This window comes from Mus musculus, chromosome 9 (assembly GCF_000001635.26).
Source record: "Mus musculus strain C57BL/6J chromosome 9, GRCm38.p6 C57BL/6J".
NCBI lineage: Eukaryota > Metazoa > Chordata > Mammalia > Rodentia > Muridae > Mus > Mus musculus.
Window position 1 is genome coordinate 61,363,794 of NC_000075.6, and position 140,810 is coordinate 61,504,603.

The following is a 140,810-nucleotide window of genomic DNA, read 5'->3' on the forward strand; positions in this document are numbered from 1 at the left end:
CTATCTTGCTGGTTCCCTCTTTATTTTTGTTTATTACTTTAAAGTAATTTTCCCCCCTGAGATACGGTTTAGATATATAGCCCTGGCTAGCCTGGAACTCATTGTTGATCAAATTAGATTCAAATTCACAGAGATCAGCTTGTCTCTGCCTCCCCACCGACAGAATTAAAGACATGTGCCACCAGCCCAGGCTTTCTCTGTTTTAATTGCATCCATTTATTGACTCGCTTGTATGTTGGTGTGGGTGCTCCATTATGGGGTTGGAATGGATAATGAAGCCAGGAGGTCAAGAGCATATGTTAGGGGATGTATCCTAAAGCCTTGCTTAGCAGAACAGAACACTATTTCACTAGAATCTTTTGTAAGGAGTAGAAGGCAGGATACTGCTGAGAGGGGTTGTGCAGTGGTAATGGGCACCTGTTCTGTAACTACACAGGCCAAAGTGTTAACCCTGATCTTCCACAAAAGTCACTCCTGCCTAGGTCTTCCTTCAGCCTCCTCTGTCAAAGGGGAGAGAAAAGGCTGGCTCCTCTATGGAATCCATGGCTTAACCTCTGTAGACTGCCGAGCCATTTCATACTGGACCCGAGCTTGGCCTGCCTTAGTAAATTTAGGAGTCAAAGATAGAAGAATTGGAAGTTCAAGGCCAGGCTTGGCTCTAAGAGATCCCGTCTCAAAACAAAACAAAACAAAACAAAACAAAACAAAGCAAAACCATGGGGCTGGAGAATGACTCAGTAGTTAAAAGTGTTCACTGTTCTTGCAGAGGACTGGAGTTCAGGTCCCAGCACTCACAGCAGGCAGCTCATAGCTACCTGTAAACCCACGTTCCATGGATCTGATGCCCTCACCTGATCTTCAACAGACACCTGCACACAAGTGGCTTACATACCTCGAATGTGCACACTCACAATGTAAGACTGATGATAAAAACAAAGAACCCTGAACTTGAGCTATTTATTCTCCATAATAGTTCTGGAGGGAGCGGTACCCCCATTTCTCTGTCAATAGTTCTAGGAGTGAACTCTCGCCTCCCCCCTCCCTTGTTGGGCTGTTACACAGGAGTCGGTACTGCTGAATGCAAGCAAACAGACTCTTTATGTGTGAAGAGAGCACAAGGGCTGGTGATGTGGAGCACCCAGGACACATCGCCACTCGTGGAACTACAGCCCTGCTCATACCAAGACTACAGCAGTCATACCAAGAACCTCTACACTGATGCTAGGAAGTTCAGAAACCCAAGCCCCAGGAATCCACCTGGCCCCCCAAAAGAACTTTAAGAGAAGTTAACCTACATGACAAGATAAAAATCAGAGCTATTCTGATAGAAGATGTGTGTGTGGGGGGGGTTTGGGGGTGGGGGTGGAGAGGGTGTCTCTGAGGTTACAATCACTACTTCCCCATCTTCTCCCTGCACTATCATCTTTTAAAGGTCCCAGGATTTCCCCGGAGCTCTGTTTGGAAACCCTGACTGGTTTACGGAAAGAATCAGTTTCAATGCCAGAAGACCTGACTTTCACCACCATGATCTCCCCACCATGAAGGACTAGACCCTCGGAATGGCAGCCAAATATAAATCCCTCCCTCCTTATGTTGCGTTTTTCTTTATTTTGTCATGGCAACACAAAGTAACTACTCTGGAATATGCAAGTTACCTAGCTTTAGCACTATTAGGGGTAGGAGCCATGTGACACCCTGCTGTGGTGGCTTTTCTTGGCACTGTAGTATACTCAGAAGCCTTCACTCTGACTACCTGAGTTCCATTCCTAGGACCCACAGGGTGGAAGGAGACAACTGACTCCCAGAAGTTGTCCTCTGACCTCCACATACACACTAACAGAGAAATGGTGAGAGAAATTAAACAAATTATTATTATTATTATCATTATGAATCACAACCAGATAACAGTGCACCCCTATTCTTGAGTTATGACAACAAAAAAAGTCTCTGGATATTGCCTAATGTCCCCTAGAGGGCAAAATGACCCTCAGTTGAGAACTAGTAGGTACGCAAACTTGATATGCAATCAAACTGTCACTGTGTATGCATGACAAACACATTTGTAAATCCACTTATAAAAGGACAGAAAGAGGGTAGAACTTGAAGGGGAGGGAAGCTGTCAGGTAAATACCCTCTCTCTTTCCTCCAACTGCAGCTCAGTCCCACCATCACAGAGCATGCACACGGGGCCACAGTTCTGTACCAGCCTTTACCCAGGCTTCATGCTTCCCTGAAGCACCCCTTCCCCAGCCTGCCCCACGCCACTGGCATGGGTAATTCTTCTCCACCCTTGCTAAGATGGATGCGTTAATACCAGCAAACTATTTCTTAATCTCCTAAGCCTCAGCTTTGAATCTTTAAAAAGGAAAGAGAAACGGCACAAATCTCTTAATTAGGACGCCCAATCACTTCGATAAATATTTACCCGGTTCCAGCATGAGGCATGGAAACCCGGCGCCATTAGTCAATAGAGGTCAGCAAAGTGCACCTTGGGAACAGCAGGATGCAATTCAGCCTAGCTTGGGAGGAGGTGTCAGGAGAATGTTTCCAGTCTCGGGCTCCTGCTAAAGACAGGTGAACAAACACATTCCATACCTACTGCTGCACACCTGCCCCGCACCAAGTCCCAGGTGGACATGGCAGCCTATTTGTAAACCATCACCTGGTAGTCTGGTTGCCTTTGCTTTCTGGACAGAGGTAGTGAAGCTACCGAGCAGATCCAGTATTCTGGGACTCTCCAGAGAGTCCTAGCTGTGCTGCTTTGGTAGGTATTATTATCTGGAACGCTACTCTCAGTCAACCAAGGTCACAGCACTTCCCAAGCAGCTACCCTCATTGTCAACTCCAACTCTTCTGCCCAGTATTTCCTGCATTGAGTTCTAACACTGCGGCTCTACACATAGCCTAGCCTTGTCTATCCAAAGGCAAGGGCTTCTCTCACATTCTGGTAAGCTCTTGGTTGGACTAACACCCAGACACCATTCTTCCCATTTTACAGCTGTAGAAACAGAGACTGAAGAAGTGGACTCTTCACTCCTGATCTAAATAAATAGCCTTTGGGGACATCCTCCACTGGATGAGAAGTCCAAGATAGGTGTGGGATGAGGATGAGGGTTGGTTTGTTTGTTTATTGGTGTTTTGTTTTGATTTTAGAGAAGCCAGGTTCTTCCTTCCTCAGGACCAAGTGACAGCCTGCTAGGCCTAAGAGAACGGCTCTAAAGAAGGAAGGCTACCTTGGAAGGCTGCAGGAGAGGGAAGGCTTCTCTTGGTCTCCTCCGCCTACTAGAGAACTTTTGTCTACACTCCTGGGCTGAGCTCGAACCCAATCTTTCCAAAAGGTCCTCTTCTCACTACTCGAATTTCCCTCTGAATCAGACTACTTTATACATCTTATGAACTCGCTGGCAGTTTTTCTCAGAAAACAGTGCTGTGGTGGTTCTCAGATTTCTCTCTGCTTCTACCCACCCCTAACCTCTCAAAGGTTAGCTTTGAATTATCCCCCCCCTCCCATTCTTTCCTGCCCATCCTCACCCAAGCTTTTCCAGTCGGGTTCAGCAGGTGGTAGGTTATCCAAGGTCACCAAGGATTATGGAAAAGAATGGAAATTCCAGAGCCAGGAGATAGGTGTGCAAGCCCTGGGGTTTTCCTGGAGGCTCAGAGGGAGCTGGGTGCCCCTGGTGATCTTGGGTCAGGACTATGCTCAACTTTGCCGTCCTCTGGCTGGAACCCCCCTACTCCCCCCCCCCCCCACACACACGCAGAGGAAATGGGCCAGATGCTGTATTCCCCCATCTGTTAGTACTTCATCAGGGCTACCATAGCTAACTGTTATTGATCACTTAATGTGCCAGGGCTATACCAAGTAGTACTTGAACAATCTCCATTGATCTGGGAAAGCAATAGTCCAAGGTGGGCAGGGCCATTATTCTCTTCACTCAACAGAAGAGGAAATAGAGGCTTAGAAAGAGTTCACAAGTGCCCCAAAGTCACAAAGCTTGACCCAGCTAGAGAGTTGGAAGAGGGTTTAAGAGACTGTGGGAAGTCCCTTCACCACCAGGAGCCACAGCCCTCTTTGCTGAAGTGAGCTAGGCTCCTCTTACTGCCCTGACTGGCAGGGCAAGTGTCATTAAGTTGTGGACTCTGGAGCTGAGTTGCCTGGACTCAAGTCCATCAACCCCCACAGTGACCTTGAGGAAGTCATTGTACCTTGGAGTAGTATCAATTGCCCATCTGCTCGGTCGGGGGAATGACATCAGTGGCTCTACCCTCATTCTTTGGGTGAGGATTAAACTTGTTAATATTTGCCCAGCGCTTAGACTGGAATCTGGTGCAGAGTGAGCACTATGTTAAGTTTGTTAAACAAATAACAAACTCCCCTTCTGGCCCCATAGTGAGGCGCTAGCCTGTAGAGGAAGATCTGGGATTAGTGATGGATGGGGTTGGAGGTGGGGGGAGGTTGTGTGTCTGTGTGGGATGAACTTTCCTTAGCAATGAACAGGGCAGAAGAAGGGGACCACAGAATCCACCAAAGAGAGGTGGCTGGCCTTGAGGAAGAAGACTCTCTTTTTTGGGCCAGCTCCAACAAGAGGCTTCCCAAAAATCTGGGCCAGTAGCTGGTGGGGGTTGGGAATGACAGGAGGGGAGGTTTACAACCCCACCCTAGGCCTTGAGATCAGTTCCTCAAAGGATAGGCCACAGTCTGGTGGCTAGCCAGAAGCCATTTTTCTTAATTCCGGAAAAAAAAAATAACACTTGTCTAACGTGTTTTGGATTTATTTTGAAGGAACCAGAGAAGCATCTCTGTCCCCACCTCAAGTTCCCACAGTCATCTTACATCCCAAATGAGGAGCTGGGGGCCTTCCGCTGATGCAGATCCATCCCGGACTTTCCAGCTCACCGCGTGACTTTTTTTTTTTTTTTAATGTGCCAGGAATTCCTCTCCCACGTGGGGTGGACTCCGAGGTACTCAATTAAGCAGCCAATGAAAAGTCAGCTCTCCGGTAGCAAATGACCCTGACACTTCTTGTAACATAAACAGTTGAAACGCTTCCAATTAGAACTGGAGACAGAGCTGTTTGAAGTCTTTTTCTTCAGTCCCCTCCTTCTTTAAAATAATTGTCAAGCGCTTCGGACAGTGTGTTGTGTGCATCTTTCTCTAGCATAAAATAAGCTCATTTCCATTTCTTACAAAATTTGTGAGGTGGCATGGGGGTGGGGTTCTGAGCAGTAGTGAGTTTTGAGCTTAAGGGACCTGAACCAAGTTACCAAGGGCCCTGCTTCCCTTTCAGGCTCTGGGTTCTGGTTACAGAAGAAGGAAGAAGAAGGAAAAAAAAAAGCCGAGGTGATACGGTGAACTGGGAGCCAGAGGCTCCTCAACCATACCTTCAGAGAGGGTTAGAATGAATGAATGAGTGAATGAGTGAATGAATGTCTTTCAGTAAATGCTCATATAGATTCGGCTTGCACAAACAAAGGAGTTTGGCCGTGGATCTGGCTGTCCTGGATTCCAATTCTCTCTGCCTAGCTCGCGGCCTATTACTAAGCTTTGTTTGTGTATCAGCCCCTCTTCTACTCTATAAGACGGGCCGTCAGCCAGGCCTTGGGAGTGAAGTGAGGACGTACTGGGTAACCATGGCCGCTTTGTACCTATTAAACGCTCAAGGGCTGTCCTTCCACACAGTGGGGAGCGCTGCTGCAAGCAGTTCGGCTCTGCCGTGGGGGCGGCGCTCGGCAAAACCGCATCCATCACGCTCATCATCCGTGTGGCAGGCCGGGTGCTGGCGCCTGGGTTCACAGGAGAACTCAATGTGAAGTCTGCCTTGCACTAGCTCACGCTGACTAGTGGGGTCCTTGGGAGCATCACTGCCCTGGCAGGAGACGCGGAGACCAGAGACAGAGCTGCGGCGCTTTTCTGTACACAGTCCGCATAGACAGGACCTGAAAGCCCAAGGCATCGGCGGCCGCCAGGAGGAGGGCGCCGTCCGACCCAGTCCGGAGGGAGACGGAGGAGAGAGAGGCCGAGTAAGGCGCCTTGGCTTGGGCATCTTGAAGGCATTGTGTTTAATAAATCTGGGCGAAAAGCACACCCGCTCTTCTCCCCCCCCCCTTTTCTCGGCTCCCAAATCAAGACCTGCTGTACGACCCCCAGTTTAAGGGGTCTTAAAACCCCTGCACTTTGATTAGCAGCTTCAAAGAGATCCCTTTAAAGTTCCCCTTCTTCCCCAACCTCACCTCTCCTCGACACCCATCCCCCCCCAGCACTCCTAAGACCAGAACAACAACAACAAAACTAAATGCAAGTTTAAAGGGGGGCGGTGGAGATGGAAAATCTCAGACTTCCTCCTGAACGCGGCCCATAGAAATTACCTATTTCAGACGTGCGCAGGAGTAGGAACACCGTGGAGTTTGGGTTTTGATTTTCTTCCTTTTTTTTCTTTCTTTCTTTCCTTTTTCTTCTTCTTTTTTTTTTCTTCAGGGTTTGTGTGTGTTTTTACCTTTTATTATTTAAATTGATACGTTTCATTACTAGGGAGAAAAATAAAATATTCCTTTGATACACAAAATCAAATTGATATTTAGCCTCTGCTTACTTTTTTATGCATGGCTCCTTTATACCACATGGTAGTGACAGATTGTTTGAGCTGGAAGGAAAAGCCATTCAAAGCTAATTAAGCAGCCATTCCAAGCACTATTTGCAAGCGGGAGGCTCAGAAGCCTCGGCATTTGTCAGCGCTCCCCCACCCCTCGTGGTTTTGACTGACAGCTCTGGCTAAGGACTGACAGCTCTCGGAATCTCCACCAATTACTAGTCGAGAGTCTCTTTGCTGGTCTGTGATTGGGTTTTAGACTTGCTCGGGGGCGTGGCCGGCGCGCCCCACGTGGGGGCTGGAGCGAGAAAGGGGCGGGCCGGGTAGGAAGCGGGTGCGCCCACCCGTGACGTAAGGGGGAGGGCAGAGAAGGGGGAGGGGAGAGGGAAGCTCCAAAGAGGAGCCATTTTGAGACTAATGGATGCTTTGGCCAGATGCTCGCATCTGTCGAGCTAGGCTTCTCCCTGCCCCCTCCCCCTTTTCGGTGCGCATCGTACACGATTTATGTTTTTATTTAGGAGAATAAATAAATGAAGAGGGGAGCGTGGTCGAGGCCGGAGCGGGCGCTGAGAGGCTCCATCTCGGGGCGGCCGCTCACGTGGAGGTCCCCGCGCGCTCCCAGCTACTCATTAAGATGCAAACGCGAAACTCAGGCTCCTAATGAGGGGAAAATATAGATTCCGGGGGCGCGCGGCCGGCTCGCGCGCGCCCGCAACGGGCCAGGAGCGTGTGCTTGCGTGCAAGCTTGGTGGGAAAGCCGGGAGGGACCCGAGGACACCTGGGCGGCCCACTCGGCGTTGGTTCTCCGAGGCCGGCGGACCTAGGGTGGGCAGTGTGCCCTGACGTGACCCTTGTCTGCGAGCAGATGGGCCCCAGAGTCGAATATCTACGCCTCCTTGGGTGTCTATGCTGGTGACCAGGGACGCTCCAGGCTCGCAGTCGCTCTTCCACGGGTGGCTGCCGATGCATGTGCCCAGGCAGGCCATCAGGCCAAGAAACGGGGTCGGAACTCTGGGTCGTAGCCAGGAGGGCCCCAACTCCGTGCTTTCCCTTCTTCACCATCTCGGGCCCGGAGCACTGCTGAGGAACCCGCCTTGGCAAGGCTGCGGCCAGGACGTAGCTGTCCCCAAAGGGCAAGAGCCCCAAATGGGGCTAGCCGCACTACTGAGCCTGTTGTCCGCAGACTGCCAGGCCCTTCCATCTGCGCGGCCCGCCAAGCCAGAGTTCTCAGACTTCCCCCTCGCCGGCAGCCGCCTTGCATCAGAGGCGCTGTTTATTTGGCTTTCTGAAAAGAAGGGCGAATGAACAAAGGAGAAAAGCGGGGCGCCCAAGGGTGGGAGAGGGGGCAGAAACGGATAAAAGAAAGAGAAACTCAGTTTGGAGAACAGTCTTAGAGGTCGGAGGTAACTTTGGGTGCCAGCATTTTATCGGTCCTAAATCTTTTGAAGTGAAAACATTAAACTGACAAAGTGATTCTGTTTGTTTTATAGTATCTAATTGGGCTGCTTTGCAACCCTAATGAGATTAGAGGGGGGCAATCGTTCGCCGCCTCTGCAGAATCAACTGATCCATTACTACCAGCCACAGGTTTTAAGGATTGTACAGCTTGTCCTTTTTTCCCCCCCTTTTGTTGTTACTCGTTTTCTCCTTCTCCCCTCCCGCCAAATAATTATTTGCTAGTAGATCGTGGGAAAAAAAGAAGAAAAAAAACCTAGCAGCCCAGGACTATAATATATATCTATTTATTATATGTCTTTCGGTTAATTCCTGATGTGAGGAGCGCTGTTTTTCACTCCCAAGCGAAAGTCACCAGCGGGTAGGGCCTGATTGCTACTTTTCATGCATAGTTTTAGACACAAGAGGGCATTGTGACGTCGCGCCTGGCGGCGCCCAGTCGCAGTCCGAGTCCCGTGGCCCCACGTGGGAGCCTCGCACTCCCATTGGCCAACGCTAGGCGAAGCCGCCACATTATTTTGTTACTTTTCAGTCCCTATTTGGAACTGCTCTCGCGGCAGTTCAGACCTCGTGCTCGGCCCCCTTCGCCTGTCTGTGTGTGGTATCCGCAGGTCCGAGGCACTTTTTTTTTTTTTTGAGTGCGTGTACGTGTGTGTGTTGAGTGCGTGTGCTTGTGTGTTTTGGGGGTTTGTCGGGGCGCGGAGAGGAGAGCCAGGCTGGGAGGAAGGAAAGAAGCCGCAGAGCTCCCGGGCTCGGGCTACGTCTCCCCCTCCGGTGCTCTCCAGCCTGCGCGCTCCTAGGCGGCAGGACGCAGACCGCTCCTCGCCAGAGACGCGGCCGATCCACTTGAAAGCAGAGGACCCCTTCGCCGAGGCTTCCTATGCCGGCTGGAGTTAGGATGCCACGGCTCATTATTTGCACCGACTGAGCCCGGAGTTCCTCCTCGACCCTGGGAAGGGCTGGCGGCGGCGGCAGGAGCAGACGGAACAGCAGGCTCTCCTCTCCGAGGGGGGTGGGGGGGCGTCGAAGCGTCCTCGCTGGGCTCTAGCCCTCACCCACGGTCCTCAAGCCGTCACCTCGGTGGCCTGCTTCCTTTCTCTTCTCGCCGCGAGCTCCGGGCCCGACCGCCTCTGGGATCTGACCCGCGCGCCCCGGATGCTCCGGGCTGCCCAGACGCGCCCCCCTCCAGCCTCATCGTCCTGATTGACCCGTGAGGGGACAGGAGAATCCCCCTTCCCGCAAACCCCCGGCCTCGGGATTCCGCACTGGAGCCGCCAGGGAGCCGATGATGTCCACGCAGACCCGGCTTCTGACACTGTTCACGCAGCCGGGGGAAGGCGGCCGGCCGCAGCCGGCCGAGCCCTAGGCGCACAAAGCGCGAGCCCGCCGACGACTTTGCCGCTCGCTCCGCCGCTCTTTGTCTGCACTTGGGGCGCACGCCCGACTCTGGGATTTCGCTGCGAGAGCGGGCTGGGGGGGCCGGGGGCGAGCTCTCGGTTCCCCGGCCGCCCCCCGCTCGGGCTCGCCTCCCCCCTCCCCCGCACGTCCCCGGCTCGGGCTCTCAGCGCTTCCAAGCTCTCGGAATCGCGACCCCTCCCTGCCATGTATCCGCAAGGCAGACATCCGGTGAGTAATTGCAACTAGGCTTATTTAAGCATCTATCATGGCAGGGTAAACGAGGCAGTTTATCTAGCACCTCCATTTTGCTTGTTGCTACCTTTATGGTGCGCGCGCGTGTGTGCGCTCACACAAAGGGGCTGGGTGGGTGGGGGCGCCGTAGAGAGCCAAGGGTAATTGCGCTCGAGTGGCCCGGGCGGCCTGCGTTGGAGGGGGACGCTGGCTTCCGCCCCGGCCCCTCTCCTAAGTCTTCCAACTCGCGCTCTCGGCACTTGGCCGCCAGAGCCCTTTTGGCTTTGGGGGTGGTCGGGATGCCCGCTTCCGGGCCCCGTCGGGAGAGCGTTGAAAAACTTGCTGGGAAGGTTCTGGGCTGTGGGGTGGTGGCCTTGCCGGAGGCTCCCGGCGGGGAGGGGGCCAGGGACCCAGAGGAGGCACGGGGCCGCGTGGAGCCCTTCTGATGTGCCCACTCCTCTCCCCTATGTTGTCCTTGTGGGCTCCAGGCACCCCATCAACCCGGGCAGCCGGGATTTAAATTCACTGTGGCCGAGTCCTGTGACAGGATCAAAGACGAATTCCAGTTCCTGCAAGCTCAGTATCACAGGTAAGGCGGGTGGGGGGTGGCCCCGGGCTGGCGAGGAGGGCGGCCTTGCGCGCTCCTGCTACCCCCCCCCCGCGGGGCCGAGGGGGACGTCGACCCCCGGCTGCGGGGCGGCTGGGCCTCCGCCTTTTGTTTCCCCTCACCGAGCGCGCAGCCTTAACCCTTTGCGTTCTGCGATCTCCCAGCTCCTAAAGCCCGCCCTGTCGAGGGTCGGGGTCTTGCGCCTTCGTCCGGGCCCGCCCCCGCGTGGCCGAGACGAGTCCCCTCGCTAGATCAAGGGAAGTTTGGAGTTGGTACTGCTAGGCTCCGGGTGGTGGGCAGCCACCCTCACTGCCCGGAGGATGCTAGAGAATGGGTTACTCAGGGTGCCGGGCAAGTGAAGTGGTCCTCCTAGGCCCTAGGGTCCAGGTCTCGAAGGAGGCGGTGTAAGCGCCAGGCCTGAGAGTCTCTTCCTGCCCTCACAGCCTCAAAGTGGAGTATGACAAGCTGGCTAACGAGAAGACGGAGATGCAGCGCCATTATGTGATGGTGAGAGGCAGCCCGCAGCAGGGCGGAGGGAGGGAGGGCAGGGCAGGGCAGGGCACCCAGGCTTTGGGACAGTCGCAGACCCGAGCTAGGCCCAGCTTCAGGACAGCCCCCTGGAGGGCTCCCTTCTTCAGCTTCCTCTTCCCTGCCACTTGGAGGCCGAAAGAGAAACACATTCCTGGCCACCTTTGTAAAGAGCATTTCAGTTGTGTTTTGAAGGTTTCCCAGAGGGCTGGTTGCCTTAAACTGGTTAGAAACATAAGAGTCAAATGAGCCGGTGTCAGGGTTGTATAAAAATCCCTCTTGGAGCCCTCCTGGGAGTGTTTGGAAACTTTTGTTTGGCAGAGGGGATCTAGGCAGAATGGGACAGGAGTGCCTACCTTTCTTCCCCAGAGTTTTTCCAGATTGGAGGAGCCTTTTAAAGCCCTCTGCCTCCCGTGTCCCCTCCTCAAGATTTCCTCAGTTGGGACTCTGGTCCTCCCCCCCCCCCCCCCCCCAGCTAGATATCTTTTAACCTTGAGTTCAAGTTGACATCTTTCGTTTGGGAGTGGGTATGGGAGCCACTTAAGGGCAGGCCAGCAGCAGGCTTTCCACATAAGAGACCTTCCACCCAGTGCTAACCAACTCCCAGAGGACAAGAGGAGACGGGTATACAGCGTTCCCTGTAGAGCCTGCACCTTGTATAAACAGCACATATGGTACAGGGGGTGCCTGTGGGAGGGGGCACATATATTTTTGTGTATAGTATTCTGAGTGGAGAGGAATGCTTAGCCACTTCCCCTATCAGCGTTGACACCTTTGTGGGTGGGTGGACTTTAGTGGCTTTGGACCCAGTGAATGGTTTTGTTAAAGCCTTGTGAGGGGGAGGGGTAAAATGAGAAGTGTCCTGGGGTTGCCTGTTAATGACCCTTTTTCTTTTTTTTTCCTTTTTCTTTTTTTTTTTAATTTTGTAGTACTATGAGATGTCCTATGGCTTGAATATTGAAATGCACAAGCAGGTAAGTACTTTCCTTTTTTATATAAATAATATATATTTAAATTGTAAGATGTGTGATTTCTTTGGAGGTCTATCCTCCCATTTGAAAGTGAGCCTGGTTCTTTTTTGTATTCCCACTTGGTCTTGAAGGATAAATGTTCAGTGAGTGGTCTGAATGAAGGCCTGGTGCCTGTCTGGGCTCTGCTGGGTTATATTGGGCTTTTAGCATTTGTGAACTTAGGCCTGGTCTGGGATCTGGGTGGATAAAGACCCAAAGACCTAAGGGAAAGTTGTCCAGTTGTCTCCCAGGAGCTGTGTGACACCCGGAGGTAGAGAGTTGGCTGTCTGCTTCTATCTGTTTTAATGTAAAATTTTCAAAAAGGAAACATAGGCAGAGTTCCTTGCCCCTCTTCTTTCTTTTCCTTGCAGAGAGAGACAGAGAGAGAGAGAGGTACTGCCTTGATAAGATTACACTTCAAGGGCCTTTAAAAGCCAGGCTGAGCTGTTGAAATGTAAGGGAATGAAGCCACTAACGGCCTAGAAAACTTAAAGCCAGAGTGAAATGCAATCCTGTGCCTTGCGTTTAGGAGGAGTTTCTCAACTCTCTTTATTTGAAGGCAGCTGTGTCCCATTTCACAGGAGGAAGCTGAAGCCCAGAGGTGAAGTAACTTGCCCAGGGGCCAGCCTCACCAGGCCTTTTGAGCCGGCTGGCAGTTGAGCTCAGCTTTGTAATCCTGAAGTCAAACCAGTTTAGCTAGTGTGGTATCCTTTGATGGATATGTAAACTACCTCACATTGTCACCCTCTAATAACAGTATACCTCAAACCCAGCAAATACAAACACTCTTTATCTCGAGCATATCAGTAGCTAGTCCTGAGCTAGGCCAGGCTGTGGGAGAGGCCTGTTTGTCTATTTGTGTTCCAAGGAGAGGCTGCCTATAATTTGGCTTGGCGGACGATTAGCTTCGACTTGGCACGTATAAATGGCGCAGGCCGGTTGTTCTTTTTAACAATTGGTGTTCTTGAAATCTCAGAAGGCTGTTGACTCATTCTAGCCTTTGGTGACCGTGACTTGAATGGATTTTCTGCTCTAAATTAACAGTCATTTACAAGGTTTAAATTTTGCTCTTTAAAGGGGGCAGGGCCCAGGGCAGGTGAGAAGGGCAGGTGACCCTGAGGGGGAAGTGTGCAGATTCCTGTCCAGCACCAGTGGCTTCTTTTGAATCTAGTTTCTTTTCCCTTCCTGTAGGGAGCCCCGCCATTGGGTGAAGGGTAGCCAGAGAGGGGCCAGCATTTAGTGAGTGATGTGGGAAGCCGGCTGTGGTTTCCTGAGGAATTGGTTCCCTAGGCGTGCACACATGGAGGCTACCACATTTGGAGTTCTTGGCCCACAGAAATAATAAACAAACACTGCTTTATATGTGAAGAAGGTTCTGGGGAAGATAGGCAGAAATGGCTTCTGCCTTCTAGGTAGAATTGGTCCAGGGTCTTGGGTGTTTTAAGGACTTTGGGGGGGGGGTATTTATTCACAGTGCAAGGTACTTCCACTTCCTCCCTTTCTCCAGTCCTCTCCCTCCTTGGTGAATAGTATCTTGGGCGTGTTTTAAAGAGGGTAATTGCACCCAGGTTCAAAATTTATAGCAGTAGTTGTTGTTATAAGAGCTTCTAATTAAGGTGTAATATGTCCTTGCATGTCGAGGGCTGCATGGGTGGTGTTGCCCGCGTCTGAATACATGGTTGTTTGGCACAAAGAAGTCACCTTGGCTGACAGAGCAAAGCTATTCTGAGCCCCGGGGATGCTGTGAACTCAGAAGAGCTAAGCATCTCAATGCTCTCTTGGTGGTGGGACTTCTGTGCAGAGAGCGGCTGTGTTCATCTGGGATATCTGGCCATTCCTCACATAGGATTCTCAGATGAGAAAATGCCCGAGATCTGGCCACATTGTCGTTCATCCTCTCAGCCAGGGGTGGGAGAGAGGGACCCTTACCCTCTTTTTTATAGGTGGGGAGACCAAGGTATCCAGGAAGCCCTCATGGCAAGACCTAGGGGCTTATTTCAGAGCCTCTGGGTTCTGCAGCTGAGCTGCCATGCTCCAGGTGCCTTCCAGCCCCTTCCCGGCTTGAATGCAGGCTGAGCAGTCTCTGGGTTGGGTGAACTCACCCTGTGGCTGTGGAGGAACAAAGAGGCAGAGAGGTGGAGAAACCCTGACTGGGAAACAGGGCAGTACACCCCTGACCTAATGGCGTGCTAGCCACTCCCTAGGCTTGCAAGGTTTTGTAGAAGAAAACCCTGCCACTAATTGTAGTGTGGGTCTCGGGTGCATTTGGCGGATGGTGGTTAGGCCTGAGCAAACAAGTTTATCAGCTGACCTGTTTAGCGGTTGACTGGTGTTTTATCTGCACACACAATCAAGTGACTGGAGTGCTTGAATTATTCATGCAGTGTCCTGCCCTCTAGACTTGACTGTGTGATTACATCTGCCTGGAACAAACAGGCTGGATTCTTCATCTTTAAGCGAGTAGGGGTGGGGGTGGGGACTGGATGTACTTTTATATAATAGATAGTCTACAGAGCTAGCACCTTGGGAAAAGTCTGTCTAGTCATCCTCAACCTACACACACACACACACACACACACACACACACACACACACACACGCACTTCACCACCACCACATATTTTTTTCAAAAGCTCTTCTTCACTGGCTCCATGGGAAATACCAATTAGCTGAGAACCTTTCGTTCTGCCAGATGGTCCCTGGTATTGACAGAGGGCAGCTGATGAGGTACGTCCAGCCCGTTTTTATTTTACTGAGAGGTTAAACTCACTGTGGCTGGCTCTGTCCCTGGCTGTGCCCCCCCCCCCCCCAATCTCTCTTCCAAGCTGTCAAATCTCAGAGAAGTAATAAATGGGTCCTCCTACTCTTCTGCCTCCCTCCCTAATTATGGTAAAGCAAAGATTACAGAATCACAGGCCTGGCCTGTGACTTGAAGAGGTCACCACCTCCCCCAGGCTCCTGCTTCCAGGCAGAGTGTCAAGGATGATTCAGCGAGGGCCAGGAGGCGATGATGGCTGACCGACCGGCCCATCAGTTCCCGTCTTGTTCCCGTAGTGCCTTTCCAGTGTCAGCAGCAGATGACAAAGCCAGCTTAGAAACAGACTCCAGAGCAACTGTCATGCAGTGGCTTTGAGGCGTGGTGCTGGAGGAAGCCAGCCGGGAGGCTGGCCTTTCACCCTCTGTTGGTGAGCACTGATGTTTGGCAAGCTGACTTGAGGCATTTTGATTTGGGGGCAGCATCATGCCAATACTAGACAGTCACTATTTTCAGTAACCCAAGCAAGTCCCAGAGCCCCAGAGCTGGAAGAGCGAGCGCTTTGGCTTCTCATCCAAACCTTTGAAGTCATGGATGAGGAAGTAGGCTCAGAGAGACTGGAGCTGGCATCCCCAGACTGCCACAGTCACAGGTGGTGGGATCGAATGCTGTACTGCAGACTTGCCCTCCCTACCCCAGGACTCCTCTGGAGCCAGCCCCTTTCCGTAACTTCGTAGCATGCTGTGTCTTTAATTACCTCTGCTTGTCCCATGCTATTTATTATCCAGCCAGGCTCAGGCTGCAAACTTGGCTCCACCAAAGTCCAAAGTACCCCATTTGGGGTTGTATAACCGTGTCAGCTGAATGCTCTGTGTCCACAGACCTGTCCCCATTTGCCAGCTATTTGCACAACTAATGATTGTGTGTTTGGTAATAAGACAGAGGGCAGGTTCACAGATGAGGCGAAGGTGGTAATAAATAAATAAATAAATAAATAAATCCCTCACCGTTTTACCCTGACCACAAGGTGGCCATCGGCACAGGGCTGAGGACTGAAGGCCGACCATAGGCAACAGTTTTCTGGAAAGACCATGCCAAAGAGTTGACAGGCTTTGGTGGCAGTAGGATGGGGATGCAGGCCCTGGTACTAGGGGCAGTGCCTGTTTGTGTGGCATCTGGGTTGAGCGGTGAGATTGACTTCTTTGCCGGGAGCTCCTTCATTCCCCCACACCGTGGGTTCTTTGACTTTAGCTGCCTTGTTGCTCTACCTTGGAATTGTGGGGGTTGTGTGATCTCCCCAGCAGGGCACCATCTTTGCTGTACCTTGGGAATTACTGAGCCTGAAGCTCTTTTTAACTTTGTCCCATCCAGCTAGAGGGTGACCTAACCCTCTCATCTCAGGCTTCAGTGGATCCCTTGTCTGTGGTAGACGATAGAAGTGTACAGAGCAAAGCTTTCTGTACTCCTCCCGAGTCTTTTCCTTCTTGTACACCTGACCATTGAGATGACCTTAGGACTAGATGAAGATAGAGAAGCCTGCTGGGAAGCCCTACTCCCAATTCTACTATTCCATGCGCTCTTCTGAGCAGGGTTGTGTGGTTACCGGGGCTCCTTTTCTCCCTGCTCTTTAGAATTCTCCCTCCACCCAGGAAGAATCTCATTTACTTAGGGACTCCTTTACTTTTTGGTCCTCAATGCCACATTGTTGAAGGGGATTGTTGAAGGGGGAGAGAGTTGGCCAAGAAATATAAAACATTTTCCATATAGGAAAATGTTTTTCTGCATCACTGTATAAAATCCAGGAACACCAGGAGCCAGGAGGAGATAAACAGCTCTCCGCAGGGCTCGCCCGTGATCTGGCCTCGTGGATCTGAGATGAACCACTTCATCTCAGAGCAGTGGAGGATGCCCCTTTGCCAAGCACACAGTGTGTAATAGGTGCTCAGTAAACACGTGAGGGTTTCCTTCTTTGGGTTGTGGGCGGGTGGGTGGCCCTACACTGCACAGAGCCCTGGGAAGGAAGTGGGGGGTTGTCATTGTGGGCTGCCTGCTGGTCTGCAGCCTCTCTCTGTGGCTGAGCATACAGTCTCCTCATCAGCAAAATGAGAGAGTTGGATCCATTCCCAAAACGGTTATTAGGGGTCTGGGATGTGCTGGGTGTGGGCCCGGGCTTGGTTACCCAGCCGAATAAGACACCATTCCCTCCACTGGGGCATCAGGCCTCTAAATAAGTAATTGCGATGCGGTGAGGTAAGCGCTAATGTGGCCGCAGCGACACTTGCTTCACTCTTCCTGGGAAAGCAGAGACGGGTCAGAGAGGATGTCCCTGGAGGAGGACTGTTACTTGAGTGGGGCCTTGCAGGGAGGGTGGGAGGGGAGTTGTTAAAGGCAGACGCCAGCAGCCAGAGCTCCTCCCAGGTGACAACAGCTCCTGGGACGGCAGTGAAGTACATTTAGGAAGCCACAGTCAGGAAGAGTGGATTGGGGGAGGGCAGGGGCCGCACTTGAGAACTGAGAAGGTGGTGATATTGTACAGCACAGCATTATCCGAAGGCCTCTCCACCCTCACAGTCACGACTCGGTGGCTCCCTCTGTCCCCATATGGCTCTCCAGGGCTGGCTCCAGTCCATCTGGCAGGGGGTGGGGGAGGGGGAGGCTCCTTGCGAATGTGTGGCCCCCCCTGTCTGCTTCCCCACCATCCTGCTCTGATTTGAACTCTATTCCCCAAAGTGGCATTGTCTCCTTTCTCATACTGGTAATTCTGTAATGACTGGGTATGACCTGCCCCTCCCCCATATTTAATTCTCATCAGCCCGGCTCTCCACTTTGCTATTAATGATAGCAGCCAGCAAAATAGCTTTCAACATGCCATTGACAGTCTGGCTTAAGAGCGCACTTGAGGCAGTGCTAGACAGCTGAAAGCACCCATAATTGTGTACCAGAGTGAGAACTGCATGCTCAAGGGTCTTGTTTTTATATGCTTAAAGGGACAATATCTTGTTTTCAACAAATGCTCTCTGAGACACATCCAAGATGCTTTCTTCCTTCCTCTTGTATTCCTCCTCTTGGCTCTTTCTCTCTCTGGCCTTTCAGAATAAAGGTTCCTCCCTACCCCCCACCTCCACCCCCAACCCCACCCCATGGCTTGGGGCTGAAAGAACTTATAGAAGAGGAGTGATCTACTCTGAGAGCAGTGGCAGAAATCCACTAGGCTCGCCCAAGGCATCATCCACTCCCAACCCAAAGGCCAGTTGGCCTTTCCCTGCTGACACCAGCACTGGAGCAGAGACAAGTGTTGGCTGGCATAGAGTTTTCAAGTCCTTTTGTTGGCTGGGCATGGTGCATGTCAGCCAGAGACTAGGGGATTCGAGCTACTGAGCTGTGGCTGAGTGCAGAGGCTGCCATGATAGGACATGGAGAATAGGTAAGCCTTGGAGCTAGACGGAGTGCCAAGTCTCCCTGTCTGGTCAGATAACAGGAGGATCACCCTTCTGCAGAGCCCTTGGGTCTAAGGAGCCTGTCTGGAAAACCAGGAGGGCGGTGTATGGGACTGGTATTCTTAACTGAAAGATTGTACCACACTTGAGGGGAGCCAGAGGAGGTCGCTGATAACTCCAGAGATTTTACTGGACAAGAGGTCCCCTTTTTCTTCACTTCATCCACCATCGGTGGCAAAGTACATACCCAAGTGCCTAGCTATGGGAAGGGGAGGAGTGAGGTCCAAGAGCCAGAGAAACCCTGTCTGTAAATGGTCCTCACTTCTCTCCATAGCCAAATTTCTCTTGGGGGAAAAAAAATGGAGCCTGGGTCCCTTCCCTTTACCCACGCACGCCTCGAGTGACAGTCTGAAGTTCTGATATTGCTATTACTACATCCTTGCATATGAACACACACACACACACACACACACACACACACACACAAACCCAGGTGATCGTGCAAATGTCAGAGACGAGAGTAACATGGCCGCTTGAGATTCCTGTAGCACTTGACTGCCAAGCAGGTGAGGCATTTTTCTCCGGAAATACTGGGGCGTTTGCTTCCAGAACCCGAGGATCAGACACCAGAAGAGCTGGGTGTGGGTGGAGGTGACCTGTGTGTGCCTGGAGGGGCTTGCCCGTCGATTCGGGTGTGGTGGGGTGGAGGTGTGGAGCCCGGGACTGAGGAACAGGAGTGTTCTGTGCTGACTGAGCCTTGCTGTCTGCCTGGCAGTGAGGTGACAACACTTCATCCTGTAGGAGACTCACTCGGACACTGCGGTCTAGGCTTCTCTTCCTGATTGCCTGCTGACCAAGGTTATGGTTGTAAAAGGGATGATGGTCAGTGACCTGTACCTTGATTTGGAGAGTCTTTTCTGTTTGTTTTCCTTGTTATCTCCTATCAAGTCAAAGGGGGGAAGTGGGGGGGAGATGCAGAAGAAGGGGGTGATAAAGCTGAGGTGTGGAGACAGGAATGAGGAAGCGCCAGGGAACACCTCTCTGTCTGGGCTGCTTGAAGCTTGCCTTACCTTGGCGTTTGGTGGTGGGGTTCCTAGGGCGTGGCCTTTGTTTATCTTGGCTTGACAACCTCTTCCAGGTTTGGGTTGGTTGCTGGTAATTCTGGGAACGACTCTGACCCTCTTTAAACTTGTTTATACTGGAAGGGACCATCTTCCCACAGATGGAGACACAAAGTCAGCCAGGGGTTCTTTCCCATCCCATGGTCCTGTCTCCAGGACTGTGCAGTCCAGCCTGGGTCAGGCGGGAAACCCATCGTGTAGCCATGTGAGTGAAAGAGAGAAGAGGGGCCAAGGTCACTACCACTGCCCAAGACCATAAAGTCTTTCTTTACTCCGGGTTTGACACTGAGGACATTGGTCAGACAGGCAGCACACATGTTGCTTCAGGAGCCAGGGAAGAGGAGGGCAGTTTAGCTTAGACCAGTGTCTTGGGGCCTTACCATTGTTTTTCCTAGCAGAGCCCCTTCTTCTGCTTTCTCTCAAGGAGGAGACCGCAGCCCAATTTAGCTTTGCCTCAGAGTAGAAGTCCTGGGGGCCAGCCTGGAGGAATTGAGCTCTTAACAGTGCTTGCCTCTGCCTGTCAGTCTTAGGGGTCTCAACATGTCACCAGCAGCTGCTGCTCTCTGCTGCCAGGGTTCTCCTGTGTGGGTTTGACACTACCTTTTATGTCATAGCCTAATGGGGGAGGGGTATCCTGTAACCTTTAGCTTTCCTCCACCCCATTCTTTCACTTGAATCTCACCCCACTTCTCAAGAGACCCCTTCTTTGCAGACACCTTAAACTCTTAAGTCAAAAACCCAGGGCCATACAGGATTAGGGAGGGTTTCTGACAACCCTGTTTTTATGTGGGTGAGAATGGAGGTGTCAGCAGATTTGGAGTTTCTCACAGAGAATCCAGGTTCTCTAGAGGGAGAGAAAGAACCAGGAGCTTGGGGGGGGTGGGGGGATGGAATTCTCTGGAAGGCTAGAGTGGTGCTTTAGAGTCTTAAAAATATGGGTGTCTGTACCTTCTGTTCCCACCAGTGTGACTCTGGACAGCTTCTTGTCCTTTGTAAGGTTTTGTGAGTGGTAGGATGGGTAATATGACCCTACCTGCTAGGGTAGCCAGAGTTTTCTAGGATTTTCACAGCTGTGGAAGTACAGCCCAACGTGGTCGACATTAGCTACGTGGACTGCTGACCAATTGAAACGCGTGGCCCTGTGGTGGCTGAAGCACTGAGCTTTAGAACTGATGCAAATCCAGTTGCACGAGGTCCTGTGTGGCCCCTGGCTTTCTAGACATTGGGGGTTTAGGAAGTGCGATGGGATTATGGGTGGGAGTGGATGCCCAGGACGTTAGCACACAGACGGCCTCACATTGGGACAGATAAGAGCCTCAAAATTTCCAAGGCCTCAGAGAGGGAGAAGGGACTCAAGAGGAGAGGAAGGGGCCGGGCTGCTTAGGTTGCTTAGGCTCTGAGCCCATCTCATTGTTAAGTAGCTACTCATTTCAGCCCTGCAGTGTCTCTGATTGGCCCAGTACCTTGAAGCAGGTGCCCCTGCTGTTGGAAGGGTTTGGATGACGTGTGTGGTTGAAAGGTGGCCCACTGGTAGGGTCAGATCAGGACCACATCTGTTTGACCTGGCCTGTATCATGATCATGAACCACTCTGGGCTTTGGTTCCAGTGCCCACAAGTCTTTATATAAAATCTTTTAAGAACTCATTTTTTTTTTAAAGTGCATGCATTGGGTCAGAATCAGCCTGCCCTGGGGCTCTTACCCACTGGTTGGTTGTCAGCAGCACTGTTGTGGTCCTGACAAATGTTTGCAGACATTGCAAACATTTGCAATGTCCTGTCCTCCAAGAACCAGAATTCGCTAGCAGTGCCTGAGGAGACCTTTGGTATAAGGGAAGACTCAGGCTCTAGACCTGGGAGATGTGGTTACCTTCGTCTTGATCTGTGGAGAGCGATCCCTCGCCCTCTCTATACCTCATCTTTGGCTTCCGAGAGGTGGGAGGTTTCCTGTCTGTCAGAGCAGTCGGTTTGCGAGTGAGGAGATGGTGAGACAAGTGCCTGAACTTGATTTCCACGGCCTGTGAAATGTCTCCACGTACTTGAGGAAAGGAGACCCGCTGACCCTCTGAATTTTAATGTAAGCAGGGGACGTGCTCCGTGCTTGTGAGAGCAAATAGAATAGGGCTCTGTTTCTCCCTACTCGGTCCGCTGTGTGCTACCTTGGTTTCTCAGTGAGCCCCTGTCCTCAAAATGTCAAAGCAGTTGGTTTCATTTGTAACCCTGACCTGGTGAGGAGACCCCCAAAATTTAATGAGCTGCCTCAGCAAGGGTAATGTGACTTTTACAGCCTGTTGAGGGGCAAGGGGAAGATTTGCATAACGCTCCAAGGGGGGGATTAGGTGGCTGGGGGTTGCCATGGCAACCCTACAGGGATGAATCGAGAATTTTTCCTCCTCACAGGAGTTGGCCAGTGGAGTCTGGGAAGGTGGGGGAGGGGACAGGGGGTTATCCAAGGGGAGGGCTGAGGAGAGGGGAGGGGGATCCCTTGGATGAGTGGGCAGCTTGGGGGAAGGTGTAATCTGAAAAACCCCCTCTGTTCTATCCATACAAGCAGGCTCTTTGAGAGCCGTCTCCCTTCGTAGGGGTTGGGAGGCAAGCAGTTTAATGTGTTTGGGAACCAAGAAATTAAAGTGAACAAATATTTAAAGATTATTGGATCTTGTTAACAGGAAGCTGGATGGGTGGAAAGTGAGAGTTAGGGAAATGAAAGTCTTAAGGAGTCTTAGAGCCCGGGAAGGGACGGGGGTGGGGTGGGGTGGGGGGAGGGGTTTGTCATCTGATTCAGTTCCGTCTTACCAAGTAGGGTGCTTCCATCCCCCTGCCCTCTGCCACCCTCCCCCCCCCCGAATTTCTAAGAGCCCTCATCGTGCAGTACCCCTCCTCCACACCTCGTCAGTGCTGCGTAAAGGCCCAGTGGGAGGACTGCCCCAGGACGGGTGCAGGCTCCTGACGGGGGTTGCAGTTTCTTCCTCCTCAACCCCTCCCACTCTCACTTTGCCTGGTGTGTAGACTTCTTAACTTACCAGAACAAGGAAGGCCCATTGCTTTCAGGAAAGTGCCTAGAAGGGTCATGTCACCACTCAGAAACCCCAGGCTCTCTTGCTGGGGTGGCCCTCGTGACTTCCTTCCTCTCTGCCCTCCTCTCTGTTCCTCCCTCTCATGGGAAGGGCACAGGGCCTGATGCAGGAGGTGTCTGTTGCTCCCAGGCCAGCTTTGCCGTTCTTGCCCTGTAAGACAGAGATCTTAGGGGTCATGCGGAGACACAGGTGCTTCCCTGTACTCAGTCTTCCTAGCAGAAAGGCTCCAGCAGGCTTTCTCGGAGGGCGTAAATATTTAATGGTGTTGTAGTTATATATAATTTGATCAATATGTCAGTGTTAAGAGGTCCTTTAAGGAGGCCCATCCTATCACTAAGCAATCTGTGATGTAAGCCAGCACCCCCTCCCTTCCCTCTGCCCCCACAAGCAGCAAGCATCATCTCCCAGGCTGCTAAATGGGTCATTTATCCCTTTCTTAGTCCTCAGCGGGGGTTTGTAGCATGGAGGGAATGGGGCCTGGGAACACCACCCTGGCTTTTGTTCCTTCCTTGTTGCTCCCTCTCCCCTGATTTTCTTTCCTTTGTTGATAGATACCACCTGTCTTAACCCAAGGAGAAACTGCCTGGCCAAGGGCGCCATCTTATTCAGTAATTGAGGGGCTATCAATTTAGAATTGCCCAGGAAATAACAAGGGATATGTCAAGTCAAGATTGCCCAGACATTCTGGAATCTTCTAATACTTGCTTGCTGGGTTGTTATGGAGCCCTAGTTCTGGGAAGGTAAAGGCCAGAGCCGCTTCCGTCTACACATAGCTACTGGCCCCAAACTCTTCTCTTTTTAATTCACGATGAAGCAGGTTTGCTTTAGTTACCCCAAGAACTAAGTAGGTAAAACCTGATTGAAATTGGGGGTGGGAGGCTGTGATCCCACAGCTGATTTGATATCTCACAGGAGTCTAGAGAATTAACTGGATATGGAGAGACAGGAGTCTGACACTCCTGAGATCACAGCGGTAGGCTAGACTGAGCTGGGTTGGGCGTCATTGGTTCTGTGTGGCTTTGATGTGTACCTCACACTGCAGGTAGGCAGCTGTCTGTCCCTTGTCTTTCTCACATCTATCTGGAAATGGGTCTCTAGACTCATTTGATGACTGTCCGTGACACTGCCCTGATCCTCACAGAAGAAACCCTTATTTTAGAGCTGTAACCTGGAACTTGGGTGTGCTGGGCAGGCAGACATGCTGCTGCTAGTTTAGGTGAAGGAATGTTTCTCTGTGCACTGAGAGATCTGTACATACAGTAGGTACTTTGAGATACATCGTTACTGCTTGTATCAGCTGATGTCCTGTTGCTGCCACAAAACACCTGGCCAAAGCAACTTAGGGGGGGGGGGATGGGGATGTTTCATTTGGTAAGATGCCTGCACTGCCAACATGAGGACCTGAATTTGGATTCTAGTCTGCTGAAATGCATCTGGACTCTTGTTAGCAGAGATGGACAGAGGCAGGCTGACCAACCGCCTGCTGTTCACTGGCCAGCCAGCCCAGCCAAATTGATGAGGTCAGAGTTCAGTGAGAGACCCTGTCTCAAAAGAAGGTGTGAATGATCAAGGAAAGACACCTCTGAGTTGACCTCTGGCCTACATGTGCACACGGCACATGGACACAAGCCTACACACAAAACCTGCATATCCCATACACACTTTACATAAAGCAAGTTAAGAAAGGAGAGCACTTTCTACTTTTCATGTGTAGGTTAGGGCCCAGCTCGTGGGATAGCATGTCTACATATAGGGTAACTCAGTCTTTCTACCACCTCAGCCCCACCCAGAGAGTCTTACTGGCATGCCCTGAGGTTTGTCTCCTGTCAGGTTGATAATTCTGGCCACCATGTTTCTCTTGCCTGAGGCTCTAGGACAGTTGTATGCAGTCTAGGTATTGGGCAGATTGAATGGCTCGTGGAAAGATTGGACTTCAGGACCCAGCCCCTAGGGAGCACCACAGGCTTGCCCACTGTCCCATCGCTCATCCAGCTGTCAGGGTGTGTCTTGGTACCCATGTAGGCATGTCTGTGGTTCTCTGTTTTGCAGAGCTGGGTGAGGAAGTGGGGAATTGGAGGTCACATAGCAAGTCAGGCTGTTCAGACGTGTGTGGCCGTCTAAAGTCTGAATTTGGCCCCTGAGACCAAAATGAGCTGCCCGGTGTGCCCCTTCCCTTTTCCAGGGAATGGGAAAGAAAGCCTGGAGATGAGAAGTGTCTTGCTTAAACTCGGCGGAGACATCTGGGAGAAGGAGCTGGCTCATTTCTTCTGTCTTTAGAGCTTCGAGTGCTCTTTAACGGGGCTGGTTTCTTCCCCGCCTCCCTTTTGGTCTTGCTGAGGTTAAAATGAAATGCGCTCTCTCATCGTCCCCAGGCACAGGCGACCAGGCAGTTTAAAGCTAACTAGCGGTGAGATGGTCTAGTGGAGTGACTGTCAGAGACACTGTGTACTGTGTCAAGCATGGTCAGCTAAAGGAGGCAGATAGGCCAAAGACTGACTGGGTGATGAAGGGCCTGCAGCAGCCACTGGTTGCTGGGGGTGAGGGCTAAGGCTTGCCGCCATCCTCTCCCTTAACCTCAGGGTCAGGGATAGTCTGAAGCTGGAGCAGATCGCTCGTACAGGCAGATGCGCCATTTCAGGGCATTCACAAACCCTCAGCCTTTGGCCTGATGTTGGGAGATCTTGCTTTAATGAGGAGAGGGACGTGGGACCGGAGCTCTGACAACACAGGGAACAGAGTGCTCTTTGGGAAATGTGTCCCCCCCCCCCCATTTTGTCTTCTGTCATTTATTTGCCTAACAATCTCAGCAGACGTTCCTCCCAACACCCAGTTGGTATCACAGATACTGAATGTGTCAGGACTCCGGCCCTTCCCAGAAATCAGTAGCCTGGAACAGCAGTGTCTTTCTACCAGCAACACTGCCACCCTTGAACTGTACTTAAAAAGCACTTTGAAAGGCCAAAGCAGCCTCCCCAGACACCTTTCCCCAGGATGTTCAAAGGAAGCCATCCTCCCCTCCCACCACCTCTCAGGTAGACCTGAAGGCCAGGGTTACCTGCAGAGAACTGCTCCTTGTGTCCTCAGGAGGCGGGGAGGATGGGAGCCAGGCTTGCTTAACCCTGGCTGCCACACTGGCAATGCATCGTGCCTGAGCGCCTGGAGTTTCCTAGTGCACGCATTAGCTCTAGTGTGGTGTGTGACCTGTCTTAATTGTTGAAATCACGCATCTAGATTCTTGTCCCCCCTCCCCCCCTCCCTTTCTTTTTTGGAGCGGGTGCTGAGAGGTTGTTTGAGTTGGATCAAATGCTGTTTGGACAGCTGTTGCAATCAGAAATGCTGTCAATCATTAGCCTCGACGGTCGATTTTCTTTCAAAATCATTTCTCTGAGCCGTCTCAACCTACTGAAGTTTGGCTTCCTGGCCGGAAGTTATTTAGTGGAGTCGCTTAATGGGTGGGTGTCAGTTTCCCTGTGTGGAAGATAGACTGTTCGTAGGCGCCTTCCTGCAGGCTGTGAGGGCTAACACACAGAGCGCTGGTGGCAGCGGGCAAGGTGGATGTTTCTCTGTTACTCTTTAAAAGCCTTTATGTCTGGGTAGCTGGTTCCCCTTCCTCATGTAACACAGTGGTTCTCAACCTTCCTAACGCTACTGCCCTTTAATACAGTTCCTCATATTGTGGTGAGCCCCAACCATAAACTTATTTTCATTGCTACTTTATAACTGGAATTTATTACTGTTAAGAATTGTAATATAAGCCAGGCTGTGGTGGCTCATGCCTTTAACCCCAGAAACCCTGCTCGAGAGGCAGAGGCAGGCAGATCTCTGTGAGTTCAAGGACAGCCAGGGCTATATAGAGAAACCCTGTCTTGACAACAGAAAAACCAAAACCAACCAAACAAACATAATGAAAATACCTGCTATGTTCCCCCAAAGGGGTAGCAACCTACAGAGTGAGAACCACTGCTCTAATACAACCCCCAAGAGATTGTCTGGTAAGTAATTTTCCCATTCATCTCTGGACTCAGTGGAGTACACAGCAGCCTGTGCACAAAGATGGGAACGGCTCAGTCCGTGCTGTGTAGACAGGAGAGTAAGAGAGATGTAGTTACAACTCCTGCCAGGAGGGAGGGCAGGTAACAGAAACAAAGGCCAGCCCAAGCAAGCCCCGAGACAGTGAAGTCCGCTGGTTATAGAAGTTCTCCAGATGTAGTGTGCAATCCCCCGCCTCCCAAGTGCCCTTGGTGACCTGTCAGAATCCTTTCTGCCAGGCAGGCCTCTCTGTCATGCTTGAGCCCAGATGTCATTACCATGGACTTCTAGAATGTTCTTCCTGGGAGTTGTTCTGACAGTTCCTGTGCTCAGTAGCTCTTTGTGGTGCTGGAAGGTGGATTAAGTAGGGAGTGACGGCTTCTCCGAGGTACCAGGCCTTGACCCGAACATGGCTACAAAATCAAAGAGAATCCCTTTTCTTAGTGATAGAGGATGCTGGGCTCCGGTAAGGTGGGAGAAGTTTCCTGTAGGAAACCAGTAGTCACAAGCTTCCTATAGGTCGGTGAAGTAGAACACAGTGCCTTTTAATTTTCTCTAACCACCAAGACCCTGACCCTCGGCCTGATTAGTAGAGGATGTAGGCTCTGTCTGAAACCCTTGAGAGCTGTAGTAGGTCAACTGGCTGGCAGGGATCAGAGTCTGCCTTCTCCTTCCTGGCTGTATGTGTGGGGAATTGATAGGGCAAGGAGAGATCCAGTGAGCTGGCTTGTGCTTGCCCTGCCTTGGCATAGACATTCACCCTGTTTAAAGGGCCTAAGCCATTGTCCATCCCCACCTCCCTTCCAGCTGACTGTCAACACTTTCCCAGCACAGCCCTTTCCACAGATGTTATCCACATAGGGAATCGTGGCCATACGTACTGCAACATGGAGTCTACATATACATGCACACAAACACAGTGGCGCCGAGGAGATGGCTCAGTCACTAACACCCTTGCTGTGTAAGCATGGGGACCTGAGTCTAGAATTCCAGTGCCTATGCAAAAGCCCGGCGTGTCCATGGGAACCTACGACCCAGGACTGGGGCTCGCAGAGTCAGGAGGATCCTAGGAGCTCATTGGCTTCTCAGTCTAGCTGAACCAGTGAGCTCCAGATTTACTAGCAGACTCTCTCTGTAAATAAGATGGAAGGTAAAAGAGGAAGGCACCAGATGTCAGCCTCTGGTCTCCACGTACACATGCACATATATGTGCGCACAGGCAGCATACGGGCACCACACAGGCAAGAGAAAGAATGAATACTAGCAGTGTTATTCTTTGGCTAGATATTTATTGAGCACGTAGTGTTTTCCAGTCATTGCTACTCTGATTGTTTGAGGCAAGAGAAGCCTGGGCCAGGGGTGCTTCCTCAGCACCTGGGCTGATGATCCAGCCTTGGTGTTTTGCCCTTTATAGGTCCTGTTCTTAGCCATGCGTTCTCTGCCAGTTCCTAGTGAGATGCAGGCAGGCTCGGTGATTTCAGAGATCTGGTGGAGTACAGCTCTCATCCCTGTGTTCCCTCTTCTTTATTCATTGTTTGAACAAGTGAGAGGGGTCCTTGTTTTGGGGGGTACACTTACTTCTTCCTGTTTACCTAGGCTAACTTAGACTATACAAAGTGATCCTCTAAGAGCCCTTACTTAGAGCAAGAATGGCCGACATCCCTGAAAAAGGCCAGAGTCTCTGTGGTTAAGAGTCTTGCAATATATAGAACAGCCCAGCGGAACAAACAATTTGTGACCAGTGAGGTTGAGAAACCTTGGTGTGTGTCATCTTTGTTGTTGTCTGCCACCATTGTGCAAATGTGGGCCCCACCAGCTCTTAGCTGGAATGTTACCTGCCCTACTCTCAGAGAGCTTTGAGATTGGAGACCATGCTGATGCAGATGGTCTGGAGTCTGAGGAGCAGTCCCTCACAGTAAAGAATTGTTTTGCTACGAAAGCCTGGAGAGGTGCCTGCTGGGTAACACTGGGCCTGTTTCTGAGGAGACCCAGCTGTTCCCTCATGGCCCTGACCTACCCAAGAATTTACCCTGTACTGGGCAGGTACTCTGGGTTGCATCATTTGGCCCCACAGGATACAGGGCTGCTTAAGCCCATCAGGCTCCCGTCAGGGCCTGTTCTCTCCATAAAACCAGAGACATTCTCTTTAATGCCCAGTGGCCTCCAGACTCTTACACTGGCCCCAGGAATTCCCCAAGGCCAGAGTGTGCTGGTGAGACTTCAGAGGGCATTGTTTTTATCTGAGGCACACTAGATTTCGCATGCAGAGTCATCTGACATGCAGATGATCACAGGTTTTTAAAAGGCTGTTGTCATGGTTTTGTCAGAAAGATTGCCTAGCTGATGAAAGCTTTGAAGGCTGCTCTGAGACCTTCGTCCTGGCTGCTCAGGGTTCAGACAAGATAAGAAAGCCAATTCCAAGAGTTGTCTGTCTGCGTCCCAGTCTTTCCTGCTGGGCTCAGTTAACCATTTAGCAGCACTCTTGATCTGTGATCTGAGTCACGCGTGGTCCCACTGGAAATTCTTGGTATTTTAAACATGGGCTTTACTGGGAAGCTGGGGCGGGCAGAGAAGCCGTCTGATGCTTTGTGACCGCTTGTATGAGGATGCAGGAAGGGGCTGGAGAGATGGCTCAGTGGTTAAAAGGGTGTAGGAAACCTTTGGGTTCCATTCTTAGACTAGACCCTAAGGATCGAACACTCACCATACTGCAGGGGTTAGAAGCAACCGTCAAAGTAGAGGACGAGGGCCACATGCCACTGCATATGAGGCTGGCCCTGGGAGAGCCCTTCCTTCTTGGTGCCCTGGGCTCTCTTGCCTTTGACCTCTAGTTTGGAGCATTAGTGGGCAGCGCAGTTCTCTCAGCACTGGATTTGTTTGTCACGGGTTTTCTGGACTGTGGAGAGGTCTTTGTTTTGATATAGTAGGGATTCTTTCTAGAGGATGCGAGCCATTGACCCGAGTCCCCTGTGAAATGGGAGCTTTCTAACACATGGTCACTGGAGCCCATGTGTAAGGGGCTGCAGTGTGTGTGTGTGTGTGTGTGTGTGTGTGTGTGTGTGTGTGTGAGAGAGAGAGAGAGAGAGAGAGAGAGAGAGAGAGAGAGAGAGAATGTCTGTCTTTCTGTCTGTCTCAGTGTTTCAGTGACTTGACTTGTGGTCTCTTTTCCTTTGCAGACAGAGATTGCGAAGAGACTGAACACAATCCTAGCCCAGATCATGCCTTTTTTGTCACAGGAGGTAAGGCCTTCGTCTCTTTCCTCTTCTGCCTAGGGCAGCCCAGTGTGGCTGTTTCCTGGGGCCCAAGCCCCGCCCTAGCTACTGTACTGATCTAGCCGGTAGGATTCACAGGCCTTCTCTGCTGACCTGGGGGCAGGGATCTCATCACCGGGACCACATGCTCCTTTTCCAGTAGGAGAATGGTTCTCTGCCACACCTGAGGAGGGAGGCTGAGCCCTGTGACCAGTGTCCTTCATACACTTCACCACGGGCCTCAGCTTTCCAGGGTACACTCCTATACCTAGTTCAAGTAAGGCTGGTTGGTTGGTGCCAAAGGTCAGACCCTGTGTGGGGTGCTGTTCCCCAGGTGCTAAGTGCCCTCGAAAGTCTCGTCACTTTCTAAGTACCCCTTGGGAGACAGCCCCCTTACCCTCCAAGTGGAGGCAAGGGCTGGACTCAGGAGCGTTTTGAGGAAGGTATCTCCAAAGAGGTGCCAGAGGCGATGTGCAGACCTCTGGCCCCCATTTCTATCCTGTCTGATCTCACTCCAGCAGGGCCAGGGCCTACCCTACATTTATCCCCTAAGGTGGCTCGGATCATATCAGCTCCCTGCTGGAGTTCTGGATCTGAGATAGCAACCCAGGACTGACTAAATACATCTGAGAATTAGATATGGCTCATGCTATTTGTTAGCTTCTGGGAGTGTATAAAACTTAACTTTTAATAACAGACTTTAGTTTTTCAAGGGCAATTTTAGGTTCGTTAGGCAAGCTTGAGTGGAAAGTACAAAGTTTCCCCATGGCCTCTCCACACCGGGCTGGAGTGACTGTTAACCAACGCTCATTGTGTTCGAAGACTGAGGCTGTGTTAGGATTTCTTTGGTCGCTCTCACTTTCTAGTTAGACACTTAGCTCTCTCTTCTGGTAGCCATAGATGCATGTTTCTGCTCAGCCCTTTAAATCTAAAGCCCACATGTTCTGTTTAATTCACCCTAGCCACCATAGCTTCCTGTCCTGAAACATGGTGTCTGTCCTATGTGATTACCATAATGCCCAGAAAAGAACCACTCCAGTATGTAATGCCCGACTAGGTTCTTAGTGCACAGAGCTAAGGTTTTCCTGAATGTGGAGTTGAGGAGGTCACGGGCCAGTCTTGGGAACTCATCTCTGCCTTCCTTAGAAAGTAGTACTTGCTCGTTTAAAGACTGATAGAGAGTGTGGCATCACTAAACACCCACATCCCTAAGTCCTGGGCCTGTTGAGCAGGCCTCTTTCTATTTTCTCTGGGGAAGGGTCCTGAGAGACTCCTGGTGCCCCGTGATGGACAGTATTGAGGACCTTGATCATGCTTCATTTCCCAACAGCATCAGCAGCAAGTGGCGCAGGCTGTGGAACGCGCCAAGCAGGTCACCATGACGGAGTTGAACGCCATCATCGGGGTACGTGGACTCCCCAATCTGCCTCTCACCGTGTGTATAGCCCTTTTATTCCTCTCATTTACCATGACCAGAGATGAACTCTGACCTTAGGCGCTCTCAAAGAATGGCAGCCCCGGGGCCCATGGCATCCCTAGGCAACCGAGGGCTTAGATTCACCACATTGTCTCCTGGTCCCAAACTAAAGAAATACTAGACACACCTTGAGTCCACCTGTAACTTTATTAGCTTCCATATCCCCAGCATAAGGTACTGACCAGTTCCTGGCTGGTGCCCCCTCTCCTCCCTTTCCCACTCTGGCTGCCCTTCTTTGGCCTCCTGGGGTCAGAACCATCTCTGCTGTTTATTGATGTGCACCGTGCTGTACAGTTTTGGGGTTGGGGTCTTGCTGTTCCATGTGCTGGGCTGCATGGCTGAGCACCCACACACATCCTTCAGAGTTTCAGCTGTGTACCTGGATGGAACCTTCTAGAAGCCCCACCTCATCCCCCAACAAGGGAGTACTCATCCTGCAGTGCTCTGTAGGGCCCTCAGTGAAGAGAAAGGAGAGGGTGGGGCAGTTCATCTTTCTAAGCCTTCCGGCTGTGGGCGTGGCCTCCGGATTGTCCTCAGAGTGTGTGGTCACTGAGTTCTTCAGTAAAGGCAGTTCAGAGGGTTCCTTCTAGTGTTAGTATCTGTGGGAGCTCCTGGAGACTGGAGGGCTTAAGCCTCCATTGATTCTTGGTGTTGAGGGTAGAGTAAACCCAGCCTGTGTGGGGGAAGGGCAAGAAGCTTGGTGCTGGGAGGCAGCACTCTGGGGAGAGAAACCCTGATATTCTAAAGCTTGAAGTATCTCCGGTGATCATCCAGCTCAGGGTTCTCTTTAGGAAATATTTTTTTTAATTTGCTTTCTGAAAATTTTGTCATACATACAGTGTAGTTTGATCCTATCCACCCCTACACCCACTACCCCCTTCTGAAAGAGTATTGTTTTACATTTCTTTTATTGAACTTATGTGTGGTCATATGTGTTACAGAGCACATGTATGTGCTGGAAAAGGATGATACATATGAGCCGTTCTCTCCTCCCACCACGCCGGACCCCATAATCAAACTCAAAATGTCAAGCTTGGCGGGAAGTATTTTCACGTTCTGACCCACCTCAGTGCCCTCCCCGCCCCATTGTCCACTTTTATTCTCTGCTTCTTCTGGGTCCCTTCTTCCCCCAAGTCTCCCTTTCACTGAGTTTATTTAGGGTTTCTTGAGAACAGGGGTGGGACATGTGTGGGACATTTATTGGAACAAAGAGCCTGACACTGTTGAAACTTGGGGGTCAGATAATTCTTTGTTGCCGTGTACAGTTTTGTATATTCAGCAGCAGCAATCTTGCTCTGTACCTACTGGGTGTGAAAGCACCCTCCCCCATACACACACACACACACACACACACACACACAATCTGTGCACTCCAAATGTCTCCAGATGTTGCCTGTATCTGCATGGGCACAGGGCTCTCCGGTTGAGTACCACTGGTTTAGTCTGATACCAGTATTTCACAGAGATTAGCAGTCAGGCCGGCCTGAGAGCATCCCTGAGCATAGCCGGTGTCCTACAGTGGCGGTGTAGGGAGTTAGAAGGGGGCCTGAGCCCCAGGTTGTCTTCAGAAGTCTTTCTCATCTGCTTCTTGTCTTCAGGGCAAGTTCTTCCACCAAGCTGCAGGGGCTACAGCCTGGTCCCACCTCTTACTCTTTGGAATTAAAATCCACATGTGAAAATACTTTTTTTCTTTTTCTTTTTGAAGGAAAAAGTAAAATCGGGCAGCAGCGCAGCTGGATTGGCTCCAGCTCCTTTAAGTAGCGTTTAGGAAGCTACAAGTTAGGTCAAGGCGGCCCTAGGCAGATATTGGAATTCAATTAAAGCCCACGAGTGGGGCCTGTGACCCCCATTTTCAAGGTAATTGCTTCTCAGGCTCTGAGTGAATGCGGCCGTCGCCCTGTCATTAGGCAGGCAGCCGTCTAATCGCTGCGCGCCTGACAGAGCCTCACAAGGCAGGAATTGCTGACAGCTGGGGCACCCAGACTGGGGAGCTGTGCTTGACTGCCCTCCAGCGAGGGGCCTTGTTCCTTTTCTTCTGGAGGCGAGAGGGGAGCCACCCTGCTGAGATAAGGGCACAGGCAGGGGCAGTGCTCCAGTCTTGATTTTCTCAGATAGAAAGGTTTCTAGTGGCACATCTGCTCCAGTTGGCTGATCGTGGCCTCCTGACACAGGGCTGGAGTCTGGGGTCTCCATTTAGCTGGGCTGCTAGCAATATGAGGAGTGTGGATGTAACCAGAAGCATGTCACGGGGTTGAAATATTGTGGGAGAACAGAAGGATAGGTGAAAGGACCTGGGCTGCTGGCCATCCCTGTCCCCTAGTTCCCAGTTTGTCCTTAGGGAACTCATGTCCCTTTGGGTAAGATAGGCCTAGAGATGGTGTTCCTTTTTAGAACTTAGCTTTGTACATACAGGATTGTGTGGTGGCCTGGGAGGTGGTGGACTCTTGGCTCCTTGGTCTGGGTTGCCTGGAGAATTATTTAGTGGGTGGTATGTGCAGTGTTGACTTGGTGGTTTTCTTAAGAGGGGAGAAGAGACGGGAGGAGGGAGGTTGGAGTTGGAATTTGTCCCAGACTGTGCAGAGATCTGTGAAGCGCTCTCAGGGCTTCCTGTCTTCTGCCGGGTGATGGCTGAGCAGGATGGCTGGCTGGACAGGAGTTGGGCGGTAGAATTTTAGAAGGGATAGAAGGGTGGATGGCTCTGCCTTAGTGCCTGTTTCCTTAGAAACTGAGGGGAAGTAGGGGATTGCTGAGTTGGGATCCTGGCTTAGGTTTCTGTTGTTTGGTGTAGTTACTTGGCCCCTGGGGCTGTCCCATCTCTGAAGTAGGGATAGCAAAGATCATGGTGACCTCTAAAAACTGCTGCCAAACCCAGAGGCCAATGCTGCAAAGGGAGCCTTGGGTATACCTACTGGGCTGTGTGGAAGACTGGGAGGTCGAGTTACCTGACTTCCCAGGACCCTGTCTACTCCCTCTCATGCAGCTAGCTGTTGGCCTGTTTGACTCTAGAATTGAAGCAGTTAGACAACTCCCCTAAGTTTGACCCAAATTACGAACCTAAGAACCGAAGCATCTAATCAGCCAGCAGAGGCATGAAGCATGAGGTGTGTAATCCCGTTACACACGCTCCTCCAGCAAGCTCTCCCATCAGCCTCTGCTGTGGGCCATTCCTGCCAGTACCAGACCGTGCGCACTGGGCACTCAGGGATGGAGGGCCCAGGAAACCCCACGGGGCCATGATGTGTTTGTGTTTGGTTATGAAATGGCCAAGGATGGAGAGATGATGTTCAGGAGTGTGCTCGGTTGTGGGTTTCTCAGCCCTGCCCGCTGCGGGTTAAGGCCAAGAGGGAGAATCACTGAACTTCCCTTCTTCTCATACATGGAGAAGAGCCAGTGTTAGGAGGGACAGTAAAAGGTGGAGGCAGGTGGCCTCGGACTGTGGTATTGTGACATTTCTCTGCCATTGAGAAAGCTTTCCAGTTGAGAGCAGTGTGGCCCTCCCACTCAGACTAAACGGTTTGGGTACCTTGCTCTCTGAAGCCACCAGAGGACAGAAACACGGCCCGAGTGTGACTGCATCCCGCTTGCCTGCTGAAGGAGGTGACACAGGCCATGCTCCTTCCTACCTACCTGTGAATCACTTCATTGCCAGCTGCTCCTGGCCCCATCAGGGAGAGCATTTGGCTTCGCTCCGAATTGCTGCCAAGACCATCGCTGGCAGAACCTCCATCCAGAGGGGCAGTGGCATCCAGATGCATCCGTTCTTACCTTTTGAAGAATTTACAGCTTAGGTCTTCCATCAGTCTGTCTGCAGTCTTCCGGGCTGGCCCCCGTGGTACCCTCAGACCACCCCAAGGAGACGAAGGCAGTGAGTGTTTTCTGGCAGTGCAGAGCCAGGTGCTTTGCTTGAAGATGAGAAACGTCCATTTTGCATGGAAGCTTCCTTGCCTCTTGCAGAGGATACAGACCCTGAGGAGCACTGTGATAGTGTTGGAAACTAGTCATGTTGTGTCGCTGCCGCCCCCGCCCTTGTCACAAGTTTCTGCTGTGGATTTACTAGTGGATATTTGGGGAAAACAGGACACTTATCTACACCATTGACCCTGCTGCTCCAACTGCCTCTAACTAACTGGGCCTCCAGGGCTGTGTTGCCACCTTTGGATCAAGCTCTCTGCTCCTCGTTTTTCCACTTACCTGCTGCTAACCTTCTCCAGCGTTTCACTTACTCACTAAGTGTGGGTACAGGGATGAGCCCGGACTTGTTGGAGGCCCTGGATGGGTAACGCAATGGCTCTGTCTTACTGCAACTCAGCAGTTGCTCAACGACAATGGCGATGATGATGCCCATTTGCCGAGGAGGCTTGCACTCGGACTTTGCTTTTACATGGAATAATGTGAGTTCTGCACAGCCCAAGGGTGAGCCTCATTTTGATATCCAGTTTTGCAGATAAGGATACGGGCCCAGAGAGGTCGGGTGACTTGTCCAGAGTCTCAGCGCTGATAAAGGAGAAGCTGAAAGTCCTCATCTCCAGCAGCTTTGCCTGCTTCCAGAGTCTGGGTTCTTGAAACTGGGAAAGGAAATTTCCTTCTGACCAGAAGAGTGGAAAGGGAATCTGTTTGAACTGGACAGAGTGGGCAGGGTGGGAGAGGAGACCCACACACAGTCTCACATGTCTGCAGCCAACAACACCCTCCACGCACTCTTTTGTCTCCTTAAAGCATCTTGACTTACCAGTTCCTCTGTACCATACAGTGCAGATTAAGTACCCAGGTCCTTACTTTCTGGGCTTTTATTAAGTAATTATCACCAGCAGACTTGAAAGGGCTTCCCAGCAAGGAGTTTAAAAACAACAGGGCCCAGTGGAGATTCTTTGTAACATAATGTCTAGATAAAGCTGTGGGGTCCAGCCATGCCATGGAATACTAAATACTCATTCAAAAGAGAAGTGTTTTTCCCCCTTCAGAACACCTTTTAAACCGGGTCATATAACAACAGTGTGGACAACAAGAGCTCATTTGTAGAAAACTGCATGGAAAAACTGTAGATCTGAAAATCTAGATTCTAGATGGCCTGACAGCCGGCGGCGTCCTGCGAGGTGGAATGAATGGGGGAACTTAAAAAGAACAAAATTTAAAACTTTAAAAAAAAATATTCTTACAGTGAGCCTGTGTTATTTTTGTAATAGGATGTTAAAAATTCATTTTTAAAAAAGGGAAAGTGGGGGAGCTGTGTTTATCTCCCATCGGAGAGGAATCCAATCTTAGCTGAGAGGACTGGAGGTCCCGTGGTTCTGCTCTGAAAGGTCCCTTAGCTTAGGTGTGCTGTGACACAGGGAGAACCACAGTCACATCGCTAAGATCTGTGGCCACCAAAAGCTTGCACAGGTGCCTAGAAGGAGGGCTTGGGGTGTCATTTCAGGTCCTCTGTGGTCCAGGGCAATGGCCGTGGGTGCCAACTTTACAGATAGAGCTAAGAGACGGAGCCTCGGGAGCCAGAGGTGTAAGACTGCCAGAAGAGCCTTAACTTGGAGGGAGAGCTAGCTAGGTCAGCAGTCTGCAGCTCCGTTCATTGAGGGGAATGTGGGCAGCTTTTTCATCCTTGGCCAGATCTCTGTAGGCATTCCCCAGGTGCCGTTGACCTTGAGAGCTGCTTGCTCTTTCACAGTGATGGGCACGAGCTCCGTCAGCCTATGGCTATCCTTTCTTGGCTTATTACATCTTTGCACTCACCTTTTCCCTCTTGCTTTGAGCATTCTGTAGATGATGCTAGTGGTTGACAGATAAGAGTCCAGATCCCATTTAGAGTAATGGAGCTTGGGCTGCCCATTCCAGTGCCTCTCTATCAGTTGGCTGTCTGTAAAATGGGCACACTCACTGTTGCCTGTCAGAGTTACGGGTTTTATTTGGATAGTATCCAGGAGTTTATATGCACATACAGGTGGTATTGGTCCCTTTCTCTTGGGGGCTAGTCTGGAAGAAAACTGTGTGCACAAATGGGGACAAGCATACCCAGTGCCCCAGCCAGTCCCAAGAAATACTTCCATCCCTGAGAAATAGTTGATACCATATAGCCTGCCCTACAATGCCAGTGGTTGTTGGCAATCTTATGAATAACAGGGCATTCTGTCTTGGCTGCTGGGGAAGCATGGAGGCCTCTGAGCTAGGAACTCGGGCACGGGAGCAGAATCTGGTGGGGAGCCTTGACGTTAGCAATGGGAAGAGGTGCCAGGCAGCAGGTTCCTGGGTTGGTTTGGGGAGGAATAGAAGGATGGATGTTGCTCTGTGCCTGGGAGTACTGAGGTCGTTAGAACAGTGGGAGATCCCTGTGAGAGCCCTGTAGAAATGCCAGTGACTGCCACGAAGCCCATTGAGCGGTGGCTGTGTGCCCAAGCCCACATACCTTACTGTAGTCACCTGCCGTGGGTGCTGCCTCTCCCCTTATGCAGATAAGGAAATTTATGGCTTAGAGGGTTTGGAAGTCCCTGTCCCAGGCATACAGAATCAGACTAGAATCCTGCTCTGTCTGGTTTCGGAGGTTCAGCTCTTCCCAGCTCTGTGTTCTCTCTACTCTGAGGGCCAAGGGCATCAGCTTTGATTCCACCAGTCCTGGGACTTCTCTGCTCTGGCCTGCCCTGTCCCGACTCTACAAGCCAGGCTTCGTTCTGCTTCTTTAGAAGCCCAGTCAGGGAGGCTTTCCCCAGGTTCCAGCTTTGGGTGGGAGGCTCTGGCTGCTGATGTTAAAGGCATGTACGCATGAGCTATGAGCTTAAAAATGGATTCCTCTCTATTGAAAGGAAGCCCTAGTGACCGTGTGGGTTTTAAATGCATGCATTATTTATCTTGGGATTGGAAACAGGCATGGGAAACTCTGTCCTGTTGCTGGGGTGGGGGTGGGGATGATGTTTGAAGACATCAGTCCACCACGCTGCAGTCCATTAACAGATTTTGTTGAGCAAGATGAGCATGTGGTCGAGGGGGAAGGTTGGAGGGGGGTGTTTTCCCTGTCTGTCGCTTCCTGATGGAGGAGCGAGGGGAGGGGCAGAGGTGACCTACCCTCTGCCCTTCCCGGCCTGTCTTGGCTTACCACCAACTTCATTACAGCAGCAGCAACTCCAGGCCCAGCACCTCTCCCATGCCACGCATGGTCCCCCGGTCCAGCTGCCACCCCACCCGTCAGGCCTCCAGCCTCCTGGGATTCCCCCAGTGACAGGAAGCAGCTCTGGGTTGCTGGCACTTGGTGCCCTGGGAAGTCAAGCTCACTTGGCGGTGAAGGATGAGAAGAACCACCATGAACTGGATCACAGAGGTGTGGCTCTGGCTGGGCTGGGCTGGGCTGGGCTGGGTGGGCTGGAGCTGGAGGGCACACTGTAAATGGATGCGACAAGTACTGTCACCTGAAGCCTGGTGTTAGCTAAGACTTGGAGCCGTCTGTTGAGTCCAGTGCATGGACATGCTGCAGTTCCTGATGTAGACCCCGGTGACAGTCTGTTTATCTACAGTAGCCCCCCATATTCCCAATAACACCCTGCCTAGTTTTTAGGGCCAGCCCTGCATGCCCTTCAGGGTGCTTTCGTGATTGCACTGGGTGCCTTTCTTAAAAGAGCTTGAGTTGGGGCCTCGTTGTAGCCTTCTGTTGCTATCTTTCTGGATCTCTGAGTCTCCTCACTGGGAAACCTTCCAAGAGGCAGCACTGCTGGGGGTGTTGCTCAGTTGGTAAGAATATTTGCCAAGCATGCCCGAACCCTGAGTTCATCCCTTGGCACCATATAAAACAGGGGTGGTAGTGCCTGCCGGTAAGTCCAGCACTGGGAGATAGAGGCAGAAAGGGAGAAAGTTCATGGTAATTCTCATCTGTGTAGTGAGTTCAAGGCTGGCCCAGGGTATTTGAGACCCTGACTCAGACTAGTGGACCATCTGTAAGTGTAGGGTCTCAGGAATACGCCAACAGAGAAGTAACTAGAGAGACGAGGAATGGGAACTCTTGCCCCAGCCCCCTGAATAGCACCACTGGGGCTCAGGAGGATATCAGAGGGAACAAGGACCTGGCCTCATGCAGCCTCTTTGTAACGCTGCCAGCTTGTACTTTTGGTTGGCTTTTAGGTATTTACTGGGCCACATAGTCAATATCTTCCAAGCTCCCAGGGGCTTTCGGGGAGGAGTCGCCATCCAAGCCTTAGTCCGTGCTGTATCCTAGGAGCCAGTGGCCAACTGTTTTGTTCCTTCTTGACAGAGGGGAGAGGACAATGAGAGCTGCTGATTAGCTGGACTGGTGTGACCAGAGGCCTATGCTTCTGGGGGCTTTTTGGCAAAGGAACAGAGAATGGTGTTAAGAAAGCAAACCAGTAGAAGTCAGTTCCAAATTGCAATTTTTAAAAAAAAAAAAAAAAGCAATAACCTTCCCAGCTCTCATGTACGATTCTAGAAAGTACGGCGAAAAGCAAACCAAGATTCTTTTGACACACCAGGAAGAAGGCTAATGGCCTGGATTCTAGGCCATGCTGGGCACTGGTGGGAGGGGGCACCATTAAGATGCCATATACGGGGCGTGCCTTCACTGCACTCAGGGAAGTAGAGTCAGGCTAACCAGTGAGAGGTGGCTTTGATAAACCACAAAGGTCAACTGTGATTTATTAAAGTGACCTTGTTTTTTTTCCTTGTGGGTCCTGACCCTCCTCCTTTCCTGGCCTTCCTGCCTCTCAGAGAGAGAGTCCAGCACGGTAAGTGAAGGTGCTTTTGGTGTAGGGATGGGGTGCGGGAGGAAGATGGGCCTGCCTAGAGGCCTGTTCCTAGAATTACAGGCCTGGCAAGTAGCCTGTGCTACCCACAGCTAACCCCAGTTTCCCGTTCTGCTCTGTGGGTGGAAGCTGGGGTTTTTATTTATCATTTGTTTATGTGTGCCCACAGCTAGAAGACCTGGCTTCAGGACTGGTATGTGGGTGACGGTGTCTCTACCCATATTCAGTACTAGGGGTAGTTACTGTCTATCATAATATAGGAGTTGCTGTCCTCTGTTGAGTGACCTTTAATTAGGGAAGCTGTTTAACTCTAGGCACTTGCCTGAGTGACCTCCAAAGCCCCCCTTACAAAGAGACATGGTCAACTGAAGCCATTAGCCCACCAACCTACATCTTCCAAGGGGCTCTTTGGAGTCACTGGCCTGAGCCCTGCGTTCCCGATGCTGCCTAGGTTGATGATGGTTCATCAGCCCCGTAGGCTGGATGCCTACTTCCGGCATAATCCCGAGCCCTCCTTTCTCCAGATGCCCAAGGTTTCTCCCTGCTCTGCACTTTGACTCTGTTGAAAAAAGTGCTAGCTAGCAGGTATTAAGGCCAGGCCGCCTGCGTGTCTGCCAGCTCAGAGATTTGCTGTAAATCTTTCTGATCACACCGAGGCTCCAAGGTTCTGTTTCAAGTGAATAAGCCCTCTGAATAAGCACACTGGAGTCTGGATAAAAAAAAAAAATCCTCCAGCGATTAGCAGAGCTATTTTATTCTTCATCGCAGAGCTTGTATCCGGGACCATCTTAATCTGCTAGGATGGCTCTCCTTATTACCTCATGTTAAGTAGGGCTTGGAATGTCAGGCCTTTAACTAGCCGTCCAGGCAGCAGCCTCCTCGGGAAGCTCTCTCTGCTTGACCCGCCTTCCTTTCCAATCCCTCCCTCCATCCAGACTGTTCTCATACCTCCCTCCCATTAGCTGTCTCTTCTTGCCCTGCCTGCCTGCCTGCTCAGAAATCCAGGCCCCGCCCGCCCCCTTGGGCTCAGGAATGGCTAGGCACAGAAGAAAGGATTGATTAAAGCTCAAGTCCATTTTGATTGCTTTGGTGTTGATCCTTAAACAGTGGCATACTTTTGGAGAGGCAGTTTCCCTACATAGAAGCTGGACTAGGTATGTCCACCTGCGTTGTCTCCCAACCCCACCCCCAACCTCCACCCCTCCCCAGCTTCAATCCAATCTCAGCCTTATGAGGTCTTGTGTCTTGACCTTGGAGCCCCTGTCTCCTCCTGCATGTCATGGGGATTACCCTGCCAGACGGCCTCTCAGCTTTGGATAGGCAGACCCCCTGTAGCAGGGCTCATTACTTGGTTAGCAGGAGGCCTTCCCCAGGAAGTGGGCATTGAAGCCCATTACCTACTTCTTCATACCTATTCGCTTTTGGCTTTGTGCCCTTGCTGAAAGCTTTCTGCCAGAAACCCAGAGGGACCCCCAAGTGTGCAGCCCCCCCCCAATAATGCTCCTGGCATCCAAGCTAGGCTGACTCAACATGGGAGCTGGGGAATGAACAGGGATGAATCCCATGACATCCTAGGGCTGGGCAGCTCAGGGAGGGCACCAGTGGGGGATGGGGAGTACTCTGGGGGCTGCATCCTCAGGGCCATGGTGTTGGATGGTGGAGATTGAAATAATCAGCCTTAGGAAAACAGCTTGTCAACAGTCAAGGCCTCCGGCAGGAAGGACAAGGCTGTGTCAGAGAGGGGAGGGGGCCGGGTGGACAGGCTGGAAGCTGTCCCAGAGGGGTTAGTCTGGAGTCCAATTAGAGGTAGCTTCATTCATATTTCCTTGCCTAGCTGAAGCAATAAAAAATACTTAGTTTTTTGGCCGCCTGCCAACCAGAGGCGGGCTGGATCGATGCCGCTAAATGCCTGACATGACTCTCCGGTAGCGGCGAGGGTTTTCAGCCTGACTGCATGAGAAGAAAGAGTTCCCTGTTCTCGCACTGGGTCGCAAGGAGAAACACGAGCAGCCACCCCGTCCCCTCCCTCCTCTCCATCACCCGCCTGCGCAGGGGCAGCCAGCCTGAGGGGCTGGAAGCATTTCTGCTTAGCACGGGGTGGCCGCCACCATCGGAGGAAATGAAATGAAATGACGGTGATTTTTTTTTCTGCCTGTGCTTGCAGCAACTAATTGAATTGCGGCTGTGAGCGCATCGCCGCCGCTCGCCCGGCTGCGGGGAAGGTTGAGCTGCAGTTCCATTATAACCTCCATTTTTTTTCTTCAAGGCTTGATAACTCTGCCATTTTAATTTGCTTCAGGCAGAAACTTGGCAGGGAAGGGCTGCCCAGAAAACCGGCTTAGGAAAGGAAATTAAGTTCTGCGGCTGGCTCCCTCCCACACCATTCCCCCAAACCCATCCACCTGCTGGCCACCCCGCCTCGTTCCTTGCCAGTGAACCCCATCCCTGGGCCAGCATTGGCCTCTAGTAAAATGGGGAAAGGAGACAAGAAGGGTTACCGTACCTGCCTTTAGTGTCCCTCTTTGTAAGCACATCGTCTTGCTCTGGAGTCCCACACGACTCCAGCATGCATCTTTAGCCTGTGTGGACTCCAGCATGCGTCTTTAGCCTGTGTGGACTCCAGCATACATCTTTAGCATGTGTGGACTTGTGGCCACTCTTATCCCTGTAGTTAGACCGGGGTTCTCTGACTCATCCTATCACTCCTGACATTAATGTCAGTCTGAACAAGGGTAGGTTTATCAGTACTTTTCTTATCACTAGGATAAGATAACTGGATCGAGGAAGGATTATTTGGCTCATGGTTTGAGGGTGTACAGTCCGTTATGGTCACATTGTGACTTGGAGGAAGCAGGAGTGTGGGGTGACTGGTTACATCCTAGCCACAGTTAGGAAGAAGCTGGCCTGTATCAGAACTCCCCTATAATCCCCTGTGGCCCTGTGTCTGCCAGCCAGAATCCATGTCCAGAAGGTTCCAAGGACAACCCCTCCCCCCAATCAGCTGGGACCCCTTAGCCTGTGGAGCACTTCACATTCAAACAGTGGTGCTTGAGGTAAGCCATTGAGTTCACTGAGGGGGCGCTAGGCCTTCAAGGTTTGCAGATTAGCCCTTGCCAGAGGTTCCCCCTCCCTGTGCACAGCCACAGGACACCCTGCTTCCAGCCTTCCCTGCTGCTCACCTGCCTCAGATCTTCTCTTTCTCAGGCTTGTCATCCCTAGGGATTCCCCTCCCTCCCCCTGGAGCAGAGGAAGAACTGAGAAAACTCCCAGTGCTCTCTCCCCAGCATGAAACCTACAGTCCTCTGCTGGGAGACCTTAGCTTGCTCTCTTGGGACACTTGTCCCCACCCTAAGGGAAAGGCTTAGTGGCCTTGCAGGCTTTGTGCCTTTGTGACACTGGCTTGTCTTCCGTTTGTGGGAGGATTGGCAGTGGAGGAGCCCGGGCTCAGGGTTGTTCATCTCTGCTTAGGGCTTTATCTGCAGCTCAGCACCTTTTCTCATTCGCTGCCCAACTTAAAATGGAAGTTCTTCATGTATGCTCATCTATGGCTCAGGTCTGACTTGAAAAGACACATCTTTCCTTGAAGTAAATAGAGTGACGGGTGCCCCTCACCCTCTTGGGACCTTGCCTCAGGCCAGGAAACAGAAATAGCAGTACCTTGCTTCTAAAAATTGATATCTTGGGTAAGTTCCCAGGGACCCAAGGTGTCCTGGGAACGTCGTGGGTGAACCACATCTGCAGACACAGGGTATCTGCCCACCTCCGTCTTCTGGCCCTCTGTCATCCGCTTACTCGAATGTAATATTGCCTGTGTGCAGTATTATACAATCAGCATGGAGGTTTGACCCCAGGGTCCTCTTCTTCCAGAACAATTCCGTGTCACCCTCTGAAAGCCTCCGGGCCAGTGAGAAGCACCGGGGCTCTGCAGACTACAGCATGGAAGCCAAGAAGCGGAAGGCGGAAGAGAAAGACAGCCTCAGCAGATACGTACGTAGGGGTCGGCGAGTGGCTTCGCCGGGTAGGGTTGTGACCTCCCTTTGGCCTCGACTCTGGCAGTTGAGTTCTGAGTCTGAGAGGCTGGTAGTTGTGTCAGGGCCCAGAGAGAGGGAGAGGTTTATACATACTCTGTGGTCAGGTGAGCCATTGGGAGAGAAATGGACAGGGGCATTACCCAAGCCTACATGCAGTCTTAGGAGAGATGAAGGTCCTAGACACCTCTCTGCTGCACCCCATGCTCCAAGGGAGTGTCCTGGGGTACTCCAATTGTGAGCCCCACCGTCTACACAGTCCACCCCAGGCATCCAGCCACGGAGACACAGTTTGTAACAACCTGATGGCGTGACCTTAACCTGTGAGATAACAGTGGGATCACGGTTACATGTCCTCCATTGCCAGACTGAACAGGGGTGAGATTTGAGTCTAGAGGAGGGGCTACTGCCAAGCCATCTTTGTCCCATCTGGCTGCCCTGTGGCTCTGATCATGTTACACAGAGCTCAGTTGTGCTACAGAGTGAAGCCAGTCACCTGCCCCAAAGTGATGGGGGGAAGGAGATGCTGGCTTTCAAAGGCTCAGGACTATCGTAATGAGGCTGCTTAGACACGTCAGAGCCCCAGAGGCTGCACTACAAAGAACTGGGAGGAAGGAATTCCAAGGCTGCTCATAGAGGGCAGGGGACCCAGCAGCCGAGAAGCATGAGCTTTGGGGTTTGGTTGGGGAAGTTGTTGGGGTGCATTGTTAGGCTTGGGCAGATCAGGGGTCCACATGCTCTTACTGGCTTCTCTCTTGCTTATAGGATAGCGATGGGGACAAGAGTGACGACCTGGTGGTGGATGTCTCTAATGAGGTAAGGGCAGGCCCCAGTTGCAGGTGGGGTGATTTGGGACAGATCCTCTGTAATAAGGTCTCTTCTGCCTGCTGCTGGAGCCGGGCAGTGGTGCATCAGGGAAGCAGGGAGACAAGTAGCTTCATGTGTGGGAACTGAAAGGAAGCAGCAGTCTTCGTGTCCCATAGTTGTCTAGGGTGGCCCTATCTTCCCTCTCCAGGGTTGGGGGAGTATGCTTTCCTGGAGAGAATTTCCCATAAGGCCCTGTGAACCTTGCTGGTTAGCATTCTGGACTTGTATGTGACCTGGGGGAGGTCACCCCACCTGTGAGGTAGAGGGCTCAGGGTCTAGATTGTTCAGAGCTAATCCCCTCCCACCCGTGCCCATTACCTTCCTGTTGCTAGGGCAGGGATACCTGCTTTCAGCTTAAAAGCTCTGTTACACTTGTCCTTTCAGGACCCAGCAACACCCCGGGTGAGCCCAGCACACTCCCCTCCTGAAAATGGGCTGGACAAAGCCCGTGGTCTGAAGAAAGATGCCCCCACCAGCCCAGCCTCCGTGGCTTCCTCCAGCAGCACACCTTCCTCCAAGACCAAAGACCTTGGTCATGTATGTGGGGGTCTGTCCTGGCACCTTACAGAGCTGGGGGAGGGGAGAGACAGGAGGCATGCTTGCAGAGGCTAGAGCTCCAGTCCTGCTGCCTGCAGGGTGGGAATTGGGTGTGGAAAGAACGTGGCTATTAGGATTGGCTGTGCTTTAATCATTAACCCACACTAGTGAATGTTTTGGAGCCTTGGTTTCTGCATCTTTAAATTAGAAACTTTACCACGGTCCCTGCCAGCTAGAGACTTCTGTTCAACCCATGCTTGGCTTCATGTGGGACCAGGGCTAGGCATTTTGCCCAACTCTTGGGAGAAAGGAATCCTCATGGCGTCTTGTGGTCTCTGTGTGTCTTCCCTTCTCAGAATGACAAATCTTCCACACCTGGGCTCAAGTCCAACACACCAACGCCAAGAAATGATGCCCCAACTCCAGGCACCAGCACCACCCCGGGGCTCCGGTCAATGCCGGGCAAACCTCCAGGCATGGACCCGATAGGTATAATGGGTAGGCACAATGGGACCCGGGTCAATCTGATGGGGGAGGGGAGGTTGGTCCCTGGCTAGATAGAGCCAAACAGATGGCCAGCAACATAGGGTGTCCAAGCTGGGGCTTCACAGGTCTGCCTGGTGATCTTTCTTGTCAGGTTTAAGGATATGGAAGCCTGCACCTTTGACATTGATATATTAGGGTTTTTGAGGGTCTTTAGCATTGCTATGTCAGAGTCTACGAGGCCTCTGCTGGGCTAAGTGTGAGGAAAGAGCATCTAACAGGTTGTTACCTTAGATCTGTGTTCACTGTCTGTTAATGGTTTTGTGAGCTCCTGAGCAGGCCCTCTTCTTTGGGCCGTGGGCTGCCCTTGGAAAAGACATGACTCCAATCTTGGCCTCAGAAGTCAGGGGTCCAGTTGGGTAGCTTCAGATCGTAAGAGGGCTATGGCCTCAGCTTTGTCTATCAGAAGGGTGAGCCCACTCTCACGGATGCCTCCTCCCCACTCATCCCACTTCCTCATTCACATCCTCACAGCCTCGGCCCTGCGAACACCCATCACCCTCACCAGCTCCTATCCAGCACCCTTTGCCATGATGAGCCACCACGAGATGAATGGCTCCCTCACCAGCCCAAGCGCCTATGCTGGCCTACACAACATCCCATCCCAGATGAGCGCCGCCGCAGCCGCTGCAGCCGCCGCCTATGGCCGATCGCCAATGGTGAGCTTTGGAGCTGTACGTAGACCTTTTGGCTCCTTTTGGTGGGGGCGGGGATTGGGTAGGGAGTGGGAGCTGGCAGGGTTAGTATAGTACATATCCCCGCATGCTGAGGGGATCCTCGGTTGTTGTCTTAAGGTGTCTATTGCTGCGATGAAACACCATGACCAAAAGCAAGTTGGAGAGGAAAAGGTTTAGCTCACTCAGTTCCATAGAACAGTTTATCCCCAAAGCAGTGAGGGCAGGAACTCAGGCAGGGCAGGCACTTGAAGGCAGGAGATGATGCAGAGGCCATGGAGGAGTGCTGCTTACTGGATTGCTCTCATGGCTTTGCTCAGCCTGCTTCCTTATGGAACCCAGGACCATCAGCCCAAGGATGCTACCACCCATAATAGGCTGAGCCCTCCTCTACCCATCACTAATTAAGAAAATGCCCTACAATTGGATCTTCTGGAGACATTTTCTCAATTGAGGTTCCCTCCTTTCTGATGACTCTAGCTTGTGTCAGGTTGACATAAAACTAGCCAGGATATCTGTGGACACCTGACAGCTGCTCTGGGAAGAGCACCTGTTTAGAGAGAGTTTCCTTATGGGGTGTCAGACCTGCCTGTCAGTCTCGGGTGACTTAAGGTAACTCTTAGACCGCCCTCTCTCATCTGAGACCTCTGGATAATAGCCTGAAAGGGGATAAGGGTCCCAGTAAGAGCTTAGTGACATCTGGTCAGGTAACAGGGTTTTGGGAGGTGGGCCTGGTGGTGACAAACAGAATTAAGGCTGGCAGAGGGGACTCATTTTTCAGGACAGTTTTTCTCTACTCTTCTATACTTGGGGTGGCCCCACTCCACAGGCTTACAGCACACTCAGGAAGGAGAGAGGTGGGGCAGGGCCTACTCTGTCTGGCAGTGCCGAGGGGATACAGGCTGAGGTGGGGTTTACCATTGCCATCCTGTCTGTTACTGTCCTGAGAGGACACTTGGCCATCCTGGCATCTGCCTTCTCTGACACAGGCTCCGCTCAGCAGTGCTGTCTGTCACTTAGTTCTGGAGAAGTCACAGGGTGCAGCAGGCCTAGAGGACAGTGGCCATGGGGAACAGGGTGAGGCTATGTGATGACAGATTGACTGAGCCACTCTCCTTTCTTTATAGGTTGGTTTTGACCCTCACCCCCCAATGAGGGCCACAGGCCTGCCTTCCAGTCTCGCCTCCATTCCTGGAGGGAAACCGTAAGCACTTGGCTATTCTTTTTGCATGCTTCACGGGGTAGACAGGTAAAACACTCCTGTCCATCCCCTGAGCACAGGGTCTTGCTGGATACAATGTCCTCTAGAAGGTATCTGTCCCTCCTGAGACACAAAGGCATGGTCACCACCCAAGGAAGTCAGTCCCAGAAACCCCCTCCATCAGGGGAACTTAGGGACTCTGAGGTCCAAGTTGATGGCTCTGGGAGGGTCAGAATGCTTGTAAGCAGAGTACAGAGAACAATGTGGGCCCTGGGGATTCCTTCAGGTTCCACCTGTTGCAAAGGCCACAGCCCCTACCCTGCCTCTAGTTCCCCTGCTCTTCAATGGAGCACAGTATTGCCCTGATCTTTGTCTGCATGGCTTATTGGGAAATTAAAGTTTGAACTATGTGTACCACATAGAAACCTGCTCTGTACTGTAATAGATCTCATGCCACCATGGCCACGGAGAAGGGCACTCACAGTAATGTGGACAGACAAAGCTGAGTCTCTGTGGCTCAGATCCCCTTGTCGTTTTTGCCTTTAGAGGGGCAGGAAGGTGCTCCGTCCCTAGTATCACTGACTTCAGATGCAGGTCGTGGCATTTGGTAGGGTCCTTTCCCAGATTGGCATGTCTGGAGACTTTATAATCTCAAGTGTGTGTGGATGGGGTGGTATGGGGGGTGGGGGCATTCCACAACATTCCATGGAGCACCTAAGCTGATTTGGAGCAAGGATGTATGGACTAATAAGTAGGTTCCAACCTGATGGAGCCATCCCAGTACCAAGGGGCTCCTGGACTTAAGGGATTTGGAGGAGAGGGGCTTGGGGTCAGGGCAGTAAGTCACAGTGTGTATACATTGATTTGGATGGGGCCTGTGGGACATGTTAGGTGTAGACAGCAGGAGTGACCCACCTCCTTCTTGCAGGGCATACTCCTTCCATGTGAGTGCTGATGGGCAGATGCAACCTGTGCCCTTCCCCCATGATGCACTAGCAGGCCCTGGCATTCCCAGGCATGCCCGGCAGATCAATACGCTCAGCCATGGAGAGGTGGTATGTGCTGTGACCATCAGCAACCCCACACGACACGTCTACACAGGCGGCAAGGGCTGTGTGAAGATATGGGACATCAGCCAGCCGGGCAGCAAGAGTCCCATCTCCCAGCTGGACTGCCTGGTGAGTCGCTAGGGCCACACAAACTTATTCTGTAGCATGTAGGAGGTAGAGGAAAACAGGACAGACACACCCAGGGCGGGAAGGGCCAGGCTCTGCTCTGAGCAGCTCTGGGTATGTTGACTAACCTCTCTGGCCCTAGTTGGGGCATCTGCGAATGGAGATGACTCTTAGGCTCCAGATTCTAGAGAAAAGCATGAGAAATTGGATGGGTGTAGAATTGAGAGTGGAGAAGTCTCCAGGAGCTTAGACACTTTATAAGGATGTTAAGTTACCTAAGGTGGCTTTCTTGATCCATGACAAAGCAAGTGGATAGCACTTAACTCTGCCCTTCTTCTTCCAGAACAGGGACAACTACATCCGCTCGTGCAAGCTTCTCCCCGATGGGCGCACGCTCATTGTGGGTGGTGAGGCCAGCACGCTCACCATCTGGGACCTGGCCTCACCCACACCCCGCATCAAGGCTGAGCTGACGTCCTCGGCTCCAGCCTGTTATGCCCTGGCCATCAGTCCTGATGCCAAAGTCTGTTTTTCCTGCTGCAGCGACGGGAACATTGCGGTTTGGGATCTGCACAACCAGACCCTGGTCAGGTGAGTGAGGTTGGCAAGGGAACACCTAGGCTGTTCATACTCACCCAGCCCATGATGTTGGTCCTTTTGGAGAAGTAAAGGGTGGTCAGGTACAGAGGCAAAGGGCAGCTCATGGAGGGCCCCTTCAGCCTAGGAGCTTGGGGGAAGATGTGGTGGAAGGCAGAGCTTTGAACAGTTCTGGGAAAGCAGCTCGAGGAGTGGAGATAGCAGAGAGTGGAGAAATGCAGCATCGCTTAATGGTGAGGCCCAGGTGGAGCAGAGCAGCTGAGCTTTGTGTGTCCTGTCTCTGAGATGTCCTGTGTAGCTTGACTGGGTTCTGTGTGACCTGGGTGGTGTGGTGTCTTCCTCTGAGTCACACTACCTGTGTGATGGTGGACGGCAGTTCCTGCCCGAAGTCACATCCTAGTGTTACCATGACACCCTTGGGCATGTTTTGGGCCATAGCCTTATAGATGAGTTAACTTAAATAGGGACAGCAAAGACTGGGTTGAGGAGTGTGTCCCAAAGGCAGGTCCTAAACATGATAGAAAATCCCTTAGAATCTTTCCTGCCTTCGTCTCCATTACCTTCTTTAGAGCAGAGTGGGCTCCCCAGGGGTCCCACCTAGATACATTGAATCAGACAGAGGTCTTTTCTCAGGGAAACTGTCCTTGGTAGCACCCCTGAGTGGACTAGCAGAGGCCTGGTCTAGCTCGGCTTCCTGTTGGCTAAGGTTTTGAGACACGTGATCCAGTGTTTTGTACTTCCAGTTTCCTTCTAGCTTGGCTGCGTAGCTGGCCCAGTCCTTGGGATGATTGCAGTCTCTGGGGCTCACCCTTCTTCCTTGCTTGGCCTTCATAGGCAGTTCCAGGGCCACACAGATGGGGCCAGCTGTATAGACATCTCTCATGATGGCACTAAGCTGTGGACCGGGGGCCTGGACAACACCGTGCGCTCCTGGGACCTACGTGAAGGACGGCAGTTACAGCAACACGATTTCACCTCCCAGGTGTGTAACCCAAGCACTGTGTGCTTCCTCTTGGGCCCCAGCAGCTGTCAGGGGACAGAGTGACCACACAGGGTCATGATTGACTGCCAAGGGACCAGCCCGAGCCAATCCGGGAAGGTTGCTTGTAAGCAGCAGCAGTGGTGTAGACTGGGCATGCATGCCCTCAGAAATGGGCACACACCCAACTCATTCTAAGTCCACAGCTTGCTCCCTGTGCTCTGCAGTTTGCGCATGCTCCCTCCCAGCTCTGGGGTGGGCACCTGACTCAAGCCTCCTGTGAACCTCGCCCATGAGCCATGATATTTCTTGCTTGTTAGACTTGCTTCATCCTTTTAACAGTCAGTACCATAATGTGGAGTATAGTCGTTGCCAGTTTCTTAGGGAGTGAGCTGAGCATAGCTTTCAGGGCCTGGGAATTGCAGCCCCTCCTGCTCAACCTCCAAAGCCAGCTTCCTCAATGGGATACAAATGACATCCTGGGGTGGCGGGTAGGGGCAACAGACAGCTGGTTAGCGGATTTGTTTGTAAGTGGTGAGGGAGGAGGGAGGAGGCTCTAACCCTACCCAAGGGGCTGCTCCAGCCCTGCGGGTAGAGGGACACTGAACTGTCTGTCCTTGCAGATCTTCTCCCTGGGTTACTGCCCCACTGGGGAGTGGCTGGCCGTGGGCATGGAGAGCAGCAATGTGGAGGTCCTGCACCACACTAAGCCCGACAAATACCAGCTGCACCTGCACGAGAGCTGCGTGCTGTCCCTCAAGTTCGCCTATTGTGGTAAGCCCTGAAGCCCTAGCCTGGCATGAGAGCCAGCATGGGGAGCCTGGTCCAGTAGACAGTGGGGAAGTAGGGGACCCACAGTCTTGAGTCAGCCAAGCTTATGCTCCTTTAATGTCCTGGAGGAGAAAAGTACCTTCCTTGTCCCCCACCCTTGTCTTAGATATGGATGTCACTCCAGGACACTAAACTCTCAGGACAGTAGGCTTTCCATGTTGACCTGGATCTTCTCTGAAGGTTACACATGGTGCCAACTCTTAGCCTCAGAGAAACTGTCTGGGAAGAGTACGTGGCTGTGGGGGATGTTAGGAGCCACAGCTAGGAGCGCTCTTGGAGGAACGTCCTCTCTGACTATTGGTCTTTGGCTGTTTCTGGTGCTCTCTCCACCTTCTGGTCATAGACTGGGAAGGACTAGCTGACTTTAGTGGCTTTGGCAGGGATCTTTTTGGGAAACATGCTCAACACAGTTAATTGCATTTTGTTCTGTTCTGGCTCTCCCTCTGGGCAGCAGGGGAAGGCATCCTCTAGGTATCTGTGTGCCATGCTTGTAACTGCTCTTCAGGAGTGGAGAACAGCAAACACTAAAACCGTGGTCAAGCATGTCTGAGGATGTTTCCACGCGGGGCAGACACAGCTGGGTTGGGTCCTGCTGCACAAGGCAGCGAGCCACAGTCTGAGGGCTCCTTTGCTTGCCTTGCAGGCAAGTGGTTTGTGAGCACTGGGAAAGACAACCTTCTCAATGCCTGGAGGACGCCTTATGGAGCCAGCATCTTCCAGGTACACTCCTGATTTTCCTCCCCACTCCTCCCGAGTCGGGATGCGGCCACAGCAGTTGGGCTGAGGGTAGCCGGAGGCAGGACAGGAGGAGTCTGGAGCTAGGAGCAGACCTACTAACCCCTACCCCCACTAGCCCTTACTAGATGGCGGACCCCAGAGGGAAGGATGTGAGGACCAGATAAAGACACACCCTCTGTTGCTAAAGGCTTGTGAATCCTTGAGGGTAAGAGCATCTAGGAAGGGACTCACTCATGTGGCACCTGGTGCGTAAAATAGTGAGCTTGGCTGGCTCTGGGCAGCTGGGCCCGTGGAGTAGCCATTTCACCCACTGACACCCATTGAGGTCAGGATGGCCACCCTAAGCCATCAGTGTGATGAGGGGGCTAGAATGGACATGCGTTTCTACAGATTTAAAGATCTAGAGCCTCTCCATTTCAGACACACTCAATCCTCTCTCCCTGGTGCAACTTATAATCACTTTTTTCTTACAACCACTCTTGCTCTTACACACACACACACACACACACACACACACACACACTCTTCAGCTTCCTGTGCCACGTGTGTCCCTTGGAAAGTCTCTAGTTTTGTTGAGGGCCTGCAAACCCAGGACCAGTCTTTCCAGCTGGCCTGGCTGAATGAAGGGTCTGTCTCTTGCGGCTGTGGCTCTGAAGCGCTCCTTCCCATCAGTAAACTTAGCAGAGATGCTTATGCTAAGTGTCCTGTTCTCATCCTTAAACCTGGGGAAGATCCTACTACAGCCAGCTCAGGAGGTGTTCCAGATGAAGAGGCAGGAGGAAGGGACTCCAAGCCGCAGAGGAAGTGGGCCTCTTTCTACCAGCACCTGCTCAGCCTGAGCCGGAGAGTAGGATGCGATTTCGTTCAGAGCCCTGAAGTGCCAGGGAGAATTCCTGTCTGTTTTCTCCCCACACTAAATGTCTTCCTGTTTCTCCATGTCTTCCTCCCCCAGTCAAAAGAATCCTCATCTGTCTTGAGCTGTGACATTTCAGCGGATGACAAATATATTGTAACAGGCTCTGGTGACAAGAAGGCCACAGTTTACGAGGTCATCTACTGAACAAGGACTCTAACAGGCCTGTCAAACTCTGGGAGAGACACCCACGTGGCCCTGACAGGGAGATGCTGGCCAGGCCCCGAGGACGGCAGAAGGAGGGAGCAGCATTGTGGGGCTGCCCTCCAGAAGGTGGAGAGGACGCACGCCCCTTCGTGGATTGATGTGTCTGACAGACTTGAAGGACTTTCTCCTCTCCCCCTAACCAGTGCTGGCAGATGCTTCAATTAGATTTCTCTGGAGGCTTCTGCTTCCGTTTCTCCCACAGACATCCTCATAAGTCTCTGTCTCTTCCTCCCTTCTCTGACCTGTCCCCGCCCCACTCTGGGATGGGGGGCGGGGAGATGCAGGAGTAGACATTGTTGTTTCTGGGGAGGGGCGCCTCGTTCTGATTGTGCAGTGCACAAGGTTTGTGAACAGTGTAAATAAGAGACTGGTTGCTGACTGGCCAGTGAGGGAGGAACCCCATCCCACCATTGCTCGCCGTGGATTTTGCCTGCTGTATTTGTAACCCACTCATGGTGGTGGCTTTTCTTTCTTTTCTTTTCTTTTTTTTTCCTTTCTTAAATTTTTTTTTACCAGCTGTTCTGTGGGGAAAGGAAACAGAGATAAGAGAGTTGGGGAGCCGAGTGAGGAGCTTCCTGGGGATGGACAAGCCATCCTGGCGCACTGGGACTGAAGTATATCTCCACACGGGTTTTAGCGCCATGTTTAGATAGAATGATAGGCAGATGGACAGACAAGATGATGGACAGTACTGGGATGGGCCAGCCTGGGCTATTACCCACAGGAACAGCGAGGATTTTCTGTGGGTTGCTCTGCCCCATCTGTCTCTTGCCTTGCCCACACACCTGACCTCCATCTCTTTCTGTCCCCTGCCTTCCCCACCCCACCCCACCCCGCCCCCATCTTTCTCTTTGGTGCACACTCAATCATTGTGATGAGGAATGGAAGTTCTAGGGAACCCCCTCTCTGACTCTCCTCCAGCGCAGCCTAGAAAGGATTCCATATGGGGGTGGGGGTAGGGGGGAGATGAAGCGACTCAGCTCAGGGAGCTACCAGAGAAAAACAGCAACTGGTGTGGGTGCTTTTTTTTTTTTAATTTGAATAAAAATAATTAGAAGTGATCTCCTTTGATAAGATACCGTCTCCCCTTTCCTGCTCTCAGCCCTTTCTGCTCCCTGAAGCGGGGAAATGGTGACCCCCCCCCCCACCAGTCTGAGAAGATGGGCGGGACAGCGGGCTGGGGGCTGGGGCAGCAGTCATCTGCAGATATCACCCCCTAGAGTACCAATGTTTGTGGTATTAGGTTTGCCTTGTTTTGTTTTGGTCTTTTGTTGTTTTATTAAAGAAAAGCTAAAGACCGTGTGAGCCCTGCTGGTGGGCTCTCCATGGATGTAGCATATGGAAGAGAGTTTTTATATTGCATTTTTATGGATTATTTTATAATGTGGGACTCCGTCTGGGAAGGAAGATGAGGGTGTCTAAAACCTTCCCATCTCCAGAGCTCCAGCTGAGCGGCTGCCCGGAACAGGATGTATGTTGGGACATGGAAAGACCGTGGCACCCTGCGCCTTCCTGAGAGGCATGTCGTCGTGCCTGTCTAGAGTCTGTCCATCTGTCTCTGGGTTTCAGATGGTCACTGGCCACCACTTGTTAAGGCTCTAGCCAGAAGGGAGGGTTAGGGTGGAAGAGAGTTATTCCTGAAGAAAAAAGAAAAATTGAAAAGTCATTGTAATGAAGCTTTTTATATTTTTAAAAGTTACTATTTAAAAAGGTTGGTTTGATTGTTGTGTTTTAATTGCCTTTTTTCCCTCCAGTGTCTCAGTCATGCCTGGGAAAGTGGGGTCCATGGTTGGTCCAGTTGCATTCTGGAACCTGGGAAGCATCTCACCAGAAAGTCCTCCTCCCTTTTCCCTCCTCCCTCCTCCCTCCTCCCTCCTCCCTCCTCCCTCCTCCCACCCCATCAAAAGTCTGTAAGGGCTGTTGGGCTTTTTCTAGTCCAGAGCATACTACACCACTGCCTTTGGTCTATGCACCAGGCAGAAGTAGACTGGGAACCCCTGGCTAAGATGGGTCTCATGGGCAGCACCATGCTCATATATGGCTGTCCACGGAAGCTATTTGAGCAAAATTAGGAAATTTCAAGTGAATATCATGTAAGTAGTTCAAGTAAGCGTCATGGTCCTCGGGACCCAGAAAGTCTGCATTTTTTTTCTTGTAAGCTTCATTGATGTAGATGTGACGGGAGATGTTAAGCCTGGATCACAGAAGTGTACTTTTAAACGCTGAGCAAGGCAGACCACGGGCAAGGCCAGGTGAATGATCCCAAGAAGGCTGGAAAAGCAGAAAAGACTGAAAAGTAGTTTCCTGGCCTTCGTATACCTACCCATCGCTGAAATAAGCCTCTCAGAGGACCAGGATTTTAATGGTGCTCCACTTGTTAATGTATCAAGGTCACTGTCGGTCACACCGGTAACCTGCTGTCCCTTCATGGAAGGAGAGTGCCAGCAAACAAGGGAGGGTCCCAGAATGAAGCAGTCTAGGCCTGGATAGAACTGCTGTCCACCTGGATCTTGACAGAAGGGCTGCAGGGAGGAGCCAGCCTGAGGCTGTGCACTGTGACAGCGCCATCCTGACCAGCATGCCCTCCAGACCACTCTCTTCTCCACCCAGGATAGAGCAAGGAGCCAGGGACAACTTGGAGCTGGTTGGAGTTGGTCCTTGTGGGTGGGGGAGGGGACAGAAGGCCACTGGTAACTCCCAATAGTTTCTGACAGCTCAAATACCTGGAGCTATCTGGTCAGGGCCCCAGAGAGAAGGTGACTCTCCAGCCACCATATTTGCTTCCCAGATACCCCCATCTCCAGATGATTGTTTTCAAAGGCTCAAAAGTATGGCAGGGCTAAAGGGTCTCTTCACAAGGGGTTATAAAATAACCACTATCCCCAAATGATGGGAATATAGAATAGGAACTTGGAAAACATTTTTTAGTACTAACAATATAAAATATTCTACATGCCCCCAAAAACAACAACAAAAAACAACCAGGAAGAGGTTCAGGTATAATGGCATATGCCTTAAATTGCAGCACTTAGAATGGAATGGTAAGTGGATCTCTGAGTTCAAGGCCAGCCTGGTCTACTGAGTGAGCATATTCTATACTTAGGATCCATTTACAACTATTGCACCAGCTGGCTGAGGCAAGATGATCGCTGTCAGTTTGAAGCTAGCCTGGGCTATCTAGTAAGTTTCAAGTCAGCTTGATCTACAAAGTAAGACCTTGTCTCATCCTCTCCCTACTGCATCCCCAGCCGCCAACTCTGAAAAAATACAAAATGACCTTTGGTGTGTGAAAGGACATTCTAAATTGAGTCTTTGATTTTTTTTATTTATTTTTTTTTTTTACTTTTTAACACCCAAGTCTAAGCCATTTCAACCTATCACGGGTCATTGTCTCAGGAAGGGTAGAGGACCACTGGGTAGGACTCAACAGCTTGATTGGAAGGAAGACTCTAATGTAGGGAGTAAGGCTACCTGGGCCTTCTCCGAAACTACTGGTTGAAAGATTGCTTATGGAGGGCAGATAGCCCAGAGCAGTCATGGGACTATTCTAGAACTCGCCTGTTAGTCTTGCTCATCTATCCATCATCAACAGCCTATTACCTACTCACATCCATCTACTCTTCACTCATTTATCTAGCATTTATCCCATCCATCCATCCATCCATTCATCCATCCATCCATCCATCCATCCATCCATCCATCCATCCAATGTGATAGACTCTCATAAGTTCTCAGGCCTGGTTCTAGTGGCTAAGATGTAAGGATCAATATGACAATCCTTTCACAGAGCTCTCAGTCATTGAGAGACAATGACAGAAACCAGCTACTATGCTGTGAAATGTCATGGCAAGAGGCTTTAACCTGGGCAAGAGACTCAGAGCAAAAGGGCGCCCAGGAGGAAGAGCTGAGCATACCTGAAGGATATAGATGACATGCCAAAAGGAGGTGGGGAGGAATGCTGCAGAGAGAAGGAACAGCATGTTCTAAGGTACCCAACCCAATCTAGTTCTGACCCCATCTTTCTTCCTGCCCCAGCCCAGCTTGTCAAGCTTCAGTTCTTGGTGCCTCTTCCCTGTTGTTCCCCAGGATGAGCAGAGTGATGGAGAGTCCTGGGCAAAGAAGATGCAGGGGACTAGGGAAAAGATAGACCAAGGGTACAGCTCAGGAGCAGAAGGGTCAATGCCCATGCTGAACTCTAGACCTCTGGGTTCCCAGTGTGATTGCCATTAAAAGACCTTAAGCCAACCATTGCCAGGCCCTTGTTTAAGTAACATACCTACCTATTCTAAGCCACTGTATTCACATTTCCCATTCCTCTGCTTCCTTTAACTTAACCCTCATGAATTCACCATTCCTGTTGCCTGACCCCTACTCCAGACAGACAAATAGATGTATGGGCAGGTGGATGTGCTGATGGATGTGAGGATGGATAGATATATGATAATTAGATGATGGGTGGAAAGAGAATGGATAGATAGGTAAGTAAATGGATAGATGTGTGGGTGGAGGGATGGGTGTATGGATGGAAGGATGGATAAGTATGGATGAATGTGTAGATGGAAGGATGGGTAGGTATGAATAGATATATAGATGGGTACATGGTTGGCTAGATCATAAATAGATGGACAAATTGATTGGGAATTTGGATACATGGTTATATAGTAGATTTCTGCTTCATGGGGGCATGCTCAGAGTCTCATAAAGAACTGATCTCTTAGTGGGAAGAGATGAGAAATCTTGGGGTGACAAGTAAGGGAAGAAAACCCAGAGACACAGAGAAGTCCCTCTGGTGAGCTCAGAGTCTTCCAATGTTAGACCCTCTACTCCATGCTCTCCCTGGCTCAGAGCATGCCTCCTGTGATGACAGAGGGGAAGACCTACTGAGTATGACACCATCTCAAAGGTAGAATGAAAGAGGAAAAGGCCATGCAGCATAGGCCATCTCTCTGCTTCCCAGCAGAGCACATTGCTCTCTATCATGACGTTCTCATCCACAGTCCAGAAATGACAGCTGGCAACTACCAGCTGAGAACTCTGAGCCCAAATAAACAGCCTCCACTAGGCTGGCTCGGGCATTACGTCATAGTTATGGAAGGGCTAGCATACTTTCCAGGCAGCTCAGAAAGAGCAGAACTGATGGCTCACAAGTGAGACTTTGGGGAGTTGGTGACTACATCAAGCCAGGTGACTGGGGCTGTATACCCTGTGTCTCCTGGGATTCAAGTGGAAGAAACCCTAACTAATACACCAGCACACGTGTAAAAAGTTTGGCATGAGGAGGGTGAGCATCTAACTCCAACCCTGGGAATCTGAGATGGGTAGATCCTGGGATGCTTGCTGGCTAGCTAGTGTAACAGTGAGCTTCAGGTTCAAGGAGAGACCCTGCTTCAAAGAGTGAGGTGGACAAGCAGTTAAGAAAGCTATCCAGATGCTGATCGCTTTTCTACATGAGCCACACAAGGCAGATCACCCCCATACTTATATAGTACACACATGCAAAACGGAGGGAGATCAACATGCTGGACTAATTCTATTTTACTAGTATATCTGATAGAAGGAGAGCCCTTAGATAAATAGAAACTCAGAAGGCAGAATGAGGAGTCCCCAAGCTTAGACTAACACACCCAAAACTACATGAAGCAGTTGGCAGTCATTCTGTTATGACCTAAGCATAAGAAATGGAGGTTTTATGTAAATGAGGAAAATACCTAGTTAATAAATAAATAAATGAATAAATAAATAAATAAATAAAAATTAAAAAAAAAGAAATGGAGGTTTTAAAAAGGCTTAAGGGGAACTGGTAGACCACATGGAGAAGAGTGGACAAGGGTAAAAAGGGTTTGAATGACAGACATAACTGATAAAGGGTTATGACACAGAACCATATAACCAACCTTTGGAAAACAAGCAAGGTTTGGAAAACACCAGGTGACTCAGGCTTATCAATAAAACTAAACAGATAAAGAGCATACAAAGGTCAACACTCACTCGACCTTTTTTTACTTTAATTTTTGGTATAAAGATTTTATTTCTATTTTACATGCATGGGTGTTTGCCTGAAGATATGTTTACACATTACATATGTGCATTGCCCATGGAAGGGTAAGAGTATGTCAGATCCTCTGAAACTAGAGTTATAGATGGTTGTGGGCCTTCATGGGGATGTTGGGAATCAAACCCTGGTCCTCTGAAAGAGCAGGCAATGTTCTTAACAGCTGAGCCATCTCTGCCAGTTCCTGTGACTTTTCTTGACATATCAAAGTAGAAAGCATAGTGTGTGGCTATACTAAGCCTATAGCCAAGTATTAAAGTTGACAAAGTTTTAGAAGTATTATTTTAGCAAGAATAAAGCCAAGAATATTTTTTTATGATTTAAAATTTTTATTAGCATATATCAGTCATACAAAGTAATAGGTTTCATTATGGCACTGTCAGTGTCTGGGCTTTTATGATATTTACCCCTCAAATTAACCAACGTAATAAGGCAAAATGAAGTGATAAACACGGATCCAATGATTGAAATGAAACAAGGCTGTAATTATTTGCAGACATCTTGTCTGCATATAGAGAGAATGTACAACAATGAAAACAAATAAGAGAGTTAAGTGACAGGATCCAGGATCAATATTCATTAATCAGTAGCACTCGATTCATAAGCAGAAACCAATGGGAAACCCAATGTAAAGGAAAATGCACTTAAAACAATAAAACTACCCATGGATTTATCTACATAAGATATTTATGGAGGAAAAACCACACCATCCTATCAAAGATTTTAAAAATACTATAGATCACAAGCTAAACTAAGTGAGTGATTTAAAAAAACCAATCTCACTTAAAAGGATGCCTTTCTGAGTGGTCTATAAATGCAGTATTATGCAAAGTCAGAGCAGGTTGTTCTTTGTGTAATCTGACACTAGAATATATATGAAGAGTAAGGGGCCACAATATCACATATGACTTTGACGACAAACAGGGAATGGACAGAGGATGGTCCGATAACATAGAGCAATGGAAAGCATGCTATCAGTATGGTGTAGACAGATCAACAGAACCCACTCTTATGAGGCCCATAAATGGACCATATATAGGGGGAAGTGAGTCCAAAACACAGATAGTGGCTGCAGTGGAGAAAAGCATCCTTTGGCAAATATTTCCTGGACAGTGGGCTACCTTTCCCCATACCCACAGTTCAAGGGTCAAACCTAGGACTTTGCATGCATTGGGTCACCAAGCTGCCTTGCCACATTTACATTGCCAACATGGCTCTCTATGTCACAGAACACACGAAGATCAATCCAGGGGTCTGGGGGCTGTGGTTAACAGCTGTTTTAGCTTTTAGCATAGGAGAGCTGATAATGTGTTAGCTGGCTTTTGCATCTGTGTAACAAACAAACAAGCTAACAAAAAAGCCACCACCAACAACAAAACAAAAGCCACCACCTCCACCACCTCCACCACCACCACCACCACCACCACCACCACCACCAACAACAACAACAACAACAAAAACCCCTAACAACTTCCAGAGGAAGATTTCTCTTTGCTCACATTTTCAGAAGAGTTGGTTCAAAGTCCTTGGATCTGTTGACCCTGGCCTGTGGAGGAACAAAACACGTAGGCAGCAGGAACCTGTGGCAGAGGCTACTCACCTCATGATGAAACAGGAAGCCCATGCTGTAGTAACAAGAAGGGGGAGGATACGATCCCAGAGACCTACTTCCTCCATTAGGAGCCAGCTCCCACAGTTGCTCCACCTCTCCATAGTCTACTCAGAAGTTGAGTTCATCAGTAGATTAAGCCACTCATGAAGGCCAAGCTGGCAGGGTCCGGTCACTTTCCATGGCTGGCAGCCAAGACCCCCTGCATGACTCTGTGGTCTTGTAATCACCCCATGACCCTGAGGAGAGAAAGAGCCATTGAACAGAGCCTAGGAAACAAAGCTATCATGAGAAATAGATTAGATAGATGATAGGATGATAGATAGATAGATGGATAGATAGATAGATAGATAGATAGATAGATGATAGATAGATGATAGATAGATAGATGATAGATAGATAGATAGATAGATGATTGATAGATAGATAGATAGATAGATAGATAGATAGATAGATAGATGATAGATAGCTAGATAGATGATAGATAGATAGATAGATAGATAGATAGATAGATAGATAGATGATAGATAGATAGATAGATGATAGATAGATAGATAGATAGATAGATAGATAGATAGATAGATAAATTTGATGTTAAAATTCAAATTGTCTTTACAACAAAAAATGCCCAACAAGAAATAAGAAAACAGTAATAAAATAAAGGAATGCAATACTTACCATCAGCAAAACAAGGGCACCTGGATTGTATGACAAATTCAGATTCTTCCGAATCAGCACGTGAATTCGAAAAGCTAGAGGAGTAGGTAGAAGACAGTGGCAGGGACCCAAGGGAAAGGGAGCCAGATAGGCTGGTAAAGGCTCAGAAAGCCTTCATCTTGCTAGTTCTGAGGGAAATGCAAACAACTAATCACAGCGGGAACAATCTCCTCCCAGTGGATTGGCAGGCGTGTGGGTTTGACAGGAGGATGGGGATAGATTCGTCTTGTCAAATACTCTGGGAGAGTGTGCACAGGTTCAGCCGCTCTGCAGAACAGAGTGGCGACCTGCAAGTGGGAGACGCCTCACCTCTCTAAGACCTGACAACTCCATGCCCAAGAATGAACCCTACAGAAACTTTTCCTCAAGTCTACAAAGAAATGTGGGTGGACCTGAGTTGCTTCCTCATTTGAGCAAAACACCCTGATCTTAATGAGGAAAGAATTCTTTTAAACGTATGCTAGTTCTTATATGATAAGATCATTTACAGGTATTAAAATATATGAGCCAGAACTTTATGTATCACTAGGGTAAGTTTCAAAACACAATGCTGTTTGAAAAGAGTGAGTCTCGCCGGACAGTGGTGATACACGCCTTTAATCCTAGTACTTGGGAGGGAGAAGCATGTGGATTTCTGAGTTTGAGGCCAGCCTGGTCTACAGAGTGAGTTCCAGGACAGCCAGGGGTATACAGAGAAATTCTGTCTCGAAAAAAAAAGAAAGAAAGAGAGAGAGAGAGAGAGAGAGAGAGAGAGAGAGAGAGAAAAGAAGAGAAGAGAAGAGAAGAGAAGAGAAGAGAAGAGAAGAGAGCGAGTCTCAGAGATATCGTTCTGTTTATGTAAGACACAAATCTACACAAAAAACTATTTGAGCATAGACATTTAGATAGGTAATAGATAAATGATAGATAATAAATGATAAGGGAGAAGATGAACAATAGATTATAGATAGGTACAGATGATGTAGACATGGACATATAATGACCTGAGCTGAGAGAACGCTCCAGCACACCAGGAGAGGGAAAGAAGAGAAACAAGAGCAGGAGGCGTCCACATTCACCTATCATACCTCAAAATGTAAGTGTGGGATTGTGGCTCAGTGGTAGAGAATCCCACTTATGTGGCCCTGAGTTTGAGTTTGATCCCTAACAGTGGGGGGGGGGGGGGGGTGGGAAGAGAGAGAGAGAGAGAGAGAGAGAGAGAGAGAGAGAGAGAGAGAGAGAACCTTAAGAAAACATTAGAATGTAGTTTAGAAATTTGTGTAGTTGATCTGGTATGTTTTTCCCCTTATACTTATATACTCTACAGTTAAAGATTTAAGGAAATAGGAGATCTGGGAAGATCAAACTTCGTGAGGAGTTGCCGCCACAATGGTTTCTGATGACTGACAGGGTCTCTGGTGGCATGGCATTCCCAGGAGTAAAGAACCCAGCTCCTGTAGCTCACTGTGTCACCTGGGAAACACTTGATCTCTCTAGTCCCCAGCCCAGCACCTTACCATCCACCAACACATTCTGGGAGCCTACGCGAGCCATTCCTGGCTGTCTTGTGCTAATGATTCTGTTAGCAGGCGAGAGCAGCTGTCTCATGCAGAAACGATGTGGGTGAGGTTTGTTTAGCTTTTTGATTGTGAACTACAAGCATAGACAGTTGAGGGGGACAGTGTAATGACTCCATGAAGCTGTCACTTGCCCTCAGGAAATCACACCTGAGCACCCCAGCTCATCCACTCACGATGTATCGCTTCCACTGGATGCTTATCTGGGAAGCCGCAGACAGTTCATCACTGAAAGAGTAAGAATTTTTACCAAGTCCAAAAGGTAGGATCTAGTTGTAAAATATACCCTGACTACCACCGTTTAGCGCAAGTACCACTGTTCTGTTTGGCTGTGACATGCTTTCCCCGGGCTCATGTGCTTGAACACATGGTGCCCAGCTAGCATGGCTGCTTTGGGGGTGTGTGCAAGCTTAGAGACTTGTGGTATTTCTAGCAGAAGTGGGTCAATGGGGGCAGGCTTTGATACCCCGTTTGATATGTGACCTCACCTCCGGTTCCTGTCAGAGCACCCTCCTTCCTGACCTATTATCAAGATGTGAAGACTAGCTGCCCAACTTTCCCACTTCCTGGCCACAAGTCACTCCAGCCCGCTGCCACGCCCACCACCACCACCATGATGGCCTGAAACTTTGTACCAGAACAATGTCCTCCAGCTTCTGTCAGGCGCTTGTCACAGAGATGAGAACAGTGATAAGTACAGCAGTAAAATGCATTTATTGTTCTCACTCAGGCTTCATAATTTCCAGTATTTCTTTCTGTGATTTATAACCCAAATATAGTCTATATCTTTTAAGATCTCTTTCTCCCTCTCTTACCCAACTATTTATCTTTAGAGTTTCAATACAGTTTGAATTTTTTCTGATTGCTAATCTGCAGTTAGATTCTAGGGCTTGCTTAGATTCAGGCAGGGTTTGGGGAGTGCTTTGGGAGCACCCGGGGTATATCTCTTTCTGTATGTTGGGCCCTCACTTATTATGTAAATTCATTAGATAGTGAATGTAGATGGAGTCCTATGCCAGAAGTGCTGGTCTGGTATACCATAATGTAGTTAAGTCCAGCTTCTCACCGCAGAAATCAAGAAGTAATAGTGGAATCATCTACAGTGCCTTTTGGGTTTTGCGTCATACGTTTTAGCTCATGTTCCTAGTGTCAGACAAAATAATTCCTACTGTAAAACAATGAGAGAGAGAGAGAGAGAGAGAGAGAGAGAGAGAACCCCATAATGAACCATTCGAGGCTTTTGCATCCAGTGCTAACTCAGGCTGTGCTCACATAACTCACCATCTTTTCCTTGGCTGGACCAGCACTCTCCCGGGGCCTTCCTCACAGTACAGACTTAGGACTCCATGTTAAACAAAGCCCAAGAGAGATTTCCCAACATCCTGGCTCCTTGAGTTACCTTGTATCTCTGCCCGACATTTGGTACAGCTGTTCCTGCATAATTTCAAATTTCCTTGTCAAAAACAAATGGCTTGATTCCAGAATCTCAGAGTTTAAACAAACAAAAGAAAAACCAAACCAAACCAAATCAAACCACCACCACCACCAACAACAACAGCAACAAAAACCTCCAAAAATCCAGAGGCCCAGTGTGCACTGTAGGAAAAGATGGAGGGCTCTTCCTGTGAGTCCACATACTTACTTCTTGGCTTCATGAGTAGTGGTAGAAAGACTCCCCAAGCTGAGATTAGGAGAGGTCCCAAGAACAAAACAAATCACAGCAATTGTGTGGGACCAATCAGTCTCCCATCTTCATCAGAGACTGAGCCATTGGGATTGGCTAATGCCCAAAAGGCATTGTTTCTCCTAGCTGGATCATCAAGGTTTATCTCTGCAATTTTAGTTCAAAAGCTCCACTTCTGAGAGTCGCAATAGGCTGGGATGCCATGCCAATATGCCAATCAAAGAGAAGAGAAGACTCGTTGATGGGTGGGAGCTCATTAGGAAAAACAGACAGAGCTGCAGTAAACCCACACCTGTCTTCAAGGGCTGAAGGGATGCTGAAATTTTATAGGAAAGGGAAATAGTGGGAGGTATTGGGGAGCTAGGGGTGGGGTTTGTGTAGCTGAAAGCACAGGTGACTAGCCAGGCCAGTGATGTGACTGAACGGTTATTGTGGTTGCTCTGTGAGGGAAGCAATCTAGTTCCCTTGCAATGATTGCTCCTGCTCTGAGATGCACCCTCAGAGTCCAACAGGGGTAATTTTGTCACCTTTGGGGGTGATCTCATCAGGGGCCATCTGTCCTGCAGTACTTGTTTCGGGGATATTGATCTATCTTGTCATTTCAGAAACCCAAGGTAATTGCAGAGGAGAGTGTCTTGGGAGGAGGAAAATGGGTACAGAGGCAAAAGAGAGCTAGCGGGAGACAGAATGGAGTTAGGGAGGCCATGATCCCAGTGTGCTTTTGTAGGAGCAAAATGAGTAAGGAGTAAATGAAATTGCCTCTCCCTTCAACCATTTTGCAACCGTGAAGCAGTATGCATAGAAAGCATGTCATAAATGCTTGATGTACTTGTATATTCCAGGTTTTTAAAATAATAAGTGAATACCTTAGTGACAAAGGCAACATAAGGACAGCAATAAGGGGCTACTGAGATGCTAGTAATTCTAGAATCCTCAAATGTTGTCCATTTGGTCTGGGGAGATGGCTCAGTGGGCAAAGCACTTGCAGAGTATGGATTCTCAGAACTGGAGTCAAGCCATGGGTTCAAGGGCAGTAGCGCTTATCTGTAATCCCGAGTGCTCCCACAGTGACGTGGGAGGTGGAGAAAGGCCAGCTAGCCTGCTGTACAGAGCAATGAGCAAGAAACCCTCTTTCAAACAAGGTGGGCACTGAGGGCCAACCCTGACCTCCACATGAACTTGTGGGCACATGAACAAATGTGCACAAAGATGTCTATACAAATTGACCTCTGAAGATTTCTCTTTGAAAACATTACTGTGGTAAGATGGATTTAAATAATCTGGTGTGTTTCAGTCAAGAGGCCTTATGCTTACCACTCACCAGGTTGTCCCCACTGACACCTGAGAGCTCATAAGGGCTTCCCAGCATTGTTGCTGGCTACTGAAGGGTCTGCTTTAAATATGAAGGCAGCCCTTCCCCCAACAAAGCTGAGTCCTTTCAGTGAGAAGTAGAATTAGACACCATAGCCTGCACGCCGAGGTGCATGCTGGCTGCTAATAGGATGACTACTGTTTGGGGGCCTTTCCAGAAGACGGGATGGTGGGTTTTGTGCATGCATGAATCTGTGTCTTTTTGTGTATGCATGTGTGTTTGTGTGTGCATATGTGTATGAAGGTATGTATTTATGTGGTTTTGTGGGCATGTGTACGCATGTGTGTCTTTATGCACACATGTGGGTTTGTGTGTGTATTCGTGTGTTTTGTGTGCATATGTGCATGCGTATGTGTGTGTTTATGTGTATACATGTGCTTAAGTGTGTATATTAATGTCCAAGGACTTCTGATATCTGACCCACAGAGAGTAAGTTACAGGATCTTATTTGGCCATGATGGTGCATCTGATTCTCCTTTTCAAAGCAGATTCAGCTGTGAGTGGTTCAACCCCTAAGGGAAGGTGAAGGTCAAATCCGTCCTTTGCTGTATCCCTTTGCCCCTACTCTTACTTGTCTAACGCTCACCTGTGACTTTCTGCAGGACTGAGCTCCTGAGCTCTGGCTTTGCTCACTGCTCTCTCTCTCTCTCTCTCTCTCTCTCTCTCTCTCTCTCTCTCTCTCTGTGTGTGTGTGTGTGTGTGTGTGTGTGTCACCCAGCAGAGTGTCTGCCATGCACAGACGCCCGGTCAGCAGTTGCCGAATGCCTGGAACACCATGCTTTCAACAAACAGTTTCCTTTCCTTAAATAGAGAAGTCGAAAGAATAGAATCTGGAAACTGTCTCAGACCCTGAAGCCAAACCTCTCCCCGTACCCAGTCATGCATTCATTCAACAACACAGGAAAAACGGACCTGTGCTGGAGGCTAGGGGCACAGGAGCAGGACCACACCCTCCTAAAATGCCCCTGCTGATAGGGAAAGTGAACCCCACCAATTACAAAGCATTGCTATGAGCATGCAGTGGGCTTGAACAGAGTGCTGTGGAGCTCCTCAGCAAGGGCAGTGGGTAGCTCTTAGAAGGCAAAGAAGGGGACGTATCCGTGAAAGCCTTCTAGAGGACATGATTTTTGAACTGGATGGATGAGGGAAGACCTAATTTAGAAACACTGGTCTCTGAGCTGATTGACTCACCATAAGCTGACTGGTTTATTCCTGAGATGGAGCCCCTGGGGAGCTACTCTTTAGAGAACTCATAGTGTCCTCTAAAATGGGCAGAGCCCCCTAGACCCAAACATTCAAGAGTCACAGCCATCAGTCAATAGTCCCTTAGTGATACTTTCTCTTTCTAGTCCAGTACCCACCAGCCGACAAATGGCTGGCTTATCTTTAAATGGCTTTTGAAAGCAAATGTTTATCTAAAGAGTAACTTGGTATGGTAACCCTAAATGAAAACTCAGCCTCACAGGAGCTAGTCATGAACAATGTGCCAGAGCTAGCTAGCCCTGCCTGTAGTAGCTCTTCTGGCTCCATCTGCATGATGAGGAGCATGGGTCTTAGAGGAGCATGGGTCTCACCACTTACACCCCAGCTTGCTCCAGGATCTCCTTTCCTGATGGCTAATCATCAGCTTGACAGGTTCTAGAATCACTTAGGTGACAGGCCTTTGGGCGTGCCTGAAAGGTATTATTTAGATTGAGTTAACTAAGGTGGGAAGACCCAGCTTAACTATGGGTGATACTATTCTATGTCAGACCAGGCAAAAAGGAGAAAGCCAACTGAACACCAGCCTTTGGCTCTGTCTGCTTCCTGACCGTGGATGCAATGCTCCAGCTGTCCAGCTCTGTGACATCCTCAGCCTTACCATGATGAACAGTACCTTTGAACTGTGAGCCAAAATACTCTCACCTCTTTCCTTACATTGCCTTTGCCTGGGCATTTTACCAGAGCAACAGGGAAAACAACTATTGTGCCTGTTCTGTGGGCTGGTGGCAATCAGGGCCCCCTGAACTTACAGGTTGATGGAATCCTAATCTGGTCTGACCTCTTTGTTACAGACGGAGAAACTGAGGCCCAGAGAGCACAGAGAATGAACTAGAAGTTTCGTGGAAGCAGACTTGGTGTCCCCAGTGCCCAGTGCAATTGCAGAACAGAGGAACCAGTTGCTCAAGCTAGGTACCCAGAGCCAGGTGCCTGGATTTTGCATGGCAGCCCTCCCCACCCTCCCCAGCTCCACCGCCCCGTTCAGCTTCCTCTTTCAGTTCTTGTTGGGGAATTCCAGGGACTGTGCCCTCCAGGGGAGCAATGTTCTCCTCTCTGGGTCTCATACTTTCTATTGTGCCTCCAAGTTTCTCAGTCTCTAGGTGTCCTGACCAGCCGAGTACTGGGGACAGAAGCTATGGCTTCTCCCTCTCCACTCCTCAAGGGCTCAATAGACCACAGCTCCAAGACCCAGCCTGGGCCATCATCTGCTCTATCCACCTGCCTGGCAGCCAGAGGTGGAAGATACTATGGGGTGGGATGGGCATAGGAGTGGATGCTTGAATGAGATGGAGGAGGGTAGCCATCCATGATCTTCTGTTCCCCCACACCGGTCCTCCTCCTTGTAGGCAGCACCTGTTTGCTCCCCCCTCCCTGCTTCAGCATCTTTGCAGCCGTGACAGGGGGCAAAGGCAGAAGGGTCAGAAGTTCACGGTCATCCTGGGATACCTATGAATACAAGGCATATATGAGCTACATGAGAACCTGTGTTCAAATAACCCAAACAACAACAAAGGAAAACCACAGTAGTACCCAACCAACCCCCGCCTCCAAGCTGTTATTAGGGGTTCAAGACAGCTAGTGATCCTGTCCCCAAGATGACCCTAATATTCCCTGATCAGGATTCCCATGGCACAAGCACAAGGACCTAGGACCCCATAGAAAGTGTCTCCTGAGTTTTGGAGTCAGGATAGCTTCATGTTAGAGGTGAGGTCTGAGCTGGACTCTGAAGGACTAATGGATGAAGAAGGAGAGCTCCCGGGGAGGGTAAACTTTGGTTTGCACAACTGCAGCCTGTGCAAAGCCTGCCCCACAGATAGCAGGGAGAGGGGTCCCCTGAGAACCTGGGTGGAGTCAGACACGTCCTCCGGAAGCCAAGGGCATGCTTGTCTGGGGTGGAATTTGAGGTTAGTTAGCCACCAGGGCAAGGAAGGGCCGAAGGTGTCTGGCAGTGGGCAGCTGGCAGGTAGGCTCAACCATGGTGAGTGTGGTTTAGGCCATGTGAGAATCATGAGCTTGAAAGAGTGACCTATAGCAACCAGAGAATGGGGTGGAGCACTGTTGGTAGTGTGTTTACTTAGCAAGCACAAAAGCCCTGGGTTGGAGTTCCAACATCCCATAGAACTAGGTGTTGTGACATCCGTCTATACTTCTTCTCTTGGGAGTTGGAAGCAGGAGGATCATACATTTAAAGCCAGCCTGGGTTACTTAGCAAGAAGACAACAAGGGCTGCTTGAGACCCTGTTTCTAAATAAATAAATAAATAAAAACATAGAAAAAAGTATTCTGAAACAAGCAAGGGAAGAAGGGCCCTCCTCCCTTTACCTACTATGTCACATGATGCATCATGCATGAGTCCATGGAGCTCAGCAAAGGCCCTTAGGGACCAGTCTATCTGCTGGGCCAGTGCACAGGAGTCCTGTTGCCGCCAGACTCAGAGCTGCAGGTCCCAAGTCCTTGGTGGCCTGGGTCACTGTCACCCTACATTAAGAGAAGCAGTTCTGTTATTCACCCATCTCAGATTCATGGCACAGACCTCACCTCTGACCTTTGCCTCCCTTTGTCCTCCCAGTCCCGCCTGGTAGCCATGACCTGAGTCTCCTCATATCTGGGACAATTGCCATATTCCTCTCTCTCCATCACACAGTCTGGGCTTAGCGCCCCTGCATCACCTCACAGGCCCCTCGACTATTATCATTGACTTATTCTGGGTCCCATGGTGAATGACTTGATCTTGGCTCCACCTCTCTGAAGCTAAGTATGGCCTAACTTCCCACACCGCTCAGCCTCCATGTAAACAAGAGGGGGTGATGGGGAGGGTCTGAGCTACGACTCTGTCCCAGATGACTGTCTTAATTGATTTGTCCTTTGTGTATCTGTGCCTCAGTTTCCCTCCTAGAACATGGAGGGGAAACCAGATCTCAGAAAGCCAACCTGTGCCACCATAGACAAAAACCCCAGAACAGCCTTAGTTCTGCTCTACCACAACCCCATTCTGCATGCTGGATGTCAGATCAGCTGTGTGGAGGGGCCCAGGCCCCCATTTGCCTTACACCCATGGGCACCCCGCTCAAGTCCTAGCCCAGCCCCAAGGCGGCTCATCTCAGCACTCTAGGCCACCGTGAGCACAGCGGCTGCTCTTGCCCCTCAGGCGGCCAGGCTGAGCAGATGGCAGGGGAGGCAGCGGGCTGTCAGCTGCTGTTATCTCTTGCTGATGACACGGAGTGTAAATTTTGTTGGCAACACTCCCTCCTGCCTCTGCATGCCACCAGCTTTAATCACTGTAATTGAGTTATAATGAATGATTGTGCATTCACATTGTCTGAGCCAGGCACAGCCGGAACAAGCCAGTGAGCTGGGCGGTCCAGGCAGGGATCTGCACTACTCACAGAGGGGGCATTGCCTCCCTCCGGGCCTCAGACTTGAGTCCCGGGCTTTGCCCGCCTTCAGTTTTCTTCCCCAGTATGGAGGTGGCTATCCCCACAGTGTGTGCATACCTTGTGCTTTACTGTATTATCAATTTGAAATGACAATGAATTCAGACTGTGGAGAATTGGGGAGATATAGATAAACAAGAAGAAAAAGAGTGACAATGATAGAGGCCACTGTGTCCCAGACACAGGGTTATAGTCAAACTGCTGTCCTCTTCATTTTGGTATTCTTTCAGAGTTCATGGCTTTAAAAAAAAAAAAAATTCATTTAAAAAAAAATAGAATCTCTAGCCCAGGCTATTCTTGAACTCACTATGTAGCCAAGGATGACTCTAACATCTCTGTTCCTCTACCTTCCAAGTGCCAAGATCATAGGCATGTACCATTACCTTGGATTTATGCCATGCTGGGGGTGCAGGGGGATGCTAGGCACATACTCTCTGAGCTACAGAGTCAGCCTTTAGATGTCTGTTCTGCTTTGCTTTGCTTTGCTTTGCTTTGCTTTGCTTTGCTTTGCTTTGCTTTGCTTTGCTTTGCTTTGCTTTGCTTTGCTTTGCTTTGCTTTGTTTTGTTTTTGAGACAGGGTTTCTCCGTGCAGCCCTGGCTATCCTGGAACTCGCTCTGTAGACCAGGGGAATCTGCCTGCCTTTGCCTCTCAAGTACTGGGACTAAAGACATGCTCAGACTGCCCAGCTTTTCAGACTTTAAAAAACATGAGAGGAGTTACAGTTGCTGCTCTCCCCCATACTGCTGTAGTGAAGTCTGAGTGAGTCCTCATCACAAGACCTATTGCACCAACTCTGCTGTGGGAGGGGCACTCTCCAGAGCTGTCAGCCTAGGCTCAGAGGCTGTGTGTCCCGCCCCCTCCTACTTCACACAGCTGGAAGGCTGGCTGCCCAGCTGCAACCTCTTGCTGAGCCTGCTTAGGGTAGGGCACTCAGCATGCAAATGACAAATGACTCTGCTCTGAAACATTAGGCATTTCTCCCTCCGCACTTTCTCCAGACCCCCTCTACACAGAGAAGCAAGAGCTTAAGGTTTATCTCTTCCAGGAAACCAGGGGTAATGAGCATCCCCGAGTTCTGCTGCCGCTGGCTGAGTTGGAGCGCAGCTGTGATGGTTAATCTCAGTTGACAACTTGACAGAATCTAGAATCACCTGGGATGGGCCTCTGGGCATGACTAAGGGGAATTCTGTTGATTAGGCTAATTGAGATGGAAAACCCTGCCCACTGTGGGTGGTACCATTCCCATGAGCTAGGATCCCGGACTCTATAAAAAGGAGAAAGTGAGCTGAGCCCCAGCCTCCATTGCTTCCTGACTGCAGGTACAGTGTGACTAGCATCCATTGCTCTCTGCTTCCTGACTGTAGATACAGTGTGACCAGCTGCCACTCCGGCTTCTTCATGTCTCTTTTGTCATCGTGAACTATAACCTGAAACTGTAAGCTGAAATAAAGCCCTTTTCCTTTACATTGCTTTTTTCAGAGTTTCTATTTTTTAATCAAAGTCACAGGAAAAGAAACTAAGACAGGGAGGGCCCTACATAATTTGCTGTTCCATCTGTCGGGGAGGGTGAGAGGATCTTTTTAAGGTGTCCTTTCAGCTCTGACACTATACCAATAGCTGATGCCACTTCATTACATCCAGAGACTCAGTGATGACAAGGGACAGAGCAGTCACCAGAGACTGGTAGGGATTACCCCCAGGGGACAATGGAGGAAAGAAAGGATATGAATCTCTGTGCCAGGCCATGGTCCTGTGGGGCAGATCCTGGTCACCCTAATATGAGAAGCAGTGGGCTGGAGGCCAGCAGACAGGATCACATGCAAGCTCCACATGGCTCCTTTCCATATTTGCCCAGAGCCTGGGAGCTCTGCTCTACAGTGATGAGCTCAGAAGTCAGAGGTCACCTGATGCGTTTTCCACTCTTCCCTGTAGCAGGGTTTACCCTTCTCTCCCTGGCCCACCCCACTTTCTCTGTTTTTTCTGTTTTTGTTTAGTTTTGTTTTTGAGACGGTCTCCTGCAATCCATGCAGGCCTTGAATTCACTCTGTGAGTGCTGACCATTAGCTCCTGATCCACAAGTGCCACACAGCTACATCCTAGCACAGCTTTTACTTTCTATCAAGTGATGAGAATTTTATATAAAAATGTAGTATTTACATTTTATAGGGATATTTACAAATAAATAAGATTTACAATACTTAAATAATACTTCTTCATAGAGATGTACCCACTGAGCCCTATAGTGTAGGCACTGTGTATGGGCTATGCCCCCCTTTTTTTCCTGCTTTTCTTCTGCACCCACAGACTAGACTAGTTCATACTAGATGTTCAGCTTCATGAAACCTGTGCTTTGAAAGCTAGGTACCAGCAGAGGTGCTGGCCAGTTCCAAGCCCCTGGCCCCTTCATCCCTCATCATTTTCACCAAGTGGAGCTTGTGAGTCTGGTTGCCTGCTGCAAGCCGCCCTCTCAGCAAGCCATGATGCTTGTTCTTGGAGTACCTCTCGGGAAGGCATGTCAAGTGCCCTTTGGAGACCGGCTTCTCAGCAAACAATGATTACTTTGGCGAAGTGTTCTTTGTGAGCGCGTAACCCAGGTTTTAGGGTTTTCTGGGCCTTGAACCTTCTCTTTTGATGAAGCACCCATGTCTAGGATGAAAAGCTCCTTTTGTTGTTGTCTGGGGAAGCTGAAGCAGTTACCAGCCTTCATGTTCTGTGGGCACAAGGGGTACCAACTAGGCGTACATGTCCTGTGTTTCCCAGTCCTTCTTTCCTCAAATCCAGAACCAGAAAATTCCCACAAGTAAATAAAGATACAGTGACACACATCCTGTGTGCTGGGCTAGGCACTGGGACACCTAGTTCATGTTTGTTCCCAAACAGCCACATTTCCAGTTTCTCGATTTCATCTGACAGCTGATGCTTCTTTGTGCATTGCTCTTGTGAATACATACACATGGGTGCATGCAGGCATGCAAGCATGCGCATGAGCATTCACAACCCTGATCATCGTGGTTCGATGCCCTTCTCTACTCTGCTGTCTGATGCTGGACTTTCTACCTGAGCTCCACTGGTAGGGCCTGTGAGTAGAAGGGAGAGCGCCTTCTCCTCTCAGGAGATACCATACGGATCCCCAGAGTATCCTGGAGCTGAGCCCTCCATCCCTCTCACAAATGTGTGACACAATGGCTGTCCCAGAATGACTGGACTGCTCCGAAGACACCTCTAACATTGCCCCCACAGACCTCTGAGGCCAGACTGCTTCAACAGCTTCCTCCTGGTGTGGAACTAAAGCTCTGTTGCTTTCTCCAGACCTGGGGTAGCTCTGCTTGGTGGAGGCACAATCTGCCTTTCCTACCCAAATGAAGCCTACTGGTCCACACTATCAGAAGGGGACTCCCACCAAAGGCCAGGGCCATTGGGAGGAAGAAGGAGGTGACTGTTTCCAGAGGCTTGGGATAGGGGACCTCAGACACTGAAGGTCTTTTTCTTTTCAGGAAAGTACCTTTTGTTCCTGGTGCCTCACCTGACCTTACCTTGAGCTCACAGCTCTGTCACCTGCCTGGACTTCCTGGAGGAACATGCAGCAGGGTGGTGCTTAGAGTCAAGGCAACCACTGCTTCTTTCTATAGGACCTGACATCTTCTCAGAGATCCGGGCTGTGCCCTGGATCTGGACAAGCCTGAACATTATATCATGGAAAGCAACTGATGGCCCAGAACCACTGGGCTTCCTCGAAGGTCACAGTGTCCCAGGAGGTGGGCTCTAACCATGCTTCTTGGCTGGTCTGGGTGACCCTGTGATAGACAGAGTTCTGAATTCACCACCTGCATGTGTTCACACCGTGGGGGAGGCACAGGGACAGAGTCTATCTGGAGCCCAGTCTCTTGCCCTGTCTCCCAGGGTTACAGGCTTGAGAAGAAAATTGTTTAAAAAAAAAAAAAAAAGTCTTGTAGGGACTGAGGGTGCGGCTCAGATGGTCGAGTTCATCTACCAAAACCTGGATTTGGTCTCCAGCACTGCATGAACTTAGTATAGTAGCTCACACCTGTAACCCCAGCACTCAGGAGGTAGGGGGTGTGAGGATCAGAATTTCAAGGTTACAGTGACAAAGTTACATAGTGACTTTGCCAGCGTGGGCTACGTAGACTCTGTCCCCCGCCCCCCAGCCCCGCTCCCCGAAGTGTGTCTTGTGGACAGTCAGGTGCATGAAGGAGGGATGAGGGACTCTGACTGACCTTGGAGTATGACCCATCACAAGTTAACTTCCCTGAGCCTGACCTCAGCTACTCCTGGGTCTTCAGCTTTGGGTCTCCTGTATATACAGGCTCTCCAAGGAGGCATGAGAAGTTCTCAGCTCTTGGGGGTGCTCAGTAGGGATGCTTTTACTCTGGCCTGGGAGGGATTTGGGGGTCAAGTGTGAAGTTGCTTTTGAAGGGTGTCTCAAATGACAAGTGGTAAGGGACCTCTGACCTGTAGGTGCTCAAGGGACACAGCACTTGCGCCATAGACTGATACAGACCCCTTCCGCTTCTTAGAATCACTGCTGCTGCTGGAGTGCAAAAGAAAACCTGGGAGCCTGCCACCTTCTGTCAATCACTAAGGGTTTAATCCTCATGGCCTCCAGATTGCCATACCATGTCCCCACATCACAGGGGTAAAGCTAGGGCAAAGACGGATGTCAAGGGGTGAAATGTGAGCCCAGTGAGGGCCTTCGCATTGTCTGTTCCTACCTGCTGCCTCTAGAGCATGCTGGGTAACAGCTTTTGTCTACCTGCCAGGATGCCCTTGGCTAGCGAGTTCTCAGCTAAGTCTATTGTTCCACTCTAGGTCAGCCTGACCCAGGCCTAGCTGTATGGGATGAGACTCAGGAGGCAGCTGCGACAGCTGCTGCCATGTGTCATGGCTCTGTACCCACGGATTTGGTGCCATGGCAGCCATTCTTGGCAGAGAGTGGACAGTGCTCCATGGTTCCTCCTAACTGTGACCATTTAGGAGAAACTGGGGGCTGTGGGAGGTGGTGGGGGGCGGGGGGGGGAGAAATAGCAATGAGCTTTAGAGGAGAGGTGACCAAGAGAACCATTCCAGGGCAGACGAATTCATAACAGCCACAATAGTGCATACCGGCCTGGTCCACAGCCATAGCTTGAACAAGGGTCCTAAAAATGGTCCTCTTGGCTGAGGGCTGGTGAATTGGCAGGGATTGCTCACATCTGACCAGGAGGATTAGGGGACAGGAAAGCCACCGGAAGCAGGGTACTCATAGGTGAGAAAGGCAGGCGGAGACAAAGGGCCTTCTCGGAGGCAAGAAGCACAGGAAAAAGACGCTTCTGCCCGGGTTTTGTGTAGAATTCCTACGGTGTTGCCCCTTGCTGGAGTTCTGGGAGACCCAAATGAACTATGACGTGCAAGGCATTTAGCAGGCTGTGTGGGTGGGGCACAGGTGCAATGATAAATGAGGACAGAGCACACTCGCCAGGGTGCTTCGAGTCAAACCACAGTAGGTCCTCTCTCCTGCAAGGAGACTGACTGTGCAGTCTTCTAGGGATTTCATAGCAGTCTTCTGATTTCTTCAGCAGCTCAAGAAGGTGGGATTTGCATCCAGACAAGGCACTGGATTGAACTGTTTAAAGCTGCTCTGCCTGACCCAGGGCCTGTCTTCTCCTTGCTGTACCAGCATTGCCCCGCCCCCCAAAAAAAGGGCTAGTGGAGCAGCTGGGGAAGAAGACAGCCCAGAAGCTAGGGTGGGGCTTCCCCCAGGGCAAGGGGCTAAATGGTGTAGGTGGAATTCTTGTGGGGCACTCCAGCCTGGGGAGCTCTTCACCTACTGCCTTAGCTTTCTGTTGCTGGGACCAAAAGCAACCGGGGAGAAAGGGTTTCTGATCCCAGTCTATAATTGAGGAAAGCCAGGGCAGGAACTCCCGGCAGGAACCTGAAGCAGAGATGACAGAGGGTGCTGTTTACTGGCTTGCTCCTCGTGGTTTCCTCAGCCTGCTTTTTTATACAAGCCAGGATCGCCTGCCCAGGGTTGGCACCACAGTGGGTTGGGCTTTTCTATATCAATCACTAATTAAGAAAATGCCCCACAGGCTTGCAGGCAGTCTCATGGAGCCATTTTTTTTTTTCAGATAAAGTTCCTTCTTTCCAGATGAACCTGACTTGTGTCAAGGTGACAAAAACAACAACAACAACAACAAAAACCAAAAAACCTGTCCCTGTACCGTCTTCCAGAACTCATCTTCTGAATCGGAGGCCCGCCTACCTTCCACCCTCTCAGCTAGCGAGCCCTCTGGAGAGAGCATCCCCGCTCTCCGGCTCAGTCACTAGCAAAAGTGGCTTTTTATTTTTGTCTTTGGGGATGTAATATACTAGGTCTTCAGAGTCCACTGTTATCCACGCTAGTTAGTTCATCAGCCTTTCCCTCAAAGACGCGCGCCCTTGGGATCAGCACACATGATCATTTTTCAGCATCAACGGGTTTAGAAAACTAATGTGAGCTTGCTTGAGCAGTTATACCAGGAGGGTGTTTGAGCGTGGGGTTTGGAATCACCGTCAGCATGTGCCTGCTGCCTCCTTCCATGATGCAGGAGGCTCTCAGCAAGCGGAGGTTGCTAGTCCCCTGTAAAGGTTTGGGGGTGCCTTAAGTGGCCCGTAAATGTATCCCTAAGTGTGGATCTGGTGGCCTCTGTGTGCCCTGTCTCCATGTGTCTCTGTGCAGGGCTCTCTTTGATGCCTGTGTTTTTAAAGGTCAACAAAACCAAACACACACTTTGTGAACCACCCCTGTCCTGCCTTAGAGCACTTTGACCAAGAACATTTTGGAAAGCCTTGGGAGTCAGGTCTTTCCCGCCTCAAAGGTAAATTCCATGAGGATGAAGGCTGTGGAGGACGCAGGGAGACAGCTGGCTGTTGGCCAACTCGCCTTGTAAAAAAGATCCCTGGTGCCTGTGGAGCCAAGATGAAACAATTCTTTGGAATTAACCAAGCTAATTTTGACGAGCAAACATTTTGCTACAATGAAAGTTTTTATTGTAGCATATAAAAGTCAAAACAACACCCAGTCCCCTTGGGGGAGACAGGCGGCAGGAAGAAGAAAAACAGGCGAGCGCTCAGGCTCTAACTAATCATTGTGAAATCAAAAGTGCTCAGCACCACCAAATTAAATGCACCTAAAAATACCCGGAGAGGAGCCTGAAGGGAGCCCCCCGGAAGCTGAAAGAATCCCACACTGCAGGCTCTTTAACACAGCCATTGTGTTCCAGGAAAGAGGAGGGCCAGAAAGAAGGCTTCTGGAACATTCCTTAGGAACGGTTGCCTGGCTATCATCAGAACCTAGACTACGAGTTGTTAGGGGTTCCAACCTGGAAGCTTCCAGACATGCAAAATATCTCTGCAACACTAAGCACTTCTTAAGCCAGCATCAAAGGCCCAACCCCATAAGGAATATATCACAGCATCACAGCAAACATCTGGAAAAGGGGTGGTGTCCCAGCACCATTGCGGAGAGAGCTGAGGATGGGGGCTGAGTCCTACCTTGGATTCAGGCTTGCCGTGGGATCCAGAGGATCTCTTGGCATCTCTGGTCTTGGTGCCCTCCTCTAAGGAGTAGTGTGTACTCTGCGGAGGCCATGGAATCAGTGAAGACCTGTCAGCTTGAGGGATCATTTAGAAGGCAGGCTGAAGGCACTGTGGATGTGATTTCATCTGAGGATGTTGGCCTGGGCTTCCCAGCAGTCACCCTTGATTGTGCTTGGGCCCTGTCCCTGTGGAGCAGCAGCCACCTACACTCAGATTAAAAGCTCAATATTTCTCAAGCCAGCAGACCCTTGGTCGTGCTGCTGAGGCTCTCTGAGTCTCAGGTTTCTCATGTATAGAAGAAGGGACCACTTTAAGATCGTAGGAGAGAGCGTCCCTCACAGGAAGCTTGTGAACAGGATTAAGGATGTATCTCATGGGTAGAGCACTTGCCTAGCTTGTATGATCTTTTCCATTGGGAAGAAGGGAAAGGAAAGAGAAGGGATGGGAAGGAAAGTGAAGGGGAGGGCAGGGGAGGGGAAGGGAGGAGAAAGTCAAAGAGCAGAGGCAGGCATAATGACATGTGCCTGTAATCTCAGAACTCAGGAAATGGAGGCATGAGGGTCAGGAATTCAAAGTCATCTTTGGCTGTGTAATGAGATTGAAGTAAACCTCCCTCGAGAAGAAAAATGAGGAAGAAAAAGGAGGAGGAAGAAAGAAAGAAAGAAGCAGATAAATAAATAAAGACAGGTAGGTAAATATAAATGGATCTACCTCAAGCCAAGTCACGGTGATACACAGCTATAGGCATTACAGTGGAGGCAGGAGGATTACTGCTGCAAATTCAATGTGGTTTGGACTACATGGTGAGCAGAGGCTAGCTTGAGCTAATGAGTTTTATCCTGTCTCAAAAGAGGAGGGGGGAGGGGGAGGAGGGGAGGAAGATGTCAAGGAGGAAGGGGAGAAGGGGGAGGAGGGGTATAGGAGGAGGGAGGAAGGAAAGAAAGAAGGATGCTTTTGAAGCCTTCAGGGACCCTTACACAGGTTCTGCCCCTCCCCCTCAGTAAGTGCTGGGCAAGTGTGAGCTGGTAATATTTCCAATCCTCTCCCACGCCCCATTCCCCATGGTCCTCCAGCCAGTGAGAGGGAGAGTTAGAGCCTAAGTCAGCTGACTCTGCCCCTCCTCTCCCCTGGAGAGAGCCTGGAGGATGAACCAACACAGGGGGATGCTGGGAGGGAGTGAGCTTGTGGGAAGGCCTCAGCGAAGCTGTAAATAATAACAGCTGCTTGGCTTTAATATTTGTGATTTTAATCCTTAAATGACTCCACAAAGCAACTGTTCTTATCTCCAGCTTCCATGTGTCACCGTCATTGTGTTTAGGAGGGTGAGGAGATGTGTAAGATCCACTGCATGGGGTCAGATGTGTCAGGCTCCAGGGCTTGGCTCCTTCTGAAAGGCCAGGATGTAGTGAGTTAAATTGTCCTTGGGCTCATAGCCCTTCTTGCTCCTGAGCTGGTCATTTCTAGGTTCCCATAGTCACTCAAGTCCTGTGGCCCAGGAGGCCTCAGGGCAGCCAGCTGCACCCTGCCTCTGCAGCATTCCGTGTCTGTTTCCGCATGGCCTCTTCCTCCTAGCTCATTCCTCTTCCTCCAGCTGGGTGACTACAGGTCACATTGCAAGGATGAATCGAGTCGTCCGGGGGCAAGGCCTAGAGTGTCATGAAGACCAAGGTGATGGGTCACGGAATATCATCTGACTTAGAAGACCAGATAGAATAGAGAGCACAAGACCTAGCAGGCTAGTCAAGGGGGCGTACTGGGATATCCCTCAGCTCATGCAAGGTGGGGTTTATGTACCGTTTCTGGGTACAAATAATTCCAGCTTCTCTGTGGAGGAGGTTGGAAGATAGTACCTGCCACTCATCCCATGGGGAAGCCAGGGCTTATCTGCACCCAGGATCTCAAGGCTATCAAGAGCTCTTGGAAGGGAGTTCTACCTGGTCTCTCTTTACCCAGGTGCATCCTCCATGCACGGTGTAGCTGAGAAGGAGGACCTGGCAGGGCTCTGTGACTGGGAAACAGCTGAGTTCCTTCCTGTTTCTGCTGCAAACCAGGGCAAAGCCAGCTGAACCTAGCCTTTTGCAGCAGGTAAGGAAACAAAGCAAGAACTCATGTCCACTGCACAAGACTCAGAGTCCCACATGCCAGTCTCTGTGTCCCCTTTTCAGTCTTAGATTTTGAGGTATAGACAGAGCTGGCGAGGTTGGGACTGGCGTTGGACCTTGGAATGTAACATAAGTCATTTACTCTCTCAGTCCTCTGTCTAAAGTGAGGAGACTGGGCAGGCAAGATTGCTCAGTGTGTAATGGTACTTGTCACTAAAGACTGATGATCTGGGACCCATAGAGTGGAGGAAGAAACCAACTCCTACAAATTGTCCTCTCTGACCTTGACATGCATGCCCTGGGTTGTGCATGCTCTCGATCAATCAACCAATCAATCAATGCAATTAAAAGATAAAGTATCCGCAGCCTTTTTTAGCCCAGCGTATGCCATGCATAGACAGCACTTCCTGCATTACACCTGCTTCATACGTTATCATAAGTTGGACACCCCAGAACTGACCTCAGTGTTCGCCAAACATCGGAGCTTCTGGGAGCTTTAAATGTCCCCTATGCTTGGCCACACCCCAGAGCCATCATCTTGTAGGCTGACTCCAGCCATCAGTATTGGTGAAAGCCTCTGGAAGAGTCAAGCTGGCAGCGAAGTTCAATGCTCCCACTTCTCCACCCACCAAGGAGCCCTAACAGTGAGTCCCAGAGCCACTGTCAGCAGCAGCAGAAGCAGCAGCAGCAGAACCTAGGAGGCCTCTCTCCAGCTTGTCCAGTCACCATAGTCCCTTGGCCTCAGTTGCCCTTATAAAGATCAGGGTTGTGCCACCATGAGTCAAAACACCTCTGTGACTTTTGAGAAAGCTGAGCAATGTTTACCCCCTCCATTCAGACACTGGGCAAGGGGAAATGTCTCAGGCCCTCAGAGGAAAGCTATTTAGAGGACTATGTGTGAAATCTCCTGGTGTACATACAGTGGGCTAGCCTGGAAGTCGGACAACCAGGTAGAGCCTCAGGTCTGGCCTTGAGTTGGTGTGGCCTCTCACCTGTGACCTCTCTGCTAACCTAGTTTCCTGTGTGAAGCATGCATGGTTGGCCTGAGGCGAAGTTCCACAGAGGTTAACTAAGGCATGGACTGAGAAGATAACTTCATGGCTCATCTCATTTCTGTGCATGCTGTTAGTATTTTCCTGGTCCTCCGTGACCCTCCTTGGGATTGGATATCTGAGCTATCAGGAGGTACAGCATGTAGGAACAGCCTCCTGTGTGCTCCCTGGGGGTGGGCAGGGCCAACAGCAGGGAGTGTACTTCATTGAACCCATCCATGCAGTGATCTGCCCATCTATTAGGCTGACACAGTAACTAAAGTCCCCCCCACCCCCCCCCACCCCCCCCACCCCCCATCATCACAGGAATGCCCTTTGAGCCTGGACTTCAGTGAGTCACAGAGAGAGGTGAGGGAGATGAAGAGGAAGCAGAATGGTTTTAAGCCCTTGACGTACACCAAGAAGTTCCTTGAGCATCCATTTCTCACACATTATTGCATCCAGCCCCAGACTCAGGAGCATCTCTGCAAGCTAAGAGAACAGAATGTCCACAGGAGAAAATGAGATCTGTCCCTGGCACCAGGCAATCGCTGCAAGCTGGGTGGGAGCTAGAAGTTTGGGCTCTTCAGCTCAAGTCCCCTACGACAACCCTCCTCCCCACGTGACCCAGCAATCCATGTTACTGGCAGCCTCTGGCTCAGCCCAGTAGGAGCTAGTTATGTGGTCTCTAGGGTATCAGCCTGCCTCCTGGCTTGCTGTTCCCTGCCCCTTCCAGCTGCCTGGGGTGTATGAGAACATCTGAAGTCAATAGGCTGCTTCAACAAGATGGTTCAAAGGGAGATAGAGATCAAAGACAGACAGAGGGGTGGGGGTGGGGGTCAAAGGAGCCACAGTTAGATCACCCTGGGATTAAAGTGGGGGAGCTGATCTCCCTTTGGCAGAAGCCTCCAGGAGGCCTGCCTGGTGCTCCCAGGAGCAGCTCTGGCTTGGAATCCCAACCTCTGACAGCTATTCTTGGGACAAAGGGAGGGGCAGAGACTGACACTCACAAAGGAACAGGGTCGGGGTAGGCTGTGCTGGGGGAGGGGCGGGTAAGGAACAGAAAAACACTAGGCCTGCCACCAGGAAAAAAACCCAAACAGCCCAAGAAAGAGCCACAGACAGTAAATGTGGCAGTGTTTCATAGAAAAGAGTAACAGAGAGGAGGAAGAGAAAGAAGAGGAGGAGGAAGAGGGAGGAGGAGGAAGAGAGGGAGGGAGGAGCACAGGAGTACCAAGGTTAGCCACAGAGGTCTCAAGCTGGTGACCAGGGTACCATCCCTTCCCTTCCATGGAGGCTGCCAGGCAGAGATTGATAACCCACCCCCAACAGGCTGGGGGAGTTCTGAGAAGGTGGGGTTTTCATTCCTCAAACCTCTTAGTGATTTAATCCCCATCCCTTCCCAGAGCTCAGGAAGAGCTGTCCCATGTCAGTCTACAGTGGCTGGGGCTTCATGCTCTAGAGTTGCCTCCTCCTGGCCTGCTATCTCCCTCAGCCTTATGTGCCTGTAAAACCTGTCCCAGGCTCTCCTTTTTTTCTCCCTGAAGCCCACAGGGGTCCCATCATCCTGCTGTCACTAACAGTGACTTAGATTTTTGTGTCCTAAAATTTAAGCAAGTAAGCACCCTGCTCCTCTCCCCTCATAGCCCAGGCCGTCTGGCGTGTTCGTGGGAGGCTCTCATAAGGTTCTGAAACGTGCTGCCTAGATTCCTGTGAGGTATATTACCTTGGTGTCAGCCCACCGTCGTCCTTAATTAGGCCAACTTGGCTTTCAGTCTGGAAAGCAATGAACAGAGCAAGAAAGGGACAGGCAAGCCGCTCAGGCCTGACCTGAATCAGCCCCATCCTTATACCAACCCTTATTCTAAAGTCTCCCCAGGATCCCAGCAGAGCAGTTGGGTGCACATTGCACCTTACTGACCTGCCTGGGATCTGAGAACCCCTAACCTGGCCCCATCTGTTTTCTCACTTCTCCTTCTCAGTGGCTGGGCATCTGCTAAGCACCCCACATCCTTGTCCTTACCTCAGCCAGACACACCCTCTTCCTTTCCCCAGAGACTTCCTGCTGGACTGATCTTCTGAGACAAAGTGTGACCCTTGGTCTCTTCCAATGGATGATGGAACGCCATCTCATCCTCTGACCAGAGGATCAAAGACTGCCCCAAAAGTCCCATACTGGATCCATGTGTTGCACCCTAGGCTGGAGCAGATAAAATGGATCAGGAAGGGACAACAGCTCTGCCAGCTCCCAGCCATAATGCTGTCCCCAATGGCTTCAGTGACAGAGGCAGCAGTGGGGGGATGACAGGTGAGTAGGTGTCTAAGCATGGCACCAACAGAGTCTAGGCTGACAGAATGGCTCAGGTGACCCAAAGGTACCAGACATGGGGCCCAGAGACTTGCTGGGATCACATAGCCGGTGCGTGGTGAAGACTCACAGTCACATCTCCTGAGCACTCAGTTAGGCAAGGCAGGGTGCTGGTCGTTGTCCCGTGTGGCCTTGGGTGAATGCCGCCATGTCCCCAAGAATGAAATGAGGACTTGGACTCCTTGGCTTCTTCACCTCGCTTTTGTAACCATCCTTGCAGGAATGTAGATTCTGAAGAAACACATGTGCTCCCTCCCTTTGACTGTCAGACTGTTAAACAATGGAACTCAAGACACTGGAATTTCCCTGGGACTCTCATGCTGGGAGAAGAAAAAGAACATTGGGTCCCTGGTGCCAGAAAGACACAGCTTGTTTCCCAGAAAGTGATCTCACAGAATTCTAATAATTTGTCAGACCACCCTGCAAGAGAGAGGAGGACCAGTACAAGGAAGGGACCATACTTTGGTCTATGAGCTATGCACAGCCCCTGCCCTTTATTTAAACCTGAGCCCTCTCTCAAGACCCTTAAGATAGTCATGGTGCTGGTAGAAGGTCACCATGCCCTCTTGTTCTTCTTCTCAAGTGAATCGATCCCTATTTCTGCTTCTGACCATTCCTTGCCCATTTGGATTATTGTAGAGCCTACCTTCGTAGGGCTGCCAGAACCCAGGCTGTCACCCTAATAGATCTGCCAATATTGCCTCTACTAGAAATTCCATAGGAAGAACCCCACCACCCCATGTGGGGGCCTCATATGGATAATGAATCAAGTACTAACTGGAGACAGGACTCTATCTACGGCTGCCCCAGTGTGCCTTCTAGCTCTGTGACACACACCAAAAGCAACTCGCCTACGTCGGACTGGTCACAGTCTTGAGGAAAGCCAGGGTAGGAGCTTGAGGCAGGAACCTGGAGTAAGAGCTGATGCAGACACCACTTACTGGCTTGCTCCCTGTGGCTTACTCAGCCTGATTTCTTATAATACCCCAAGACCATCTTCCCAGGGGCAGCTCCACCCATAGTGGTCTGGACTCCCCCACATCAAACATTAATGATAAAATGTCCCACGGATTTACCTACAGGCCAATCTGAAGGAGACAATTCCTCAGTGGAAGTTCCCTCTCCAAACTAGATATATCTACTTTGGGGCCAGATTCTTATAGGGCGGTGGGCATGAGAAGCAGGCCACTTGAGATTCAAATGCCAGAGCCCAAGGGACTGGTCTTGGCCAAAATCTGTTGAGCAAGCTGCGGTGGGTGGGGGCATTTGGCTTCAGAAATTGATCAGGAGGGCAGGAGGATGGGATGGGGGAGTAAGAGAGTTTGAAGCATGGTTGGCAGCCTGCAAAGACACTGGCCACCAGGAGCAGAGAAAGCAATGACTTTCTAGCAATTTCCTTTTTAAGCCCTCTCTTCTAAGTGAGCTTCTTTTAATTTATTAGGGGAGAGATTTTAAATCATCCTCTCTCTCCCAGCCCACCTCTGTCCTCCACTGCTGAGATTTCCCGGGACTATAAATTTTGTTTTAATGACAGTTTAGAAAATGAGCAAATCTTTGCTGACACTTTTATCACCTCCAGAATACTTTTAATAAGAGGTTTCAGTAGATTGCGTTCCTGGAGGGGGAAGGGAGAGGCCAGTCTGAAGATCTAGCAACCTAGGAAGACTGCTCTCCCAGGCCCAGTCCCAGCTCAGCCACCCAATGCCACCCACTCATGTCCTCCTCACCCCCAGAGGAATCCCCACTAAGCACCCCAGATGCCTCAATGCCAGCTTCAGTCTGTCCACCCACTCATCTGGCAGCCTTAGGCAGATTCACCCCTCCCCATGCCCTTCTACCTCATCTGTAAAAATCTTGCCTATGTGCAAGAGATAATTAGTGCAGACCTATTAATAATGGTTAAGCATAATTAGCCACTGACATCCAGTACCACACCTAGTTCTCAGACCGGCAAATCAGGCCCTTGAACATTTCTCAACCTGAGAACAGAGCCAGCCCCACTGGGCTGGAAAGCACAGGGCCAGCCACCCTATCGATGAAGGCCTGGCAGAGCAAGCCACAGATGTCTTGGTGTGCTCCCTGGTCAGGTGTGGTGAGGGCAGGGGTGGGGTGGCAGGGCTCTGCAGTGCCTGCGGCAAGGTGCTACCTTTTAGAGTTCTCAGCAGAACTAGGGAAGTGAAACATACCAGCCCCAGGGAGGCCAGGAGGAAAAGCCTCAGAGTAGATGGGCTGCAACAGCGGTGCGTGTGTGTGTGTGTGTGTGTGTGTGTGTGTGTGTGTGTGTGTGTGTGTGCTGAGCAGCAACTGAGGCTGGGACAGGAGACTGATTGGAAAGAGTGATGGGACTTGTCACAGTGTCACAGTTATGGACTAAAGAGAGCAAAGCCTGAAACACTCGACCACTTAAGGGATAGCGACAGAAGCTGAGAACTGGCTGGATAGAAGGCAGGCGAGCGTGCATGGAGCATCAAGGCTTGAGAAGGTGGGGCTTGAGGGCTACCACAAGAATGACAACCCTGGGAGGTGTGGATCTGACAGTGGGTAAACCTTTAAAATGGCTACTTTAAAATACAGTGGAGAGACAGACCAATTTCATTTTCTTTGAGAAACACTCAGGTATGGTGGTTTGCTCGGACCAGGGAGGATGGACAGAAGGATTAAGAACCCAAGCTAGGAGCTGGTGAGATGGCTCAGTGGGTAAGAGCACCCAACTGCTCTTCCAAAGGTCTGGAGTTCAAATCCCAGCAACCACATGGTGGCTCACAACCATCTGTAATGAGATCTGACTCCCAGCTACAGTGTACTTACATATAATAAATAAATAAATCTTAAAAAAAAAATAGAACCCAAGCTAGCCTTAGCTGCAAAATGAGATCCTGTCTTAAAAAGCCAAGTGCCAGAGATGTAGCTCAGTGATGCAGTGGCTAACACCCACAATGCCTGGGGTTCAGTCCATCCCAGCCCTGTGAAAAGGATCAGATACATTGTTGAAGGCAGACTTGTTTTTCCTTTCCATATATTATTCCCACTTTATATCCCAATCACAGTCCCTCCTCCCTCCTCTCCTCCCAGTCCCACCCTTACAGATCAATTCACTTCTTCCATTTGTTCTCAGAGAAGGGGAAGCCCCTTCTGGGTACCACACCACCCTGACATCTAGTCCCAGCAGGACTAGGCACATCCTCTCCCACCAAGGCCCAACCAGGCAGTCCAGGTACGGAAAGGGATCCGAAGGAAAGAACAGAGTCAGAGTCAGCCACTGCTCTGATTGTTAGGAGACCCACATGAAGACCAAGCTACACATCTGCTACAAACTTGTAGGGGGTCTAGATCCAGCCTCTACATGCTCTTTGGTTTGTGGTTCAGTCTCTGTGAGCCCCCATGGGCCCAGGCTAGTGGACTCTGTTGGTCTTCTTGTGGTGTCCTTGACCCCTCTGGCTCAGGCAATTCTATTCTCCACTCTTCCACAAGACCCCCTCAAGCTCCTGATGTTTATCTGTGGGTCTCTGCATCCGCCTTCATCCGCTGCTGGATGAAGCTTGTCAGGAGACATTATGCTAGGTTCTGTCTGCAAGCATAGCAGAGTATCATTAATAGTGTTGGGTGTTGGCTCTCTCACATAAGATGGGTCTCAAGTTGAGCTAGTTATTGGTTGGCCATTCCCTCAGTCACTGCTCCATCTTGTATGCAGGACACATTTTGGGTTGAAGGCTTTGTGGGTGGGTTGATGTCCCCCGCCCTCCCCTGGGAATCCTGCCTGGCTACAGGAGGTGGCAACTTCAGTCTCTATATCCCCCTCTGATAAGAATCTCAGCTAGGGTCACCCCCAAAGCTTCCCCTATTCCAGGTCTCAAGCTAGTCCCAGAGATGCCCCCCACCGATTTCCATTCCCACTCCCAGGAGGGCAGACTTTTTATTTGGAACCTGTAGTCCCCCACTGGCTGACCCACACCTCCTGGGGTTGTCATTCTGTGGTAGCCACCAAAGTAAGAGGCAATTTCTGTGTTCAGAGATTCTGATATTTACTGAACACCTACTGTGTGCCACTCAGTGTTTTGACACCTTTTGGCATTGGTGCATTTAGAGAGTTCAGTGTCTCCGTGTGGGGTTTAGCTCGCCTTTTATCTTTCTTGTTGGAGAAATCCTTAAAGCCACGGCTGAGAGTGAGCACCAGCTGTGGTAGAGCATGAGTGTAATCCCAGCACCGGGGAGGTGCAGACAGGGACAACCTTGGGGCTTGTTGCTCAGCCAGCCTATCCTCCTTAGTGAGCTTCAGGCCAGTGAGAGATAATTAAAAAAAAGACACCTGAGAAATGACAGCTGATCTTACCCTCTGACCTCCACATGCATGTGCACAAACATGCTGCATATGTAACTCCTCTATATGTTCATGTGCACACACATGAATATGCATGCACACAGGTGGAGGCATAGAGAGGCTGAGGAGCCTAGAACCACACTGAGGTAGACTCAGCTCAAGGTTTGAACCTGGTAACGTTGCTCCAGGTCTCACAAACGCCAGTCCTCAGAGGGGCTGAGTCTTTTCTCTCTCTGACCCAAGAGGGGAAGGAGTTTAAGGTGACCCTGGCCGGAAGCAGAGCCAATATCAGGAAACAGGGCTAAAGGGCCAGACTCTATTTCATTTAGGGAGAGGCTGCTTTTCTTTACACTCCCCTCAGTATGTTTGGAAAGGTAGGATTGAGGCAGGCTGGTGTTGCCACACTGTGTCTGTGAGTCATGAGTAAGCCACTGCCCTCCTGAAGCCTACCTCCTGGCTGCCAGTGTCACTGAGTGTTCCAATCTCAGGAGTCCAGAGCTTCCCACACTTAGTTCCTGGCCCAGATTCAGCCTTCCATATTCTGTAATTGGTAGCTATTATTGTTATTATGGCTATAACTATAGATCATTAATTTACAGTTTAAAAATGCTTCACCTATTTCATTTTGTACTGTTATTTTATTGGAGAATTAAATTTTTATGGGAAATTCTCCTAATTGTCTGGATTTGGTGTCATCTCTGCTCCTTGCAGGCTGGCTGCACCTATAAGCAGTGTCACCCAGGGCTTCTCTCTGACAATGCCCTCCAAGGCCTCTTGTCCTTGTCTCTCTCTTACTATCATGAAATGATAACTCTGGGCTAGTCTCATGGACTCTGCAGATGTCACCTCCCATTCTGACGACACCGTGGGCAGTGAGATTAGAGGGCCTGTCTGAAGTCACCATGCTGGCATTCAGAACTGAGTTTGCCCGTCTCTAAGGTCCATGGCTCCTAGAGAGTAGACGCAGAGTGCAGGGGATAATCTGCATGGAGCTGGCCTCGTGACAACACAAAGAGTAACCAGCTAATGACTGTCCTCAGAATAATAGAGGCTTTCCAGTGATGCTTCATCTCTAAGCTGAATTATTAGTGAACCTGGAAGGAGCATCAGCCAGTGGGATGGCACCTGTGCCCTTCAAATGTTCTCCCCACCATGCCATGGGAGGCCAGCTCCTCCTTTGGAGTTTCCATGCAGTTGTCTCCATGGTTCCTGTTGCTGGTTTTCTCTGCTGTGCCCTGCTAAAGGACCAGATGCACAGCAGAGAAGGGAGCCACAGTAGCCCCTTGCTCCTGTTCAGGCTCTAGGATTTGCATAGCCTTTTCCCATTCACCTTGGCCTCAGAGTGAATGAGGGGCAGCATTGCCCTGTACTGGGACACATGCTTGAGACACTTGGGGTCAAGTGTCTGTAGACCTCGGACAAGTCACCTGACCTCTCTGAAACTGCTTTCCTCAGCTGAGGACTGGGGAGAACGCCTTCTACACAGATGTTGCATAAGGGTGTCCTGGTACTGGGCATCTGTACACACATTTGGTTATAGGCAATACTAAAACCAGTTAACTCTCGTGAAACCCATGAAGGACTAGCAGATGCTGACACATAGCTGTGCTTTAACAAATCAGTGTTAAGCATGTCCACACCTAAGGTGGCTAATAGTTCTCTTATTATTAAGCCAAGCCCTTTACATGGTATTTGGTTTTATTGGGTACTTGAGCTTGGATTGGCCCAGTGTAGCTTCAGCAAAGGCCCAGTCTGTCTGCTCAGCACTTCGCCCAAAGCACATGAACGAATGCACTGTCAATGCAGCGGGTGCCCAATGCATCTTTGTGTTAAATCAATGGTCTTGTTTGATGTTCAAGCCTCACACCAGCCCTTTGAAGTAAATGCCATTCTCATCCCTACCTACAGACGAGGAACAGAAGAGTTGAAGAGAAGAGGTGAACAGGGCCACGGGGCAAATGCTTGATGTGACCAGAGTTCACACTTGGGCTCCTGGTTTACCACCCCGCTGTGAGTCTGACAGGTCCTTCAGTGACCCATCTCTCCTTGGACAGATGGCCAGGAGCCACATCTTATGTTTGGAGCTCCCAGTGCACCCTGTCCTGTGAGCAAATTGAAGATGGTAGTCTGAGGCTGGGCTTTGGGGTCTCTGGGGAGCACGAATGACTAGGACTATTACACCAGCAGGTAGATGACCACCGACCACAGAAAGGACTGTGCCCAGCACAGCCGTGTCTCTAGGTGGCAAGAGCAGACAGCAGACGAGGAACCGTATGCAATTTCTGAGTCCCTACAGGCAGGAGCCCAGCTAAACTGCAGGTGGATGGATGACCCTATGTCCTTAAAAGGAAATCAGCAGTGGCTGGAATAAGTGTGGGGAGGACATGAGCACTTTGGCTAGCTGGGACAGAGAGGTGTGCTCAAGGCTCTGCAGAGACAAGCCCAGTAGCAGCTTTCAAGGCCTACAATTAACTCTCATGAAACCAAGCTTTCTTGGGCATACAGATTTCTTCATGGAGTGATGGGGTGGTGATGGTGATGGTGATGGTGATAGTGATGGTGGTGGTGGTGGTGGTGATGGTGGTGGTGGTGGTGATGGTGGTGGTGATGGTATGATGGTGGTGATAGTGATTGGTGGTGGTGGTGGTGGTGATGGTATGATGGTGGTGATAGTGATGGTGATAGTGATGATGGTGGTGGTAATGGTGGTGGTGGTGGTGGTGATGGTGATGGTATGATGGTGGTGATAGTGATGGTGATAGTGATGATGGTGGTGGTGATGGTGGTGGTGGTGGTGGTGGTATGATGGTGGTGATAGTGATGGTGATAATGATGATGGTGGTGGTGGTGGTGGTGATGGTATGATGGTGATGATGGTGATGGTGATGGGGTGGTGATGGTGGTGGTGGTGGTGGTGATGGTGTGCTTTCTTTAGGAATCCAGCAAGTCTCTTGGGAACAGAGGCCATCATCTCAGCTCTAGCTTCCCTGAGCAACCAGAAGGCCTACATTGACTTATCTACTCACACCCAGGTCCAGAATGCTGAAGTTCCCAAATAACATGGCGTGCGCCGTATCTGCTCACACTGACACCCTCCTATACTTTAAACTGCCTCTCTGTGGCGCCCATTAGAATTCAATATAAATGTCTCCAGATCAAAGTGGTACAGTATATTTTGAGGAGCAACGGCAAGAAAAATGTCTGTATGTGTTCGATACGGAGGCAATTTCTTCTCCTGCCTGTTTCCATCCTACAGTCAGCTAATCGAAATTCATTGACCCAGAATGCTGATGGGACCCGAGATTCCTTCCAGGCCACAGCGGGCTAAAAACTCCTGTGGAAAGTATCTGCCTTATGAGAAAAGGATCTCAAGTCTGCACTGGGATGACTCTGAGTCCAGTGCTGGGGAATTTGCCTTCACCTGCCTGAACCCCATCAGGAGGAAGCCATGCAATTGACTTCTGTATAGCAATAGGCCCTACTCAATACTGCCCGAGAAGGCCTGTTGATTCCTAGTGAGAAATCAAGAGTAGGCTGAAGTTCTCTGAACAGGGGCATCACAGCGGGGATAAGGGTTATTTTCAGTCCTTGGCTCTGGGCCACTGTGTCTTCACTTCTTGTGAGTGCCAGGGAGTCAGACACTGGTGGGACCCTACATACGCATATGTTCAAAGCTCAGTGGGTGAGTTTGGAAGTATGTCTCTCTGGCTCCAGCCGTATGTAAGCAGATCTTGGAAATAATTTGTTTCTTTGTTCCAGGTCACATGAAGAGGAGCAGCAAGGTGCTCCAGGAGCCCCGTCAGCATCCCCACCTCCTTCCTCAGTGTCTAGGCTGAGGCTGAAACCTGACTTCCCAGGGCCAATCTCTGCCTATGAACCTCTGTGCACGTAAGAGCTGTGAATTAACCTCTCTGGTCTCCGAGCCTCTCCCCAAGGCAACGATTACCACAGACCCCACTTTCGCAAACACTTTTGAATCCACAAGACTTCAGCACTCTGCAGCTGTGGTTACTATTCTCCAGAGTCCTGATCTGCTGTCCCAAATTCCCCAACACTAGGCACAGACGGCTCTGATAAAACTGCCGAACAGCTGTGGTCTGTCTTTGCGCTGTGGATTGCGTCTGCAGAGATGTATGAGTTTATCACAAGACACTGTGCTAGAACAAGTTCCTTCTCTCCATTTCTGGAATCCTGAGAGATTTGAGACCTCAAACTCTTCCTGTCCAAGGAATTTGGCTAAGGCGCTATGGTCCTAAAAGCTCTTTCTATCAAGTACTTTTTCAAGTGCTGACACAAACATGGCCCTCATTGTCCAGATAGAGAGACTCGGGGCTAAAGGGCTCACCCTGGGTGCCACAGCTGGGAAATGTAAGGTTAGAGTCCCACTCAGCCTCTCCAGATCAGATGCTGCTCCCACTGTAGCCTTCCTTGATGTCAGAGCCCTGAGGCCAGAAAGCATGTCTGGTCCCCCACACCAAGCACCAAATCTGTGACCAAGCCTTTGACTGTTTAAGATTGTGAGTGAATGAAAGCATGCACAGGCAGGGGAAAGGGGCAATCTCTGCTTGAGTTGCCAGGCAACCACCTAAAGAGAATCAAAGAAATAAGAAGTCTAGGGGTGCCACCCCAATGAGCCTCCCATCCCACCATCTGTACCCCAGTCCCAATCTGGCTGTTGCGGGTCTGTTTCTGTCCGCTTGAGTTCAGCACCAAAGGCCTGAGTAGTCTGGTTAGTCTGATGAGGGACCTACCTTACACAGCCCCTTGCTTGGGGCTGGGAGCAAGTTTTGTGAGGCCATGCACATCTTGATGGGGACTCAGGGCATTTGGGGGCTATCAGAGCCAAACTGCCTGTTTCTATTCCAAGAAACCCTTCTGCCAGAGGGCCCTGGGGAAATGGACTCCCCTGCCTCCAATTTCATGACGACATCTGGGTGCCCAGGAGAGACCTTCAAAAGTCATTTCCAGGGCTGGCCTCCAGAGCACATCACTCTGCCCCAGCTCCAGGGAGAATGCCCCCACCCCCACCCTCCTGAGACCCATCCACAGCTCATTGCTGACTCATTTGCCCTCCTCCATAGAGAAGATACCCTAGCACGACAGGCCTTTCTTCTATGGAGGAAGCAGCCCTAGGAGGGGGCCTCCCCTAGGGACACAGAAAGTGTGTACTATGCCCAGCCTGCCTACCATCTGGGGACATGGAGGCGGTGGGAACAAGGTGACATTTCAGAGGTTTCTGGTTCAGCAAAGGGGAGCCAGTGCTGTTATTAGTTGAGCCTATGGTTCCTGCACCTCACTGCTCCCTGAGCCTGCTTTTGTTCCCTGATGTCCCCTGTCGTCACCAGCCCCGAACTCATCCTCAAGAGCACGTTTATCCAGTGAGTGGCTAACGCCCACCCTCCCTGTTGCATTACTAGGATACAGCATTCATCATGGCCATTTGCCTAATTAGCCCCACCTTCTCTCTCTGGCTGATTACCTACCATATGGTCGGGGCGCTGCAGACTCTTGACCACCCCTGAGAGCAGCCTCTCCACGGACCCTGATCTAGAATAGTCCAGTCTTTCCCTCTTTTGATACCTACCCAATGCCTCCTCCCTTTCCTTCAGAACGAAAAAACGACCCTGTGATTCTGTTAAGGTCTCTGGCGATGGAAAACATTCTGGGGAAATTGATTGTGACTCCCTTAATGACTGCTGGGTCAGGTGTTTATATAGCAGAGGACAGTATAAACTGCCCTGTTTGCAGACTCCTGGAGGGCAGAGGAGTACAGATGTAAGGTGGTAAAGCACACACTTGAGGAGGTTCCTGCAGTCCCCCGAGGGTGAAGTGTGTTAGTACAGTAACCTCGACCGTTCCTTTGGGAATGAAGCCTCCACCTCCCGGTAGAGTTTGCAAGGACTGTGACCATTCTCTGCTGTCCCCTGAAGTCTTACTACTGGTTGGCAGGCTTCCTGCCTCTGCCTCACTCTATCACCAGCAGACAGAGCAGGATGTTCAATGACAGCTCAAAGGCTGACCCTACTCTCTGTGGCCATGTGTCCTGGGAGCAGATTTTAACCTCCATGGCATATTTCCTGTTTCTCATGGAAGCTATGGGCAGGCGCCTTATGCTTTCATCCATGCATGCCCAGGCCTGTCCTCTCTGGGTTTTTTTTTTTTTTTTTTTTTTTGTGCCAGAGGACCTCAGGAGGAGAGGAGGGGGGTACAAGGCAGTGTGAGCCTCTACTCAGCACAGGCAGGGGCCGGTGCTCCATCCAAACCAGCAGAGATGGAAACAGACATGTCATGTGATACACTCCTCCTTCAAAGTAACAAAATAAGATGAATCAAACAAACAACCTGCTGAAGTTTCTGGGAAAATGTGTCTCAACAAGAAGGGACTCCTGCTTGTGGCCCTCAGCAGTACTGAGTGAGTGTGTGTGATGCCTGGAGCTACAGCAGCCGTCTTCCAAGTGTGAAGGTTGCTTCGCTGAGGACCAAAGTCAGCCTCCTGAGGATGGCAGAGAAGAGCAACTGAAGGTCACCGATAGTGTCTTGCAGCAATTGAACCAGCTGAGGTGAGAGCCACTGGCCCATTCTTCCTCAGACGCGGCCTGATCTGGATAATGACTAGTAGACTTGGCAGTGTCCCTGTGATTCTGTGCGGTGAGAGGGTTTCTGGAAGGAGAACATTCCGACCAGATGTGAGAGATGGAGTGCTTCTTCTAAGGGGTCCTCCTTTGAGCCTTTGTGACAGCTCACCATTAGAGTCTAGGTCAGCCATTTTTAACCTTACTAATGCTGGGACCCTTTAATACAGTTGTGATCCCCCAACCACAAAGTTATTTTCATCACTATTTAATGACTGTAATTTTGTTTCTGTTATGAATTGTAGTGTAAATATCTTTCTGATGATCTTAGGCAATCTGTGTGAAAGGGTTCTTTGACCCCCAAAGGGGTTGTGACCCACAGGTTGAAAACAACTGGTCTTGAGGGACCAGTAACAGGATGGCAGGAAAAAAAAGTGTGAGCAAAACAGGGGCTGTGGAGTCTCCAGAGGGTAAGAGGTGAACCATACCACTAGCCTTGCCTAGTGAATGGTTGTTAGCTTTCAAAGCAAACAGGCTTTCTCAAACCCACCCCAAGCTCCCTTCAAATTTGAACTTGAACTCTTTTTTTGTTTATTTGTTTGTTTGTTTGTTTGTTTTCAAGACAGGGTTTCTCTGTGTAGCCCTGGCTGTCCTGGAACTCACTCTATAGTCCAGGCTGGCCTCGAACTCAGAAATCTGGCTGCCTCTACCTCCCAAGTGCTGGGATTAAAGGCGTGCGCCACCACTGCCTGGTGAACTTGAACCCTTGATCCTCCTGTTTCCACTTCCAAAATGCTTGGATTACAGGCATGGCCATCTAGTTTTCTGGAGTGCTGGAGATGAAACCTGGTTAACAGGAAGGCCTGATCCCTGGGGCTCTGCCTTGAAGTCTCCTTTGGGGCGGTCCTTGTCTTCTAGCACGAACAACTCATTGATGGGTGCCCCATCTGCCCAACGGCCTTGCTCAAGGCAGCAGAAGGCTCTGAAGATGCTCCTGAGCTTCCAGAGAGAAAGCTGGCCGCTCAGGTCATCTCAGTGGGGCTGAATTCAAGAGTGCGTGAAGTACACATTGCAGGAACTGGAGGGATTGTCGTGGTACCCAGAAGGGCTTGCTCTTGAATGTGAGATAGCCCCACTGATGCTCAGAAACACTTGGGGGCCCTCCTCCAGGCCTGTGGCTATCCCTAACCAGAGAGAGCAAGACCGAATCATTCCTCAGGAGCCTAGAGGACTTGACCTAGAGGCCGCTCCGGAGGGGACACCTGTGCTCCTCCAGGTCACCTCCCTCCACTTCTTCCCAACTTCAGGGTGGCAAGGAACGAGTGTTTGTGCTCTAAGATGAAGTTGCCAAGAGGGATCCGGGGGAGACTGACCACCTGGGAACTCTCCATAGAACTGAATTTTATGCAAGGATTAGGAACGGTTGTGATATTTTTTTCTTAATTGATTCTTCTAATTGAAAATCAATATAGCTAATTTGCCCAGTGGTTGGGCTTGCTTTGCTGTGAAACAATTGGAGACCCTGCGGGATTGTGTGAGCAGGTGGACTTGAAAGACTCCCTTGAGGGAGGAGATGGACTGCAGGAGGAGGTGGCTGATCCCTCTTCTTTCTCTATCACCTGCCACTTGAGAAAGTCAGGTGAACAGAGAAAATGGCTACAAAGGAAAAACTTAGAGGTTGGTAAGCACGCGCTTGGTCTCCAGCTGTCCCTGGGATGCAAGGCTCCTAGGACACGCATGTCACACTGTGTTCTACCCATGGTCCAGAACTGTTTCTCACCTAGCACATCACTAATGTTTTCTGTGTACCTACTGTGGCAAAACTCCAGGAAGCCCTTGAGATTCAACAGTGACAAGCAGTCTGTTGTCAGAAAGCCCCAGGGAGACAGTGGTGTTCAATGAAGGAATCAAATTGGAGTTGGTTGCCAATAGAAAATTCTGCTTAGCTGTTTGCTCGGACAGGGGTTCTTCATGAAGCACTCGTGGCTGTTAGAGTTGCTAGGTAATTGGGAGGAGGGGGGCTATACATCAGATGCAGCAGTTGCTGGGGGAGGGGCAGCCTTGATGCCTGTTGCTTGGCAGTGAAGCAGGAGCCTTCAGGTTATCTTTCCCTGTTCTCAGCCCAGTTCTGAATTCAAGTTTCATGTTAGGTCAGCATTCACAGAATCTGACAGGAGCGCCAGATACACGGGAGCCTGTGCCCGCTCCAAATGTCATCTATCAGGGGGGGCATCAGAGGAGAAAACCGGAACTTGGAGATTGGCAGAATCTTAGATTCCAACACAGCTGCTGTTGGTGCCATTTGCAGAGATGGTTTCCCATAAGAAGAGCCTCCCAGAGAACGTGGAAGGGATTGAGAGACCAAGAGGGGACGTCGACTGCCAGAGTGGGTGGTGAGCCCCTCACGCTGATGCTAACGGCCTCCAGGCCCTAAAATACCACCCCACACCCACTATATCTATTGTGCCCCTTCCCTTCCTGGCTCCTTCCTCCTGCAAGATAGCCAGCTCTGTGACTCAGCACACCCAAGGGACATCCTGCAGCCTTCCATCTAGCGTCAAGCCTCACGTGCAATAAATGCTAACGTGTGTCCTCATAAGGAAGCATAAACATTCTATGTCAGTGAAGTCAATTCACCAGCCCTGTGCCAATAGTCCAGCTCACCATCAGTCCCAAGCTCACGGAGGGAGATGTGCGCTGCTCAGCGAACCACCGATCCATCCTCATGGCCAGTCTTCCGCGCTTTACTTCAGTAGCCTGAGCAGACAAAGAGACTAAGCCTCAGTGAAGAGATTCATGTGAGAACAGACCGGAGGGATGTGGAGAAAGGACCAAGGACAGACACAGAGGAGAAGCACTCCAGACAAGCACCGGTGCAAAGACCATGGGGCAGGGGTTTGCCTGGAATGTTTGGGAGCAGTGTGACTGGAAGTCTGAGGAGGGGAGCAGCTGGGGGTGTGGTAGAGCAGCACTAGGGACCAGATCCATGAAGTAGCTGCCTTGTTTATCTGGGCTCACGGAATCTCAGGCAGAAGGCTGAGGCCAAATGGCTAACTACGGAGCAACAAGGCCCACAGTGGTGGCTGGTTACACCCACCCACGGACATGGCTATCATTCATCTTGAAGTCATAGCAAGCTGATGCCTGGAGAATGATGTATTTGAAAGGAGGCATGTGCCCTGACTGGTGCATCTCAGAGAACAGAAGGCCACTAGGGTGGAGATCTGGAAGGCAGCAAGGAGAGCTGTACTTGTGTTTATCCATCACTTGAGGCCATGGCCATGAGTGTGGACCATGCTGGAGGCTGCAGAATAGCTTCAGGATAGCGATAATTCTGTCCTATGACCACAGGTAGTGTGTCAGAGTATTTGAGACAGAGGTGAGCAGACCCACTGTGGGTTGCTGGGCACAGCGGGTGGCTTTGGTATGACATTGCATGGTGACCCTGGCGTCTCTGTTGTTATGAGCTGCCTCACCTTGAGCAGTCCTCACAACCTCTCTCTGTAGACCTCTGCTTCTATCGTCTGCAACAGAGTGATAATAAAACCTCTTTCATCTGAGGATTAGATCAGATTATATGCAACAACATCCATGAAGGACTTAACACTAGGCTTGACCCTCAGCAGGCACAGTAGCGGCTTGTTGACTGAGCAAACAGACACACTGTTAGGAGGAGGGGCGGCTGACAGTATAGGAGACAAAGAAACCTTTCATGCTGTGTGTCCTCTTAAAGTTAGAGAAGTCTCCAAAACTGAGAGAGAGAGAGAGAGAGAGAGAGAGAGAGAGAGAGAGAGAGAGAGAGAGAGAAGAGGGAGAGGGAGAGAGGAAGAAGAAGAAGAAGAAGAAGAAGAAGAAGAAGAAGAAGAAGAAGAAGAAGAAGAAGAAGAAGAAGAAGAAGAAGAAGAAGAGGAGGAGGAGGAGGAGGAGGAGGAGGAGGAGGAGGAGGAAGAGGAGGAGGAAGAGGAAGAAGAAAGAGGAAGAGAAGAAGGGGGAAAAAGAAGAGAGGTGGCAGAGAGAGGGAGAGAGAGGAGAGATGGGGGCAGAGAGAGGGAGAGGGGAGAGGGAGGGGAGGGGAGGGGAGAGAGGTAGAAAGGGAGAGAGGGAGGGAGGGAGAGGGGGGAGAGAGAGGGAGAGAGGGAGAGGGGGAGAGAGAGAGGGAGGAGGAGGGGGAGGGGGAGAGAGGGAGAGGGGGAAGGGGGAGAGAGAGGGAGAGGGGGGAGGGGGAGAGAGAGAGGGAGAAAGAGAGGGAGAGAGAGAGGGAGGGAGGGAGAGAGGGAGGGGGGAGGAAGGGAGGGAGGGAGAGAGAGAGAGAGAGAGAGAGAGAGAGAGAGAGAGAGAGAGAGAGAGCCAGAAGGAAGAAACAAAAGCAATGGAGCTTTTTGGGAGCTGTGGGCACTAGATTATTGCTTTATTGCTAGGAACTTCCATTACTGCTGTCCCTAGATGGGAAGGAAACGCAGGTTGAAATGAGCCTGGCACTGATGACAGGAGGCAGGCCAGCTAACTGTTGGCTCTCATAGTATTCCTGGGTGAGCTGCCATGCAGTGCAGCATTTAATCTAAAGCAAGCATTTAGTGGGCTGATAAGCAGAAGCATGTCCCTCCTGCCCTCCCACACCCAAGCCCCCAAAGAGCAATGATTCTGGTGAGAAGAAGAACGGACCATACAGTCGTGAACCCATAACCCTAGAACATAGAGTGAGCCGGCGGCACCTGCTCTTCTGGGATGAGCTTCAGGGTCAGACTGAGACCTTGGACATCTCAGCAGGTCACAAAGGTTGGCTGAGCCTCTGCAATGGGCTCCTCCATACCAGTGGTGGAGATGGGAGTTGAGAATATTTTAACCCTTTACTAACCACTAGTCCTAAGGGGAACAGTGGGTCTGGATTGTGAGGTATGGCTCATGGCTCTCCATTTCGAGCCAGTCAAGAGAGGAATTCAGCCACCTGTAGGGCTGAGTTACAGGAAAGAAAGAGGCTGTGGACTCGGATAAGCCCTGCTACCAGATGCTCAGTGTCTTCTGTATCATGTCCCCGCTGACCTCTTAGTCAAGAGGCTGAGCCTGGTGACCATTTACAGCTCCCATCCATGGCTTCCAGCCTTGCTGTCAGATGTGAAAAGACCCCCTCCTTCCTCATCTGGATAGAGAGTCCCAGGAAAGGGGTCTGAGTCACACAGTCATGGCCAAGTGAGGAGTATCTTCATAGCCTCCAAGGTAGTTACACAGTGGAGGACAGCTCCTCAAAGTGAGTGTTTAAATATAGGGCACATTGAGTCAACATTACAACAGTCCACAGAGGCCTAGGAAGTAGAAGCAGGGTTTCAATTATTAATTATTGTATGTTTGTTAGCATATGCCATGTAGGTGCAGACTAGAGGCTCAGCTCCTCTGGAGCTGGAGTTACAGATGGTTGTGAGCTGCCCCACATGGCTGCTGGGAACTAAACTTGGTTCCCTTAGAAAAACAGTAAGCATAAGCACGCATAACCTTTGATCAATCTCTCTAGCTCCAAAGTACAGTTTCTTGAATTATTTCTACTTGTTTCCTAAAATGGAACACTTTTGACTTTTTTTTTTTTTTTTGAGACAAGGTCATATCATGTAGCTTGATATATAGATCAGGCTGGTCTTGAACTCACAGAGATCCACCTGGAGTGCTGGAATTAAAGGTATGCACTATCACTCCTGGTTGATGGACCACTTTTATACGCAGGCCGTTCACAGCAACAGACATGCAGTAAACCTCAGTCCTGTACGTAGGTCCTCTAAAGTCCATTTGATTACATTGAGGGGGAAAATGCTATTTTCTACATCTGAATTCAGTGGGTGTTTACTTTGGATTCATTGGGGATAAAGCTTCTTGGGACATTGAATACTGGTAACTTGTATACACAGGAATCACCATGACTCAGAAATTAGGAGGAACCACTGAGGAGCAGTGCCTATGGTCTCTCTCTCTCTCTCTCTCTCTCTCTCTCTCTCTCTCTCTCTCTCTCTCTCTCTCATATATATATACATATATGAATATGAATGATGTGTTTATGCAATGATAACACTTTGCTAGGGCAATGGTGGGAGGGTCACATTTGCAGAACCTTCCATTATAAAGGCTTAGGAGTTTCCAAGCTCTGGGTCCTAAACCTGGAACCCAACCTCCTTTGTATAACAGGATCTACTTGATTGCTCCTGGTCCCATGGGATGAGAGGGCAAGAAAAACTAGTGCAAACTGGCATGGCCTTGAACTTCATGCTGCCTGTGTGCCAAGAGTGGGAAGGTCTGTGCTTCTGATCCAGGAGTCTCCTATCTTCTGCTGACATCATGAATCTGTGTCAGGCTAACTCAGGTCAAATTCCTGATTTTCTTTTCATACCTCTTTATGGTATAAAGGGTGACTTCTAAAAGTAAGTTAGTAACCTCAGGCTAATCTTATAACTAAATATGGCTGCTAAAGCACCAGTCAGCATATCTGCATTGCATTCCAGACTGCAGAAAAGAGGAACACACACACACACACACACACACACACACACACTTAGTTACTTTGTCTTACTAGCTGCAAGGGAGGCTGGGTGTGTTGGTTTAAATATCAATGCTTCCCATAGGTTCATATATTGAAATACTTAAGTCATCAGGGAGTAGCACTATTTGAAAGCATTAGGAGGTATGTCTTTGTTGGAGGAAGGAGGTGTGTCATTGGGGATGGGATTTGAGATTTCAAAAGCCCATGAAGTCTGATGTCTCTCTCTTTCTGCCTTTGTATTGGATGTAGCTCTCAGCTATTGCTCCAGTACCATGGTTTGTCACCATGACCCTGCTGTAATTATAATGGACTAAATCTCTGTAACTATAAGCAAACCCGTAATTACATGCTTTCCTTTGTAAGAGTTGCCTTGGCCATGGTGTCTCTTCAAAGCAATAAAACAGTGACTATGACAGAAGTTGGTACCAGGAGTGGGGTATTGCTATGACTGGGCTGACTATGCTATTTGTTGGAGGAATATGGAAGATTTGGGGACTTTGGACTAGAAACGTGGTTGGATGCTTTAAGCAGGGGTTAATGGACCATGCAAGGAGCATAGAAGACAGTACTGAGGGTGATTAGAACTCTGGTGTGTGTGTGTGCAAGTTCAAGAATTTTCAGAGAGAAAAATATTAAGTGACCTAGAAACCATTTTTGTGTTACTTTGGCAAAGAGTGTGGCTGCTTTTTGCCCTTGTGCTAAAAATCTACCTTAGGTTAAATTGAAGAGTTTTGGATCAATGACATTGGTAGATGAGATTTCAAGATAGTCTTGTACTGACTGTGTCATGCCCTTATTACTCTTATGCAGATCTATAATGAAAATAAGCAAGCCACTAAACAACACTCCTCCACAGCCTCTGCATCATGTCCTATCTCTAGGTTCTCACCCTGTTTGAGTCCCTGTGCTGACTTCCTTCAGTTTTGAACTATGGATGTGGAACTGTTAGCCAAATAAACCCTTTCCTCCTTAACATGCTGTTGGTCATGGTGTTTCAACATAGCAATAGTAACCCAAACTCAGACAGAGATTGGTACCAGGAGTGGGGTATGAACCCATGCAGACACATAGCTCTTAATTACATGCTTTTCTTTATGAGTTGTCTTGGTCATGGTGTCTCTTCACAGTGATAGAATAGTGACTATGATGATGGAAAATGTGATCTCTAAGCTGCACACAAAGCTGCCCCAGGCAGGACTCTGTCAGCCACAAAGAAGGGATTATAAAAATGTTGGGTGGCAGTTCCCAGGCATTGTTTAAGTTCTGGTCTGCCATCTACCACCCTCATCTTGGGTTAAGGGCAGAAAAGAGTTCCTGAGACTGAAGATGTGCTCCACAGTGTACAGAATTCCTGAAAGTAAAAAAGAAGAGAGCAGGTTTGGGGAAGGAAATATTTTATGTTTTACCTAACCCCAGTTCCCTATCAACCATCTTAGGGTCTTAGAAACCAGAGAGAAGAGTGGACATGCAGGCCACACATGGTGGAACAGTAAGCAGGGGCTGTAGACCCTGAAAGTCACGATGGAAGCACCAGCAAGAAAGCTATATCAACCGAAGGTCAGAGACAGCTTTTTGGAGGATGGTTATACTTCACCTGAGCCTAGAAGGGTGAGTAGAAGCCTGCCACACTCACGGGCTGGGGCTAAAGCTGTAAGACTGACTTTTCTTATATTTTTGGTTGTGAGCCTAGCCTTTAACGGCTGAACCATCTCTCCAGCCCAGGACTGACTTTTCTTAGAACAGCCCTGCCTATGTTGAAGATTGTGCATTCAATGAACAGAACTTCTGTCAGTATAAAGGGTTGGAATGTTGCAGATCAAATCCCAAATTATCTCAGGCTATGTTAGTAGTCATTTGTTACCACCAGCCTCTTGATCTGACCTAGCATTCTGGCAACCACTGGGTAAACCTTCTGGGATGTATTAACCAAGCACACCACAATCTTCCACCAATCTAACAGCTAAGAATGCTTTCAGATAATGTTTGAAATCTGTAGCAAATTTTTCCTCCAGGTTTGTTATAACTTGGTGTCTCTACCTTGATGGTAAGTGTATTGATTTGTCAGTTTATTCTGTCCTGTGACTAGAAAAGCTCACACAATATCTTCTATGGTGGAGCATGTCATTGTGAATATCCTGGCTCCAAGTTCCCAAGCCAGTCAACTCAGAATAAACAACCAGTTCTCTCTGGAGGAAGAGCTGTGTTTTGAGCAGACAACTGCCTGATCACATGTGACATGGCTCGGTTAAATTTCAAATTTATTTATTTACTAGTTTCTGTGAGATAGAGTCCTACTATGTAGCCATGGCTGGCCTAGAACTTACTTGTGTAGACCAGGCTGGACTTGCACTCCTGGGTGATCCTCCTGCTTCTGCCTTCTAAATTCTGGGATTGCAATCGTGAGCCACCATGTCTATTTTAAGTATTAGTACTTTAGTACACATACGATTTTCACAATATTGAGAAGCACTTTTACTAACTTTGGTGACTCTGTGGGTGTGAGGGAGCTGACTGAGAGAAGGGCGTGATAAGGAGATCGCATGTGTGAGAGGGAGGCCAGGAATGGAGGCAGTCAACACCAGTAAGACCTGCCTACCATTACTCAATGCTAATGGCATTGTCAAGTGCCTAGAGCTGTCCATCACTTCAGCCTTGACTCATTCCACTTGACCCGGTCCTTGGGAGGGAGGTTCTGTACTGTTCCCATTTTACAGATGAGATTAAGCAATAGTCTTGGCATGGGTGCAGCTGTACCTAACTGGAAATTTCCATGGCATTTGCAGTGTGGCATCTCCCTCACTCCATCCTCCTGATACCCCATAAGGTGGGACAGGGTTGGCAACTGCATAATTGCCCTAACAGGGGACAAAGTGGGTGGGGCCAGGTGCTTGAGGTCCATGGAAGCAGGCGCAGGATCCAACTTCTGGAGTTTTCCTTGGTGCCCTCAGGGAAGGAAGGTATAGATTTTTGGGACAGGCTGTTAAGATAGAGATAGAAACCCATGCAGATCTCTCCCTAGAGCTCCTTCCTGAGCTGTCAGCAGTGAGTTCTACGGCTTTGGAGCAAGGACCATAGAGACATGCCACCATCCTAAATGAATCCCACTGCATCAACTCATCTGGGCACCATAAGGACCGCCCCTCCCACTCTCACAACCTCTGCTTCTGGGTACCCATCTTGTGCATCCTGCAGATGGCTGCTTCTATAGTCTGACATCTCCATGGAGCAAAGGCAGACAGCTCAAAGCTATTGTGAGGGAAAGACCCCTCAGAAGGCCTGCCAATGCCCACCAGGCAGAGAGCTGGCCTTTGATAGATTGTGACCCTTGGACACAGCAACCCTGTTCTGAGCATAGCTCTTCTGTCTGGGCACATTCTCCTTGGGTACCACCCATTGTTGTCTGTGCTGCCCTGACCCTTCCCAGCGATGGTCCTCAGGGCCTGGTCTTTGGCCTAGCCATGGCAGCTAAGACCCAAGGGCTTATAGATCTCTGTTGGCAGGATGGCTGTGCCAGGGACTTAGGGCTTTATCCCAACCCCCTTCTCATGACACTCTGTCCCTGTCCCCTCCCACATCGCCAGGCTAGGCTTGGGCGGCCCATTGTTGTCCTCAGAATGTTTAGGAATCAGCCATTTAATGAGAACAAAAGGAATTAATTGGTGGTTTAGGCCTAATGAGACCGCTGTGCAAATTAACAGCCCTCATCAGCAGAAACAAACAGAGCCTTTAAATGAATTGCCGACGAGCATTAAACTGAATAAGCTTTTGCCTGATGATAAATAGCAGGTCAGGGGAGACCATCTGGCCCCTTCCTGTAGCTTCCATCCAGAGAAGAGGGAGGGGCAGCAGGGGAGGGAGGAGGAGCCAAAGGCAGCCTGGCTAGGGCAGAAGCTAGCACTGAAACAAGACTTCTCTCTCTCTCTCTCTCTCTCTCTCTCTCTCTCTCTCTCTTTCTCCCTCTCTCTTTCTCTCTCTCTCTCTCCCTCTCTCCCTCCCTCTCTCTCTCTCTCTCTCTCTCTCTCTCTCTCACACACACACACACACACACACACACACACACACATTCACTCTGAGCCACACACGTCCTACCCATCCCGTGTATTCCACTCAGTCGATGCTCGAATTCATTAACATACATTTACATGCTGTCACAGACATCTATTCACACATGTTCACTCATGTTCACAGACACAGAAATGCATTCAAGCTCACACGTTGTTCGTGCACGCTCACATACACACATGTACCACACCGCCAACAGCCAGATTGGTAGTCTAGGGTTACATTTATCTCTAAGAGGTTGGAATGCAAAGTCAGGTCCCTCCAACAGATGCAGCCGAGGGGGTCCCTCCAGAGAGAGCAGGGCACTGGGTGGGAGGAATACGCAGTGGCTCCTCCCAGACAGCAGCCTCTGTTCTTGGTGAGGGGGGCACCACACTGCCCTGACCCAGTCCTTCCTAGAGAGCTCTTGGCCTGGCCAGGGCACAGCAGTGACCAGAAGGGCCACAAGGCCCCTAGCTACCTGTGATGTATGATGAAGACGTTTCTTTCCAGAATGGAAAGTTCTAGACAGTTGGCTCATCTTTTCTTTCTTTCTCTCTGTCTCTGTCTGTCTCCCCCTTTCTCCTTTCTCTCTCTTTCTCTCTCTCTCTCTCTTTCTCCTTTCTCCTTCCTTCCTTTCTTCCTTCCTTTCTTTCTTTCTTTCTTTCTTTCTTTCTTTCTTTCTTTCTTTCTTCTTTCTCTCTCTCTCTTTGTCTCCCTCCCTCCCTTCCTTCCTTCCTTCCTTCCTTCCTTCCTTCCTTCCTTCCTTCCTTTCTTCCTTCCTTTCTTCCTTCCTTTCTTTCAAATGTGCCTGTGTCCTGTTCAACATATTTGGTTCAAGCAATGTCTGGCACATTGTCAAAGCCTAGCCAATCTTTGTTGAGTGAATAAATCCACATTATTTCCACTGAGCCTAATTACAGACTAGGATATGGGGTCTACTGAAGTTTCAAAGTTTTATGACCCCCCCACTACCATTTATGCACAGAGCAACCCTTCTAATGCTACCTTTGAGCAAGAGGTCCTCTGCTGGGTATCTCGAATGTTTCACAAGGGAACTGTGCTCTGCCCCCACACCTGACCATTTTAATTACCTACAATGCACAGGCCAAAGGTATCTCACCAATGCCCAGAATAGTTGTGACCCCAATCTATGCCTGCCCAGTTCTAACACATGACATTATTCATAGATTTTAATTTACACATCCACTCATTCACTCATAAAAGTATTTTGTTTTTACCTTGGTATATGTTTAATTTTTTTCAGTTTTTTTTTTTTTTAATTTCATACAGGGTTACTTGAGGCCAAGATTGCTAAGTATATCATGTGCTCGAAATATGGTTTTGAGGTTTGGGCTTGTTTTTTTGTGTCACATGACACAGCAATGATTTGACTTGTCCAAATTTCTTCTGTCAGAGGAGTTCCAGGCAGGCTTAGGGGATTTTTCTTTATGGATGGTCCTCTTGCTTTTTAATGCAGGGTTTCTTGCTGAACCTATAGCCCACTGACTTGGCTGAGCTGGCTGACCACTGAGCTTCACGGTTCTTCCTGTCTTGGCCTCTCAAACCCTGGGATTGGGAACCCTGACGCCTGGCTTTTACACCGGTGCTGGGGTCTGAACTCAGGTCCTCATGCCTGCTGGGCGGGCCTCAGAATGAGCCACGCCCAGCTTTCAGGTTTCATCACTTTGATTTAGAGCTGCCTTGGCATGTTGATGCGTAGACATCAGGGTGGATCATATTCATTTTTCCCCCTCTTGATTTTAAAAGGAATTAAAATACTTGCTGAACCTCGGGCCTAACTCACCCAGCCTATTGGATAATCAGCATTGTTGAGAAGAGCCCATCCCCCATCCTAGCTGACCACCCAGGGGGGCCTGCAAGCAAGCTCCTTAGGCCTTGCACCAAACTCTCTCTGTGCAGGGTAGGGGTGTGGGGTGTGGGGTGAATTCGTGGAACTCAGCTTCTGCAGACTAGTTTCCTTTTGGGGACTGATGCCCCTGAGGAGCCAAGGTCCCCACTGTGTGGCTGAGCTGGGGAGGTCAGCTGGGTGATATCCTCCATGCTGCTGACACTGGGACAAGAGCTTGTTTTTCCTGGAAGCAGAGCTTGAATGATAAACGGTTTGGCCTCCAAGATGAAGGCCACCACCATAACTCACAGCGCCAAGAGGCCCTGGAAGCATTCATTGGGCATTCTTTGTTTTTCTCAAGGCAGGTGAGGGCTACACTTTTTAAAATGGAGGGTGAAAAATGGCCTGGCGGTGCCTGGGGAGTGAGGCCAACTGTTAGAAGAACTCTCTTGCCTCAAGTCCATATGGCTTCTAGAAGGCAGCTCTGCATTACAAAGCCCTCCTTCGTTCCCTTTGTCTAGAGAGGGAAAGCCACAAGCTGCCAGTTGTATCCAGGGCCACCCAGGATCAGACTTCGATTTAATGGTTTGTATTTGTCTTTTCTGTCATCCTTAAAGCCTGTCCTGTGTCCCCATCTCATTTGGCCCTGCATATTTCCTCTCTCTCTCCAACTATGCCCTTCCTCCTCCAGGAAGCCCTCCAGGAAATTGTCATAGGCCTATCTCTTCTCTTCATTGTCTCTCATGGACCATGCAGCCTGCCTGCCTTCCGTCACCTATGTATGTCTCTTCTGTTCCTAGAGAGAGAATCGCTGCAGGATGAGGTCTTTAATCTTGTTCTCCATGTTGCTCTCTCAGGCTTGTTATGTTATTTTGCACACGCAGGAGATGCCCACCAAATGATGTGAGGTGGACTGGCTCTCCAGTGGGAAACAACCTTGCTCTGCTTAGACAGTCCGGGGACCTGCAGCTCTATTCGAACTCCAGACCTTTGCCTCGAGGCCTACCCAGCATCCTTGTTTCTAATTAGACAGAGCCCTGACCTTGAGTCCTCTGCCTCTTTGGCCAGGGAGAAACTCAGGACATTGGGCCTGGCAAATGCATGGGTCCAGGAATCCATAAATATTGATTGGTTGTTTGCAGAGTAATTTAAATGTCAGTTATAAGCCTGGGGTAGATAAAGATCTGTATCAACAATAAAGCTGGATGCAAGCCATCAAGCCCTGGGGAAGGAGCTTTGCGTTAAGACAGAAATGGAATGCACAGGCTGTGGGGAGGGAGTGTCGGGTGGGCTGTGGATCAATGACTGTGAGACTTGCCTGCCATACAGCATTAGCTGGGGTGTGCTTGCTCATTATCAAGTCTGCTGTTTGTGGATAGAGGCAGTCTCCTATCCAACCGTCCATCCATCCATCTATCCATCCATCCATCCATCCATCCATCCATCCATCCATCCATCCATCCATCCACCAGCTCAGGGCAGAACTCTGACCCTCTGTTGTTCAGAGAGCTGCAGACACAGATACATATGCACATCCAGGGCTGAAAGACACTCCTGCCTGCAGAAGAATGGTGGTAAAGAGACATGTGGAACAGAAATGAAGATGAGGGGAAGGGGAGAGAAACCTGTGCTCCGTGGTGGTACGGTGGGGGCCTTGGCTGTGGTCTGAAGCAAGCAGTTTGGGTTCAGTCTCCTGGTGTGTCCTGCTGAGCTGTATTTAAGACCCATTGCTTAAGAATGAGGTGACAACTTATTCATCATCATCTTCTTCTTCATCTTGGTCTTCCTCTTCCTCCTCTTCCTCATCCTCTTCATCCTCATCTTCCTCTTCCTTCTTTTTCTTGCTCTTTTCAGCCTTGACCACCCCCTTTTTCGCTGCATCAGGTTTTCCTTTAGCTCTGTAGGCAGCAATATCCTTCTTGTACTTCTCCTTCAGCTTGGCAGCCTTCTTCTCATAGGGCTGCTTGTCATCCGCTACAGTGTTGTTCCACATCTCTCCTAGTTTCTTTGCAACATCACCAATGGATAAGCCAGGATGCTCGCCTTTGATTTGGGGATGGTACTCAGAACAGAACAAGAAGAAGGCCAAAGGAGGCCTCTTGGGTGCATTGGGGTCCTTGAACTTCTTTTTGGTCTCCCCTTTGGGACAACTCACTCCTTTAAAAGAAAAAATTGAAATGTAAGACTGTGTAAGATTTGTTTTAAAACTGTACAGTGTCTTTTTTTGTATAGTTAACCCACTACCGAATGTGTCTTTACATAGCCCTGTCCTGGTGGTTTCAATAGCCACTAACTTTGCCTGGTATAGTCTGGGGTTGTAAATTGGCATGGAAATTTAAAGCAGGTTCTTATTGGTGCACAGCACAAATTAGTTATATATGGGGACAGTAGTTTGTTTTTTTTTCTTTTGGTTTTATTTTTGGGGTTTATTTTTTCGTCTTCAGTTGTCTCTGATGCAGCTTATACGAAGATAATTGTTGTTCTGTTAACTGAATACCACTCTGTACTTGCAAAAAAAAAAAATGTGGCTGTTTTGTCGACATTCTGAATGCTTCTAAGTAAATACAATTTTTTTTTATTAAAAAAAAAAAAGAATGAGGTGACAGTCCAGGCAGTGGTGGCACACACCTTTAATCCCAGCACTTTGGAGGCAGAAGCAGGTGGGTTTCTGAGTTCAAGGCCAGCCTGGTCTACAGAGTGAGTTCCAGGACAGCCAGGGCTGCACAGAGAAACCCTGTCTCAAAAAACAAAAACAAAAAACAAAACAACAACAAAAAAAGAATAAGGTGACGTTCAAGTCTCCGCTTCACACTAGAGCATCAGTTATCAACCTTCCTTCTTCCTAACGCTGTAACCCTTATTACAGATCTTCATGGTGTGGTGACCCCCCCCCCAACCATAAAATAATTTTCATTGCTACTTTATATTGGTAATTCTCTTAATACCATTGGAAATACGTGTTTCCTGATTGTCGCGACCCACAGGTTGAGAACCGCTGAACTCGGGGCTGGTACTGTTGTTCTGCCTATTGAGAGCTCTGAGCCCCAGTTTACTTCTCCACCACACGGGCATCTTACGTGATTCAGGATTTGCACCTTCTAGGTTTAGGGAGGGCTAGATTCCATAGTGTCTATTAACTGCATGGAACACAAGAGGCACTCCTGTGAGGCTGGGTCTTCTCATTCTGCTTCAGTACCTTACCCTGGGCCTATGGCTGCCCCTCTCCATGCCTTGGTTTTGCCACCTGTAAAGAGAAGAAGGTGAGCCTCAAGGGTTTCAGTGCCTGCCTGCCTTCCCCAATCCCTCTGGTCTGTCTCTGCTTCTCTGTGCCTGACCCGGGTGCACTTTCTGTCCCCAGCAGAAGGACTCACTGTCTTTTATTTAGCCATAGTCAGACCCAGCAAATGAATTGCTTGCCTCTGCTTGACTGACGCAGGAAGCTGTGCTGGGCAGCTCCCCAGAAGGGATCCATGGGAGGATACACTGGGGGCTGCCCTGTGAAGCTGAACCAAATCCACTATGGTTCAGGGACATCAATGACACCCAGAGCTGCCACCTCACCCTGTGACCCTGCTAGACTGTCAGCACAGCAGAGCTGCAGGCTGCTTCCTAGGCTGAGCAGGCTGAGCATTGTCCCTGCAGTTCAGTTCTATACTCCTCAGCCAGGTAATGCCCACACCCCCTCCACCTTCCCAGGCATCCTGGGAGTGACCCACTGACCTTTGATGTTCAGCCTAGAAGGTCCTGAAGATTCTCCCAGGTGTCTGTCGCTGGCTGGATTGGGACAACCTCCTCATGTGGGTACTGAAGGTCATTAGTTTCTGACTCCCCAACTACACCCCAGTATGTTGGCCACTATTATCAGGTACTCATGGGAGGAACAGTGGCCCAAGGCTGGAAAATGACACAGTGATGCCACTTCTGCCATATGTTGTAGGCCAAAGCCAGAGTCAACCCAACCTAGCTTAGGGTGGGGAAATAGTCTCCAGTACTTTTGTGGCAGTAGCTTCAAGGTCAAGTGGTAATGGCTGGATATCATTGGGGAGGGGGGTGGGAGGATGGAGGTATGGTGTGCCTGCACTTGTCTGCCTGCCTGCCTACCTGCTTGCCTGCCTGCTTGCCTTCCTGTCTGTCTGTTTGTCTTCTGTCCATCTGTCTGTCCATCCATCTGTCAGTCTGTCTGTCAGGGCCATTGATGTGGCCAGTCTCTTACACTAAAACCAAACAGTCTGTTGTCAACACACACACACACACACACACACACACACACACACACACACAGAGAGAGAGAGAGAGAGAGAGAGAGAGAGAGAGAGAGAGAGAGAGAGAGAGCTCTCACCTCAAAACAAGAGAAAGTTTATTTGGGGGCCAACTATGAGTGGCCACAGTCTGGGAACACAGATTTTGGTTACCGCAAATACAATACTGTAATGTGGTAAATTTTTTGAAGTTCTTCTTAGTTGTAAAAGAACAAAGAAAGCCATAAACCAAGATATTTTCAAATACATAGGTGGGCACATCAACTTGGGGTGGAGGGGGTGGTTTACAGGAAGGTGGGACCTCAGATGCTGTGTGATGACATTCTCAGCTTTGAAGCAGGTAGAAAGAAAATGAATAGTCACAAGGATATTAGATCAAACAGAGGGGGAAAATAAATAGCTAGCTAGGAGGTTAAGATAATTTGAGATAGCCAGGTACATGACCTGCAATATCCCAACTCCCCACAGTCACTGAACTTGTATGTGTTGATTCATGTCAACACATGATGTCAGTGAAGGAGGGCACAGGAGATTTGCCCTTGACATCTTGTCTCCACTTGGCTTGGATCCATAGCTCTAAAGAAACAGTGCAGTTCATGGTCTGAGCCTGCTGAGCTGGCAACCTGACTGTTCTGCCTTGCATCCTGCCTGGACTCCAGAGGAGAAGCCTCGGGACCTGAGACAGTGCAAAGTGTTAACAGGTACAGAAGAAAATGTCCCCAGGCTCAGCATGGTGGTGGATGCTTGCCATCCTACACTTGGAAGGCTGATGCAGGAGGATACTGTGACTTGTAGACTGACTACAGAAAAAAAAATTGTCTCAATTAAACAGAAGAAATAAAGCAAGAGGGAAGAAAATAAAAGAAGAAAGGAAGCTGGGTGTGGTGGCACACTCCTTTAATCACACAGCACTTGGGAGGCAGAGGCAGGTGGAACTCTATGAGTTCAAGGCCAGCCTGGTCTACAGATCAAGTTCCAGGACAGCCAGGGCTATACAGAGAGACCCTGTCGAAGAAAAAGAAGTAGGAGGAGGGGGAGGGGGAGGGAAAGGGGGAGGGGGAGGGGGAGGAGGAGGAGGAGGAGGAAGAGGAGGAGGAGGAGGAGGAAGGGAAAAAAGGAATTCCCTTAGGAAGCATAGGGAGGCTTCCTGATTCTGCTCTGGCTGCTCCTGGACAGGCAACCGGGGCCTCACTCCCCAGTGTTGGGGGAAAAGGCGCCCACTCATCCCCATCCCCCACCCCTGTTCATTTTTCTCTGAGTCCCTCAGGGTCCTGACATGGAGTTGAACACCAGGAGGACCAAGTCAGGCTGAAGCCCTCCTCCTCCCCCGTTCCATCCTCATGGAAGCAAACATTTGGAAAAGCCTTCTTTTATTAGACCAAGTGCCTGTCCTTTCCCTAGGGAGCCAAGTGATTCACTAAATGGAGCTAGAGTCTGTGGCCTAACCCCTGGCAGTGAAGAGAATGAGGTAACAGAGTCTCCTGTGGGAGAGCAGCACTCCGTAGTTGGGAGAAACGCCTGCCTTTGGTGAGGTCCTGAGAAAGCCTGACTCTGCACTTGCTAGCTGTCGCTGGCCTGGCCTCCCTGGCTACTCCAAGGACCTCCCTCAGAAGGCAACTCAAATAAACATCCTTTGGTCAGACTCTGGTTGTCATAGCCTGCCTCTTTGTGTCATGCAGAACACATGCCTGGCACATCTAGGAGGTTTCTCAGTGGCCCTGGGCAACCTCCTTCACCTGTGGGTTGGCTGTGCACCCCCCACATAAGGAAAGGATCCAACTCACCCACAGAAGGGGGGGGTCATATGTGCACCGTCCCGGACTGGCTTGGGCGGGTTTAGTCCAGAAGTAGTCACAGACCTGCTTGGTGAGGGCCCTGGGTTAATTCATAGAAAGGACCCTTGCTCACCTGTCTCGTCCACTCATCGCAACAAGGCCTGCAGCTTTGACCTTCCCCTGCAAATAACTGGGTAGTATGCTGAAGACAGTGTAGATATGGAGTCACTGTCCCTTAAAAAGAGGAGAGAGAAGAGAGGTTCCATCTTAACAACAGACCTTGTGCATCTGGGAAGCTGCAATGCATGGTCTGGGGGCCAAAGCTGAGGTGGGTAGAGCCGTAAGTATTCCCTCCACCGAGGCGTGGAAGCTTCACCCTCCAAATGTCTAGCCGGATTGCTCTTTCTTAACTCACATAGGATCCCTTAAGTCTGTGTTCTCTTCTGACGCTTTAGCGGGTAGGGCAGGGAGAGTTCCAGGCAGGCCAGGCTCAGAGGCAGCGGGGAACATCAGATATGCATTGGGTGCAGCACGGCAGAAGATGAGATGGCTCTGTACCTCCGAGGCCTTGCAGTCTTGCTAGGCTTATGGACCTCTTTTCCAGTCCAAATATTCAATGCTCTTATTCTCGTTCTGAACATGAATGAGAGCTGAGATACACCACAGGCATCCCTGGCACTAGGCAGTAGACAAGCATGTTGTAACGCGTGGCTTCATTTTCCTTTCCTGATTTGTTTATGAGGGTGATATTATGTTTTATTCCCATTTTACAGATGGGTAAGTAGGGCACATAGTATGCCCAGCATCAACCCTAGTACTCCCAGAGGGTTAGGACTTGCCTAGGCCAGAGGAAGTCATTCATCCCAATAGAGTTTCTATGTTTCAGGTTCTGGGTTGGGCAATCCAAAACAGCCCTCTTTCCCATGTTCCTGGAAACCAAGGCTTGTTCTAAACCTTATCACAAGATAGAAAGATGGATGTTTGAGATAGAGCTTAAGGATGATTCAAAAAAGGATTCCTCCAGGTGAGCATGTTGAAATTGGGCCTTGAAGCATGGTTTCAACACTTCAGAGGTAACTCTGGCTTCTTACAAGATGCCAGGTTGGGAGGTCTTGGAGGGCAAACATGGTACGCACATGTGGTTCATGGGATAGCTTATGTGTAACACTGACGAGAGAGTGGAGGCTGGCAAGATGGCTCGGTGAGTAAAGGCACCTGCTGCCAAGCAAATGAGTCCAGTTTGATCCCTAGGGCCCACATCTTGGAAGGAGAGAGCTAACTCCTGAAGCTGCTCTCTAACCTCCTCAAGGGCGCTGTAGAATCCATCTCTGTCTCCCCAATGCTGGGATTACAGTCTCTACCAGTGATGCCTGGACTTTTTTATTCCTAAATTCTTAGGACTAAGTGCAGGTCTTAATGTCTGCACAGCGATCATTTATGGATTGGGCTATCACCCCAGCCAAGGTTGGTGCCTTTAAATTTTTACTATTACTGTTGTTGTTGTTGTTGTACTTGAGAGGAACATGGCGGGATGGGCCCCTGGGGGTTGTTTTTGAATTCCAGGTCAACAAGAGACATAGTCTAGAAAGAAAAGGTAGGTGACTCCCAAAGAAGGGTTGTCCTCAGACCTCTACACACACACATGTGACCCCACACACACACAGGTGAAACCCCCACTTGAACCTACACATACACACACATATGTGAACCCACACACACTGTGAACCTACACAAACACATATGTGAAACCACGTACACACATGCACACACATACACATATGCACACACATGTAAACCCATACACACACTTGCATACACATACACGCACACAGATAAACCTACCACATACACTTGCGAACCTACACGTGCGCATGCATATGCGCGTGCATACACACACACACACACACACACACACACACACACACACACACACACACACAGAGAGTAATTAAGAGCAGCAATCCATATTGATTCGCCGTTCCTGTGAATGATGTTATTTGCTATTCACAGCCGTTACAGTTAAAAAGCTATTAACTAGCAAGCATTTCCTCTGGTATCTCTTCACACTGGGTACGTAGCCCCTCCCACCAGGATGAGTGCACCTCACATGGGAAACTCATTCCTCAGAGCTCATGCAGCTTTTCAAACACATGAGAACCCGGAACACCTGGGTCCTTGCTAAATGCAAATTCTCCCTTGGCTGGGCTGGGTCCGGGTTCTGTATTTCTAACAAGCTCCCAGGGGAGCCTCAGCAACAAGGGCCCCGAGTCTGCTGGTGCTCTCATCCTGGGGACAGGCAGGTGCTTCCGTAGAAATGGGACAGCGAATCCTCCAGAGAGCATGCAGCATGAAATGAAAAGATCCGTGCCGGGTCAGAAGCAGAGGCTCTGGGCTTGGGAAGACAGCTTAGTGGGGTAAAGGGCACTTGCCGCCAAGCCTGGATTTGATCCTCAGGACCCAAACAAAGGTGGAAAGAGAAAACCAACACCCACACATATACACATATACACATATACTCCTCCGACCTCATATGCACCATGCATGTGTGCACCCACATACATACCACACACTAATAAACAGAAAAAATTAAAGGCTTCCTACAAGACAAAACCCCAGACACTTGAGATTTATTCATTTCTCTCCAATATTCTTTTGCTTTCTGTTTAGTTGATGGACTTAGAACTTTTAACATCCCCGGGCACAGCCTCGGGGGTTAGAAAGCTTCGGATGTCCTCTCTCCCTTTCCCTCCCCATCTCTTTAGTTCAAAGGCCTGGACCCAGTGTTTGGGAGTTTGATCAGAGATTGTGCCAGCTCTGTTTGTAGCCTGGGGCAGGCTCTTGCTGAGAGACACAACCTAGAGAGCACTGGCCCTCTGGACTATTCAGGGCTTTCCTGTGTGATCGTCTGCCATGCTCACAGGCATGCCACCCGCTGTCTGCTGACTCACTGTGGTTGCTGGCGAGTGTGTCTTGTTTTCCCAGGAGGTGACAAGCTCTAATAGTAGGTAGGGGGAGGGGAAGCAGGTACACAGAGGAGAGGAGCCTCAGGCTGTTCCTGAGCAAGTCATCCCCTGCTGAGGACATGGTAGACGGAATGTCATCCAAGTGCTGGACATGGGCGAAGCTCGCTGTGCCAGGCTGCTGTGGACAGTAGCTCGTCAGTGTGCCAGGCTGCTTGCTGTGTGCTCACTTGGAGAGATCACCCTTATGGGGCTGCTGAGATGACTTTAGCAGGAGCTTGGTGACAAGTCTGACATCTTGAGTTCAATGACTGGGACTCATGTGGTGAGAGGAAAGAAAGAATTTCTGAAAGTTGTCCTCTGACCACCTCACACTTATACAGACACACACACACACACACACACACAAACATATACACATATATACATAAACATACACACACACAAATGCATATACCTACATACCCATACACACAAATACACATAAACATGCACACACAAAAACATACACCCACATAGACACACACATATACCTACATACACATACATACACACACATACACAGACACGCACACACGATGTCTTTGATACCCATTTTCAGGACAGCCATGCCCCTGGAGCATCCTTTCACTTAGCTGCCGAAGTCTTACAGTGGCCATCCACCCAGTGAGGCCTCCTCATCCAGTTCAAGGCAATCTCCCTGATGTTTATAGAATGAAGTTGAAGCTCCCAAGACATCCAGATACAGGCCAGGGCTTGAACCTGTTGCTTGTCTTGTTCTAGACCTCAAGGGTGCCACATTCTTCATGGGTGTGGCTCCTGGAGCACCAGGGGTGTGTACGGATGCTCCACCACTCCTGCTTTACTAAAGGACCGACCTAAGGCATTGAAGACTTTCCATCCTGCTTAGGGAGATGAAGGCAGCTCACATTATAGGAGGCTTTGCATGCTGCCACAATAGTGAGCCAGCACAGCCCCAGCAAGTGTTGTTGGTTTTCTTCTTCTGTATTTCTTGTTATTGGCTTTTAGATACTTAGTTTGTCTAGGGGATAATAAGTACTGTGGGGTTGGTTTTTTCATTGGGTGTGTATGTACACATGGGGTACAGGGGTGCAAGCATGGACATACACATGTGTGTGTAGAGCCCAGAGGTCAACCTCAAATGTTGTTTCTCAGGCACAGTTCGTCTTACAGGTCTCTCAATGACCTGAAACTTAGAAATTCAGCTAGGCTGCCTGGCCTGTGAGTCCCAGGGATCTGCCTGACTTTACTTCTCAAAATCTGAGATTATAAATTGTGTCACCAGGTTGGTATATCTGCCTGCCTGCCTGCCTGCCTGCCTGCCTGCCTGCCTGCCTGCCTGCCTGCCTCCCTGCCTGCCTGCCTGCCTGCCTGCCTGCCTGCCTGCCTGCCTGCCTATCTATCTATCTATCTGTCTGTCTGTCTGTCTGTCTGTCTGTCTGTCTGTCTGTCTATCTATCTATCTATCTATCTGGTGCTAGAATGGAACTCATGTCCTGACACTCACGTTGCAAGCATATTACTAGCTGAACCACCCACCCCACCCCAGAAGATCTTTACAGAGCATCCGTGCTGATGACCTAGACTGTGTTGGACTTGTGCCTTTTGCCACTTTAACTCTCAGCCACTACCTGAAGCATACTTTATGAGTTCTTGTTTTTCAGAGAAAGCAGTTGAATCATGGAGCATGGGCCTGTTCAGAGTCCAAGTTCAGGGCTTACCTTTCTCATCTGAAACCTACAATAACCCTGAGATCTGACATCTTGCACCCCATTATATGGATGCTGGAAACAGAGCTCATCAAGACCCAAGGGACTTGCTTGGCTAGGACACAGTGCCAGTCCTCACACAAAACTAGCCTGTCTTTTGTTGGCCTGTCTTCGGGCTTACACAGCTGATAGGCTTCCTGAAGGGTTTGCCCACACAACTAAAATGGGAGGCCTGGATGTACCTGTTGTTGACTATGCGACAATGAGAAATCGGTTTCTATCTCTGGGCAATCTTCAGAGTAACACCAAGCACTAGACATCTGTTCTTCACATTCTATGTATGTCTCTGTATAGAAAATCCAAACATCTCAAGTATAGAAAACAAGCCACAAACCTCAGCATCATCTTTTATCTGTTATTGCTAGAGGTGACGACTGTTAATTGTCAACCTAGTTATTTTCTCTAGATACTTCTACACGAAATAAACAGATAGGGGCTGGAGAGATAGCTTGGTCTGTAACATGTTTGCCTTGCAAGAACAAGGACCAGAGGTCAGCCCCAAGAGGCACACACTTGTAATCTCAGCACCAGGGAGGCAGAGTTGAGCAGATCACTGGGGCTCACTGGCCAATCAGCACAGCCCTCTTGCTATGTTTCAGACTGGCAAGAGACACATCTCAAAAGAGCAAGCTGAGCAATGACCAAGAAATGACGCCCAAGGTTGCAATCTAGTCTAGGGTATTCATACATGTGCACATGGACCCCCACAAACATGTACCCCTCAATGAACACAATATACGTATATACACACACAGACACAGAAGCACCTGATGGCCACACAGGAGCTAGGACCAGCTGGAATAAAAGATCTTGGGTTAAAATGTTCTGCAGCCCTAGAGTGTTGGACTTTGTGGAAAGAGCCTTGACTTTGCATTTTACTTAAAAGTCTAAATTTAAAATTTTGCATTTGTGTGTATGTCTCTCTCTCTCCCTCTCTCTCTGTATGTGTGTATGTGTATACACACACACACACACACACACACACACACACACACACACGTGCCACAGTGTATGTGTGGGGTTAGAGGACAATTTTCAGTAATCAGATCTCTCCTTCTGCCATCTAAGTTCTGAAGAATGGAAATCAGTTTGCGAACTTGGCAGCAAGAACCATTACCCACCAAGCCATCTCATCAGCCCCGAATACCTGAGTTTTAATTATTGCTATGTGATCAAGATCCTCCCCACCCCAGACTCTTTCTCCATGAGGCAGAGAAGACATGATGGGAGGCATGGCATTCACTATTGGGCTCTGGCCCCTGTTGTTGACTATGGGACAATGAGAAATCAGTTTCTATCTCTGGGCAATCCCAGGAGGCAGTTTTTAAGATCTTATCCCAAGCCGGGCGTTGGTGGTGCACGCCTTTAATCCCAGCACTGGGGAGGCAGAGGCAGGTGGATCTCTGAGTTGGAGGCCAGCCTGGTCTACAGAGTGAGTTCCAGGACAGCCAGGGCTACACAGAGAAACCCTGTCTCAAAAAAGCAAAAAAAGAAAGAAAGATCTTATCCCTTCTGGGGACCTGGGGAATGCAGAGCGTGATACTCTGGAGTGTTTCTGTTTTCATCCAGGAAGGTAACTGGAGATCTGCTGCCTAGCCGTGCACAACTAACACACATAGATGCTGATGACTGTGGAGAAGAAGCCCTGTGACTCAAAGGGGGATTTGCTCATTCAGTAGAAAAAAAAATCTCTGATTCAGCAAGAGCTGGGAGTGAGGGCTGCATGCTGGAAGACTTTTGATCGTTCCTGATGCAATTATGAAAGTGGTTTTGGCCGAGGCCGAGAGGACTCTTGGCTCAAACACTTTCAGGAGAGAAGCCATTTCCCTACAGGTTCAGCCGAGGGACATCCTATCATTTGCAGCCAGTGGTGGATCGACGAGGCAGGATAAATGGGAAAAACATTAAAAAAAAAAAAAGAAGATGGCTGCAATTATCTCTCTACCTGTGTGCCTGCTCCTTCCACACTGACTCAAGGCTCATTCATTTGAACTGAAAATATGTCATTGACATTAGAAAATATATCACAGACCTAAGGAAAGAACATGTAAGGGCCAGCTCGATGGCTCAGTGTGTAAAGGTGCTTGCTACCAAACCTGACGACCTGAGTTGTACCTGGTAGAAGGAGAGCACTGGCCCCTACACACTGGGGAAACATGCTGATGCACTTGTGCACCCACACACATCCATACACACATGCACATACAGACTCAGTAAATAAAAAACCACCAGCAGTTCTGCTTTTAAAGGAAAAAACCTGTTAGCTTACTTTCTCTTGGATTAGTTAATTTTCTGTTGCTGTGATAAAACTCCAGGACCAAGTCAACTTTGGCTTATTTGGTTTATTTGGGCTTACAGTTCTAAAGGGATATGAGTCTATCATGACAGGGAAGTGGCTGGCATGACAGCTGAAGTAGAAGCTGAGGAGGAGCTCACATCTTGCAAGAAGCAGAGAGAGGGTTGGGAGTGGTGTGAGGTTTTGAAATCTCAAAGCACACCCTTCCAGTGACAAACTTCCTTGAACAGAGCCACACCCTCTAAACCTCTTGAATAGCACCAAGTGTTTAAATGCCTGAGACTACGGGGCATATCTTATTCAGGTCACCACATCTCAAAAGCCTAGAGTCTCATGTCTTGTACCCAATTGATTCAAACTGATGGGCTGGAGGGACTGCAATTGTGGCTTACTAAACTGCTCTGGACAATGGACTGTCAATCACCAGACTTAGGAGTGAGGCTATATTAGACCATCCAGGTCAAGTCAGAGCATTAGCTGACCACAGATGTCTATGCAGAAAATCATATGGACATCCCACAGAGCTATAAGAAATAATAAAACTCTAGGTACTAAGTGTGAAGCCACTGTATAGTTAGACCTATCTACTAAAATATTTATTGAATGAATAACTACATAGCCAATCTCCTAGAACAGCAGAAGACATTTCAGAACCATGGACAGAGGCAGAGGCCCTCTAGTCAGGGCGGGTACTGAGGCTAAGAGCAGGTGAGACTCTTGAATAAAGCAACATGGCTCCCACGGGGAAGCTGGGGGAGTTTGCTAGTGTATCTGTAAGCTCAGGAGTCCTTTGTTCAAGGCAAGCTGTCCCAGAAGAACAATGTATGAGCGGATGACTGTCCCAGAAAAACAATGTATGAAAACCAGAACCTAGTGCCAGATCCTGCTCTCCACCCCAGTTGTTTCTCTCATACGTTAGGAATTAACAGCCAGTGTGGCAAACATACGGGGAGGCTCATGCCCCTGGCAATCAAGGGCCATTGGCCCTTCCTGGATTTCTCAGGTGGGGACAGCTGGAAGCCTGTGGGGAGAGACAGGATTCTGAATTGTTACTGGACAGCACTCACTGGGAGATGGCAGTGCCTCAGTTTCCTTTTTCTTCTTCCTCTTTTTCTTTACCCTTCCCTCTTCTTCCCCCTGCCTTCCGTCTTATCCCCTTTACTTCCTTTATGTTCCCTCCCCTCTCTGTGTGTAGGATATCTCAAGCCCATAATTCCACAGAGACAATAATCTTTTGGTTTCAGACAGGAAACTTCGGACCTGTCTTACCTGCATAAGACACCATCCCACTTTATCTTCACCACTTCCTGTAAGATGACAGAACAAAGCTGCTCCCATTAACATCAGCTTCAGCTGCTTCCCTCTTATTTTCAAAGCGTGAAAACCAGGGTCAGAGGATGGCTCAGTGAGTAAGCACTCTGGCAGACACAAGCAGCTGAGTTTCCATCCCCAGTACTCAGGACAAAAAATAGGCCTGGTCATGTTTGCCTGTAATTCCAGTGCAGTGGAAGACAGAGAAAAGAGGCTGCCTGGAGGTAGCAGGTTTGCCTAGGCCCAGGTCAGTAAGAGACTCCATCTCAAAGGAATAAGGAAGTGGAGATGGAGAGATGGCTCTGTAGTGAAGAGTGCTTACGGCTCTTTCAGAGGACTCCACTCTAGTTCCCAACACCCACAACAGGAGGCTCACAAAACCACCTCTAACTGCAGCTCCTGGAGAGCCAAAGCCCTCTTCTGGTCTTCTCAGGCACCTGCACACATCTCTCTCTCTCTCTCTCTCTCTCTCTCTCTCTCTCTCTCTCTCACACACACACACACACACTTTTTTTTAATGAAACAAGGGGGAGAATACTAAAACAAGACACCCCACATTCTCCTCTGACCTCCCCACACACATGTGCACACACCCCATATAAGCATCAGCCTGGAAGTCAAGGCCCCTGAGCTCTGTGTCCCTACTCTTCCTAACTAGGGACAAGCATCTAGAATTCCCAATTCAAATACATGGAGAGGACCATCCCACCCTTATGCCCAAATAGGAGGTCTGGACCTTAGTCTTTCTCCCTTGTTGAGCCCTGAGTTTCTTGAAGTCCATGAATCCCTTTCCTCTCTACTTGAGTGCGCTTTGGAGTGTCCCTTGGGTCACCACCTGTTTTTGCAGGACACTCAAAGTGAGCAGCAGGGGTGACAATTCCCATTCGCTCTACATTCAAGAAGACGAAGCCCTAAGGTTGGTCTCTAGGAGTCACCAGACAATTTAAAGGCTCTGTGGTCTACCCCCAGGAAGCGTGTCCCTCCCAGGGTGACCAGGTCCCCAGAACCCTTGCCTGCTGCTTCTTTCTTCACATCAGCTCGCATATCTCAGTTCACACCTTGTACTCATGAGGTTAGAACCACCTATTCATCTTTACTCCCACCAGGAAAGACATTCTTTCGCCTCAGGATCTCACAGAAGGTCCCTGACCAATCTGGTGGCATCCCATGTCTGTTCTAGGTCATGCAGTCATGGTAGAGCTGGTGGAGGGACATCTCAAAAGATGGAGCATCATTACCAAGGAGATGATGGGCCGTAGAGCTATCATTCCCTTCATAGGTGAGGAGCTGGAACAGAGGACCAATCACATTGTCTGATGCCTGGTAACCAAGAAGCTGAAGCTGAATGTGAAGTTGGGAAATCTGATTGTGAAGGTCATAGTTCACCACATCTTTCTGTCTACATCCTATTTTCACACAAGGCCATGACTTCTTCAGGTCAGGGCACAGCCCTGAGATCTGGCAAGTTGGCAAAGGGTTCTATTTCTGAGTCTCAGTGGATTCTTCTAAGAGTACTGTACCTGTGGGACAGTCCTGGACTGGGTGTTGGGGGAACTGTGTTTATCTGGCTATCTGTGTGACCTTGAGACAGTCACTTTCTTTCTCCGAGTCTCTGCATCCTATCTACTAAATGGCAACGATTGTCTCTGAGTCCCTGCCCTAGGCATTGAGCAGGACTAATGAGATAATTCCATGAATGAGCTTTCAAAAGCTGAAAAGCCCACACAGATGTGAGGATTATTCTTATGATCCTCAGCCCCACAGGATTATCTTAAATTATGGAGACGGGGGGGGGGGGGATGGGGTCTCCCCAGAAGGTCCAGATGTCCGGCAGCCTTGTGCAAATAATGCAATACAACCTGCTTTGCAGGGTCACCTCTGATTTATTTATTTTAGCAAGTGATTCATACTGGGCTTCCCAGATCTGCCCCCAGAACCACATCTCACCTCTGTCGCAGCTGCACACATCAGGGGACCATGGCCTCTTTCTCCCTCTGGCCAACAAAGGAAGACTAGAAGCCTGTTTGCTAGGATGGGTGCCGGGTGTGTTTCTTAGCGTTGCCTGGAAAGAAGGCCTGTGTTGGAAACAGGGCCATCAGTGGCTCACTTCCAGCTTGGCTAGGGGCCAGAATGAGGGTCACATGGCAAGAAGGCTACTTCAATAGAACTCCTGGTGAGCCTCATCGCGTTGCTGAAGGACTTCTCAAGACCTCTCACACACGGGTGAATGTCACTCACCAGCAATCCAGGAGCAACAACCGTATTCCCTAATGGTTTTCATCCAGACCTCTCCCATTCAATAACTTTTGGGGACCAATGTTCTGCAAATGAATGGATGGCTGAACCCCATGTCCTGATTTTAGGGAGGGCAGGTGAACCAGATGGAGCTTGGCACCCTGGACTCTCTCAAAACAAAATCTAACCTGCTCACACTTGCCAAAGAAATTCTCTTTGCTTCTTGGATATCCTATGGACATTTACAATTTGGAGGGGTGCCAAAGGACCCTGAAAAGAGAAAATTTGATTTTTTTTCCCTGCAAATATCCCAGAAGGGGTGGGTGTGTGAGTGTGATGGGGCAGCCATCACTGATAGTCAGCTGAGACAGAGCTGAGCAGGAAGAACTCAGTGTCGAAGGGAGGAGTGGCTCATGGGCCCACACCTCCTTTCGGAATGCCTGGCGTGGGTCTACGAACACAGCCAAGCACCCGCAAGAGGTGCAAGCCAGGAGCTATCGAAGGTATGCACCCGTAGGCACAATGAGTCACACTGGGTGGGTGGCTTGTGGCTAGCAGTCAGGGAGTGAGCTCACAGGCTTCAGGGGATGGAGGAGTCACCCCTCCCAGGTGCTCTGCTACCATGTTGGCACACGCTGGCCCATTCTGTTCTCAAGTCGGCTCTGTGATGCACATTGCTGTCATCATCGTCCCCGCACTGAAGACGGGGAAATGGGATGAAACATGGTGAGGCTGTAGGGCTCCTGAACAATGCAGGAAGGGTGGGTTTCTACCACCAGGCTGACTGGAGAACTTACACTGGAAAGCCGTGAGACACTCTCCTGAGGAGATGAAGAGTTCAGGTAACAGTTTTCATTGGTCAGGGTGTCGATGGACACGTCCTTAAAAGAAGGGCTCTATATTCCCTTCTCTCTTGTCAGCCAACTCCCTTCAGCAGAAGAGACATGTGTTAGCATCTGGTGGGTAATGGACCAGTCAAGGTACATACCCGAAACCAAGCCTGGCGCTGCAATTCAACTTCCCGGCAACAGGGACAATCCACTTGGAGGCTCCTTACCCTGGAGCCAACTTCTATTGGCACTTTCTTCTTCCCCAGAGACACCTAGGAGTCCAGGCTGGACAACCTGGCCCCTTGGTAGCCAGGGCTCATGTTATTCCTTAGTCCACAGAGTTAGACTGCCTCTCAGGCTGAAGGATGGAACTGACTGGCCCTGCTACCTCTCTTTCCACTGATTCTCATCTGCTGATAGAGCAAGTTGAGGAAGAAGAGGAGGAGGAGGAAATAAAATAAAGAAGACAGTAAACGGCTCAGTTGTTAAAGTGCTTGGAACACAAAAATGAGGACCTGTGTTCAAATCCCTAGCACCCACATAAAATGCTATGTTGTGTAGCTGGAATCCCAGTGTTGGGGAGGCAGAGGCAGAAGGCTCCCTAGGGCTGTTCTCTCTTTCTCTCTCTCTCTCTCTCTCTCTCTCTCTCTCTCTCTCTCTCTCTCTCTCTCTTTCTTTCTGCACGTGCATGTGTGTGTTTGTCTCTGTCTCCTTCTCTCTCACACATACAAACTACCATTACAATAGAAATACCTTACAATGATTTATTGTGATCCAAAACCCTCCCCCTGGAATGCCAGAAAGCATCAAGGACCCCACTTCAATACCCTTTATCCATTAAGAGATCCTCTTTTTGGATTCAATAAGCAGGATTTCAGGCCCTGCCCCCCTCCAGCTATCCCCTCCCTCTTGTGGGGGCATGAGCCACTTCCAAAAAAAGCCCATGCTAAGCCTCGCTGTTGATAGAACTTTAATCTTGCCGAGCACATGTTGAGAAGAATAAAACCAATTTTGTTTAGGAAACCAGAGGCGGCACTCAGCTGGAAAGGAGCTCTGTGAGCATCCGTGAGCTCTATGAGCATCCGCTCTCCTTTGGGCCCGTGGTGTTCAGGCTGTTGGGCGGTACTTAGAGGCCCCGGAGACTTAGGTCCAAGGCAGCAGGAAGGAAGGGGTCCTCGCCAGGGATCCTTGCCCTAAATCCTTTGATTCTCTCTGTTCTGGGTAGAAAGCAGCTCCCATCCAGGCTGCTTACAGATCAAGGCTAATCTGAGTGTAATTCCCTGCCCAGCTCGCTGCTTCCTTAGCAACACATAAATACAGATTAAGGGGTTATATAAATGCAATTTTCTAATTAATCAGTGCAAATCCAGCTACTGCCTGGGACACAGATTTCATTTTTTAATGTGAGAGGTTTACTTCTTTGAGTTCAGTTTACAAAATGCAGTTTCTCTTCCTGTCCTTTCTAATGCCCAGTAGCCATGGCGTGTTGGTAGAGAAGTTTGATAATTACTGGGAAGCCCATGTGTTGCGACCCCAAATCCTTAAGTTCATGATCAACGAATGAGACTGGGTTTGGATCCAGTCAGGTTGAATTTAATCTTGGCTGTGTGGCCAAGGACATGTTATCCAGACTCTCTGAGCCCCAGTGTCTGCAGTCTTGGGAAGATGATGAGAAAATACCTCATGATGTTGCTCTAAGAGTTAGACATCACGTTTGAAAGTGTGATAGTGTGGTAAAAATGGATCCCCTTATTGTTTACAGCTGGCGGGGGGGAGAATTGTTGTAGACACAGTGCAGGACAGAGCTTGAAATCTCATGTTTGCTCTGCCTCCCTGGGTCTCTTCCAGGATTTAGTGACTCAGTATTTATTGACCTTGTGTTCAGAGTCGGGATGTGAGGTGTGCTCTCCCAGGGCTCTCCAGAGCTCCTTCCCACCCCACAGGTCTGGCTAAGGAGAGCTGGAGGGTTGACTGGGTGCCCAAGGGTTAGTGGAAAGAGTCCGCCACAGGGATAGTTATGAGTGTGACGGGCCAGGCTGGGCACTGTCTCGCTGTCTCATGGTGGACTTACAAGGACAAGCTGTGGAGGTGGAGGGAAGTTTTGAGGTGTGAGTGCATGAAGACTTTAAAAAGACTGAATAACTCGTCTGCAAATTGCCAAGCTCTCTTCAGATGAAGAGAGCTGTTCTCCTCTTCCTCCTCATCTCAGCTTTCTTCTCCTCCTCCCCCTCCTCCAGCCTCCTATCCACAGGCCAGTCTGGCCTCAGCTAGTCTAACCTCCCAGAGTGCTGGGACTGCAAGTAAGTACCAACATGCTCACTTCTCTTTTCCTTAAAGCTCCTCCTGACAGTGGGTACGTATACACACGTGAACCTATTCAAATTCATGTGCATGCAAACTCACACGCATTGGATGTGTGCCCTGGTCTACCCATGTCTACCTGGCTGCAGAGGTGGAAAGGGGGTGAGGAAGAGAAGACAGAAAAACCGACTAGAGAGAATCCCTTCTCCTGGCGATACTGGGAATCAAACCCAGGGCCTGTACACGCCAGGCAAGCACTCTCCACTGAGCTACACTCCCAGCTGAAATTTTTTCCTGAGCTAAAGGATTTTTCTATGTTTCAGGCTCGTCATGTTACTGGTGTCACTGACCAAGGTTGCAGGTTAGAAGGACCCTACTTCATTCATGAGCACCCCCAGCAGGAACAAGAATATTGCTTTTTGGTTTTCCTTTGAGTTATTTGTCCCCTGGCATTTCTTAGATTCAGGCTGTCACCGCTGACCTTATTTGAGACCCCTTACCCTACATATGACCTCTGATTTCGTCTGTGACCTTGGACGCTGTAGGCATCTCTGACCCCCAGTTTTCTTATCTGAAAGATGGGAGAAAGAATGCCATCATAGCTCATTGGCAGAGCTAGGAGCCCCTAAGGAGAGCAGACCAGAGAGGGGGTGATGGGCAGCCCTGGAGGAGAAAACATTTGGCCATAGAGGAGTGCCTCGGAGACAGAAGATAAGCAGGTTCTATCTTGTGTACCATTCAGTCACCTTAGTAACGCCTGGGGGCGGGGCACTGCCCAGGCAGCTCAGGGAGTGCCAGGCACTGTCACTTTAAAAGCAAAGCAAGTGTTGTTAGCTGGGCTATTTTTTCAGGTGTGTTCTAATTGTGCTAATTAACTCTAAGGTAGATTTTAGCACTCCAGCCTCTATCGCTGCCTTCAAATGCCAAAACAAATCTTGCCATAATTACCAGCAATCCTTTTCATTACCGGCTGCCTAATTATCCTATTAATAGCACATCCTAAGAGACAGTATTTGCTTGGCAGGCAAATATTTGTTTTTAAATGAGAAAACACAAAGACAAACTGCTCTGTTTGCAGAAGGGCTCCAAAATGCAAAATGGCTTATATTCATGGAAAAAAATAGCCCAGATAAAAGTGAACACTTAATCCATTGGAGGCATTAGGACATTGAGAGACGCCCCCACCCCTGCACTGGCCAGCGCCTCCTTGCTGGGGGCAGGTGCTTCAGAGGTTCTTAGTGGAGAGTGTTCTGTGTAAGGACTTGGGTAACTTGGTGGATGGAGCTGATCCCGGATCACAGGCAAAGCTGAAAATAACACAGGCCATAAAGTCACGTTAGAGTCGGAAAGCAAGTCCATGGAGCCGTGAGGCCAGAGATTACGTTCTTACATTTGACTGATGCCACCCAGGGAGATGGGTCAGTGGAGCAAGTATTTGCCATGCAAGTGGGGAGGTCTGAGTCCAGATCCCAGTGCTCACAGAAAGCCAGACTTGTCAGCATGAGTGTCATCTCAGTACTCTTGTGGCTAGATGGGTGTCTGAGGCAGTGGAGTCCCCCGAAGGTCACACACCAGCTAGTCTGCTGTGTGAAGCCGGTAAACATGAAGCCTCTTAAATGAGGTAGAAGACAGTGGACTAACAGCCCAGGTTATCCTATGTCCCCCACACATGAACATGGCTTGTACATACTTGGCACATTGCATGTGTGTGTACACATACACACACTCATACACATATACACATGCACATGCACATACACAAGCACACACATATGCACATACATGCACACACAAGCACACGCACACACACACCGTGTTACTTGAGAAGGGATCAGGTCAGCCATAGGGCATCTTCTCAGGCCTGTGGCTTCTTGCTTGTTTAGCATCCATACAGTTAAAGTGAAAATGAAATAATCATCTCACTAAAAAGTACCACCAACGAACAAGTATGAAAGTTCTATAGAAAGGACTAGCTGGGAGCTGTGGGAGAGGAGGGGGACAAGAAGGGAACAGAGGGTGAACAGGACACATTATACTCACATGTGAAAATGTCACTGTGAAGCCTATTGTGTTTAACATATGCTAATTAAAAAAAGATAGTAAAAGCAAATAAAGTGACCTTGTTCATTCCACCCCCACGCCAGCCATCTCCTATAATGTACATGAACACACGAACACACACACACACACACACACACACACACACACACACACTTTGTTTTTATTTTAGAAATCGTGGAATGCGATCATGCTATGAATTAGGTGACACCTTGAGAAAACACAGTCATGTGACCTATTCTGACCTTGCCAACGGGACACCTTGTGTGGTTCAGTTCGGATTTTCATTTGTGGCTGCGCTTTCTCGAGCGTCTAGAGAGTAGCATATACGAAGCTGGCTGGTACCATAAGGTAACTGCCTCTACAGATGGCCTGTGCGTTCCTTCCACCTTTGCTGTTTGAAAACACTGCAGAATGTGGCTGCAATGCCAGACTCCACTACTGGGGTTTCTCTACTTCCCCAGCTGGCATGCCCCTCTAGGCTGAGCTTCCGTCCTGCCAGTTCTCAGAGCCCTCCCTGGCTGTGCCAACTTTTGTTGATTATTCTTGCTCTGGCTCCTCAGAGTGTCTTGTTCCCCACCACAGTGGTTGCTCACCTAACACACTTAGTATACTGTCAGTGTTCTTCCCACCCCTCTTCCCACTCCCAATATTCCAGCCTCTGGCTCCCAAGAACATACTCTGGGCTAAGATGCTTGCCACAGAAACGTGGGGACCCGAGTTCAAACTCAGACCCAGTGGTGTGTGCCTGTAATTTTTAAGCTGGGGAAATGGAAACAGGAGAATCTCTTGGGTCTGTCTAGACAATAAGCAATGAGGGAGACCCATCTCAAAAATTAGGGTAGAGAAACATTTCAGGACAACACCCAAATGACACCTCTGGACTTCATATGTGTATGCACACAAGTGCACACCCGCCCATCCCTCCATTCACTCACTCATCCCTACCTTCCCAAACAAAAGAACGAGTCTCTGAACCCCTTCCCCAACCCAGAGACTCTCCTAAGCTCCCAACCACCTCTTGGTCACAGCTTCCCTGGCTTCCAAAGCCCTGTACTGAGGATGGTCTGTTTGGAATCCCAGCTTGCCTTCCTATTGTGCTCACGGCTCCTTCTCCTTCTTACCTGATTGGCACATAATAGGAAGTCAATTAATAGCCTGGTTAGGAACTGGGTCCACCCTGCACTTAGGTTTGTCTTATGAAAAAGATTGGGGATGTCTCAGCATGGCCCTCCTAAGTCTTGGTTTCCTCATCTGTCAAGCGCATCAGCTCAGTAGCATCGCTGGGGGATGAAGCAACGCCTCTTGAGAACCTGTCCACACCTGGCTCTTTGTAGGCATTAATTAAGCAGGAGTTGTTAGGGCTATTCTTGGAGCTGATTTTAATGGAGTTTTACAACTTGTAATTTGGCTGTTGGCTTCTTTTCCATGTTAGGAAAAAAGGTCTTTGTATTCTTCATTTTTTTTTGATATTTCCAAATCAAGATTATGGGCTGGGTGGAGGTGGCGTGTGCCTTTAATCCCAGCTCTATGGAGGCAGAAGCAGGCAGAACTTTGGGAATTGGAGGTCAGCCTGATCTAATGAGTGAGTCCAGGATAGCCAGGGCTACATATAAGACCCTGTCTTAAAACAAAACAAACAAAATCAAGATGAGGCTCAAATGTAGTGAGTTTTTATGAGTAAATAATATGTGAGAGATCTGGGGCTAGTGAAATGGCTTACTGGGCACTTGCCACCAAGCCTGACGGCCTGAGCTTGTTTTCCAGGAAGACCCACTTGTTGAAAGAATAGAGCCAACTTCCCCACAAGTTGTCCTCCGACTTTCACACTTGGTTGTGGCACCTGTGTCTTCATCCTACACACACGCACAAACGTGAAAAGATTACCTTAACACTGACAAGCCATATTCTGCCAGACACTACGTATTAAATGAGACCCTGAGGAGTCAACTCTGGTAAGCACGGGAGTTTGTATCCTTGGTAGGTGGCAGAAGCTCTGCTTTATACTGTACCTTAGATTTTTCAGGTCTACACCCAACTGCTTAACTTGTGAATCAAATGAGATTTCGACATTCAGCTGCGTGTGTGTGCATGTTCATGTGCACAAACACATATGAGCATTTGCATGTAGAGGCCACATGTTGATGTTAGGCATCTTCTTTAATCTCTGTCTTATTTCTCATTCACCTGCATCTTATTTATAATTCTCATCACTATCTTTATCATTTTGAGACAGTGTCTTTTACTGAGCCTAGATCTGACCATTTCAGCTAGACTGGTCAGCCTGCAAAGTCCTGGGATCCACCCTTTCCGCCTCCCCATCAGCGGTACTGTGCACACTAGCGGTACTGTGCACACTATACCTGGCCTTGTTGTGTGCGTGCTAGAACCGGAGCTCAGCTCCTTATGCTTGCATGGTGAGCACTTTAAATAGAGCCATCTCCCTAGCTCCTCCTCTCAGCTATTTAAAAGTCCCTCCTGCATTCATCTGATAACTGTGGCCCACCATGTAAGTCCACTGTGGTGTCTGTCTCTGCGTTTTGGGTGATGTGTTTTCTGTGATCAAATCATGGGGACTGGTATGGGTGCTGCTCACCTCTCAGATGGAGTCAAATTGGTTGGTTAGGGAATTCTTGTCTGACATCATTTCCTCATTGAGAGTATGTTTTGTTTTGTTTTGTTTTGTTTTGTTTTGTTTTGTTTTGCTTTGCTTTGCTTTGCTTTGCTTTGCTTTGCTTTGCTTTGCTTTGTTTTGTTTTGTTTTGTTTTGTTTTGAGACAGGGTGTCTATGTAGGGGGTCTTTAAAACAGGATGGGTCCACCGCACTCTGCCAGGTACAGTACCAGTCTTGGAGTTGTGTTTCTAAAGGAAGGAATGGGAACAGTTGGGGCACCCAGACTTCAGGGTATACCGACTTGAGCCCTCAGCCACATGTAACTCCTGGAGTGAGCCATCTACCTTTTGGCTTTTAACTGACCCAACTTCCTATTTTTCTAAAGATTTATTTTTGATATATATGGGTGTTTTGCCTGCATGTGTGACTGTGCATCTCACACACACACACACACACACACAGAGGCCAGAAAAGGGTTTCAGATCTCCTGGGACTAGAGCCACAGATGGTAAACCACCATGTAGGTAACAGGAACTAAGTCTTGATCCTTTGGTATAGCATCTGAGCCATTTCTCCAGTTCCTAAGTTAGCTGTTTCCACTCAGGGATGAAGAGGCAACAGCCTCAGTGGACTGTAGCCGAGACTTACTCCCTAAGGCGACATATGGAGTACTTGGTCACAAAACCTCTCTTCCTACTAGTGACAAATGCCACTCTGGACACTGTGAGGTGAGAAGAACCTCCTGGCTTCGCTGGCCTGAGGTCAAGTTCACCTGTAGCTCCTCTGCCCTGTGTTTAAAGCTTCACTTCTGCTGGTGCTTGCTGCAGAACCTGTAAACCAATCACATTTCTTCCACTCCAAACACACAAACACAAGTGAACAGCAGTTGAAAAATCATCTGTCCTGGGACCCTACAACTCTGCCCTCTTCCTTATACAAGGAACGCCTTCCTTATTCAAGGCAGTGACTCACGCTATCAGTTTTAGCATTGGAAGGTGACAATTCCACACAGTATAAATTCAGAGCCTGTGACATAGCACTCATTTCCTGATCTATGGGTCTTGTAAGGAAGTTCTCATTCAAATCTCCTCACAAAAGGCTTTGGGGCATTTCCCAAAGGGTACCACTGTCCTCAGAGAATCAGAGCATCACCCATCACGGCCTTCTGCCTTCTGTATCATTTATTTATTTATTTATTTATTTATTTATTTATTTATTTATTTATTTATTTAATGCTGTTACAGAATGCACATAAAAAGTAGCCATTTTAAGTGTGTAAGTTCAGTGGCATTAAGAACTTTTCCACTATTGTGCCCATTGCCACCATCCCATCTCAGAATTTTCTATTCCACACAGAACTCTATTCACTGCCTGCCCACCATCACCCTCCATGGTGCCTCTGATCAGTGGGACCCTGCGGTCTGGTTCCTATGCCTTTGACTTGTGCACACATCTCAAATTCATGGACAGCCTAATAGCTGTCCCTGGTCTGACTTGTCACCAAGCTGTGTTTGAGGCCTTCATCCCATTAGTTCGCCATACTTTTTTCCATGCCACAGCTTTGGTAGAGATGTGACACAGGGCAGAAAAGTAGCTTTGGCATATACCAGGTACCCCCTGAGCTCGAGGCTCTCAGTGGGAAAGAAGGGAAGAGACAGCATTCCTCAGGAGGCAGTTTGCCCTCACCAGATGGATAGACCTGGTACTGGCTGAGTCTAAAATTTGAGCGAGTTGTTTCTTTCTCAAGGCAACCTTCTCCCCCAGCCTGTGATCCACCCGGAGCAAAGACTTCCAAACTATCTCTAATGGACCAACCTTACAGAATTCCTAAGTGGTTTCTAGGAGTGTGGTACATTAACTACAGCAATTGCTAAGCTCTTCCGGGCTCCTATTGCTACCATAACAAAATAGTCACAAATTTAGTGATTTAAAATAATTCAGAGGTAGCTGAGCATGATGGTGTACGTTTCCAGTGCTCAGCGGGTGGAGGCAAGGAGTTCACTGTAAGTTCAATACCACTTGGGCAACAGAGCGAGTTCCAGGTCAACCAGGGCTAAACAGCAAGAACCTGTTTCAAATACCGCACCAACCAACCAAACAATAATAAACCAGTTTTGACCTGGAGAGCCAAGTACTTTGCCATACTCCAGCCCCTCGTGCCCAGTGTGGGACTGCTTGGTGTCCATCCCACCCAAGTGATGTGACAATCTACTGTCCTGAGGCCTCCTTTTTGACTGGTTCTTTCATTGATGGCCTGAGGTTACAATGGGGCCTAGCAGAGGATGTCTAGGCAGTGGTTTGACGACTCCTGAGAGCAAAGTTGCTGCACCCACGGAGCCTGGGCTATGGCCTTAGTCCACAGACGTATTGAGTCCTCTGGTCAGGAGCAACAACAGTCATTTTAATGAACCCAGAAGGCAGTCCCCAGGCCCTCAAGATTGATCCGATCAATGGGCAGTAATTGCTATGCTCAGCTTAGCCAGGGGCAGGCAGGTAATTTAAAATAAGATAGAGAGAGGAATTTGGGGAGGGAGGGGAGGCAGAGAGAGAGAGAGAGAGAGAGAGAGAGAGAGAGAGAGACAGAGACAGAGACAGAGACAGAGACAGAGACAGAGAAACAGACACAGAGAGAGACAGAGGCAGAGAGAAACTCAGAGAGAGACAGAGACAAATGGACAGACAGAGACAGAGACAGACAGACAGACAGAGAGAAAGAGAGACAGAGACAGAAACAAACAGAGTCAGACAGTAAGAGACAGACAGACAGACAGACAGAGAGACCAAGTGACTCCTTAAGGACTCTCCCCACTGAGGACAAGCCCCATTGTGGCCACCTCTTGCTGTTGTGAAGACACCAGTGGTGTTTGTGACTGTGTCCCAGGAGTCCCTGGAGCACACTGCTGTGCAAAGCACTGAGAAGAGATTGTGACATCCTCTAGCTATTCCCACCTCCACTGTGGAAGAGTTCAGACTCCATCTGCAGGAGCAGACATTGCCATCAGCATTGGAGTTAGCAGCCTATGGGAGAGAAGCTGAGACTGCCTGTGGGCCTCCTCTCAAATCTGGCCCTGGTTTCAGTGACTTCTACTTTCAGCCTCAGTTTCTCCACATGTACTGGGAGAAGATCAGGCACCTTTTCTGCTCACTGAGTATCTCACTAGCAACTGGAATTGGCTGATTTGGCTTGGGCTTGCTGGCCACTGAGGTCCAGGGAACTGCCTATGGCCTCCCCAGCACAGCCAGAATTACAGGTAAGAGACACCCTCTCTCTTTCTAGATGAGTTTATGGATTGAACTCATGCCCTCTTGGGTTTGACACAAGCATGTTATCCATTGTGACACCTCTCTGCCCCAGGAGACTGAATCATTCATAGCACCCCCTCTCTCACCTGCAAATGAGGGACATAGTGTCTAGTTCCTGATGTCACATGGGGATATAATGAAGACAGCAGACCTGGGTGCAGTAGCCAGCATGGGGCAGATTCTGCACAGATGCTCTCATGGCTAATAGGTGGCTGTTTGGCCTATGTGGAGTCTGCCTGAAGGCTCAGCTTATAAAGACACTTGCTGGTGACCAGAGTTCAACCCCTAGAACCTACATGGTTAGAAAGAAAGGGCTGACTCCTGAAAGCTGTCTCCTGATCTCCACACTCGCACTGTGTCACAAAGACTGGAATAAAACCAGATGGGCTTGTAAGCATCTCACTTAAAATCTCTACACATGAGAGTGGATATGGGATACTCTGGGAAAGCTGCCTAGCTTGAATCCACAAGTTCTGGATTCATTTGAGAGCCCCTGCCTCAACATAAAAGGTGGGAGCGATCAAGACAGACATGAGTGACAATCTCAGGCACACACATGCACACAGACATGTACACATGCACATAGACACGCACACACACTTGCACACATACACCCTACCCACGTGCATCTTCACACATGCAAACACAATACACATGCACACCACACACACATATGTGTGTGACAAGATGACTAGGTAGGCAAATCTATCCCATGTTTTGTATGTTTGCCTGATAAACCCCAGAGTGAGCTTTGATTTGTCACTGAGATTTTATAAGGAGGGGGTAGGGTAGACATTGCTTATGGCGTCCCAAGAGAGGAATTCTCACAACAGTGGGATGTTTTTCCTGTGTTTTCCTTCATAGGGCAAACATTTCCTTCTAGGCTGTTGTCTTTGACTGCCCTATCCTTCCTCATCATCACAGGCCCGTACTTACGAGCTTCCATGGAGCCCCAAGTCTTCAAAAGACATTTTCTTCCAGGCTATATTTTCATCTAAGACTTTTATTGTTTCTTATATTTAATTCCTTCCTGCATCTTAAGTATTTCATGATGCATGAAGTGAGATAGAGTGCTAGCTTTTCTGTCTTTCTCCAGCAGTTACTCTTTTTATCTAATGTCTCTTTCAGAAAAACCTATTATTTTTCTTGGTGACAAGAATTGTCAGTTTCACAGAATCAACAAATCCTGTGGGTCTGAGGACTGTTCATTGGAAGCTGTCAGGACAGAGCTAACTCAAGTTTTTCTTCACCTTTTATTTGTGCCCATTATTTTATACACATCAATCATGTATTTCAGAGTTCAAAGAGTGCAGAAGGAAGCTGAGTGACATTGTGCACGAATGCATCCCGGCATCCAGGAAGCTGAGGGCAGAGGATCATGAGTTCCAAGTCAGTATGGGCTAGACAGCGAGAACTCAGTCTCAAAACCACAACAACCAAAGCAGAAACACAGAGGTTGGCTCAGTACAGACTGGTGCTGGACACCAACATCTACCCTCTTTTTTCATGGTGAATGCACTTCCCAGCATTCCTTGCAGCAGCTGTGTGCTATGATTGGGATCAAAGCCATTGAGCAGGAGACTATTCTTCCAGGCCCGGCCCAGGAGATGTCCTCTGCATCCTGCTCCAGCTCTGCCCCCTTGCTTGAATGGTGATGACACACTCTGAAGTCTTCTGCTGACTCTTCCTGTCATGCTGGTAGTGGACCAAGCCTCTGAAACTGTAAGCTAGCTCCAATTAAATGTTTGCCCTTATAAGAGTTGCCGTGGTCATGGTGTCTTTGCACGGCGATAAAGCATTGACTAAGACAGTGAGCCAGAAGATAAGGAGCTCTAATTTTTAAAGTTCATTTCATCACATTTCCTCCTTAGGGAAACTGATACTGTTAGAACCCTGTGCCCATGTCCAGAGATAGTCTAGACATGTATGACTCTCTCTCTCTTTCTCTCTCTCTCTCTGTGTGTGTGTGTGTGTGTATGTGTGTCTGTCTGTCTGTCTGTCTGTCTTTGAATATGCACACAGGTATCTGTGTACCTGTAGTTTTTCATCTGGTCATGGCAATGGAAATTCATGGTGATACCGATGTGCCCTGGTTTTTCAGCTACCAACAGTGTGTCCTGGAGACCTTTCTGAGTTGAAACACGGAGCTATACCACAGTGCCAAGGCTTCACAGTATTACTGGTTCAGTCATTTGGTCCTCCCTCTGCAAAGGGGCACCAGGGTTGTTGCCAGTCTTTCTCTCTACACTAAACAGTACTGCAGTGTCCAGCCTGGCTCAGCCCACTTGAATTCCAGTTGAACACATTTGTAAAGTAAGTCCCTAGAAGTGAGGCTTCTGAGTCGAAGAGCGTATTTGCCATTTTAATAGCATCGTTGGACTGCCTGCCATAGAAAGCCAAGCTATACTCCCGGGTGATTTATAGGGGAGGGGGGTTTCTGTTTCCATGTGTTCGCACCACTTCCGTGTGCTGTCGAAACGTGAGATCCTGCCAAGTGAGTAGATGAGCACTGGTATCTCGTTGGAGTTTGAATTTGCAATTTTCATATCATGAATAAGAATGAACAACTTTTAGTGAATTTCTCTTTGCACTCTTTGCCAAGTTTTCTTTCATGTTATCTTTTTCTAAAAGGTCTCTTTTACAGTAGGTTTTTAGCACTCTGTCTATTATACAAAATATAAGTTTTTTTTAAAAAAAAACAGATTGTCATTTATTTTCTTTCTTTAATTATGATGGATTTGGGCTTGAATATTTTTTCTGATGATTAAAACTGATAAAATTTAGGTGAAAAAAAAACCTGATAAAATTCTTTCGTGGCTTTTGAGTTTTGTCTTATTTAGAAAGTAGCACCTTCTGTAAGATCATGTGGCCACGCCCCGGTGACCAGTAGTGGTACTTCGAAGGTGGTTTTAACATTTAGACCTTGAGTTTCACTCGGTTTCACTCATCAAATATCTCTCAACAACCACGAGCCAGACGCGGTCCTAGGTACTGAAGATAGAGCAGCGAGGGAGGAGCTCATCAGCCCCCATTAGCTTCCTTCCAGAGGCGGAAAATGGATACTGAAAGACACAGACGGGCGGTATCAGTGGACACTGATCTTAAATGGAGATCATGGGTGGGTCGGAGGCCTGTCTCTGTGTAATCTTCCGAGGTGTCTGTTTGGCTACCCCCATCTTGACAACGCATCTTTCATCTTGGCATCCTGTCTGCCATATTTGTTCCACCCATGTATTCCATGTGCCTTTTGAACTATTCAGGATTTCAATGACCCTCACTGTCTAATAATGGCAGCCTCCTCTACCCTTTATGCTTATCATTTTACAATTTTGTCTTTCCTTATGTACTTTAGATTCATGTTATCTATTTTTCCCCCAACTTGCTAAGAAGCTTTGCTCCAAATGTAGGTACCAACTCCAAGAGACTGATCTTTATGATGCTGTGATGATTCATACTGTCAACTTGGCAGGATCTATAACCACCTGACACCCAGGAACCACCTCCCTGCTTCTGGACTGCAGAGACACTAGGACCGCTGCCTCCTGCTCTCATTGCCATAACAACCCCACTGTGATGGACTGTGCCCTCAAACTGTGAGCCCAAATAAACCCCTCCTTCTAACGGTTGCTTCTGTCAGGACTTTTCTCACAGCAACGAGAGAAGTAACTAACACAGATGTCGCGTCTTCCTATCCAAGAACATGGTATACCTTATTTTTTTGTTTAAGTCTTCTGTGTGTCTTTTGGTTAACATTTTAAGTTTTTCAACTTAATTCTCACACACTCGTAGCATTTAGACACTTTTCCCCCCTATTAACTAACAACACTGAAAAGCTGAGATAACTCTTTTGAAAATTTGGATTTTTTTCCCTTCCTGTGAAAAATTGAAAGTTCTGGCAGCACCGAGTCTATATTGTGCCAAGCAGCAAGTGATTGCCTGCTTGGCAGAGGCTTGCCATCGTGGAAAACGTGGCCCCAGATCACTGCAGCATCTGGGTGAGCACCTGAGTCACCGCTCTCCCTGCCTGGCACTTACACGATATCTGGGGTTGAGGATTTCAGCAGCTTGTATACCTTCACATATAAGTTCAGTGCTGCGGTGTCTACAGTGCACACTTCCCAATCCACCTGATCCACCTGCCTCAGAACCCTCATCTGCTTGTTCCAGGTGTTTCCTCCATCCCACCTGCGTCCTGTCTCTACACCAGCCTGCATCTCAGCCTTTGTTTGAAGGCTTGATTTGTATACCTCTCAGTATTGGCCATGGATTCTGACCTGGGCACTCCACACAAACTCAGCAACATTCCAGGCTCAGTGGAGGGGTCTGCCATTTGGAGGAACCTGGGGGGCCTTCCCTGGGCAGTAGGGTAGAGGAGGAGGCTGTTCTGCAGCAAGGTTGCTCTAGAGAGAGTTACCACAGGCTTGAGGTCAGCATTCGAAAACCCTTCCACCTGGAGATCTGGCTTTACAAGGTAGAATTAATTGATGAATTAATTATTTCCACAGATACTAATTTAGCTGCAGCAGGGGCCATTCAAGGGCCAAGTGTTGGGGCTATGCAATGACTAGGACAACCTGGCCAGGTCCCCAGGGAGCTGTGTCTAGCATGGACAGCAGCTACAGAGCAAGACTGTAATGACCTTCAAGGAGGCACTGAGACCTCTGAGCATTGAGCGGGGACCTTTGCATGGACTCAGTCATTATAAATGTTGTCACCAATATCCATCACAGATGGCTGGAAGCCTGTACACACCACCTTGAGTCATACTGTTCTTTGGGGAAAATGGTCCTGAACTCAAATATCTGTTTCCACTCAGGGACTGAAAAGCAGCTCCTGGAGGCCAGCATCACTCATAGTGGTCAGCAAAGGAAGGTGCTGGAAGCCAACTGGTCATGGCCTAGGGCTTGCTCTATCACAAATCTTTAAAACCCCAGGTGAATCCTTTTTCCTCTCTGGCCCTCAACTTCCTTGTAGGTCTAAAGAGGTTTTCTGGACCTGATGATGCTATAGGTTTCGGCTCTATGATTTTGCTTTCTATAGTAGACAACTCACCTGTGTGGGCACATTCACACACACGCTGGGCCATGTCTGCCCATGCTCCTATGCTGAGACCTCTCCATATCCCTGCTCTCAGTGGCGTAGTCAGCCACTTTCTGGGTGTGTGGCACAAAGTGGTGTGACTGTGTTCTCTGCCACTGGAGACTCTTTGCAGAATGCTTAGGAAACCACAGAAACTGGGCACAGCAGGGAACATTGATCAGCCTTCCATTACTATAGCAAATAACACCAGACAAACAAATTAAAGAACAACAGTCGCCCCCCCCCCCACACACACACACGGGCCTTTAGGGGGCAATATCTATATCAAAAGCAAAAAGTTGCTATGTGGTGATTCCCTGGGTCTGGACATGGAATGAACATGCCCCAGCCACCAGCTAAGCTCAGCCCCAGAGAGGAAGCACTATACAGAGCCTGCCCATTCATAAGGGCTCCCCGAAGTCTGTCAGAGTTGAGCTCTTGGGCTGGTGTCCTTTGGAAACAACCATGAGACATAGTTACTGACTCCAGAAGCTGGAAGCTTCTCTAGTGTATTAGTCAGCTCAGAAGCTTGGAGAATGTGTCCCAAATCTCCCAGCAGAGCTGGGGACAGCAGAAGCTGCTTAGCTCATGTTCTATGATAAGCAGTCCTGAAGGACTAGCTCTCTCTGTCAGGGAAGGCCAGAGGGAAGCAGCAGGCTTTCTTTTACTGCCTTGGGTAGAGGAAGTGGGGTCCTCCATCAAATCTTTTCTATCCCCAAATAAAACTTCACAGTCTGTCCTTACATCTTTCTAACCACTTTCCTATTTATTTCTATGATTTAGCATCAAACTCCAGTACAGTCCTGCATACCAAAGTTCTCTGGCTGTAAAGATTGCTCATCAGTTAAAGGCACTTGCCACCAAGCCTGATGACCTGAGTTCACTCCCCAGGACTTACATGCTAGAAGCAGCGGAAAGCCTTTGGTACATTGTCATCTGACTACCTGTGTGC

The 140,810-nt window shown here is 49.5% G+C and overlaps 1 protein-coding gene and 2 long non-coding RNA genes across 17 annotated transcripts; 2 read left to right on the forward strand and 1 right to left on the reverse strand.

The window, feature by feature from the left end:
- Positions 1–4,808: 4,808 nt before the first annotated feature.
- Gm34157 lies at positions 4,809–6,697 on the reverse strand. Its single transcript, XR_379512.3, has 3 exons — positions 6,591–6,697; positions 6,367–6,494; positions 4,809–5,937 (listed from the first exon to the last, which is right to left on the reverse strand). It is a non-coding gene; the product is annotated as a predicted gene, 34157 (long non-coding RNA).
- Positions 6,698–8,532: 1,835 nt separating this feature from the next.
- Positions 8,533–54,704, forward strand: Tle3 (transducin-like enhancer of split 3). Of its 14 annotated transcripts, none has more exons than XM_006511026.4 (20): positions 8,533–9,668; positions 10,160–10,260; positions 10,722–10,785; positions 11,736–11,780; positions 29,410–29,472; positions 30,815–30,919; positions 38,060–38,264; positions 39,659–39,675; positions 43,561–43,680; positions 44,487–44,537; positions 44,973–45,125; positions 45,482–45,623; positions 46,143–46,327; positions 47,470–47,546; positions 48,472–48,721; positions 49,062–49,309; positions 50,150–50,297; positions 50,918–51,068; positions 51,769–51,845; positions 52,816–54,695. In XM_006511026.4, exons 1-20 carry the CDS (start codon positions 9,645–9,647, stop codon positions 52,921–52,923), a joined length of 2,334 nt encoding a protein of 777 aa, XP_006511089.1. In that variant the 5' UTR covers positions 8,533–9,644; the 3' UTR covers positions 52,924–54,695. The 14 variants fall into 14 exon arrangements, 13 of the variants coding, with proteins under 13 accessions (XP_006511089.1, XP_006511088.1, XP_006511090.1 ...); XM_006511025.4 differs by having other exon boundaries at positions 45,482–45,614; positions 46,143–46,342; XM_006511027.4 differs by having other exon boundaries at positions 45,482–45,614.
- A 24,193-nt stretch (positions 54,705–78,897) lies between these two features.
- Gm34322 lies at positions 78,898–92,141 on the forward strand. Of its 2 annotated transcripts, none has more exons than XR_379516.1 (3): positions 78,898–78,930; positions 83,432–83,684; positions 91,822–92,141. It is a non-coding gene; the product is annotated as a predicted gene, 34322 (long non-coding RNA). The 2 variants fall into 2 exon arrangements; XR_379515.3 differs by lacking the exon at positions 78,898–78,930 and adding an exon at positions 80,173–80,328.
- Positions 92,142–140,810: the final 48,669 nt, after the last annotated feature.

What these genes read in the sequence shown, in the direction of transcription:
- Tle3 (NM_001083927.1), top strand. Translation starts at nt 9,645, where the DNA reads ATGTATCCGCAAGGCAGACATCCG. An exon ending in ATATTGAAATGCACAAGCAG is followed by an intron (nt 11,781 to 29,409) that starts GTAAGTACTTTC and finishes TTTCCTTTGCAG; the next exon opens with ACAGAGATTGCGAAGAGACT. An exon ending in CCTCAAGTTCGCCTATTGTG is followed by an intron (nt 51,069 to 51,768) that starts GTAAGCCCTGAA and finishes CTTGCCTTGCAG; the next exon opens with GCAAGTGGTTTGTGAGCACT.